Here is a 144,179-nt window from a genome sequence, read left to right as displayed (position 1 = left end):
TCTCTGAGTGTAAATGTTGCTATCTATTCTATACCCAAGCACACCATCCTTAGGATTGCAAGAGAAGGAATCTTCATCAAGCATAGCATTGGGTTGGGTTAACACCGAGCACCTTTTTTGAGATAGCCTTGGGTGAGGAAACCAAAGAGTCAACACTTCATCTTGCTCTTCAAGCTTCACTAATCCTCAAAGTCTTCAATTCTTTGTCTTTACTCTGACCACACATGCCTTTCAAAATCTCCTCAATCCTTGCCCATTGTTGCAATTTGCATTTGCAATTAGACAATTACTACCAAATGGGTGAGGCTTGTACAAAAACTTAAGCAAAACCAATTGCACCAATACCCTAGATGTTTGTCATCCCATATTGCCTTTAAGGAACGTTAGGCGTTACTCTTTTTTGGATACTTTACTAAATCTAGCACGTCTTGCAAGAAGAACTCCTTATCACCTATCTGCAACTTCACTGTATGATGCCTTTTGAGCTATGATCAAATAATTCTATCATGAACTTGCTCTTTGGACACATCTAGGCTCAATATTGCACCAGCACTTCCAAATGCATTGACAATGAACTTGGGATGTGTCACTTCAAATGAATTGACAATATTTTTGCTTTAACATCAAGAACTCTGACTATGATCAATGTGTTTCTCAAGGTCATCATTCTTTTCCATTGAAAGTTTCTTAAAGATTTATGCGGAGTACATAAGCATGACCGGTTTCACTGCTGTTGTGGAAACTCTAGTTGATCTGGTTTCTTAGGGTGAGAATCCTGGATGTGTTCTTGGACTCGTAGAGAGTTGCGAACATATCCCATGCTTCTTTTGATGTCTTGACTGCGTTGAGCTGTCCTAGCATGACATCTTGCACATTCTACTTGATCAAGTGATAGGCATACTTGTCTTTCTTATCCCATTCTGCTTGAGCTCGGGCAATGGCAAGATCTGCTACTGGTGCGGAAACTATTTGTGTAGATGTAGATTCCAATGCTGGTGCTATGACAACAGATGGAGTAGAGCTACTGGTAGCTGGATCGGCCAATGGTCTAGGTGTAGACCCATCAACGTACTCCCATTTGTCCTGAAGCACAAGAACGGTCTCCATTCAGTATTTCCATGTACCATAATTGGAGTTGTCTAACTTAGCAGATGCCTCCAAATTGAGGTTGCTAGTCGACATGGTGCAAGAAATGTACTCAAAAGTGTCGTGAAGATCTCTGTATGAATCAACTACAAATACACTGAATATGCCAAGTGAAATCTCTGAGCCGTCGGTGAAGATAGAACTGCAGTATATAAAATTTGATCTGAATTACAAGGCTTGTGGCAATGATGCTGGGAATAGCCAAGAGGCTTTACAAGGCTGAAATGATGTGCGCGATGCATGAGATAGCTGAATAGGCTTTACAATGGTGGCATGTGTGTGTGAAATCAAATGCTATCTGCCCACTGAATCAATCTGCAATGCCTCTGTACTCTCTAAAGTCTGCTCACTGAGCTGATGAACGTAAGGTTTTGGGTAATGTAATGATGTGAAATCGTATGTGAGCGTATGGACTGACTCCGTGTAGGTACTAGTCGAGAATTTCGGGCATGGCTTAGATTGGCAACTTGGGGAAATTCAAAGCGTCCCCTTTATGGCGATCTAGTCTACTTTGATCTAGATCAAAACCAACTGTCGATTGATGAAAGAACAGCAAATAATTCCTTTTCTTTTGTTCTTTTTAAGTGTTGGGTCAGATGCATCGATGTAGAGGCAAATGTGCATGAAGGAAGTGGTTTTGTCGACGAGGCTCAAATGTGAGTGTAACTTGCGCCAAAATGTGCATGTGATGTGACGAGCGCATAGAGCATAAAAAAATGAGCGACTTTCCTTTTTGGAGCGCCCTCAAATTTTTCCTGGATCAAGAGATATGACTTGATCTAGGTGGAGGGGCAAAAGAAGTGCAAATGGTGCTCAATGATGATGTGTCACTATGAGTCACATGCAGTGATGATGTGGCACTGTGCCTAGCAAGAGGTGTGCTAGTGAAGCTCTGTGCTAAGGTGGTAGGATTGGTCACATGAAGTGACTGTGAAGCACTGTGTGTGCCTGTAGAGGTCAGTGTTGACTGGACTACTGAGGTGGCACTGCTAATGTGGCACAGATGATGTCAACAAGGTGACGTGGCAATGCTAACGTGGTAGTCGTGATGACATGGCATTAATGATGTGGTAAGATGACGTGGCTTGCTTACATGGCACTGATGATGTGTCAGTTGAGCTAGGCTATTGACGTGGCGGTTGGAGATAAGATGATGACATGGCAGTCAATTGACGTGGCAATGGGATAAGTTGATGATGTGGCACTTGATGGTGATGTGGCAGATAAGGTATGCCATGTGGTTGGTCCTTGACCAAGCCCTGGGGTGTGGTGTCCCTAAGGATAAGACCTTACCACATGTCACTACGTGGTCAGCCGAAATCTTTACAATGCTCCAGAATCTTTGAAGATTCCGTCGATGGAGTCGTCTGCTAAGCGAGGTTGAGCCGACGGTGATGCATGCCCTGGTGGATGGATAGGCTTTGTTGGAGAGGCTTTCATCGATGGAGGCGAGACAGTGTATGGAATTGTTCATTTCATGTAGGGGAGCCTTTGCTAGGTGCTAGTTGCTAGGCGCTGGGCACTGGAGTGTTGACGGGAGCTCTCGGAGTTTGTTGGTCCAAGTAGTTTTGCAGAGTTGATTGTCGGGTGGCCTTACCTTTAGAGGTGCTTGGGCATAGCTTGTTGTTGGCAGCGGCTAGGAGCCTTGTTGCTCAAATCATTGCTGCATAGGTTTATGGCATCGCTATTCGCTAGCTTCTGACGGAGTTGTTGGAGGATATGGCAGCCGATCATGAGCTCTTGGAGCGTAGATGGCGATGGAGGCTTTGGCTTGAAGCTAGACTACAGAGGAGCTTGGCTAGTGCATATAGGTAGTTGTTGTTGTCGATTGCAGACATGGAGAGCATAGAGGCAGAGTTCGTGGAAGACTATGGAGATTCATGGGAGTCACCTATGAAGCGTGGCACTATGAGCAGTGCTCCTTTTGTGCGAGTAGCTATTTGCAAGGCATTGCAGAGATAGTCTATCAAGGTGTTGAGACTTGGTGCTATCGCCTGAGTAGGAGAGATGTGCTGTAGCTGGTCGTAGGCCCGTTGGCTCTATTGCAGGTGACCACCAGTTGTGAGAGTTAGTCATCGCCTTCTTCCTTTCTTCAGTCCACAACTTACAGCCCAATCTGAGCGCCCTTCAACTCAGCCATTCGTCCCTCAATTCAATGTATCCAATCGCTTCCAATGAGACAGAAGCTGTGTCTGTCTATAGAAGCTTGGCTGTGAGCTAAGAAAGAGTCATTTGACAATTTTCTAACATGTTTGTAGAAGGCCATGAGCCCATTTGCTGAGGTTGTACTGTTGTAGTTTCTTTGTAGAAGAGAGAGGCATGAAGAGGATGTCGATTTGCCGTAGGAGCTCCTATTTGATGGAGGAGCTTGTCACAGGTGGCCTTAAAGCTTGGTCATAGATGCTTCTAAAGGAGCTGATCGTCAAGCACTTGAGCTCTCAAGGAGAGCTTCATTTCCTTACTTTGTTGGTGATAGACCTCTCTCTTTCTCTCGAAATGAACACATTCAGAATTTCTCTTTCTTAGCAGATATGAAACTCTCTTAACTCCACACAATCTAAATCTCTCTCTCTTGTTGAGAGTTCACGCTCAACATCATGTGATCATGTGTGCATAGCACCATCACGTGATCATATGTGCATAGCACTAACCTTATAGAGTGCTATAAAGGAAAGGGTTAGATCCCCTAACCCTAACCCTAAAAGGGTTTGTATATATTCTATTTTTTCAACTAATTCTAGTGTACAGTTAGTCATTTGTGGTGTGCTCTCTAGCTGTGCCCTATCTCCTCATCTCCACTCTTCTCCTCTCCCCTCTTCATATTTTGTCATGGTATCAGAGCTTCCTTGTCTTCCGCTGAGACATTGCGATCCTTGAGAGTGTGAGAGAGATTGAGAGATTGAGAGTTTGTGTTCATTCTTTCACTTCCGTTGAGTGATAGAATTTCCGTCCATGTGAGAGAGATTTCTGTTCTTTCTATGAGAAAAAGAGGAGTCTATTCCCTTGTGAGAGATATTCGAAGAGGAAGAGAGGTTGTGAAAACCACAAGAAGGAGAGAGAGACCTTTTCAAGACTCTACAGCAAGCGGGTTCAATGAATGGCTCAACAAGCATCTTTGATTTGAGGAGTTCTTTGTGAAAGGTTCGGTTCTCTTCTACATCTACCCATTGGTTTGGTTCTTTGAGAGAGGGTGCTTATCTTTTTCATGAAGGTTCTGTGAGGTCGCAATGAAGAAGGTTCTGTGAGGTCGCAATGAAGAAGGTTCCGTGAGGTTGCAGACTCAAAAGCCTCCATCTACCAGCCGTCTACACACCTATTGCCTCGAACGCGACGCATCAGCTGCTCTAGCAGCCTTGGCCATGCTCCAACCTCATGCAAGCTCAAACAACGTCCTACTCACAAGGATCTCGGGCAGCCAACACTCGGACGGTAGCTCATAGCGGCTCATTCCATAGCCACAGCTTAGCCCAACTACAGCTCCAGCACTCCTACGACTGCTCTCATCTCAGACCTTTGGTAAACCGTTCAACAACGACTCCACGCTCAGCAAGCACGACTCCATCTTCGGCTCCTCTTCTACAAGCTCTCAACCGAGATGCTCCAATGCCCATGCTCCTGCAACTCCAACCGTGTGGGTGATGCATGAGAAGTCGCCTCTACAAAGCCATCTACAACGACCTTTCCAACTTCTCAACACGAGCGGCTGCCTCTCCTCCAACGAGCAGCTCCAACCTATGGCAACCACCCACTTGACGTCGTCTTTCCAGTAGCGAACTCCTGCGACCCGCATGACGACCAACAAAGGCTCTCTGCAATCAACACGATGACCCACAGCGACGAGCAATTGTCTCCATTGACAGCAATAGCCCGCTCTCTACTTCAACAGCCTGCTCTACTTCAACGATTTCGCGAATTCAGGGCCTCCCTCAAGAAACCGTCAACATCCTCGGCATCGCAGGCGACAGCAACAGCCAAGCGCGGCTTTCATCGACAAAACCAGCAGCAGCTCTTAGCCTTCACGGCCTCGACGGACATGAAGACGGAATCTTCATAGATTTCGTCAGAATCTTCAAAAGATTCCGACTGCCCATGAAGCAACACGTGGCAGATAGGGTTGGTTAGCAACCCTAGGTTTGGTTACCCACCAGTGGTCAGTCACTTGACACATGGCAGATTTGACATAACCAGGGTTAGGTTCAGTCAACCCCTAGTTAGATGATTTGATCACAATTGTGCCACGTGGCAACGTCATCTTATCTGCCACGTCAGCTCACACGTCACCGACTGCCATGTCATCAGCCTATCCACACTGCCACATCAGCATTGACACATCAGCAATCCACATCATCTTGCCACATCATCTAACACGTCATCTGTGCCACGTCACCAGGCCACATCATCAAGCCACATCATCAGTGCCACATCATCAGTGCCATGTCATCAGTGCCACATCACCAGGCCACATCATCAGGCCATGTCATCAGTGCCATGTCACCTATGCCACGTCATCAATGCCACGTCAGCATAGCCACGTCACCCTGCTGACATCATCTGTGCCACCTCAGCAGTCCAGTCAGCACTGACCCTCTGCAGGCACAGTCCCTTGCCAGGCACACTGTGCACAGAGCTTCACTGGCACACCTCTTGCTAACCACAGTGCCACATCATCACTGCATGTGACTCACAGTGCCACATCATCATTGAGCACCATTTGCACTCCTTTTGCCCCTCCACCTAGATCAAGTCATATCTCTTGATCCAGGAAGAATTTGAGGGTGCTCCAAAAAGGAAAGTCGCTCGTTTTTTTGTGCTCTACGCGCTCGTTACATCACGCGCACATTTCGGCACAAGTTACACTCACATTTGAGCCTCGCCGACAAAACCACTTCCTTCACGCACATTTGCCTCTACATCGACGCATCTGACCCAGCACTTAAAAAGAACAAAAGAAAAGGAATTATTTGCTGCTCTTTCATCGATCGACGGTTGGTTTAAATCTAGATCAGAGTAGACTAGATCGCCATAGAGGGGACGCTTTGAATTCCCCAAGTTGCCAATCTAAGCCATGCCCGAAATTCCTGACTAGTACCTACTCGGAGTCAGTCCATATGCTCACATCCGATTTCACATCATTACATTACCTGAAACCTTCCGTTCATCAGTTCAGTGAGCAGACTTCAGAGTACAAAGGCATTGCAGATTGGTTCAGTGGGCAGATATCATTTGATTTCACACACACATGCCACCATTGTAAAGCCTATTTGGCTATCTCACGGCATCGTGCACATCATTTTTCAGCCTTGTAAAGCCTCTTGGCTATTCCCGGCATCATTGCCACAAGCCTTGTAATACAGATCAGATCTTATATACTGCAGTTCTATCTTCACTGACGGTACAGAGATTTCACTTGGCATCTTCAGTGTATTTGCAGTTGATTCATACAGAGTTTTTTCAGGACACTTTTGAGTACATTGTTTGCACCATGTCGACTAGCAACCTCAATTTGGAGGCATCTGCTAAGTTAGACAACTCCAATTATGGTACATGGAAATACCGAATGGAGACCATTCTTGTGCTTCAGGACAAATGGGAGTATGTCGATGGATCCATACCTAGACCATTGGCTGATCCAGCCACCAGTAGCTCTACTCCATCTGTTGTCACAGCACCAGCAATGGGATCTACATCGGGATCTACATCTACACAAACAGTTTCCACACCAGTAGTAGATCCTGCCATTGCCCGAGCTCAAGCAGAATGGGATAAGAAAGACAAGTATGCCTATCACCTGATCAAGCAGAATGTGCAAGATGTCATGCTAGGACAGCTCAACACAGTCAAGACATCAAAAGAAGCATGGGATATGTTCGCAGCTCTCTACGAGTCCAAGAACACATCCAGGATTCTCACCCTGAGAAACCAGATCAACCAGAGTTTCCGCAACAACAGTGAAACTGGTCATGCTTATGTACTCCGCATCAAAGACTACAACAATCAACTTGCAGCAGCAGGAGAGACTATGAATCCCGCAGAAATGGTTCAAGTAATCCTGAATGGACTAGGAGAAGGATATGAGAATCTAGTCCAGAGTATTGCCATCGGCAAATTCCAACACTGGAAGAACTTCAGTCAGTTCTACTTGGTGAAGAACTTAGGACTCAGGCCATTTAAGCACGTAAAGGTCATTCTAATGATCAGGCATTCACAGCTTCAGACAGAAGCAGAGGCAAAAGCAAAAACAGAGGTAGATCATATCAGAAAAGTGGTCATCATCAACAAAGTCAAAATCAGCATCAGAATCAGCATCATCCTAAGCAACATCAGAATCAGCAAAGAGGAAATCATTCCAACCGAGGAAGATTTCAAGGACGAGGGAATGCATCCACCAATGTGTCAAACGTTCAATGCAACTATTGTCACAAGTTTGGACACTATGAAAGAGATTGCCGCAAGAAGCAATATGACCAAGGCGGTCAATCCAGCAGTAATCGAGGGAATTCCCGAGGAAGAGGAAATCATCGTGGTGGACATTCTAGTCATAGTCATTTTGCAAATGAACATGGAAATATGTTTCTTGCAAGTGAGGAATTGCATTAGACTAATACAATGCACCTAGACATGCACCTAGACACTGATTTCAATCCCAAAGAGGATTTCAGCTATCAAGTTGACCAAGTGGAACAGGATCCTTGGTACATCGACAGCGGTGCATCATCTCATATGACAAATCATCAGGAATGGTTCACAGAAATGAAGCCATTAGAAGGTCAAAAGAATGTCATCTACACAGCAGACAATACACCGAATCCGGTTCAAGGGACAGGTGTTATCCCTATGAACAATTTCACTGGTACAAAAGGATTAGTCAAAGATATGCTCTATGTTCTAAAGCTCAGCAAGAACCTTTTGTCAGTAGGTCAAATGACGGAACACAACTACAAAGTCATCTTCGACGATGATGAATGCACTATCAGAGACAAATCCAAAAGAGGTCAGCTAGTAGCAAAAGGTGTCAAGGAAGGACGCTTATACAGGATGCTAGCTACAGTACCAGATAAGCATGCCATGTCAGCTCAAATGCAACAGATGCCACTATCTGCAAAATGGCACAAGAGATATGGTCATGTCAACTTCAAGTACTTGTTAGATCTCAGGAATCAGAATATGGCAATTGGGATTCCGAGGCTACAGTTTCTTGGAAAGGTTTGTGAAGCATGCTGCTTCGGCAAACAAAAGCGAACCAACTTTGTCAGAAGTACCTCTCGTGCACGAGGTATTCTTGATTTGATTCATACAGATGTATGGGGTTATGCCCAGACCCGCAGAATCAATGGTTCACTTTATTACTTGACCTTCATCGACGACTACAGCAGATATTGTTGGGTCTACTTTCTAAAAGAGAAATCTGAAGTGTTTGCCAGATTTCAAGAATTCAAAGCCATGGTAGAAAACCAGACAGGCAGAAAGATCAAGGTCATGAGATCAGACAGAGGAGGTGAATACATGTCTTCAGCATTCATGAACTTTTGCAAAAATCACGGCATTCGAAGACAATTCACATGTGCAGATACTCCTCAGCAAAATGCAAGAGCTGAACGGAAGAATGGGACTTTAGCAGACAGTGCTAGAGCAATGCTTAGTGAAAAGCATCTTTCGAATCAGTATTGGGCAGAAGCAATAGCTACAGCTAACTATTTGCTTAATCGGCTTCCTACCGAACTGATATAAGGAATGACTCCTTATGAAGCATTCACTGGACACAAGCCACGCATTGGGCATCTCCGCATATTTGGTTGCATAGCATATGCTCACATACATGATGATCATCGCAGGAAATTGGATGCAAAGTCATGCAAATGCATCATGGTTGGCTACAGTGAAGAAAGCAAGGCATACAAATTGTATGATCCCATCAATCGCAAAGCCATTATCTCCAGAGATGTAATCTTCGATGAGGAATCAGAATGGAAAACCTCACCTACACAGGAGATAGAAGCATCGACTTCACAGTCATCTACAGAATAGGTTGATGAAGAAGAGCAAGAATTGCCAGCATCACCCCAAGCAGCGCCACAGCAGCTTAGACGGTCTACTAGGGAAAGCAGACCACCAGCCAGATTGACATATGCTCAGAAAGGCAAAGCAATTCAGGTGGAAACCACCAACTATGCTCTTATGACTACCATCATGGCTACAGAAGAGCCAGTGTACTTCGAAGACGCAATAGATAAGCCAGAATGGCAAACTGCTATGAATGAAGAAATGGATGCTTTGTATAAAAATAACACTTGGGAATTATGCGACCTTCCACCAGGAAAGAAGGCCATAGCCAACAAATGGGTATACAAAGTGAAGTACAATCCAGATGGTAGTATTTAGAGATACAAAGCCAGATTAGTTGCAAAAGGATTTGCACAACAATATGGTCAAGATTATGATGAGACTTATACTCCAGTAGCAAAGATGGATTCCATACGGTTCTTGATATCATTAGCGACACTCAGCAAATGGAATGTGTACCAGCTCGATGTCAAGAATGCATTTCTCAATGGTTATCTAGACGAGGAAGTCTACATGCAACAACCAGCCGGTTATGTTGAACCAGGAAAGGAGAACAAGGTTTGCCATCTCAAGAAAAGTCTCTATGGCTTAAAGCAAGCACCCAGAAGTTGGTACAGCAGAATTGACAAGTATTTTGCTGATCTGGGATACATGAAGTCCAATGCAGATCATACTCTCTACTACAAAGTTCAAGGGGAAGATATTACTATTGCATTTTTGTACGTAGATGATCTGATTGTGACAGGAAGCAAGGATAGCTTCATCAGAAAACTAAAACAAGACTTATCTGCAGAGTTCGACATGAAAGATCTTGGACTTATGCACTATTGTCTTGGAATTGAGTTCTGGAGAGATTCAGATAGCACATTCATGAGTCAGCTCAAGTATGTTGACAGTCTCCTAAAGAAGTTTCATATGGCAGATTGCAAGATTGCTGCCACTCCCATGGAACAGAGTTTGAAACTTACTAAAGATTCAGAAAAGCCTACAGTCAATGACAGATACTACAGGCAACTCATTGGATCTCTTATATATCTGACAATCACACGGCCAGATATTTGTTATGCACAGTAAGCTCACTAGCACAGTTTATGGCAAATCCAAAACAGTCTCACTGGAATGCAGCCAAAAGAGTCTTGAGATATGATTTCTCAATGGTTATCTAGACGAGGAAGTCTACATGCAACAACCAGCCGGTTATGTTGAACCAGGGAAGGAGAACAAGGTTTGCCATCTCAAGAAAAGTCTCTATGGCTTAAAGCAAGCACCCAGAAGTTGGTACAGCAGAATTGACAAGTATTTTGCTGATCTGGGATACATGAAGTCCAATGCAGATCATACTCTCTACTACAAAGTTCAAGGGGAAGATATTACTATTGCATTTTTGTACGTAGATGATCTGATTGTGACAGGAAGCAAGGATAGCTTCATCAGAAAACTAAAACAAGACTTATCTGCAGAGTTCGACATGAAAGATCTTGGACTTATGCACTATTGTCTTGGAATTGAGTTCTGGAGAGATTCAGATAGCACATTCATGAGTCAGCTCAAGTATGTTGACAGTCTCCTAAAGAAGTTTCATATGGCAGATTGCAAGATTGCTGCCACTCCCATGGAACAGAGTTTGAAACTTACTAAAGATTCAGAAAAGCCTACAGTCAATGACAGATACTACAGGCAACTCATTGGATCTCTTATATATCTGACAATCACACGGCCAGATATTTGTTATGCACAGTAAGCTCACTAGCACAGTTTATGGCAAATCCAAAACAGTCTCACTGGAATGCAGCCAAAAGAGTCTTGAGATATGATTTCTCAATGGTTATCTAGACGAGGAAGTCTACATGCAACAACCAGCCGGTTATGTTGAACCAGGAAAGGAGAACAAGGTTTGCCATCTCAAGAAAAGTCTCTACGGCTTAAAGCAAGCACCCAAAAGTTGGTACAGTAGAATTGACAAGTATTTTGCTAATCTGGGATACATGAAGTCCAATGCAGATCATACTCTCTACTACAAAGTGCAAGGGGAAGATATTACTATTGCACTTTTGTACGTAGATGATCTGATTGTGACAGGAAGCAAGGATAGCTTCATCAGAAAACTAAAACAAGACTTATCTGCAGAGTTCGACATGAAAGATCTTGGACTTATGCACTATTGTCTTGGAATTGAGTTCTGGAGAGATTCAGATAGCACATTCATGAGTCAGCTCAAGTATGTTGACAGTCTCCTGAAGAAGTTTCATATGGCAGATTGCAAGATTGCAGCCACTCCCATGGAACAGAGTTTGAAACTTACTAAAGATTCAGAAAAGCCTACAATCAATGACAGATACTACAAGCAACTCATTGGATCTCTTATATATCTAACAATCACACGGCCAGATATTTGTTATGCAGTAAGCTCACTAGCACAGTTTATGTCAAATCCAAAACAGTCTCACTGGAATGCAGCCAAAAGAGTCTTGAGATACATCAGAGGTACAAGACAATTTGGGATAGAATACAGAGGAAGTCATCCACGGTTGCATGGATACTGTGATAGTGACTATGCTGGAGATCATGAGACCAGGAGATCGACACAGGGATATGCATTTTTCCTTGGTCACTGTGCTATATCATGGTTGTCAAACAAACAACCAACTGTTTCTTTGTCTTCAACTGAAGCAGAATATAGAGCACTCACTACAGGTGCATGTGAGGCTATATGGCTCAGAAGACTATTGTCAGAAACAGATTACTTTGATGAGTCAAAGCCAACAACAATATACTGTGATAATCAATCGGCTCAAGCATTGGCCAAAAATCTAGTATATCACTCCAGAACAAAGCACATTGATGTCAGAGAGCACTTCATCAGAGAAAGAGTGTTACTTGGTGACATTACACTGCAGCATTGTGATAGCAAAGAAAATGTTGCAGACATCTTTACCAAACCACTCAGTAAAGAGCTATTCGAGAAACACCGACTAGCTCTTGGTTTGATGCAGAGGAAGGACATTCCCATTAAAGGGGTGTGATGGAATGTAATGCTCAGTCCTTCTTCGATTCCCTAGAATCATCATCTTGAGAGAAGGCCTACTTCATGATGTTGATCTTGAGGGAAGGTGTTGAGAGTTCACGCTCAACATCATGTGATCATGTGTGCATAGCACCATCACGTGATCATATGTGCATAGCACTAACCTTATAGAGTGCTATAAAGGAAAGGGTTAGATCCCCTAACCCTAACCCTAAAGGGGTTTGTATATATTCTATTTTTTCAACTAATTCTAGTGTACAGTTAGTCATTTGTGGTGTGCTCTCTAGCTGTGCCCTCTCTTCTCATCTCCACTCTTCTCCTCTCCCCTCTTCATATTTTGTCAAGCTGTGATTAGGTGCCACTTTCAAAGCTCAAAGGCTTGGTTGCACTCTTTTGTCCATAAGAATTCCACTAATAATTTGTAAATTGGTCTGGCTATCATGGCATACTGTAATATAAATATTCTATAATAGTCGGCATGTCCCGTAAAGACCTGTACACCTTTGGAATTTGTAGGAGGAGGCAATTCCATGATGATTTTGATTTTGTCCATGTCAGTTGCAATCCCATGTTAAGAAATGATGTGTCCCAAAACAACTTCGTGCATGACCATGAACTGGCATTTTGTTGGATAGTACTGCTTCAAGACATTTGAAGTGGTCTTTTTTGTTCGAGTGGATGCACAAATCATCCAAGAACACCTGTAAAAACTTATTCAGAAATGACTTGAAAGCTGTGAACATGACTCGTTGGAATGTGGCCGGGGCATTGCAAAGGGCGAATGACATGAGTCTATATGCAAAAATACCCCATTCTGTAGCAAATGTTGTTTTTGATTGGTCCTTTAAGAGCAATTTGCACTAGGTTATAGCCACTAAATCCATCCAAGAAGCTATATATTTCGGAACCTGCCACCTTTTTCAACATTGTTTCTGTTAAGGGTAGGGGATAGTGATCCCTAATTGTGGCGGCATTCACATTCTTTAAGTTTATGCATATTCTGAGCTTCTTGTTGCATTTAGGTGTTAAATTACATGGCACAGCAGAACAAAAACTAAACAAAGAATAGAGAGTACACAGCAAATTGGAGAGGAACAAACTTTTCCTTCAATACTCATGTAGTACAAATGATGGCTACGTCCACCCATGCGCTCCCACAGTGGAGCTTAGATGGCGATCTAGATAGATACTAGGTGAAGAGCTATTAGCTGGAAGATCTTATCTAATTTGAATTGATCTGATACAATGGACTGGGGAGGTCGCCTCTTTATAGCTATGAGGACAAGAGTTAGATCAACGTAGTTAGTGGAGTCGACCAGTCGACCTAGTCAGTGAAGTCGACTAGTCGACATAGTTGGTGGAATCAACTAGTTGTGCATGGAATATTTAGGGAATATTCCCTATATCGCCATCGCCTCGGGGGCTCTTGCCCCCAAACCCCCACCAGGGGAGCCGCTGGCCCCTAGGCCCCAATAAGAATAAGGGGCTCCCACACAATCACCTTTCTACCATCAACGGTCTCATTGATAGTCCTCACTTGACATATAAGTCAGGATCCATCCAGTGTCCTAGGCTCACACATGGCTTCTCCTCATATGGGGGCCTTACAACTTGAGCACCTTGGACCACTGGTGGTTACCAGGAGGGTGGGGCATTTAGCATATTTAACACCCCCCCTCAATGTCCACCCATAGGTGAACTACCTTCTCGAACCAATGGCGAGTCTTTGAAGATGACCCTGAAGCTGCTGATCCTTCCCGAGTGCCTTGGTGAAGATATCTACTCCATTTTGCTCTGTTGGATAGTATACCAATTCCATTATCCTATCCTCGATCAAATCATGCACATAGTGATACTGAATCTCTATATGCTTTGTGTGCACATGAAACGCTGGATTTTTAGCAATGGCCATGCAACTTTGATTGTCGCACCTCAGCACAGTTGCCTCATCCTCTTGCACTCCCATGTGCCATAAGATCCTCCTTAGCCACACTGCTTCACAAGCGGCAAAACATGCTAACTTGTACTCAGCCTCGGTAGAAGACAATGCCATTGTTGGTTGTTTCTTACTGATCCAAGAGAAGATACATGAACCTAAAGAGAAACAATATCCAAAAACTGATTTCTTGAAATCAACATCTCCAGCCCAATCTGAGTCACAATGACTAGCCAAGGAAGTTCCCGTACCATAAGTGATGCCATAATCAAGAGCGCCCTTCACATACCTGAGCACCTACATCCCTACATTCCAATGATTCTCCCGGGGCTTATTGGATTGGAGAACCTGCTCAAAATGCCAACAGCAAAACTGAGGTCTGGTGTTGCACAAATAGATGAGACTGCTGACTGAATTCCTGTACCTCCCAATGTCTACTAGTGGTGAGGCATCCTCCATAGACAACCTCACATTTACCTCCATAGGTGTAGCTATCTCCTTGCGCTCAGACATACCAAATGCCTTGAAGATCTCCCTTGCATATTTCTGCTGAGAGATGAAGATCTTGCTTGGCTCTTGCCAGACTTCAATCCCCAAACAACAGTGCATCAAGCCTAAGTCTATCATCTCAAACTCTATGCTCAATGCCTTTCTAGTCTGCTAGATCATGTCTTCATAGTCACCTGTAATAATAAGATCATCCACATATAGAACAATAATAGCAGATTTTCCACCTTTACTGTACACATACAAGTTAGCATCTGAGGCACATCTTTTGAAGTTAATTTATGAAAGAATTTGTCTATCCATTGATACCATGCTCTTGGGGCCTGTTTCAGCCGTACAGATCCTTCTTCAGCTTACATACCTTCTTCTCTCAAACCCAGGTGGTTGTCACCTAAACTGTGACCTCTCGCTTGGTTCCACTCGCCTAAATTTCTTATTCCCTTTCAAGCTAGTTGCAGCACATACCGATAATTGTTACGTGTTGGCCACAACTTGCTACTGTATGAAATGGGTCAAAGAATTCCACACTCGATCAATGGATTCTAGCTGCGTCGGTATCATCATAACGGTCGAATGGTTTGCCCATTTCCCATTCATAAAGAGGCATTGATTGCCTTGATTCAAATTGAGGCAAACCCATCACTACCAGATCCTATTCATCATCAAGTTAACTCATGATATCTTGTCAAAGGTACCATGCACCATTCTAACTTGCATGGGCATAGCCATGCAATAGCTCACTATTCATTTCTTAAGCTCACACTCTCCATAATCCCTTACATCCCCAAAGTTATCTTGGTCCACTCAGCATTCCTCTTCATAGCCTTCTTCACACTCCTTATCCATTTCATCTCCCTTTTAGCATAGATGGTCATGGCATAGTTTAGATTGTAGCATTGACACCCTTGCAATTGATGAATGACTCGAAGATCAGATCATGGCTCTTACATCTTCATATCACCAATTTCAGCTCCGTGGATTGGGAGCAGGTGCAAACATACCCTTACTCAATGTCCCTTTGCCATCAGCTCCTTGTTGCAGGGAAGTAGGTAATGATCTTCAATGAAATAACACAATTTTCTTTACAAATGATTCATCAGAGGCTATTCCTCCCAATTGATGCAGAGGTGCAAGCTCATGCATCATAGGAGGAGATGGAGCTAAGATTTGGCCAACCGTAAAGGAAGGAGTATAGACTCACAAGATGTGTCAACTTGATCATGAGGGAATGCTACAAGTGGGAATTGGAGAGCCTATTTTTGCATGTAAAGATGTACACCATAATAGCAAAGACCAGGGGACTGATGGCACTAGCAGAAAATGAACAACAAAGACCTACACCATAATAGCGAAGACCAGGGGACTAATGTTGAGATATCGAGCTCCACTCGTGATATGCCAGGGTGACCGTTGTGCATTTATGGCACTGACTTGTTAGCTGCAGATGCGGTGGGTACACCACCCATGAACAATAGCTGGATGACACCTATCTTTATGTACTCTAGTTAGTGGCTCAGTTAGTATGCCACCTAGGTTAGCTGAGTTTGGTTTGAGACCCACATATAGGGTTCATCTATTCCTTTTGTACAGAGAGAGAGTTCTTTTGTCTTTCACAACTAAGAAGAGAAAAACTGTTTTTAGCCTCCACATTTGTGTGTATTTCCCCATTGTGTATGTGAGAAAGCTACAAGTGAGACTCCTTACTTCTCTCCCACTCTCTTCACATGGTATCAGAGAGCTCGGTTCATGGTAAGTACCTCAAGAAAGCAAACCAAGTTCGCGGTGTCTTGGTAAGAGGATTAGTGTTGCTTTCCTTTTTTGAGTTTGGGAGCAAATCTCTACAAGTAGCATAGTCGGAAAGTGCAAGAGTGCACTGTCTCGAATTGGGACACCCTTCGCAGTGTGGTGAGAGGGTAGTATTTTTTTGATTCGAGGCCATTTCGAGGCCTATTTTGGTGGCAAAAGTTTCCCGCAGACACTCAGAAAGATGCCTTGTTTTTGCTGTGCGACCACTATTCTGCAGGTCAGTGAAAAGTTACCGTAGAAATTGCATCGTATGCCTATGCGTAGAGATATTGGGAGTGGCAGAATCATTCTTATTTCCTATTGATGCAAAATTGTCACTAGGAAGTGATTGTGTGGTCAAATACAATTTTCGTCAATTTTGCAGATTTGCCCTTGTGAGCCAGAAGTTGTATTTTTTGTAGTGATAGAATATTTTTACAATGTTTTGTAATGGCGTCTGATGCTCTTTCACAGATTGTCACTGAAAATCTTGACAAGAACAACTTCCCAACATGGAAGTTTAGAATTACGAATTTTCTTAAGGGAAAAGGCTATTGGGAGTTCATTACTGGAGCTAAACAAGAACCAGTTATTCCTAATGTTCCCAATCAATAGGAGTTGCAGGCATTTAAAGGATGGCATGAGAGAGCCAGAAAAGTTATGTATTGGCTGTCTATCAGTATTTTAGATTCTATGATTGTGCATATTAAGGATGCAAGCACGCCAAAGGAGGCATGGGATACCTTGACAAAAATGTATAGCACAAATACACAAGCCAGGAAATTTAGCTCAAGCAAGAGTTACATAATGTGCAGAGAGAAAATATGAGCATCAATGACTACCACATGAAGGTGAAGAAGATTATAGATGCACTTGCTTCCATTGGGTCACCAGTGGAAGATGATGATTTAGTTTCTGTGACCTTGAATGGTCTAGGAAAGGATTATGCATAGTTCCGGACATCCATTGCTATCCGTGAGAATTTTCTTGATTTTGGGGAGTTGATTGCTCTTCTAATTTCTGAAGAGCAGAGAAATGGTGGTGCATCTTCTTCAGGAGGAAGTTCAAAAGAAACTGTCTTCTACTCAAATGCTGGAAGAGGTAGAGGTAGAGGTAGAGCAGGCCGATCTGGAGGCCATGGCAAAAATTAGAATATGCGGCAAAACCAGTCCTATGGAGGAGGATGTGGTAACCTTAGAGGCAAGGGGAGCCAAAGAGGTTGTGGTGGATGGCAGAGAGGCCAAAATGCAAACAGCAATGTTGAATGCTACTACTATGGTAAAATGGGTCATATGGCTAAAGACTGCTACAAAAAGTAGAATGACATCCTGAATGGGAAATTGTAGCAAGGCAACTATGCATCCTCTAGTAGACAAGGTGATGATAGAAATGGGCATTTGTTTATGGTGCAGCACATGACCAATTCTATGACAAGTGCAAAAGAAAGCAATGATGTGTGGTATGTTGACTCAAGTGCATCAAACCACATGACAGGTCATGCATAATGAATGCAGGGTGCAAGGAAAATGGAAAGACCATGATTTGTGGAGACTAGTGATGATACTACACATCCTATTGTGTAGATTGGTAAAATTCCTTTGTCTATGCAGGATGGGAAAAAGAAATACCTCTCTGATGTATTTCATGTCTCAAATCTGGTTTCTTGTTGTCAAATCGTTGAGCAAGGCTTGCAGGTCAGATTTAATCCTCATGGATGCTTTGTTGAGGATATGACAAATAAAGGTCGCTTGATAGCAAAAGGGAAGAAGAAGGGCAGGATGTTTACGTTGGATGCAAACATGCTTGAATTGAGTGCAACAATGTTTGCACATGGGACTGGTGTAGTTGTAGATATTGATATCTAGCATAAACACATTGGTCATGTTAATGTACAATGACTTAAATTAATTCAGGCCCAAGATATTGTTGCAGGATTGCCTAAGTTCAAGGTTGTAGAAATGCATAAGGTATGTGAAGTCTATCAATTTGGAAAACAGGCAAGGAAACCATTTACTAGACATGTTCAAGAGAGTAAGAGGCCATTGGAATTAATCCACTCTGATGTGTGGACTACTAAAGCTGCATCTATTGGAGGCTGTCATTATTCTGTCACTTTTATTGATGACTACAGCAGAAAAGTTTGGGTGTGTTTTATGCAAAAGAAAAGTGAATGTTGGGGCATTTCAAAGCTTTTAAAGCCATGGTTGAGAAAGAAACAGGCCTATAAATAAAATGCCTAAGGTCAGATGGAGGGGGAGAGTACCTCTCAAATGAGTTTGCAAGGTTCTTGCAGGAGCATGGCATAAAGCAGCAATATTCATGCAGTCATACCCCACAGCAAAATGGACTTGTAGAAAGGAAAAACATGCATATTGGAGAGGTATCTCATGCCATGCTCAACGAAAAAGACCTGCTAGATTATTATTGGGCTGAAGCAGTTGCTACAGCAGTCTACATAATGAATAGGACTCCCACTGTAGCAATACATGGCATGACACCAAAGGAGAGGTATATTGGTAGGAAACTAGATATTTCTCATTTGAAAGTTTTTGGTTGCATTGCCTATGTTCATGTGCCAGATGAGTTGAGATCCAAGTTTGGATCCAAAAGCTGAGAAGTGCATCTTTATTGGTTATTCTCTGCAGCAGAAAGGGTATAGATGCTATAACTCTTCTACTCATAAGTTTATAGTGAGCAGAGATGTTGTTTTTGATGAGATGAGCAGCTGGTATAAACCAGTAAATGTAATTGATGATGTAGATGCACAAAATGTTAATGGTACACAGAATGCACATCAGCAATCACAAAATATTAGTGGACCTATAGTGTCCTCTAGCAGTGGTTCATATACTTTGCCATGGACAGGCAGATTAAGATCAAGAGAATCTCCTCAAAGCAATGCAGATAGTGGTATGCAAGTATCACGAAAGGAAAAAGAGAAAGTAGATCAGCCCATGGTTGATGTGAATGCAGGTCACTCTTATGTGGATGGTGAATCCAGTGGCTTAGAACAGCAGAGCCTTAATGATGAGTTGGGTATTCCTTCTATTGTTACACTTGGAGTAGGGAAGACAAGGGATGTTTTGAGAGCACCTGGTAGTGAGCCTATTTTGCACAAGTCTACCAGAGTTAAGTATCCTATGGATAGGCTGAAATATGATGGATTTACAGCCATTCACTATGCCTATATGGTCAAAGTGATACATGAACCAGAACCCACTTCTTTTGAGCAAGCGATGGGAAAAGAAAAATGGGAGAAAGCCATGGATGAAGAAATGGATGCCTTGGAAGCAAATGCCTGTGCCTAAAGACAAGAATGCAATTGGCTGCAAGTGGGTCTATAAGATGAAGCATAATGCAAATGGTTCTGTGAGTAGATACAAGGCAAGATTAGTTGTCAAGGGGTATGCACAAACATATGGCATTGATTATGAAGAAACATTCAATCCGGTTGCAAGGATGGCAACCGTAAGAGCAGTCATTGCTATGGCTGAATCAAAGGGATGGTCTTTACATTAGATGGATGTAAAGAAGGTCTTCTTGCATGGTGATTTGCAAGAAGAGGTCTATATGGAGCAGCCACCAGGTTATGTGCATGATGTTCATCCTGAGTTTGTTTGCAGGTTGAAGAAAGCCTTGTATGGCTTGAAGCAAGCACCTAGAGCATGGTCTAACAAGATAAGATAGTATCTTGTCACTATTGGCTTTTAGAATTCCACGACAGATTTCTCACTTTATGTTCTAATAATATAAGAGAGGCCACATGCCAAGCATGTGGAAGGCATGTGGATGAGTGTGGAGTCAAGAGGAATCCTTCTAGAATTCCTATGTGGAATAAAGAGGATGTGGACATATGGAAAAGAGAGGGTCCCTATGGGCTCCATGTGGGAGACTCTTGACTTTCTCACTATTTTAAGAGTCTTGAGCATCTTTTGATGGGACACATGGAAAGAGTAGCCAAAAAGGACATGGATGGTAACATATGGGCTTATGTGATTGATGGGGAAAGGAATCTACAAGCAGCAATTGTAAATGGGTGAAGGAGGGTGACAAAATCTCTATAAAAGGAGACCTCTTCTCCCTTGTTCATCATCTCTTCCACCATTAGGCCTCATGTTGATGTAGCTCTAGTCTCTTCAAGCCTCTTTCATGAGCCTTCTCTCCCTCTTGTAGATATTCTCTTATGTAGTCTCTTAAGTCCATTCTCTCTCTAGTTCATTCTCTCTCTATGAGTGGTCTTGGAGCTTTCGTTCCCTCTTGTATGTATGAAACCTCTTATTCTCCCTTGTGTTTATAGTATTTTGAGTTGCATTGGAGTGGAGTCTCACTTATTGACAATGAAGATCATTTCATATTCCCTCTCTTGAGTCTCTCTTCCCTTTTCTTTCTTTCAAAGCCTTAAAAGTTCTTTCCATTCGGCCGCTCATTGCACACACATGGTCCATCCATTTCCCGAGCCACCAAGGGAATTACTTACCCTCTTTTAGGCAAAATCTACGAGTGGTGGATCGTTGATAAAGGTGGAGTCTTGAGGAAGCATCCTACTCATGCGAAATTAGTATGGGTGGAGGGTAGTTTTTATAACAGTTTGACCCCCTGTTAGTGTTTTGCTCATAACTTTTCGCTCGGTACTCCAATTTTGCTAAAACTTATATTAGAGCAAATCTCTCTTGAAGGCTCATTTCTCTATGTGATTAGACCTTGAATCGGATACTCCAACAAAAATTTATGAGTCTCTGTGTTTGACAGTCTGTTTTCATGATAGTTTTTACCCCCGTCTAGTAAATCGCCCATAACTTTCTGGCTGCTGCTTTGTTTCTTATGAAATGCATATCAGTGCAAAGCCCATCACAAGACACATCTCTATGTGTGTTTGGATCTTTGATATCATGTATCTATTGAAAGTTATAGGCCTCTGTGTCTAAGGACAGTTACCAGAGTGTTTTGAGCTAATTGTAAAGGTATCTATGAAGGAGGTGCAGTGTTTCCTCAAAACCTACCCATCTGATCCAATCAACCTCTTCACACTCCTTGATATATATTAGTCCATGTCATGTTGATCTGCAAGATCTTCTTTTAACAACATATCGCTCTTCTCTTTGGTGCAAATCGGCTTGCTGAGGTTATGGCCTCCGCTGATCCTTTCCTTCTCTCTATGCTACCATCTTCATTCTCATATAAGGGAGGAAAGTATGGTGTGGTATCTTGGCATAAAAGCTTCTTTTTAATGTCCCTTTCTCAGTGAAATATCTTTGTCACTCAGTTCAAAAGTAGTAGGAAGTGAAGAGGTGCATGAAGCTTATTACCCCCAACTTCATGTCACAGCTTTTAGTGGAGATGCCGGGTATGTTTGGTATTGGATTCATCCCACCTTACTAAATGGTATCGGGTGTACTTGATTGCATGTTATGCCTAGTATAGGCATGTGTTTTCTGATGTGATAAAGAAGATGCCTAGAAGAACTCCGTTAGAAGAGATTGTAGTCCATTTAAGAGAACTAGAAGATTGTGAAGGTGATGCTCAAGCTATTTGCACGGTCATCATGATCATATCCTTTATGTTTGCACTCTTGAATATGTTGGTGAATCGAGAACACCGGCAGCACTCACAATGATAGATTGGGGATTGTTTCATGCACTGGCAGCTTGGTGTGAAGAAGAGTTGAGTTTCCTCATCATGGTGAAGATTCCAATGTTTCGAGGGACCCAAGGGGAAGACCCAGAGTCTTATCTTTGGGATTTTGTTCGAGGATGCCAGCTTTCTAGATGATCCATGAAAGATCGGGCAGAGATTTTGCATGATTTTCTTGAAGGTATAGCCTTGAGTTGGCATGAGGCCTTGCCAAACTCTACCAAGGAGGACTGGGACCAACTGGTCTACAATGAAGTAGAGATTTGAGGTAGTGGAGTCGCCAAATGCTTTGATGTTGCAATTGGACTGGTTCTATCAAGGAGAGGGTGAGATGGTCTCTTTGTTGGCAATCCGATATGAAACTTTATGGACAAAGTATGAAAGGGCAGCTTTGTGAGCTATGGCATCTGCATCATCGGCCCTCAAAGTCTCGTAGGGATGGAGGACTCAAAGATGAGCAAATTTTTTATGGCTTTGGAGCCTCTTCTTAGCTCAAAGTAATGAGTAAAGATCCAACAACATACGTGGAGGCACTTCGCATCACAACCAAGAAAGAAGCTTATCTAAAGATCGAAACCTCTTTTGTGTCTTCAACGGCTTCAACTTCTAAGGTGGAGGTAATGGGCACTCCTCAAGTACCAAAGTCCTTTGAGTTAGATCATAATATCTCCCAATTGATGGCAAAGTTTGCTGATTTGAAATTGCATTTGATTAATGCATGACAAGCTAGAGCACCAAAGAGTGAGGATGGGCCTCGAGATAAGAGTGGGGTCACTTACTATGAATGTAGTGAAAAAGGTCACTATTGCCCCGAGTGTCCTAGATTGAGAAAGAAAGACAAAAAACAATTATCCTTGTTAGAAGCTTCTTCAAAGGATGAGGAAACAGATGTAATGATGGCTAAACGGGGGCGTGACAATGAAGATCACTTTGTATTCCCTCTCTTGAGTCTCTCTTCCCTTTTCTTTCTTTCAAAGCCTTAAAAGTTCTTTCTATTCGGCCGCTCATCGCACACACATGGTCCATCCATTTCCCGAGCCGCCAAAGGAGTTCCTTACCCTCTTTTAGGCAAGATCTATGAGTGGTGGATCATTGATGAAGGTGGAGTCTTGAGGGAGCATCCTGCTCAGGCGAAATTAGCATGGGTGGAGGGCAGTTTTTATGACAATTTAACCCCCTTTTAGTGTTTTGCTCATAACTTTTTGCTTGGTAGTCCGATTTTGATAAAACTTATATCAGAGCAAAGCTCTCTTCAAGATGCATTTCTATATGTAATTAGACCTTAAATCAAATACTACAGCAAAATTTATGAGTCCCAGTGTTTGACAATCTATTTTCATGACAACTTTTACCCCCATCTAATAAACGGCCCATAACTTTCTGGCCGCTTCTTTGTTTCTTACAAAATGTATATCAACACTAAGCCCATCTCAAGCTACATATCTATCTATGTATGTTTGAATCTTTGATATCATGTCTCTACTGAAAGTTATAGGCCTCTGTGTCTAAGGATAGTTAGCAAAGTGTTTTGAGCTAATTGTAAAGGTATCTATGAAGGAGGTGCAATTTTTCCTCGGAACCTACCTATACGACCCAATCAGCCCCTTCACACTCCTCGATATATATCAATTCATGTCTTGTTGAGCTGCAAGATCTTCTTTCAACAACATATCGCTCTTCTCTTTGGTGCAAATCAGCTTGCTGAGATTATGGCCTTTGTTGATCATTTCCTTCTCCCTATGCTTGAGTACAACATCACTTGGGATGTTACCATCTTCATTCTCATCTAAGGGAGGAAAGTATGGTGTGGTATCTTGGCATAAAAGCTTCTTCTTAATGTCCCTTTCTCAATGATAAATATCTTTTTCACTCAATTCAAAAGGAGTAGGAAGTGAAGAGGTGCGTGAATTTATTACCCCCAACTTCATGTCACAGTAGTTGGTCACTTCGAATTTTGGCTAGGTCGTGGAATTAGTGTTCCCTTCAAGGGTGTTGCTCTAGTTTGTGCTAGCGCTAGAATCACCATGTTGGCTCCAAAAGAAGAGCCCTCTAATGCTAGAGAAGAGTCATCGGGCCGACCATGGAAGAAGCTCAAAACAGATGCAAATACACCAAGCATCTCTCTTCCCATCACATAAGGAACAATTGAAGTTTGGAACCTCATAGGGTCTTCACCTCGATAGCTTCTTCTTCGGTATCCTCCCCCACTGTGACTGTATACTCTTCAACAACATCAAAATCCCTCCCCTTTCCTATAGCTTTCGTTTCCCCTTTGTCATTTCTACGACACCACTCTCCACTTCCTTCTTTCACATCATCACCACTCCTCCCATCCTCATCAATAGAACCCCCTCAAACTCAAGTTGAAACCTCACCAACAGCTTCCTAGACGATAGTGGCAACTACTCACTGGAACTACGACAACCATAATGACAACACGAAGCACCGTAGAAATTCCGCAAAGGTTTGTTTTCATGAAATACATGTCTATGCCAGTAGGAACCCTGCTATTGCAATGGATGAATTTACTGCTAACCACATCAGCACGAAAGATGACTATGGCAGAGGTAACAATGCAGCGTCAAAATTCCCCCATACCTCGTATGATAGCAACAGAAGCAAAAATGACATCAACAACAAAGAGTGCCTCACTTTGATTAGTAGAGAACACGTCTGCATGTGGTTTGTAGACTTTTGGCTACATTAGCTGAAGAATTGCTGCACAACATGTCCAGACACAGGAACAAGTGGAATTTTCGGAAAGTCATATGAAAACTCTACACAAAGAGCATGTATTTTACAGATGGAAGGTAGGGTAAAAGAAGTGGAGCAAAGGGAATAGGCAGCAATGGACATTGCAGAAAAAATGTGGGACATACATGAGGAGCACCTCTACAAGATAGAAACATAATTGGTGTAGTGGCACATGAATAACACCGCAAATTATCTTCAAATGATTCTGTGTGACATAAAGATCAGCATAGCATAGCTAGAAGGTTTGGTGGTAGCACTACAGGGGGAAGTACAAACCAAATGGCAGACGCATCTTGCACAATGATGTAGAGTAGTCCAAGAGACATGTCGCACAGTTATTGCACTATGGTAGCAAGAACTAGAACCAGATGTAGCTGACTACATCAACAAGAACAATGGTGGTGACAAGTACGCAGTAGAGTACTCAACAACTAGCAACAGGTGGCACAAAAGGTTCAACACCAATGGGTAGAAGAGCTTCAGTAGCAATAGATAAAGGTAAAACCATTATGGTGGAAATCACTCCTCGACATGGGAGCTTGAGCTCAAGTGATTTTATAGATGAGTACCAAAGACACAATCAAGCTTACAGGGGAACTCTATTCGAGAAGTGTCAAATAATGAAGGAGGATGTGCATTAATATGTTTTTGTTTGATGCATTCTGCATTTTCTTTTTCTATGCACATGTTGCCAAAGGTTGCAAACTAATAGGTACTTAAGTAGAGATACCTATATTATGTTCCTCTTCCTCGACTACTGCAACTCCCAATCGCATGATGAAGTATATTGAATGTGATGCAACTGAGGAGGAAGAAAAGGAATTTTGATGAAATGGGACCAGGTCAGACAATCACACAATGAATCCATCCTCCTCCATGGCCTCCTACCTACTACACAAGGACACATCCATTGCAGGGCCTATCTGAAATAGAGGAGGAGAATTTCCACAGAGGCAGTGGAATTCATGGGTATCTCAAACTCACAACACGGACGAGCATGCAAAGTAAGAAGACTCTTGGGAGAAGGAATGAGTGTGGATGGTGCAAGACCTAGCTTAGTGATGGACCTCTACCAACCATGACACAGTGAGGATGTCAATGTGAAGGCTGAAAGGAGGTGCATGGATATTACAGTGTGGATCGAGCACAAATCAGTAAAAGACATCTATTGTCCAAGCACCTAAGTCCATCAAATATGGACTTCAATAACACCCAAGTCCACCAACTATGGAATCTATTTCATAGTTAAGAGCAATAGGGAGTTTTACAATCACAATACATAGTTCTCTACCTTGGTTTGGCCAAAAAATGATTGTAATGATTTTACACACAGTAGGTGTATCTGAGGAATGATGCAAGTGTGGGTTTGTATAGTCCATTGTGAGTGCCATGTGTTAAGGCATAAACAACCCATTGTTTATGGATCCTTGCAAGGATACATTGGGGTTCAAGTAGTTGTAACCAACTCCCAGTGCGGATATGCCATTTGGGAACCGAATGCGTGTAGGGTTGAATCTTGTTCCATAGGTCTACGAATAACTCATTAATGCAATCAATCAAGCATAATTTGGATACAGTCTCTCTTTCTGCATATGTGTTTTTCTTTGTTTTCTCTGAGTATTCATGCCTATATCCATAGTAATTTTGAGTATGCTCTTTGCTACATCTGCATAGTCTATTTCCTTGTAGTGCTTTCTATGCATTCCATGTAGAGGTGCTACAACATTCTATATAGAACTGTAAATGCTATTACAGCTTGAACATTGATCATTAGTAGCCACTTGCATGTCACTTTCCCCCCTGTGATGTGGGTTTTTGTAATAAGACTTCTTTGGGTGGTTTAGTTGGGATATAGGAGGTCATTTTGAGTGTTGGGAAGCTGGCACAAGGGGTCTGATGCAAGAGATCTTCAACATAATTTAATATCTTAGGATGTTAAATATATGTGAAAAATCCCACAATTTTATATCATAGAACATTAACTTGAGAAGGTAGAATAGGTCTTTAAGGAGACACTAGCTTAAACAAGTATGGTGTAGAATTGAAAAAGGGAAGTCTTTTGGTCACCTCAGAATGGGCTATTGCAAGAGGAAGAAAATCAATTCTTGGGAACAACTTTGTAAAATAATGTTGCACATTTTCTCTTGTTGCATCTGTGGTGTAAGAGTTTTTCTTTGAGGGAGGTTGTTCTGCTTGAGAAAGTTTTTCTGTCCACCCTAGGAGGTTGGATGATGAACCATGTTACATCTAAATGAGGAGTGGAATTTATGGAAAGTAGGTGGGAAGATGGTCCTAAATAAACCCATTGCCTAGATCTTCTAAAGATAGCACGATGTTGCAAAACTCGTGAGTCGCAAGCAACATAAAATGCAACATGGAAAACATGATCTTGTTGATTCAAAAAGCTTCTCGAGAAGGAAAGTATACATTCCTTGGAAGTTGTTCAATAATTCTCAATTATAGAGTGCTTGCTGAGTGGTTTGAGGTCACATGAGTACTTTAATTCTTGACAAGCTTTTGTCGCAAGATAGAATCACTGAATACTTTTATTTCCCAGCAAGTTTCATGTCTATTGTATGGATGTGAGTGTAAAACATAAAAGCACTTGTTAAGGGATTGTTTTAATTGCTCGAAAAAGTTGGAAGTGCTTTCAGAGTGTGGTGCAATTTCCAAACCTAATACTAGCCTTTTCACGTGCATCTAAATGGAGACTAGTAGTATTAATAGCCCATCAGCGAGTTACTTCGATGATTGATGTAGTATGGCTTTATCTTTGGGCTGTGATTCTCTTGGCACTCTGGAGTAAAGGAAAATAAATTATATTTTGAGATGCGGGTAGCAGGAAAACTTAAGTTGATGGTGGGTTGAAAATATTCATGATAGATGTGAGTTGTCTTATGTAACCATCATATACTCGGTAGTGCATTTCTTCTTGACATTGGTTGTGCTCTACACACTAAGTTTAATTCCCCCTCAGTTGACTCAATTTTGTGTGGTGTTCTTCCTTGAAAGCTCAATGAAGCTATGACCTCGTCTTGTCATCCTTTCATTGTGACCCGACATTATATGATAGAAATTGATATAATTTGTTGTTGCTTAAGGCATGGGTAAATGGACTCACATGTTATTTGGAAAATGTAATGTGGATGCAAATTTCCTCATGCAAAAAAGATGTCTTGAAATCCATCTGCATATGCTCCATATCCTCTGTTGCCACAAGTCCAAGTACACATCTAAGTGTGGTCATCTTCACAACTAGAGAGAATATTTCATCAAAGTCCACACCCTTCTCTTGCTTGAACCCTTTAGCAACCAAATGGGCCTTGTACTTAGGCACATCATCACTTGTGACCTTCATCTTATAGACCCATTTCTTTCCATGTATCAAAGAAACCAAGTCCCAAGTCTTATTCTTTATGAGTGAAATCATCTCTGATTGCATAACATACTCCCACTTGTGCTAATCCTCATGCATCATAGCCTCTTTGTAGTAGCAAGAAGGCTCCCCACAATTAGTAAGCATCACATAGTCTACCCTTGGATCAAATCTCTCAAGTAGTCTAGACACTCTAGCTGATCTTCTCGAGGGCATTTCAACTTGTTGTCCCACCTGCATATCAGCCACATTTGGCTCATCATTTCAAATAAGAAAATTGGAGACTCTAGAGATGGGTAATGGTGGCCATCCACAATTTAGGTAGCCTTTATAGTATACAAACCTGCTAGTGGCTTGTGGAGTCCTAACTACCTTTCACCATGTAGCTGCTAACTTTTCACTTGGTCTTGCTACTTTCCATGAAAACTGCCCGTTGCCAATGATTGAGTGGTGACTAGTGGTAGCCCTTTGCAATGAGTGAAGTGAGTGAAGTTCCACTTGCAAAATTAAAAAGGGAACAAAAAGGTCTGCTTGCATGAATCTTTAAATGATAGATCTCTCATCTACGAGTCTTTAGTTTTACCCCCCTCTTTCACTTTCAAATTGGTTCCTCTCCATCTTTATGTTTTCTCCTCCTCTTTCAAGAATTTCTTTTCAACATTAGAACAATGCTTCCCCATCCTCTCCTTCCAAGTAGCGACTCGGCGTATAGCATCCACAACACACCACTATGAGCATGTACATGCATATACATGGGGTATTAATCTCGTGCCTCTAGAGCTACATGTCTACTTTGAGTATGCACAATCTAATGTACTCGAGTAATTCTTGTATGCACTCTCTCCATCTTTTTTTATGGCTATGGTTGGCATTAACCAAATAGGTGTAGGTCAATCTCTCACTAAAAGATTCTTGCATCTTGGTTAATGGTGAATTTCCCTAATCTACACATTAGTAACTTTTTACTTGGTCCATGTTATTTTTTAAAAGTTTTAATTACCGGGTCCATGTTAACGCAGGCCTAGAGCATGTTGAACAACACATTTGCAAGTTGATTAGATCATAATTTTATGCCTACAAGGCTTTTGTCAAAAGGGCAATTCTCACAAGTGTCGTGTCATCTATGCTAGCTCACAGACCATGGGAATGCTTGATATATCAATAGAAATTATTGTAATAGGAGAGTAGAAATAAAGGGTTGAAGAGGCAAGATCATCTATCCTAGCATATGTTGCCACCTCACTTGTGGCTTGCATTAACACAAACCACAAGATGCTTGCAAGAGGATGTGTCATTGCCACTACACTTGTGGTTTGAGTTAAGGCAAAACACAAAGATTATGTCTCATTGCCATCCCCAACAGCAAGGAAGTGACATGTGTTCATGTAGACTAAGCGAAGCTCCATAAATAATTACAATGCCTATTTAATAAGTTGTCCTGTCCATTTGTAATGGGCTATAACGTGGTCCACGCTAATGTAGACATCTATTATGCAAGGTGATTCTTGACTTACTCATGGTGAAAAGAAGTGGACTTTAGATATGTAATAGTTTTAGCATCCAAGATTAGTTGAGCCTAACTTTTACTTTTATGACGTTGACATTATGTTAATTAAACACAGCTTCACTGGATCACAAAATTACAAGTTGCAATCCACATTGTTGTCTGGTGCCAAGTGAAGAGGCTTTCTCTCGTTCTTCTCACTCAATGTTGGAGACGCATAATCAAAGATTCATGAGCTGTACTAGGGCTTTTGCAAGAAGGGTTACCTAAGCTTTGGTTCTCTTTTTCTTTCTTTCCTTTTTGCATCGAAAAGAAGCTTTTAATATTATATTCATAAGATATTTACAATCAAGTCCCTATCATACAAAACTCCCTCCAAAGAGATAAGCTAGAGAAATTAAGATAGCATTTGTAGCCCTGTAAAGAGCTGTCAAAACATATAGTCCACCAATTCTTCTTTGATTGGGAAAAGAGGGGAGATAGCATGTGGCTGCAAGTCCTACAAGGAACATTGCATCTGGTGAAGATTCTGTGGTGCTCTTCAATCTCCATTTGCAAAGCTATGAGAGTTCTTCATTGTAATTATGAATGTCCTAATCAAGCTAGAGCTTAGCCTAACAATTAAAACATTAGTTCTTACATGAGCATTTTTGAAAAACCAGTGAGCAAAGAGTTGTTCCTCAATGATAGATTCATCATTAAATTGCACGGCATTCGTGGAAATCTAAATAAATTGATCAAGGCCCAAGAGGCATAAGATATCTTTATTGCATCACCTATCAGCAGAGACTTCTAGTTGAGGGGTTCCCCTATGTGAGCTATAAAAATTTCTAGACCTTCCTAGCACCAAGGCACGTGATGAAAAGATGGAAGACATCTTCTTTGATATCAGGGTATCTCTTATAGAACCCATCCCCTTTACCAATCCTTAAGCTTCTACAATTAGTCCATACAGCTTTATGCAATATGATCTAGAGTAATGTGGACTTTTTTTTTTTGCTATTTGTGTTCCATATCAACAAGAATCTACTTCTCCATTTAAAAATGTTGTCATAAATATTTCACCTACCATTCAATGTAGTAACTAATTCTTCAATATCTTTTGAAGGACTTGGAATGGGTAAGTGAGAGCTTCCAACCCAACTAAATTCTCTATTGTAAATTAGAACTTCACCCCCTTTCCAAGTGAGGTTATTGTGCCACAAAAGAATCCTACTCATAACTAGTGTTACTCCACAATCGTTCCCAAGTTTGAAAACCTTTTTGAACAGATGCCAAGCCCTCAGCAAGTTAGCATCATTCAAAGGTTTATTTTTGAATAACATAGGTACCCAAATGAAGTCTATACCTATAAAATAACATTTATCATATAATATAATTTGTCCTTTAATTTGTTCAAAGGCATACCACAAAGTTTTCCATAACTAGCTCCAGTTGGTCATACAAGGCTCTCAATTGTAGATGATTAATAGCATGGGGTAGTCTTCCATTTAGGTGCTCTTACAAGTTTTAGAAACTTGCAATTCCTTAGTAGTAAGTTCTCCTAGTCCATGTCAGGGTGAGTTATAGATTTTATGATCTGTAAGGATGCTAACTTGGAAGATGCTTGCTAGATATTGACCAAACCCAGTCCTCCTTCCTCTTATGGCCTAGTGTAGAAGGACCACCTTACTTTAGAGATTCTTATCTTAGTCCCACAAGAAAGATCTATAGATTCTGATAAACTTTTCTAGCCTAGCTTGAGATGAGCACCAACAAGACAAATTAAAAATAGAAATAGGGTAGATACAAAGGTTGACCACCTTCTTCCTTCCAGATTTTCCTAAAATCCCCTCCATCTATCAAGTTTTCTCCTCAGTCAATTGAGAAACCACTCTGACCTTTCTTTCATACTAACATTGAAGCCTATGGGTATGCCTAAAAGCCTGAAGATTGTCCTTAAAATATTTTTTTGCAACCCTTTTGTCTTAGTTGATCTTGATATTTTCTTGACAATATTGCATAACCCATTTTAGAATGGTTAACTTTTGATCTTGAGGCAAGACAAAAAACGTTTAAACTTCTCAAGGCATTTTCTATGTGAAGATGAGTGTTTCTAATAGTCACATTGGTGTCATCTGCAAAATGTTGGTTGACCAAGTGCTTTCCTAAAGGTAGTTCATTCCCCTTGAGAGCATCCTTGTCAACTTGATCTTGAATCAACCACCTCAAATCATCTACTGTTATTGCAAATAGAAGAGGTGCTAGGGAGCATTCTTGCCTAATGGATATTTTTAGCATTAAAAGATTGTGACATTTCTCCATTCACACAAAGTTTGGCTAAGGCATTTGTGAGTAGTAGGGCCACAAAAGAAGTAGATATTTCCCCTAGAACCAAGTCTTTAAGGGATTGTAGAATGAAGTCCCAAGTTAACCTATCATATGCCTCATCAAAATCGATTTTAATGAAGCAAATGTCTCGATTTGTCTCTTTTGCATGAGCACACTATTGATTATAGCTTCCAAAATATGTCTACCCTTGATAAATCCCTTTTGCTATTGTAGTATCCATTTATCCATTTTATTCTTTAGCGTCATTGGTAGAGCTTTGGGGAAAAAATTATAACTACAATTGAGCATTGTGAATGGCCTCCAATTTTTTGATTCAATTCTCTCTCCTTCTTTTGGAATGCGTTTTGATCAATTCCTCCATACAAGTGTCCTAAAAGGCTACCCACAACCATACATTCCTACAAAGCTTAATCAATCAAGGTCCGAAAGTGTCCCATAAGACTTTATAGAACTCTATGGTCAAACCATCTTCACTAGGTGTTTTGCCATTAGCCATTGCAGAAAATGCCTCCTTTGGCTCATGCAATGAAAACTTAGTGTCAAGCTAGATTTTGTCTAAGTTTGAGACCATTTTTTTCCTTGTCTCTTGCTAACATCTGAGGCAAGCCTCCATTACCTTGCCATTAGGAATATGCACAGTATTGAGCATCCCCTTGAAGTGTTTAAGAATTATCTCCATGTTTTCCTCAATTGAAGAGGCACATGAGAATTCATCCTTCTTGAGGAAAGGTATTTTTTCCTAGGTTCTCTTTTTTATGATTAGCTTGTTGGTCTATATATTTTGCCAAGCCCACCAATCTCTAAAATAAGCCCTTGCATTCTACAATTTGAGTTGTTCTTGAAATCTAGTTTCCTTTCTTTTAATCAGCAACAATTGATGCTAAGCCTGAGAGTCTAAGCTTCTTGTTTTTCCTTCTAGATCCTCCAATTCCTCTTTCAACCTGCCCATTCTTTTGGCTCTGATAACTACTCTATTTTTCCTTCCCTCTTTAAGAATTCTTTGTGTATTTTCCACTGCATCTTGCCACCCTTGAGAGCATGTTTCAACTAAAGAGAACACTAAATTCCACATTCTAATAATGTCATGCTACATGGGCTGGAGGTTAAAGAGAGAAGTGTTAGTTTTAAACCAGGAGCTTTCCTTCTTGCCAAATGCAAAATCTACCAAGTGAGAAAATGTTTGGGTTTTGAAAGAGTCAATGAAGAAAAAAGTGTGCTCTTCATCTCCAATGATTGGTTTGAAATTGTTTGGGACATAAATTCTATCAAGTCTAGCTTGTCGTCTAAGTTTCCCAATTTTCCTGTTATAACAAGTAAAGATACCACTTTTCCATTTTGCATATTTTATTTAAGCTCCTCCCATATCTACTCTACATATTCAACCATGTCAAAATCCCTACCAACGCACTATTACAACTGTTAACATCCATGGAGTATAGTTGCCGAATGCAGGGTAATCAATGATTAGAGGTAATTAGGATTCACAATTTACTTCAACAGTTGCAACCATGAAAGGAGTACAATAAAAGCTCAAGGAGTTTGAGCCCCAAATACCCCAATGGTCAAAGATTGCAGGCAATGGTCATAGATTGCAGGTTCCAGCTGCAAAATGCCACAAAATGTGACTAGTGCGGTTAAGTGGCTTGCAGGAGTCAAGCCGCAAGTAGCCCAAGATCAGCCTCGCCACTCTAGGTTTTAAGCCTCGTACAGGGGTTTGAGCCCCAAATAGCTTAGGGCTTAGAGGCGCGAGGCTAACACAAGTGCTATTTGGGAGCCGATTAGGAGCACCTCCTAATTCTAGGCTTGTCCCAAGCACTCTTATATGTTTAACACAAGTGCTATTTTCGACCATAGAGGGAGAGATGAAATAGATAGCAATATGCCTTGGCACCCTATGAGCCCAAGAGCCTTTTAATCTAAAGAAAGGGAGAGTGCTAAAAGGAAAAGGGTTGGCCCTCCCTTCAAAGTTTGACATGTATAAGTCTACCATTAGACATCATCTTGGGGAGACAGTTTATTTCATAGTAGTCACTGAAAAGACAATGGAAGCTTTATGGAAAAAGCTGTGTGCTACATATGAGAAAGAGATTGCCTCAAACAAAGTCTATCTCATGAAGAGATTGTTTGAGCTGCACATGAAGGAGGGAGTATCCATAGCTTTGCACTTGAATGAATTTAACATAATTTTCAGTCAGCTTCAAGCTCAAAAGCTGAATTTCAAAATGCGGAAATGAGGGCAATATTTCTCCTATGCTCATTACCATCGTCATGGGATACTTTCTGTACTGCTATTAGTAACTCCGCACCTGGTGGAGTATTGAACTTTGATGATGTGGTTGGTAGCTTGTTGGCCGAGGAGATTAGACGGAAGTCAATGGAAGGCAACAAGTATGACACAGCCTTAAATGTGCAAAGACCAAATGGTTGACTTTGGTCTTCATTGTTGTATACACAAGTTTGGAATACAAACTCCCTCTTCTCTTCCAAAAGTGTCTTTGGGTGTTATATTGTCTCCTTTGTAGTGCCTTTGTGTTTGCCACTCCATCCCCCTTCACTCTCTCTTCCCCTTCTCTTTCTATCTCCATTCTTCCCTCTCTTCTTCCCTCTCCCCTTTCCCTCTTTCTCTCATGGAAACATAGTGCAACAATCCGGAAGCCGCTTGCTTAACACAAGTGGATGGCTCATGCTTGTAGTGCTCTCACAAGGAAGTAGCTTGGAGTGGAGGTTCCAACAGCATCCCTTCAACATCCCCACGACACTGGAGTCATCATCGAGACCACATTTTTGGCGCCACTATCGGGAAATACAGGTATGCTTTTGCATTGCACTTGATTTCTTTCATAATCTACCCATTTCACAAGGCTTCAATCTTAACTTGGAGATTTGATAGTGGAGTTGTAGGAGAGGAAAGAGTGAGGAAGTGTGAGTTTGGATGAAAAAGTGAGGAAAACTGTCATTTTCTGTTGGAAAGTCTTTTTGATCATTTGAAGCTTTTTTTTGTCTTTTAGTGTTTTGAGTTGGTATGAAGAGAGTTTGAAAGATTGCAAGGAGTGTATGATGTCAAAACTCATAAAAAACAACCAAGAATGATGAATCATGCTCAATTTCGAAGTTGTTTTGTGTGAACACTCACCCCTCAAGAATATCTTGCATTTTGACACTCAAATGTTGTTTTTCTTTCAAGTTTTTTTCATTGAGTAGGTAGATTAGGTAGTATAGCATCCCCCTAGCACAAAAACCAAAAAAACCTAAACAAAAACTCCAAATTCTTTAAAAATCATCAAAAACCAGTTAGTGACATAGCACTTTTCTATCCCCATGGGCGACAGCATAGAGCTATCCCATCGACCATCGCCATAGCCATATCCCAACGGTCAAACTTTGTTGACCTGTCCACCATAGCTCTATCCCCATGACCTAACTTTTGACCATGGTCTAACCCACCACCCTAATTAAATGCATGTCAGAGTTAATTATCCCGCTGGTCTAACAACCGTTGACTCATTGCCATAGCACTTATCCCCATGATCATCGTTATAACATTATCTCGCTGATCAATGACTTAAGTTATCTCCACGTTCGTATTCATATCCCACCGATCCATATATTCTACCAACCGGCATGGTAAGCTCATCCCCATGGCTGTTGCCATTTTGATATCCCCACGATCGTCACTATAATTATTCCACAAACTGACGCATTAGGCATTATCCCGCCGACCCCATTATCCCTCCGTCCGTTTTCCTAAGCTCTCATCCCTACATCTGTGGGGATACCACGTGCGTCCTATCCTACCAAACATGTGGTACTACCTATCCCACCAACCGATGCATTAGATACTATCCCACTGCCCGTTGCTAACTGGTATCTGGTCAATCGGCGTGTTAGCCTATCCCTACGACCATCGCCATAGAGCTATCCCTACAACCATGGGGATACGCTTGGGGTAGTCCAAAATAAAACTTAGAAAACTACAGTTTGACCTGAGTGTGCCCTGTTAGAGGTCTCATACATGCACTTGCGGTATGAAAGAATTTTGTCCAAGGATCCTGCAATGGAAGACAGTGCTTCAAGCCCACCTTTCACCCTAGCTGGGAATCAGCCCGATGCGAAAGCTCAATTCCTAGCTCAGCCCACCTTTCACCCTAGCTGGGAATCAGCCCAATGCGAAAGCTCAATTCCTAGCTCCCACTCTATGATAGGACCCTGACAAGAGGATCCCATCTAGCTTTGACGAGACGGAGGGCTTGGACAAGGTAATGCAAGACCCCTAGAGTCCAAGGGATTCCGAAGCCCCCTTCACTAGTGTGGCCTCTCCCAACTCTCCTACTCCTTCTGTAGCATTCAATTTAAGAGGTACATTATCCAACATGTTTGGACGTTTAGGCCGAACAGAGTTGGCAAAAATGGAGAACCCCTTCACCGGCATGTTCATGGAAAGGGAAGGTGAACAACAACCATCTCCTGAAACACAGACGAGGACTAAAACCACCTTTGTGGACCGAGGACCCTCCTTCGCAAGGCACCCTCAATGGGAACACATGGATGATGAAGATCCATGGATGAGGGACTTTCGAGGACAAGACCCTAGCCGAGGAGATGTGAGGCTCTCAAGGAGGGGCATCTTATGAACCCCCAATCGTCCATGTGCCACCAACTTTCGTCAACTATGTGGCTCCACAAGTTCCCACCCTATCGCCCATTGTATGGAACCACCGTGCCCATGCCCCATGACCCACCCCCTCCTGGAGTTCGGCCGTTTCCATCCGTACTGATTGCTCCAATGAATGTCGGCCTTGGCGCATCTGTTCCAATGCCGGTACCAGCAACTTAATGGATTCTACCACACCAGGGCCATGATTAAGGACACCCCTATGTAGGCACACAATGGCACTGCCTCTGCCAACTTGCCCAAATAGTGCTAACTGATGAGGCACACATCTTGGTGAATGCCCTAGGAAGGGGGGCCAAGCTACCTCCACCTGCCCCAATGTTTCCCGCATGGATCACAAATCCCTCAAGGAGCTGACCTATAGCCATCTCCAAGTTAATGACCAAATTCCTTGGGGAAGGAGACCCAGTCTCCCATGTGGAGCCATTTGAGCAGATATGTGAAGCCTTTGGAGCTCTTAGAGATCTAGAAATGGCCAATGCATTTGGTCGTAGCATGGATGGCAAAGCAAGCCAATAGTAAAGGGCTCTCACCTTGGAAGAAAAAGTCAACTGGGAGACCCTGAGAAAAGCCTTCATTGTGGGGTTCGCCCCTAGTGGACATAAATGGAGCCCAATTAACTAGCTATATGAGGTAAAGCAGAATGACAAGGAATCGTTTCGGGATTACATAGCCAGAATCAAGCACCTCAATTCCCATTGTGAACCATACAAGCAGATGTGCGATGAACGATTGTTGCCCCGCTTCCTCATCAAATTGGCAGACCTGCTGAAGTTGCACGACCACCTGATGGTTATGAATCCTACCTGCTTTGATCTATGTAGTAGGGTGGCTATCAGTATAAGTGACAATATGATGGACAATGTAAGGGTTAAAGGTTACTGTGCCTTTACCCTGGTTATGTACAATACTCAAACACATATATAAATGAATGAAAAAGAAGATTAGGGTGTTCTGCACCCACCAAAAACTTGTGTGGCTCTCTGTTTCTCTCTCTCCCTCTTCTGTTGCTTCCGTTGAGAGCACTCTCAACTGGTATCAGAGCTCAGGTGATCTAGCTAAGCGTGCGCGAATGCTTGGAAGCTCATCAGCTCTGTGGGAAGCTTTGTGGGTGACTTTACTTGCATCCAAGTGCGCAGAGACCTTGAAGGAACCTTTGGAAAAGTCACTTTGGTTTTGCAAAGTGGTTTTGACAGCCTATTAAGTGTTTTTAAAGAAAAAGTCATTTTTTTTAGCTTTTCCCTGTTCTGTTCGACGACAGAGACTCCGTATTTACTTTTAGAGGCAACCATTTCCTACTTTTGGTGTCCATTTCACTTCAAGAGCTTGGAAACACCTTCATTCTTGAATTTGGAATCATTTCATTGGATTTCTAACTCACTGTGTTAGTTTCAACGTTTTTCTTCCCCAAGTGTTGGAACTCAAGTTTGGAGCAACCATTTGCAGATTTGTCGGCTCCGCTAGACTCAAGAGGTCCTAAAACTTCTATGTTGCTCATCATTCGCACTCCGGTGGAGTTTATAAACAGTTCAGTTTCCAAAAACGTTTTTTAGTCTGTGTGTTGGACCTAGTGATTAGGACCACGGTTTCCAAAACCGTCTATCCCATTGCGTTTTGGATACCTAGAAACCCCTATGTGTGTTAGTTCTTGCGCAATTCGGTGGAGTATTTTCAGAGTTCTAGATCTCTCTGTATTTGATTTCGTCTCTCTGTTATGCATTTTTCATTCTAAGGTTTTGAAACCTTAGATTTATGCCACATGGCAGTGGATAAGTGTTGACTCCCATTTCTCTCATTGGTTGGGATTTTGGAGTTTCAGCAGAAGAGAGATATTTGCATATTGTCTTGTTGAGTCCGATTATGCAATGGCACCCATGTTTTGAGGCATCTCAAGTTCTATTTTTAGTAGCGGTCATTGCCGTGGGACCATGATTTCTTGAGCATACCTTATGGAAATCACTCTGGTTGCAGTTTGAGCCATGTGCACTCATTCCTGGTGTGCATTGGGTTACAGTGGATTATTTATAGGCCATTTAGATGCATTGTGATCCTTATTGGATGCGTTGATAGGCCCAAATTGCCTTGTGGGATGATATTTTTTTATGGACGCTTTGCACATGGATACTATTTTATGCTAAGGGACAGCCATTTGACACATTGCAGGTGATGCACATAGTGTTATGCTCTCTTGGATGAGATATTGTTGATGCATATGCCCATGGATGGTGTTTATGCTTGAGCCATTTGGCACTTATTGGCATTTTGGATTACCATTGCAGTTGGCATTTTCTTTTGGGCTAGATTTGCTCATATGGATGCATAGTACATGCACATGAGTCAGCTGTATCTTTTGATGCTTTGAGCTTTGAATTTTGGTGATATTTCACTCTATTATGGCATACACATTTGGGTGCACCTGGTATTTGGTGTGATTCTCTCTTGCAGGCACTAGCATTTGGGATTTTGCTTTATTTGCATCATGGCATCCTCTTCCATGTCTGAAAAGGAGTTTTTCAGCATTAAAAAGTTTGATGGGACAAACTTTTCTTTGTGGAAAGAACAGATAAGGGGTGTGCTTATTCAAAAGAAGCAGATAAAACCCTTGCAAGGGATTGCAGCTAAGCCTGCAGCTACGTCCATAGATGAATGGAATGAGTTGGATGCATTGGCAAGTCCCATAGCAAGTCCAGGGCATGGAACATTGAGAGTCACTATTGTGGCAAGAAGAGCCACATGAAAAAGGATTGCTACAAGCTTAAACGAGAGCAAAAGGATAAGAAAAAGAGTGCAAATTGGGGTGCAAATCAGAAGGAAGAGAGTCCAAGGGAGGACAAAGGAAAAGTGAAGATCGAGGAGATCAATGCAATCACACATGATAGTGACAATGACATTCTCTTCATGTCTAGTTTATGTGCAGAGTTGCTTACCACTTCAGATGATGCATATTCCCAAGATTGGATTTTGGATTCTAGTGCTTCATTCCATGTTACTCCCCATAGGGAATGGTTCTCCACTTATGACAGTGGAAAGATAGGTTGTGTGCATCTTGGAAATGACTATGCATGTGACATAGTGGGAGTAGGTGACATAAAGTTTTCTTTTGCAAATGGGTCTGCATTTATTTTGAAAAATGTGAGACATGTGCCTAAGCTGACCAAGAGTCACATTTCAATGGGTCAGCTAGATGATGCTGGTTTTCAAACCACCTTTGGTTCTGGGAGTTGGAAAATTTAGAAGGGCTCTATGCTTTTGGCTAGGGGTGCCAAGTGTGAAACTTTGTATCCCTTGCATGTATCAAGGGTGTTTGATCATGTTGTTGCAATAACCGAGCAACCAAGCACTTCTTTATGGCATTGCCGATTGGGCCATATGAGCCAAAATGGGATGAAACTCTTATGCCGTTTGGGTTATGTACCGCATTTGAGTTTCTTTGATTTTGCATTTTGTAAGCACTCTCTCTATGGGAAGCAGACTAAATCAGCCCATAAAAGAAGGGGAAAGAAAGAGTTTGAAAAGCTTGATTTGTTGCATTTAGACGTATGTGGTCCCATGCCTACACGGTCATTACGTGGGGCTGAATACTATGTGACATTCATTGATGATGCAACTAGGAAAGTGTGGGCTTATGCTATAGCTCGGAAGAGTGATGTGTTCCAGGTATTTCAAAAATGGCTGGCCTTGGTTGAGAATCAGTCAAGTAGAACGCTTAAATGCCTACGGATTGACAATGGTGGAGAGTATCTCTCTCATGAATTTTAGCGTTTCTATGATACGCGTGGGATTAAGAGGAAGCTCACATCCCCTCATACTCCAGAGCAAAATCCAGTTGTACAAAAGATGAACCATACCATTCAAGAAAGGTTGCAATGCATGCTTTCCAATGCAAGTCTTTCTGGTGGTTTTGGGGCTGAGGAAATGAAGACTGCAGTGCATGTGATCAATAGATCACCTAGTAAGAGTTTGGATGGTGGTATTCCTAAAGAGGCATGGAGTGGCAAGAAGCCCTCTTACTCTCATTTGCGTATATTTGGGTGTGACGCATATGCACATGTGCCAAAAGAGCTTCGAAAGAAGCTAGATCCTAAGTCTACGAAATGCATCTTTCTGGGTTATGGTGAAAGTGGAGAGATGGGCTATCGTCTCTAAGATCCAGAAGCAAAGAAGATCATACGCAGCCATGATCTAGCCTTCAATGAGAAGAAGATGCATAAGGCACCCATGAGGGATGTGGAAATGAGGAGAATCACTTTCCAGGACGTGAATCCACTTGCATATGTTGATAGACAACAAGCTGTACATGCACCAAATGTGTAAGAAATGGTACCACCAAGTACTCCCACAAGTATACAATCAAGGGTAGATGATGGATCATCTATTGGTGGAAATTGTAAGCCAAATGTGACTGATATGCAGGTGGGATGGCAAGCTGAAATGCCCTTGAGAAGATCATCTAGAGTGTCTAGACCGCCTCATAGGTTTGTTCCAAGGGTAGACTATGTGATGCTTACTGATTGCGGGGAGCCTTCTTGCTATGCGAGGATCAACGCAAGTGGGAGTATGCTATGCAATCAAAGATGAGTTCACTTATGAAGAATAAGACTTGGGACTTGGTTTCTTTGCCACATGGAAAGAAAGCATTGCCATGTAAATGGGTCTACAAGATGAAGGTCACAAGTGATGGTGTGCCTAGGTACAAGGCCCATCTGGTCGCTAAAGGGTTCAAGCAAGAGAAGGGTGTGGACTTTGATGAGGTATTCTCTCCGTTTGTGAAGATGACCACACTTATATGCATGCTTGGACTAGTGGCAGCAGAGGAATATGAAGGATTTGGGACTTGCACGTCATATTCTTGGTATGCGCATCACGCGTGATTAGAATAGGAATCTCCTTTGGCTTTCACAGAAGGAGTATGTTACAAAAGCATTGCAGCGTTTCAATATGGAGGGGGGGAAGGCAGTGAGTACTCCATTTCCTCCATATGTGAAATTGAGTCATACAAATAGTCCCAAATCAGACGAGGAGAGGGCCATGATGGCCAAGGTTCCTTATGCATTAGCGATTGGGAGTCTTATGTATGCTATGATAGCTACTAGACCAGACATTGCATTTGCAGTGGGAATTGTTAGCCGGTATATGGCTAATCCAGGAAAGAGGCATTGGGAGGCAGTTGAGTGCATAATGAGGTCCATGAAGGGTACCAAGGAGATTTGCATCTGCATTGGTAGAGGAGACATGCATGTACTTGGGCACACAGATTCAGACTATGCAGGGCATGTGGATAGTAGGAGATCCACTTTGGGTTATGTGTTCACCTTTGCAAGTGGTGTAGTGTCGTGGATGTCTCGCACACAAAAGTGTGTTGCTTTGTCTACCATAGAGGCTGAGTATGTTGTAGCCACAGAGGGTTGCAAGGAGGCTATATGGCTTGATCGGCTAGTGGGAGATTTGGGGATTCATACAAGTGTGCTGACATTGCATAGTGACTCCATGAGTGCTATTTAGATAGCACGGAATCCAGTCTTTCATGCAAAGACCAAACACATTGAGGTCAGGTACCATTTCATCAGGGAGGTACTTAAGGACAAGCGCATAGAGCTTGTTAAGGTTCATACAAATGATAACCCTACATATATGCTGACGAAGAGTCTACCTAGTCAGTGGTTTGAGTATCGTCATGTATTGATGGGCATTGGATAGTATGCTCACTGGTTGTTCTCCCTTAACAACACATTGTCCTTTAAGTGGGAGGTTGTGGGGGTTAAAGGTCACTATGCCTTTACCTCGGTTATGTACAATACTCAAACACATATATAAATGAATGAAAAAGAAGATTAGGGTGTTCTGCACCCACCAAAAACTTGTGTGGCTCTCTGTTTCTCTCTCTCCCTCTTCCATTCTGCTTCCGTTGAGAGCACTCTCAGACAAGGCTAATTTGGATAAAACATCGATCCCATCAGAAGAAGCACCATCAGTCATCAGGTCTTCCAGTGTGAAGACGATCAAGAAGGAGACCCATGCACCCAAGGGCTTGGATATGAGTGAGCTGGCCTCAAATTTTCTGAATCAGCTAGGCCAACAGTGGACGTTAGGAACCTCCAAGGAGGCACCATGCAACCCCCACTTGTTTACATAGAGAGACAACGTCTGGTGTGGGGTATGCAATGACAACCATCCCTCCAATGATTTTCCTTGCTTGAGGGCAAGGCCAACACTCTAGTGTGCACTTGATCTCACCTTTCTATCTCGCCTTTCAACTTTGCCACCTCCGCCCTCAACTTTACTGCTACACCGTCACCATGTGTATGGAAGAAGCCTCCATGGAATGGACCATCCACAATGAAACTTTGAGTGGAATCATCCAACCTCCTAGAAGGAAGCTTCTTATCAGGACTCATTTCCTTCAAAGCTTATTGTTGCCATCCTGCATTTTGAGTTCTTGAATGCAGTGGTCTATGTTGGAGAAGAGAGGGTGGCAATAAAATATGCACCTCAATGGGACATCTATGGCTTGCAACACTTTCTATTAGAGGCATCGCTGTCAAAAAAATATGTTATTGTCCCTGACAAATACATGGGCTATACCATCAAGTGTTTGGAAAGAGGATGGCTATAACAAGAGGAGGATGGCTATAACAAGAGGTCTACATGTCAAGGATGACAAAGTGGGTGCAACCACTGAGAAGAGGTCTACGACGTGGAGGATTCACTTGTCCATTCACGTGACAATGTTATGCATGAGAAATGTGTCATTCCATGGATTCTAGAGTGCAATGGTGCCTCAATCCTCCAAACTAGAATCCACACGGGCGAGATCTTACAAGTCTTTGAAGTGCCTAGGTGTACAATGGCAATATTGTAATGTGCCCTCCAAAATTAAGGGATGGGGATGGTAGGTTTGGAATGGAGCTGAAATATCATGGCCACATATGGACTAAACTAGCAACAACCAATATATCTATTCCATGTACTATCAAGATGAGTCACTTTGTGGATCTCTTGAGTGTCATCATAGCTCATGTGCTTACAACGTCAGCATCAAGAAATTCAATAAAATTTCTTTAAAGGACTTTTAGAGAAGAAGATTGCAATTGGAATGCTAGTAGATGGGGGACACAAGATCATTTGCCAGTACTGTTGTAAGCTAGTGTATTGCATCGGCAATTGCAACTGTTTGGTTGATTATGTGTGCTAGTCGATTAGTCGATAACTCGGTTGATGGTGCATGTCAAAGAACATCTTCATGTTGTACAACCGAGAACGTCCAAGCCAATGATAGAACAGGTCATGCATGTTGTGTCAAGAGTCATGAAGCTGGACAGAAACTCTAGTCTGCTGCTAGAGTATGGGTTATGTATTTGTTGTTGAAAGAAGAGTATGGTATAAACCACTCATTATTGCTAGGAATAATGAACTCAACAACTCATTATTGCTAGAGTTGATTCCCCTCGTTGAAAATCAAAGGTCCCTTCCCTTTGTTTGCTTTGTCTTAAAAGTTCTAATGACTATATCCATCGTGTAATGATGGCTTTTATTGTTTTGGTAATGTCATGTGTCGTGCATACCCGAACCATTAGGTTGACTTTTATTGTTTTGGCAATCTTATTTGTCATGCCATGTATGGGCAATCATTAGGTTTCAATGCACCTGCTCGTAAAACAAACAACACAACTACCTTTTGCCGATGGTTATGATGCCATCCTAATGTTGAAGAGGCAGTCAATGTTTCCTTTCTTTCATAGTAGTTGTTTCCAACCAACGACAAGATTCTCCAAATGACAAATGCTTCATTTTCAAGATGGCCATGAATCGCCCTCCGTCCGGGGTGGAGTTGGTAAACCGCATGTGATGGAGTGGGAGTGGAGATTTGCATAAGGCCTTTTGATCACACATAGTGTCATCGGTTGGGTGACAATGGGCTATCATTCAAGGTGAGTTAATTACTTAGTGACTTGCATGCATACTAGCATCTCATTGGGCATACAAGTTGGTTGTTTACTGGCGTTCAAGAGTTGGTGACTATCGCCACGTGCGAGATGAAGGAGAAGTGCGCGAGCATTTCTTGCTTTGAATTTTCTATTTGGGGCTACAACACATCATTTGTAGCTTCATTAAAATCAATGATAGCCAAAGGAGTTTAATCCAAATCTGCAATATCTTTCACGTCAATATAGCCCTCAGATTCATTGAAGACAACATATCTACTAACAATGAGCTTTCATGTGACTGGATTCACAACTTGTAGCCTTTTCTTGCATAGTTGTATCCATTGAAAACATCCCTCGGATTCATTGAAGACAACATCTCTACTAACATTGAGGTTTTGTGTGACTCGATTCCACAACTTGTAGCCTTTGCTTACATGGTTGTATCCATGCATTCGTTGCTCAGTAAAATTGAGTAGTCTTACACATGCTTCTTTTGATAATGTGGCAAGGCTATCCCCAATGCTCTCATCACCTCAACTAGAAAATTTTCCCGAATAAAACACCCTTCTTTACTTATGAACTAAGTGATTTTTTTCTAAAGGTGAAATAAAAACCCCTTCTGTTATTATAACCTTGTTAAAAATTTTAAAAAAGTTAAATTTAAATACCCCTCCTTTTGAATGCACATGGTACACTAAAATTTTATGAGATGAACTCCCCGAGATTTGGATGAAACCATTGACCACCAATATGTCTATCCAATGTACTGTGAGGTTAAGCTATTGTGTTGGGGCTTTGGAATGCCACAAAGTATTACTGACATGGCTTGTCCATTGCGCTTGTCGAATTTCTTCTGCTTCTTTGATGAGATAACAGAACTAGTACTGGAGGAACTGGATACATTTCCTTGTGAAGGAGACGCAGGCACATCAAGAGGATGAGTCATAGGCCTTTTGCAATTAAAATATGCTTGACCATGAATGCCCGCATTGCATAATTTGTACCATCGAGTTTGTGAGTGACATGATTGTGGAACGACCTCCAAACAATCCTACCTCCAACTACTAGGCAGACCAAACTAAGCTACAACTGTCTGTTGTTGCCCAACTCGTGTTGCTACTACTCTTAGCCGTGAAGTAGGTTGTCGTGAGACAATCGCCCTTTACAAGCAGCTATCCAGCAAATTAGCAATAATGGAGAAGGTTCACTGACTTTTACACAGTGCCCTCCTTCTCTTCTTGTTGCCACCTTCCTTTATGACTCGACTTTGGAGCTTTTTGCAAGGTGCTTCAGGCAGACCAAACTAAGCTACAACTGTCTGTTGTTGCCCAACTCGTGTTGCTACTACTCTTAGCCGTGAAGTAGGTTGTCGTGAGACAATCGCCCTTTACAAGCAGCTATCCAGCAAATTATCAATAATGGAGAAGGTTCACTGACTTTTACACAGTGCCCTCCTTCTCTTCTTGTTGCCACCTTCCTTTATGACTCGACTTTGGAGCTTTTTGCAAGGTGCTTCAGGCTATTGGCCATCAGCTATCGTCTCCATGTTCTACAACAAGTAGCTTTTGCTTGTGATGCCTACGTTAGACTCTCCCATAAAATTTAGTTGCAGAATGGACGTCCTAGCTGCTCGTTTGCTAAGCTGCTCATTCACACTCAACTCGTCCTCAGCTTTCTACTTCTCGATCTCGTCACGCTTATTTTCTCTATAGTTGGTCTACCCCGTAAGAAAATGTGTTCCTAATAATAGATGTTCGTCACTCGCTCCTACTACCAATCTCCAAACTATGGAAACAAAGCTTTGTGGCATAATGTATCCACAAGCGAAGGTCCATGGCCAAAGGTGCTGAGTGGGGGCTTCATGCATAGCTAAGTTGGTGCACTTTGTGAGTTGCAAAGTTGATTAAGCACACAAGATCCCATTGAACTCGTTTAAGGGGGCACGTGATCTACACCGTCCCTTCATTGCTGCAGCTAAAGTGTGCCTATAATGAAGCTCTCGATGGCTATGTTTACTCAAGATCACCTTGATAGCTATCTAGCCTACATGTCCATACTAGTGACAAAATGTCACTACAGTTTACACTGTTAGTCACTTGTGACAACCCTAAATCCTTTTGCATCCTTCTTACCCAATTATTGGCATATTGTATTTTAGGCCATATTATCAGTTAGTAACGTCCATAATGTCTTCCGGGCCATAATAGCCATAATTTGTTCTTTTCAGGCATGCAAACTGGACAACCTTGAAGAATATTTTGCACATTCATATATCTGTTTTGGATGGTTTCAAAAGTTTTCTTGTGATTAGGGTGGTTGATTACCGACTGTACTGAATAACTAATGCAAGAATGTTGTTTTATGGGTGTAAGAGGTGTGAGCTTTTTCTAGGATGAATCTTTAACAAGCTCACAGACTTTGCTGAGCTTGAAAAAGCTCGCTACAAAAAGCTCACCAAAGAATATCCCTTGTCCAATAAGACATTGGAAAACACAAATTGATGAGTTGAGGATGGAGCATAGAGGATTTGAGCGTTCTTGCATTCTAAATCTTTTCTGACCGCTTTTAATTAATCCTGGAAATGCTACTTCATAAATACGGAAGTATCTCGTGTTTGAACATGTTTCTGAAGTCTAATTGAATGCTATTAAGAATCTCAATTGTCTGAGGTTTGTTTGGTAGTAGTCTCCTACATTAGCTATCACAAACAATTGAATTAAAATATACTGGAGCAATGATTTTCAGTCTAGGAATATCAAACTTTAACAAGAAGGATGTATTAACTGTACATAGAAGAGGAAATTGGCACGTTTCAAAATTTCTAGAACCAACGAGAAAATGTTAAAATCTTATTGTTTTTATTCAATTCTACCTAGAAAGGATATAAAATCCACCCATGCTTGGCCTTCCACGATAGCAGAATGTAGGGAAATAGCAGTACCAATTGTAAAGCGTTTTGTTCCAGCTCTTCTTTACATTATACTCTATCCTTCTACAGCATTTTCATCTTCATCTTTCTACTTTCCAGCTTCCTTGCACTCTTGCAACCTTCACACTATTGTGCTCCCATCCTCATGGCTGTTTTGGGGTTCATTCATAACTCACAAAAGTGTTTCATTAAGCTCGGCCCGAAATATATGTAGAAATATCATACTAAATCAATATCCTACCTTAATATTAAGCATGACACGTGAATAATTTACAGATTGATCTTCTTTTTAAGGTGAAATTAAACCAGATCCTTAGAGATAAGATCAAAATTTTAAGTATGTAGAAACTTAAATACTCCAATGTCAGCAACAGGGATGGGATAATTAATGCTGCACTACAATACTTATTTTTCTATTGAATCTCCAAGTGACAAAATATCCGCTAATGAGAGAACTCCGGATATGCATGCAAGAGTGGGAACATAAACCAAGTCCTAAAAGCCATGCTATGCAGACTTGCTGACAATATGGGCTGATCCTACACAGTTCAATTTCATGATGCATTGCATTCATGACTGCTTGTCTTCATTTTTAGTGCTTGTCACAAAGAATACTTAACAGAAAGGGAAATAGTTATAAACCATTACAGGGCTCCTCAACAGAGCAAATAAATGAAAGCAACAGGAGAAACTCTTCTCCATGAAACTTGAGGCAACCAAGGGCCTTCAAACATGAACAAGATTATAAATATTGGACCAAACAAATGATGAATAGGGAAGGCCAAATGATTTGCACCAAATCTTGAAGGAGCTGTCTTGGAGAAAAACGTCCCAACTGCGCATTGTCATCTCTGGCCAGCTCAACCGAACACCCCTCCCTCCTGAAGAATCTCTGTTTCATGTTGGCTTATTGCACAGCACTCCATGCCATATATGACTCTCTGTCCCCATTGATATGCCCTTTATAGCCAAGTAGCACATAAATTGGGCAGTATAGCAACTCCCAGGTTCTTACATTGAAGAATCCGTACCGATTTGGCTTGCGCTACTCCTCGGCTCAACTGAGTCTGGACTAGATAATCGGTTCACACTGGTAACTGTTAATCGTTTACTGTTTGAAGCTTGTTCATCCGTACAATCGTTTATATCAGAATTCTCATATGCTTTTTGCTCATCTGGTACACTTGCTGGTTCCTTCATGATGCTTTTAGGTCCCTGGACAGATCCAGAAAATGTTGGGAAAAGAGTTGCAACAGAGAATCCTGCTGGGGATATTGGCATATCTGCAAGTGATGATGCTGAGGGACTGTAGATTAAGCTACTCATTGGATGATCAAATTTGCATGTGGGTCCAAATTTGCATATGCCATGGCGGGTGTAAAATGCACACTGTGGAGCTCCCTGCAGTCAACCAAGTACTTGTGTTAGAATCCTGCATAAGTAAATTCTTCAGACTTGGAATTTACCCAAATGGCTGAGAGTAGTTACTGTCCTTGAAACTGCTGTGTCCATTTACTTATGCCCAAGCCATACTGGACAGACTATTCTGTTCCAATGAAATGTGTATGTCACTTTTTAGTTGTCAGATGTATGTTACTGAAGAAGTGTTATATTCTTCAAGCTTTGCACCAACAAGGGTAGCGACATTGCAAGCTCAAAGACAGCGGAAGCCTTCTTTTCAGTCCAATACCTCACTCCCAGGACATCGGAAGTCTATGACTGAGCAACTACAAGGATTCATGTCTTGGAGTTTGAAGTCTGTCTCTAGCCTCTTGATACGCTAGTACTGCTAGTGATGAACCAAGGACTCTAGCTAACTATATATGTGGTCTCAGGATATGGATCAACTTTGTATGAGTGCCTTCTGCTTGGATATCATATCCTCCATGCTGAAAATGAAGACGACTCAATGTACAGCCATCTATGGATAGCACCACAAGCTTCCTTGCAAGGCAATGGAGGTGACAAAACACTAGGGTTGATAACAGGGCCAGGATTGACTGGATGGATTTTTTGGGGATAAACTCATTCAATGTCCCCAACATTATATTGCTGTCAGAGCTTGTTACTGTGGCTAATCAACACACGGCATGAACTAGAGAATCAACACAGTTCTGATTTATGGAAGACTTCAATAGCTCAACAAGAAACGTATCACTTTTCAAGAAACATACCATATGTAAACTAAGAACCAGCTCTCATGAGAGCTAGAAACAGGCACATGGGGATCAAGAGAGAAAATGTTTGTCAAATATGCCAACACATCAGGGAACAATACAAGATACAGGGTCTCTCACCTGTCTAAACAATGTCGTTGAGGTCAAAATGGTAGGACTCTAAAATCTTGGAACATTGTCCTGGTGTCTTAAGCAAGGCATACATCTGGAAAGAGTGAAACACATGAAAAGAATACGTAGTTGACAGCATTTTGCAAAGCTGCGACTTGTAAGCTTGACCCTGTAGACTGGAGTTGACACTAAAACATCATCTCTCTATTGTGTTCTGTCCTCTAGATCCTGTCGAGTCTGGAGTTGACACAGACATAATTTTTCTTGATACATGTTCTGTTCCATAGATCCTGCCGAGCCTCAAGTTGAAACTAATAACCTCTCCCTCCTGCCCCCCCCCCCCCCACCCCTCTCTCTCTCTCTCTCTCCCAGCCCCCCAAACAGGTCACAGAAGTCTGTTGCAGGCCCAGAACAGCAATAGGGATCTTTTATAGGTTCAGATCTAGCTGTAAACTCACAGACTAATGGCAGTTACCGATCTGTTTCGAAATGGCAATTGCATACAAGTCTGTGACTACCAGCTACAAACCAGTCTGTGGGGTGGCAGTTACAAGAGCCTTCAAGGCTACAAAAGGAGGACTTTCCCCTCTCTCAGGACCATCTCCAGTCCCAATAGCAGTCAGTGCAGCACCAGCAGCAGCACCAGCCAGAGTAGCCTCAGCAGGATCTGCAGCAGCCCCAGCAGTCAGTACAGCAGCATCAGCAGGACAAGGAGCTAGACTAGGACAAAGAATTCCACAGACATGTAACTTTCTATTACTTCAAGATCAAATATGGATGGACCTGAACAAAAAGTTTTCTAGTACATGGACCAGTGGGAGTATGACCCCCAATATCAGTATACAATATGCTCAACCCACTCTTATCCTCAGGGTAAGCGTGTAAGCATGATTCAAGAAGAAAAGGAAGTCGAGGTGGCTTCCATTCCAAATCTGATTCCAGTGAGGACAAGCCCACTATACCTACTCTTGAAGGAGAAGGAAGAGGAAGGAAACTCTGAGAGAAGAAGGGACCCAGGAGGAAGGAAAGGGCTAAGAGGTGGAGAAACATGAAAGAGGAGTTGGGTTGTAGAGAGGAATCGAAGGAGAATAAGGGGAGAAACAAGGATGGAAGGGAGGTAGGGAGATTTTGTGAGACAGATTGGACAGCAGGAGGAGGCGATGACATGGGAAACACAGCTAGACAAGACACAGGAATGTCACAGACTTCTACACGTTCGAGTCGGCACTGCGTCACAGTGGACTGGAGGAGGATCAGCTAGTGGATATGAGGTCAAAGCGCATTAGCGGGAAGGGAAGACGAGGAGCATTGGAGCCAGAGCCACAGAGACCCTGCATGGTCCAAAGACAGACCAGAGCACGCATGATACAGGTCCAGTGTTACGCTCTAGCCGAGGTAGCATGACCTCGGAAGAATCAGTCGACATTTCCCTTATAGGGTCTATTTTTGTAATATATGTGTTTGCGCTTTATGTAAATGATCGGGAGGGATTAATGTCAAGGTCCTAGGTGAGGGCTGATAGCACCAGACTAGATAGATCTGAGACCAAGGGCCTAGTGCAAAGATTGTGCCTAGGGGCAAGGAATTAAATGCATCCCAAGAGAGGGGTGAAATGTTGCATTAGGAAGGCCCTATATGGATGACATGTGGCATCTAGATCTATCTAGGGATTTGGGGTCTGTCAAGGCTAGTGAGAGAAGATAAGGATTGGGATTTTTACGTGATTTTGTGTACAGCTCTATCTCTCTCTCTTTGAAGTCTTGGCAGAATTGGCTGGGTGGAAAAGAAAGGTGCTACTCCCGTGATCTGTGAAGAGAGAATAGCAGAGGTTGGTGACAATTGGTATCAGAGCCCAAGGTTGTGTAGGGGAAGGCTTGGGTTCTGTAGGCTCCTTGGTTTGATCGTCCTCATGGTCATTGGCTTCTTTTTCGTCCAACGAATTTGGACAGCTGAGTCGGACTTGAGAGATGCACGAAGCAACGCGTTTCAATTGCAAAAGTATTACGACGACGCACTGAACGAAGCAGCTGATTGGCGGAACAAGTACGATGCGGATATAAAGAAGTGTGCTGAGCTACGAACGAGCCTACGCAAGCAAGTATTGAATGACAGGAAGGTCCTTCGACGTGGGCAGTCTGTGATTGACTGCGGATCAACGGAAGGTCTGGCACGGAAATGTGACGTGCGTGGAACGGGACACGCAGGTGACTCGACGAAACGATGGATGAAGAGCGCAGGAGGGTTCCGTTATTTATGACCTCCATGCGATGGACTACGACAACGTGATGACGATGTGTCTGAGCGTAGCCCTCCCGCACTTGGCATAGCTTGATCGGACCTGACGGAGGTTCGTTGACGAAGGTCTTCGACTGCTGGTTGTGTTCGGTGGTCGTTGGTAGAAGGCATCGTTAATTGTTGAGGTGACCTTGCGGGAGGCTAATCGGTGCATAGGGAAACCCGTGGAGAGCTGTTGGTAACAGCAGTCGACTGCTTCTCTGGCGCGTATACAGTCAGAGTACGGATGATTTGTGATAGCAGGCCGTACGTGCAGGCTGCATGCAGCAGGATTCGAATTCCAGGGAGCCTTTTATCTATTTTCCCTTTTGGTTTTCGTTATTCCTGTTTTGTCAGAAGCAGTTAGACTTTTATGGTTAGCGATTGGTATAGCAAGAACAAATTATGCTTGAACAGATTATGCCTGTGTGTTTCAGTCGGAGTCAGATTGCAGGAATTTCCCTAGTATAGGGAAAAGCGCCATCTGTGAGATATGCCTGTATTAAATGCTTGATCAGTGTGAATGTGGGATTGTAGGAATTCCCTAGTATAGGGAATTGTGTTCAGAGTGTCAGTACCCTGAATTGTGTCAGCTTGTGATTACAGTGTTCTAGGGGTGTTTTTTTTTTTTTTTTTTTTTTAAAAGCCCCAAAACAAAACACCTACTGAACTAAATGGAAGCAGAAGAAGGAGCTTCCAGGAGGGACCCTCGTGAATCAGGAGTCCGGCCGACCCAGCAGGGATCGCGCCCAGTAGCTCACACTTTATCTGGCAGGATTGCATTGCTGGAAGATGCCTTGCAACAGTTGTTAGCGCAGCAATTACAAGCCAACGCAGGGCAATCTGAACTTAGGAGAGTGCTACAGAGTATGTCTGCCAGACCTTCTCGAGAGGAGAAGGGAAAGGCTCCAATGGAACTGGAGTCTAGTGTCCATATGGTCGAGCCTAGGAAGGCTAAAGTGCCAAATATTGCCAATTACAGACCGGAAAAGTATTCTGGTCGGATGAATGACCGTAGCTCCGATGTCATTGAGACCTGGTTACACAAATGGGACGAGGCGTTCGCCATTTGTGAGATCAGAAATGACATCAAAAAGATCCGCCAGGCCACCCATATGTTTAGTGAGGCTGCGGATCGGTGGTGGATTAAACAGCAAAAAGATGGCATAGCATCCACTACCTGGGAGGGGTTTAAAAGAGAGTTCAGGAAACACTTCTTACCTCCTGACGAGGCATCCCGAGCTTGGGATCAATATAGGAACCTTCGTCAGAGAAATTTATCAGTGGCAGAATACACTGATAAGTTTCGAGAGAGTGTAATGAAGGTTGACGAACCCCTGCCTCAATCAATCCAAGTGAAAGATTTCATATTTGGATTGAATGATCGAATAAAAATGGAAGTTCGGGCTAAGTACGCGAACACGCTAGATGATGCAATAGCTATAGCCCTGAACTACGAGGATGCCAAGGGCAGCAAGCCAAGTGGGTTTGCACAGGTCGGAACCCAGTATGGGTATCCGAAGAAATCTGGGTTTAAGAAGAAGTGGACTAGTAGAGGGAGTGGTTCGCAGCCGAGTGGTCAAGCCAAGCAGGCGAGACCGGCTGAAACTCCTAAACCAAGTACCACCATTGGAGTGAAGAGAAAAGTAACTCCAATGGCAGCCCGGGCTTGGTCTAAGTCTCCCTTGAACCCGGAACAAAGGGAAAAAGCGAGGAGAGAAGGCTTATGCTTTGGTTGCCTTCAACCTCATCAGTGGAGAGATTGTCCACGTAATAAAGATCGTCGGATGGCTGAGATGGTGATCTCAGAGTGCGACGTGGAGATGCAGGGAAGTCCCAGAGCGGAAGAGATGCAGATTCAGCTAGCGGGATCTTCTCAGAGGTTAGTACCTTGTTTGTTCTGTGTGTCTGTTACTAAGTTAGTGACGAGTGCACCTGATAACATCCTATCTAAGCCCGCAGCAACGGGGTATACAGCCTTCAATGATACGGAGTTAATCAAAATGAAAGGGCAAGTGGCCAGTCATGATGTCATTGTGTTGTTTGACTCAGCGTCAACTCACAATGTGATTAACTCCAAGCTCGTGAAGAGGCTGAAATTAAAGACAAGTCCATCTGACTATGCGTATACAGTCAGGATGGCTGATGGAAGTTCTACTGAAGTATGGGACCAAAGGGTTACCCAGTTGGAGCTTCGGATTCAGGACTATACTGAGAAGCTTGATTTTGAAATAACCAAGCTTGCTCATGCGGATATAGCCCTGGGAATGGCGTGGCATTCTAGGAAGAATCCAGCCATTGATTGAAAAAAGCACGTATATCAATTCAAGATGAATGATGTGCTTTATGTCTTGCGAGGTGAAAGAGATATACCTCAGGGACCGTTGGTTTCCGTGATGGAAATCAGAAAGGCTCAAGTAGAGTCTTTATACCTTTGCACAGCATCGGTAGAGTCGGTAGATGAGTCTTCGGCTAGCACTGATGTTACGCAAAGTGATGAGATGGCCAAGCTGGCTAATCTTATAACAGAGGAGTTCTCTGAATGTTTTAGGGATGAACTACCTTATGGGTTACCTCCAGAGCGGAAAGTTCAGCATAAGATTGAACTGATCCCGGGGGCAGAACCTGTAAATAGACCTCCCTATAGAATGAGTTTTACTGAAGAAGCGGAGGTGCGTAGGCAACTGGAAGAATACCTCAAGTTGGGGCAGATTCAACCAAGTTTCTCACCTTTTGCTTCACCAGTGATATTAAAGAGGAAAAAGGATGATACGTTTCGCCTCTGTATAGATTACAGAGCATTGAATAATATCACTGTTAAGCACAGGTATCCGATGGCTCGGATTGATGATTTGCTAGATGCATTACATGGAGCCGTGATTTTCAGCAAGATAGATCTTAAGTGCGGCTATCATCAGATCCGGATTAGAGCCGAGGATGTGCATAAAACCGCTTTTAGAAGCAGGTTTGGTCATTATGAGTTTTTGGTAATGCCCTTCGGACTTACCAATGCTCCAGCGACCTTCGTCATGCTTATGAATGATTTACTACGTCCGTATATCGGAAAGTTCGTAGTACATTTCATTGACGATATCTTGATATTCAGTAAAAGTGTTACTGAGCATTGTGAACACTTAAGGATAGTGTTCAGTACTTTGAGGAAAGCCAGTCTTTACGTGAATAAAAAGAAAACTATACTGTGTATGGTTAGGCTTGAGTACTTAGGGTTCATAATTACTCCACAGGGGGTAGAAATGGATCCGAAGAAAGTGGCTGCGATACTAACTTGGCCAATCCCTCAGAGTCTGACCGCGTTGCGATCATTCTTGGGATTTGTCCAGTTTTATAGAAGGCATATCAAAGGATATTCCGAAATAGTATCGCCATTGACTGATCTGACCTCAGATAAAGTACCTTTTATTTGGGGACAGAATCAACAGGAAAGTTTTAACACCATAAAACAAGCTGTGGTCTCAGGACCGGTGTTAAAGATAGTTGATCCCCAGAAACCGTTGTTCCTAGAAACCGATGCAAGTGGCATTGCGGTAGGAGCAGTCCTCCTTCAAGAGGGAAGGCCAGTAGCCTTCGAAAGCAAGAAGCTTTCTCCCTCTCAAAGGAATTAGCCAACTCATGAATTGGAGTTGTATGCTGTTATCCATGCTTTGAAAACATGGAGGCATCATCTGTATGGTTCAGAGTTTTATGTGGATGTGGATCATGATACTCCGAAACATTTCTGTAAACAGCCTGACTTGAGGGGCCGCCAAGCTAGGTGGGCAGAGCTCATGCAGGAGTTTAATTTAACGATTCGGTACCGAAGAGGAAAAGACAATAAGGTAGCTGATGCGTTGTCTCGCATTATGCACAACCTGAGTTTCACGGTATTAGAGTATGCTCTAATGACCGAGATCAGAGAAACTCAAAAGGTGGACGAGTTTGTCCAGAGCTTATGGCCTAAGGCTCATGTGTTAAAACCCGAGGAAAATGAAAAGGATGACCTGGCATCCAGAAAAGGCCAAACTTATGCAAGATATGCCATAAGGGATGGTATGCTAGTTAGAAATGGCAAGGTTGTAGTACCTGGTCAGAATGATCTCAGGCAGAGAGTCATTTGACAATGCCATGATAGCCCGTGTGCGGGACACCCAGGTGTCGAGAAGACATATGATCTCGTGAAGCGAGATTTCTTTTGGCCAAAGATGAAAAAGCATATTCATGAATATGTGACACGGTGTTTCTCGTGTCAGGTAAGTAAGGCCGAGCGGGTGAAGCCACCCGGACTTTTACAGCCCTTGGAAATACCACTAAGTAAGTGGGAGAGCATTTCCGTGGATTTTATTGTAGGACTACCTGCAACGCAAGGAGGGTATAACTCTATCCTTGTGGTGGTTGATCGTCTAACCAAGATGGCTCACTTCATTCCGACTAGAGAGTCTATTAGTGCCCCGCAAGTAGCGGAGTTGTTTATTAGACATATATTTCGTCTGCATGGATTGCCTAGATCCATAGTGTCAGACAGAGATGTCAGGTTTACTGGTCACTTTTGGACAGCGGTATTTGAGACACTAAGGACTGAGTTGGGAATGAGTAGTGGGGATCATCCTGAGACGGATGGTCAGACGGAGAGAGTCAACCAGACTTTAGAGGATATGCTGAGAGCATATGTGTCATTGAGGCAACATACATGGGACAAGTGGTTGCCATTGTTGGAGTTTGCCTACAATGATCGAAAACATTCGTCTACTGGGTTCAGTCCGTTTGAACTGAACTATGGTTATAGGCCAGCCAATCCAACTATAGTTGGAGTACCTCAAAAAGTGCCTAGTGCCGCGAACTTTGTAGTTCAGATGCGGGAGATGCTAGCACTTGCGAGAGCTAATATCCGTTAGGCTATGGATAGAGCCAAGGTGTATGCGGATGAAAATCGGTCTATAAGAGTATTTGAAGAAGGAGAAAAAGTTTTTCTCAGACTTCCTTCGCACTCGAAGTCGTTGACTTCAGGAGAGTGTGCTAAGTTATCACCTCGATACTGTGGGCCGTGTTTAATTCTAAAGAGAATAGGCAGTGTAGCCTATAAATTAGAATTGCCACAAGGGTGTAAGGAGATAGAGGATATTGCAAGGCGCAAACCAACAAAAATCCTGGACCGAGAAACAATGCAAATACGAAATCGGAAGATACCCACGGTGTTGGTTGCATGGCATGGTCAGCCTCTATCCGAAGCTACCTGGGAATCCGTATATCAGTTGCGGAGAGTGTTCCCAGACTTTATCATCGAGGACGCTGATGTCTGAAGAGGGAAGGAATGTTACGCTCTAGCCGAGGTAGCATGACCTCGGAAGAATCAGTCGACATTTCCCTTATAGGATCTATTTTTGTAATATATGTGTTTGCGCTTTATGTAAATGATCGGGAGGGATTAATGTCAAGGTCCTAGGTGAGGGCTGATAGCACCAGACTAGATAGATCTGAGACCAAGGGCCTAGTGCAAAGATTGTGCCTAGGGGCAAGGAATTAAATGCATCCCAAGAGAGGGGTGAAATGTTGCATTAGGAAGGCCCTATATGGATGACATGTGGCATCTAGATCTATCTAGGGATTTGGGGTCTGTCAAGGCTAGTGAGAGAAGATAAGGATTGGGATTTTTACGTGATTTTGTGTACAGCTCTATCTCTCTCTCTTTGAAGTCTTGGCAGAATTGGCTGGGTGGAAAAGAAAGGTGCTACTCCCGTGATCTGTGAAGAGAGAATAGCAGAGGTTGGTGACATCCAGTCTATCCTGGCTCTACTCAGAGGGGACGGCCAGAGCTGAGGTACCACTCTTGAGATAGCCCATTGGATACAAAGATCATGTAGGCCATGCCCACCACCACAGCAAAGACGACCCAACAGAGGCGCATACAAGATGTCCTCATATCCCATCGGAGGACTGCCAAGGAATGAGGATCATAATTAATCATGTCTCCTGTTTTCTTCTCAGGAATTTTCAGTTTTTAGTTGGGTTTTTGAGTTTCTCAGAATAGCACTCAGCAAGGGCCTTAGCAAGCTCTTGCATCAGCCCATGGTGGCTTTGTATGAGATACTATTTTCAGTGTACTTTGTCTCATAGGCCGGTGAGGCCTCCAGAAGACCTCTCTCTCTCTCTCTCTCTCTCTCTCTCTCTTTCTCTCTCTCTCTCTGTGGCTGGGTTCCAGAGATAGCACTCTACTCTAGACCACATCTTCTCTATGAGCCATCATCGAGGAGGTGAGATCAAGATCCTAGAAAGTCTATCCTTACTTTGTAGACTGTCACAAGGCTTCTGACACAAGTCCACGATCTCATATGATTGGGAGACTTCAGGAGATGCAGATCCTAGGAGTAATGATTTGGTGGGCAATGAGTCTATATGAGTAATCTAGAGTGAGCACATCCGATTGGAATGAGAGCATGATCGGAGTGAAGCATGGATGCCCCTCTTTGGGCTCTACATTGATGAAATCAAGGCCTTCATTGATCGCCTTGGAGGTGAGGGGTCACTGCTTGCCGACCTAACGATACAGATATTGTTATACGCAATGATATCGTCCTCATATCCTCCTCAGCAGCAGGCCTACAGAGACATCTACATGCCCTAGAGGTGTGTTGTGTAGGGAGAAAGACTTGACAGTCAACCTTGGTAAGACCAAGGTAAGACTAAGGTTATGATTTTGAACAACTCACAGGCTGTTTTGCGTTGACAGATCTTGCAGTTCTATACTTGCCTAGGGCTAGTTTTCCCAGGACCAGGATTGACGATGATTCATGCAACCAGGGGGCGGCTTAGAAGAGGATAGGGAGCTCTAGATCAACTAAAGACACATTGCTATCAGGCACAGTTCCAGAATACCTCAACAAAGGGATGGTTGTCTGATACCTTGGTGCAGCTGATGACCATGTACACAGCACCCTTCTGGGAGAGTGATCTCTCGGCAATTGAGTGGAGGACATTTGAGAGGCTACAAGTGATCATGGGGTCCCGGATGATTCAGAGCAAGCTCTTAATCCCTGTTCATATTTATATGGGTGGATCTACTCTAGCTTCATACATCACGGACAGGAACCAGGAGTTCTTCACCAAGCTCCAATTCTATCACTATCACTTCTTGAAAGTATTTGAAAAATGGAATGATTATTAGACCAAAGTACCTACATGCATTGAGGATTGCCATTGGATAGCTGCGGGTCTCCTCCCACCAACTTAGGATTGAGACAAGGAGAGCCATAGGCACACCCAGAGGGCAACAGATCTTCAGGATGTCGAGAGAGACTAGCACTTTCTATGTACATGCCAATCCATTATGAGATTCACGGATGATAACACTGCCTTTTCCAAGAGAACACAAGGGTTCAGACTACTTTTTCGGCTGAACCATTTTCATGATCAGGTCTCCACCAGTCTCTACTTTATCTAAATGCAATGACATAGAGAGACTCTGTTAAGATAGATCAGACAGCAAGAGGTGATAGTGAAACGAAAGAGAGAGCTCGACCAAACACACCAGCATGTCATAGACTTGTACACGCTGAAGACGGCACAGGTCACAGTGGAGTGAAGGAGGAGCTACTAGCTGAGTGAGGGCAGAGTGGAATAGCAGGAAGAGGAGGGTAGTAGAGCCAGATCCACAGAGACCAGCATATTGCACAGATAGACCAGAGCACGCAAGATGGAGGCTCTACTCAGAGGGGACTATTAAGGTAGCACTCTTGATAAGGCCCACCATGTACAAAGATCAAAAGAGGTCACACCCCCACCATAGCGAGAGAGGACTTGATAGAAGCAATATGAGATATCGTCATATCCCATTGGAGGAACCGGATCGTAGATGACTACATCTCCTCTTTTCTCTCAGCATTATTGAGTTTTGAGTTTTGGATTTTGAGTTTCTTAGTATAGAACTCAGCAAGGGCCCTAGTGAGCCCTTGCATCCGTCCATGGGGGCTTATATGAGATACTATTTTTAGTGTACTGGTCTCATAGGCCCGTCAGGCCTCCAGAAGATGTTAATCTCTCTCTCTCTCTCTCTCTCTCTCTCTCTCTCTCTCTCTCTCTCCCTTCTTGCTGCAGCTTCTGCTGCCCCTCCAGCACCCCTGTACCCGGTTGCTTCTCCCCCCCACTCCATGCAGCTTGCCACTTTCACAGCTGTTGATCATCCCCTCGCTAGTACTCATGCCCTTGCTTTCTTGATATTTCTGCCCTCCTTACCCATAACTGTCCCCCTGGTGCACGTGCACCCAATTTTCACTGGTAACTCTCACATCCTCACTTGCAACTGCTTGTCCTCCTTACAAATGCGCATTGCCACGGTCCTTCCCTTATACTCTCAATTTCCTTTTCAGCATTTGCATTGACAGTTTAGAAGAATGGAGTGACTATTTCCATGTGATTCGGGTGCCACCATTGTTGACTCTGCTATAACATTTTCCTTGTATTCTGAACATGTGATTCTATGTGGACCTCTTGACAATGCAGCATGCATCTGTTCCTCAACCTCTGTAGAAGATCGATCATGTCATGCAGATAGTTTTATTTGAGCTTTAGTATAGTTTCTCGTAATATAAGCATCCCCTCTCCGAAAGCAAAGCAGGCATTTCTTTTTATTCTTCTTCTATGTTTCTCAGGTCCCTTCTTTCTCCATGTTACTGTGTTTTCCTTTCACTTTTTATGATAATATTTTTAACTTCATGCAATTCGAAGGGTAGAGAAATTAGGTAAGTTTTGATGCACCAACACAGCTGATTGATATCAGGTCTGGTATAAGTAATTGGGACTTACTGGTCGCAAAGGGAGGCCCATAGGACTCAAAATAGAACTTTGCAGTGAGGAAATCCTTTCCCTTGGATGATGGTACCGACAGGACGTTCTGAATTTGCAGTCCCCCGTTTTCATGAAATACTGGCATTCTGGCATCCCAGGCCTTTCCGGAAAATCAGGGTCTTTAGACAAACTCGTTGACTGCATTTGCATAAATGGCAATCCTGAAGGAGCAGATCCTGGCATGTAAGGGTTATACGACACATGAACTCCACCAGAAAGTGCATCTGTCGGAGATGCAGCCCCATACACAAAACTTGCTCCAAGTGCCATTTGTTGACCATCCCAAGATGCCAAGGGTCCCATTCCAGCCTGTTCCACATACATTTGACATCCCGTTAGGCAAAAAGGAAGGGGAAAATCCAGACATAATGAGAAGTGCCCAAAAATCTAGGCCAAAGACATCAATTCAAAGTTCCATATATGCTCTTAAAACCATACTTACATGAAACAAAACTATGAACTTAAATGCCTTCCTTTCTGAGAAAACGTCAGGGATAAAAAGTATTATGAAACATGAGAAAAGTAAAATATGACATAAGAATGCAAAAAACCCAATTTTAAACTTGTAAAAATCAATCAAAAGGAGGACCAGTCCTTCTGCCAAGCTGTCAACTATTGTTGTACAAGGGGAGTTATTCTTGGTGACAACACCCTAGGTGACCATGCTTATGTCTGATATTCAGCAATGGTCAGAAGATCCACTTTCCTTGGTAGATGCGGAGGACAACACAAGTTGCTCAGAGCATGCTGAGGACAAGGATGTATCCAGATTCCATCCTGAAGGATGAGGCTTGTCGGTTTTATTCGCAGTGATTTGGTGACACTTTCTTGGGTAGAACTCACGGTCACTAACATGCCATGGCTCCCGCTTCTCATTAGTGATGGAGATGAATATTTGGGCTAAGGGTAGACTTGTGCTCATTCAATTAAATGCACAAAGAATGAAGCTCCCAGCCAGTATAGATCCATCTGAGTCTACAACTTTCTTATGCCTTCTTATAAATGTTCCTTCTGCAGTGAGAATCCCATCCAATAAGCTATGATTGATTTAACTTTTCAGAACCTTTGTTATGAGCAAGAGCTATCAAGCTTCGTGCATACATTGCTGGGGTAATCTTTTAAGCATGTCTATACCAAGTGGGCCATTGTTTCCACATCAGACCTAGGTGGCTGAGCAGCAGGTCGGTCCACCTCAGCCAATAAAGGGCATACACATGGCCACACAGGCCTCTGACTGGCCATGAGGGCTGCCATGAGAAAACTGGAAAGGAGAGAAAGAGATAAGAGAACCGCAAGTGATCTCAGGAAAAAACCCTGTCCGGTGTGGAACACCCTGCTCTATTTATGGCTGAACTGCTCCACACTGAGATGCCAAGCAATGAGGGAAGGGCCCTATATATAGCCTGCTCCCTCCCTGTCCCTAGTCGGCTGTGGTAGCTGGCCGACCAACAGCATGTGTGGGCCAACCCACCTGCTCATGGGGCCGAAACCCCCTCTATTACTATAGGCAGCCCTACAAGAGACTGACCCCCTGCCCTCCAGCCCAACTAGCAAGCCAATAAAGGGCCCATAGGGGCTGGGGCTGCAGCATACACGTGGCCACACAGACCTCCCAGGCTGACCAGCAGGGTGCGCGCCTCCATGAGGGCTGCCATGAGATTAAATGTAGATTACACTAGCCCTAGAAGTGTACGTATGAGGCACAACCCTTTACAAGAGCTACAACGAAAAGCTACAACTCTTTTAGAGGCACACACTTATGAAGAGGATACTTATATTTGTAACATTGTTATGTAGCTTTCATCAAGGCACCCTTCACAAGAGGTACACACCTCTTCATGCACAAACCCTTTGGAGCACACACCTTTTCATGTGTGACTCTTCACTCTCTATATAATAGAGGCCTCTTGTATGGATCAGACAATTACTTAAAACGTTTGAAGCAATACAGTTATTATTGTTCTATCTCACCCTGCAGAAAAATTACGACCCCCCTTCCTACAAATCCATGCTAGTAACGCCTAACCACCTACACATCAAACGCGTACCTTTCTATAGATTTGAGACGAGCACCACCCAACCACCTATGAACCCGGCATGACTCCGCCCTGCAATCCAACGCAAAGCACACACACCTAACAACAAATGCACCAACCTGCCAATCAACCATGCCAGATCTGACTCTAGCCGCACATATCCGCTACCTATTGACGAGACCAGGCGTTACCAGGATCTCCTCTAGCGTTTGTTGTCCATCCTTGGCACGAGATATACCCATTTGGCCACCATAACTAGGATATACTCCTAGTATGTTATCTACTATCCCACCAAGCAAGTTCCCAGAGGCTTTCCACGATCACGAGGACAATTCTTTGCCTCAGGGGCTCCTCTATCCCCAAGATGTGCTCCAACATCACTTTATCACATGTGCAACGCATTCCTACTCCTTCATGGTTTGGGACAACAGTATCTCTATCAACAGTCTTGCAGCACCCAGTAACCCTGTTGCGAGATTTTCACAGTTAGTTCCATCTTGCATCTCCTACTCCAACCGTTTCTCTTTCTAAGATAAGCACGTATAGGTTACAACCCAATACTCACCACATGATGGTTCAAACAAGAGCACAACAGTTATGTGCTCTCGCCTCAGGAAATCCAGATACGTCATAACAACCACCTCCAGGATGTCCACCTTCCCGATCCACACGTGATATGGATGCCACCAATACTACTCCTAATCCTTCCCAGTATACACACCAGCTTTGGAACAACATATTTTACAGCTACAAGACAATATAGCACTCGATTGCCTCAGGTTCGTTGCCTCAGGTTCGGCAGCTCCAAACCTTGAGAGCTAGTTTGGTACATGATGATTTGGTACCTCCCCCGACTGCTCCTGACAACACCATATCACCAAAGTCAAAAAAACGATAACCTGATCATCTCCTACAAGCATCTAAATAGAATAAATCTTCTGGAAGCCTCACTGGTCAAAAAAACCGTAACAATGGCTTCGCCAAAATGCACTTTCACTTAGGTACAGTTGACCTCTCCAACAACAAAGATAGCCCTAGCTGCCTCATTGTTAAAAGGCAATGCTTGTCTCTAGTGCCGAAATTGCCTAAAGATGGCAAGGGCGTAACCACATGGGATTATTTCGGGCACATGCTCCATAAAGTAATTTGTGCCTGCCTATACGAACTTCCAAGCATGCACAAAACTCCGACACTTGGAGCAAACAAGCTCCATGGCTGCCTACATATCATGCCTTTCATCTCAGGTCTCGATCCCATGTTACGTGTCAATGACCTTAAGGCCAATCTCTCCACTACATCAAATGCAATTGCTTATGCATCACTGACTTTCCAATCTCCTTTAAAAATTGCTTATGCAAAATGCATCACCAACTTTCAAATTGTTTATGCTAAACACATCACTGACTTTCAAGTCTTCTTCAAAAAATAGAACTCTACCACAGCTAGCAATTCTTGTTCTTAAGATACCAACAAATCCAAGCAAAGGTTCAGCAATCAAGGTTCCGCTCACATCAATATCCCAACAAGTTTCGCAAGGCTTATTTAGCCCAACAATAGAAGTAAGCTCTCACTTCTTCTTCTACTTGACCCCAACTTAGTAGCGACCACCCTCAATAGTGAAAAGGTGCAGCTACACATATTGGTCGACAATGGCTACTCACATAATTTTCTTGCGAGTTCCTTGAAAAGACCAATCCTAGTCCCATTATTTACCTAATTGAACTTGCAAATGGAACTAACTGACTGAATGACTAACTGACTATGTGTGTGTGTTTGTGTGTGTCTGTGTGTGTCTATGAGTGTAGACACACACTTTTTGTGTGTGTGTGTGTGTGTGTATGTGTGTGTGTGAAAAAAAAAAATCGTACTGTCAAAAATCCGTACGATTTTGTCCATGCAGCCAAGAAAAATACGTACAGTTTTGTACTTGCTATGCTTTCCTTCTTGTAAAGCGTTGCTGCTTCCAAACCTTTTCCTTAACTCGAATGGCGGATTATTCCTATGAGAAAACCTTTCACAAAGACAAGTCGGTTTCCAACAAGAAACAAAAATAGGTGATGGATTCAGATGATTCCCTTCATGACTCTACTAAGGCCCAGCTTGTTTATGAGGTTATGCATGAAGGGTTTGAAGACACCTGCAAAGGTTGGAAAGATCCACTTCCCACCACTGGCATTATGGTGGAAGTGCATGATATATTTGATCCAATTAAGGAGTATGCAAAGCATGCCATTATAATTTTCTTCCCAGGAGGGATGCCTGCTACAGCAGATGTTGGGAATTGGTTGACTCAAACCCTAGATGGTTCTTACGTCAAAAAAGTTCATTATGCAGAGAGGGGTTTTTTTAATATCATCATGGCTGATGTGGAGCACCGTCAGGTTTTGCTAGAGCACTCTCCTCTCTTCTATGGCCATCAAATGGTCCATGTCCTACCCTGGTCTCCCACCCGGGATTATCAGGCATTGATTTGGCATCGTTGCCCTGTTTGGGTAGAAGTTGTGGATTTTCCTCAATGCTTGTCTTCTCTTCTACCTAAAATTGCAGCTTCCCTCGGTAAGGTGGTATGTCCACCACGACCAAATGGAAATTCGAATCGCTTTTGCATTTTGTGGGATACGGATCATCCCACTCCAGCTTCATATTCGGTTACTGTGAATAATGTTTCCGTGGGCAGTGCCTTTTACAAGCTCAAGTGGGGGCTGTTTGCAGGTGCTTGCTTTAAATGCAAGCAATTTGGGCACATGGCTTCACAATGCCCTTCCCGAGCTCCACAGATGCCAGTGCATATACCTAGATGAATCCAGGAACATTCCCAAACTCATCCTCCAAAAACAACATAGTGCAGTTTCAATCTCACGATAGTCACTCATAAGATTGAAAACCATAAACTCCATCACGCATAGCAGGGACTAGCTACTATGACATCCCCACTGACGTCATCAACGCCCAACAGTGGGTGTAGACCATAGTATAAAAGTATGCTCTCACGCATACAAATCCACACACCCACACATACTTGAGCATCCATTTATACAAAGTCTTCGTACTGAGTTTCTGTCGGCACTCCGGAGATGAAGGGCAAACTCAGCCATGACGAAGGCTAGCACTAAAGGAGAAGGCTAATCAAAAAGTAGTCCAAATCTCTTCATTCAAGCTACAACTGCTTGTGAAGTCTAAACGATTTCATTTTAGTCTCTCCCAAACGAGCATCTAAATCTAAATCTAAATCTAGCTGATAGGCAACGCACCATTTAAGATAGAAAGAATTATCGCAATACCAACAGGCCGCAACTTGGACAAAAACTTCACAAGGGGAAATTTGCATGTCCGCTAATACGGAAGAAGCATGTCCACAAATGCCAGTGCAAGCTGAAATGGTTCAGCCTTTAAATAAGAATGCAAATGCCTCTTCTGTGGTCAAAAACAAAGGATTCAAACAATTCTTCTCTGTTCAAGACAAAGGCAAAGCCCCAGCTATCTCAAATGGTAATGCTTCTTTTCCTGTGCCTTTGTCCTCTCCACCTCAGGGCAAGGGGGAAATTTTTTTGACTGATGGATGGCAAACTCCTCGCAAAGTGATCTCCCCCAAGCGACCTTTGCCTTCTCGGACTTGGAGTGGTGCATCCTCTCATGGGAAAACACCTGTTGAAAACTCTGGTGTTGTGACCTTGGCTGCTATGATTGCAAATCGGACCTTGTTTCCTGAAGAAGAAGTTGCTGCACTTTTGTCCTCTCCTCAGGCTGATGCTTCATCCCAGGGCAGAGGCCCGGACATTGAGGTGAAAATGTAGACGTAGACAGCCCGTTAGTTGTTGTACATACCTATCCCATAACTGTAAATATGCTTGATCATCTGAAGTGTGTTACTCTCAATGTACAGGGAATGTGTGTTGGTCGCAAATGAAAACTGGTCTGAATGTATATCAGGCAATTGCAGCTTGATGTAGTTGCTTTGCAAGAGCATAATCAGCATATGTATGGTGGTCAAATAGGCCATTTTGCTGGTTATGATATCTTCTATGCTAGAGAGCACTCCTTTTCTGATGTGGCTTTTTTGGTAAAGCACAACCTTCAACCTGTTGTGGCTCTCAATGATCGCCATGGTAGATGGATTATTATTCAATGCCTTGTTCAAGGGGAAATTTTTGAATTTGCATCGGTTTATGCCTCCCCAATCTTCTTGTGATAGAACTTTGATCTAGGCTGCCATGCATACTTATCCATGGCGACAACAGGCCTTCATTTGTGGTGACTTTAATAATGCCCCTCAATCGGGTGACAACACCTCCGGCCACACTCATATGTTGGCTTCTAAAACACAGGCATGGTCTGATTTTTTGCTTCAATTGCGCCTGATTGATCTCTGGAAGAAATTACAGCCCATGCTTCCAGGCTATACCTTTCAGCATAATGCTCAATCTTCTTATCGGGCACGCTTGGACAGATGATATCAAGTTGATCCACAGCATTGTGGTGCCTTTACTTGTCAAATTTGGGTTGATCATGCTTTCACACATTCGGATCATGCTCCTCTTTGGTTGAGGCTTTCCTTACATTAATTTCCCACTGATAGATTGCCTTGCAGAAGGCTTTTGCTTATTAATAATAGTTATCTGGAGCATGTTGACTTTAAAGCCTTGGTCTTTGATGCTATTTAGCCTCTCTCTCGTCAGATACACATTAGTTTGGATTATGCCTAGCAAGCTTTTGTTGCTCGGATGCAAGCAGTTATTCGAGATTATGGCAAATCCTATATGCAAGCCACAAGGGAGACTGTAGCACATGCCAAATTTACTTGTCAAAGTTTGATTGAGCTTGCTCGTCTTCGCCCTTTGTCTTCAGAGGAAAGCATGCTCTTATGTCAGGCTCAATTCTCTCTTCAATCCAATGATCGCAAAAAGCTTGCTAAATGGAAAACCCGATCCAGACAATGGGCTTTTTTGGATAAAGGCTGCTCTTGCAAGCAATTTTTTAAGAGTTTACACTACAAAAGACAGGCTGCCAATATCTGTCGGATCCGGATGCCTGATGGCTCTTGGTCAACATCTCCTTCAGAGCTTGCTAATTTATGTGTGAAGCACTTCTCCACTCATTTTGGGCATGTGGATACTCTTTCTCCTCACGTCGTGTCTGCACGTTAGCTTCTTTTGCAGCATATTCATCCAATTCTATCAGATGCTCAGGCTTTGGAACTTGAACATCCCTTCATTGAAAGGGAGTTGTCTGATGCACTGAGATCCTGTGGCAGATGGAAATCTCCAGGATGGGATGATCTCACTGTTGAATTCTTTTTCGCATTCTGGGATCTTCTTAAATTCACCTTGCTGCAAATGGTAAATACAACATGGCAAAATCAGCAGATGCATGTGTCATGGAAAAAGGACTCTCAAGCTGATTCCAAAGAAGTAGCTATGTGATTCACTTGGTGATTGGAGGCCAATCACACTCATGCCAATCATTTACAAGATCATTACCAAAATGGTGGTTGATAGAATTAAAGGTTATTTGCATGATGGGTTGCATCCCTCCCAAAATGGCTTTGTTCCACGTCGCCATATCACACATAACATTGCCAATGCTTATATTGGGATTGAATATGCCAAATACACACAGCAGGATGTTCTACTCTTGCAGGTAGATATTGCAAAAGCCTTTCACACAGTTCAATGGGATTTCATCTCGCAAACTATGCGAGCTTTGGGGTTTGGACAAAAAATGCAGCAAGTTATTTACTGGCCTTACAGAGATAGCAATGCGGCTTGCACTCTTTCTGGGGAAATCTCTGATGAGTGAACTCTTCGTTGTTCGATCCGCCAGGGATGCCCTCTCAATGCTTTACTGTATGCCATTGCTACTCATTCTATGTTGCAATATATTGATCATCTTGTGGCTACACGATCACTTCATGGCTTGGAATTGGATGCTAATCGTAGCATGGTTACTCAGGCTTATGCTAATGATTCTTTCTTTACCCCGATCTTGGTGCCTTGATGCAAGCCCCCTCTGTTTATGGTTTGACAGCTGGTCTTCATGTTAATTTTCATAAGTCTAAGCTGCTCCCTTTGCATTCCAAAGACTGGCATAGTCTATTATGACCCGGGGATATCATTCCACCCACTCAGTTTGTTCGTCATCTTGGTTACCCTTTGGGGTGGGAACTCACTCGCCGACAACAAACTGATTGGGTTTTGGCTAAGCTTCAGAAAAAGCTTGAGTATTGGAAACTGGCAACCTGGCCTTTGCAGTCCATCCTTGTGGCATATATTCAATTTTACTTGCCCTTGATCAGGTTCACTAAGACAGATCTTACATCTTTCATGTCTGTCTTTATGGAAATCTTCTGGCAATCCAAACATGGCAGAAAAAGTCTCAAGCTGCTTTCGATGCATCACATTTGTTCTCCCAAGATGCATGGTGGATTGAACATCACGGATATTCATGTGCATATTCTTGCCCACAGGGGAAAAATGTTGCTACAATTTCTACAAGGTGATCAGCCTTGGGCTCTTATGATTAGGACTCTGGTCACTCATATCAGTATTTCTGCATTTGGTCATTGGCAACTCGATCAATGGGATTTCTTTTTTTACTACACTGATGGCACTTTTCCTGACTGCCCTTTTGTCTCCCGCTTGCTTCTTGACTGGAAGCATGTTCTTTCTCATTTGAAACGGAATGGACGGCAAGTTTTGCTTGGGAATTCTTTGAGAGCTGAAAGCATCCACTGGTCGAAAGTCTTTCAACCTCCCTTGGCTTTACAAGAACCTCGACGTTCCTATTACAAGCATCACCTCGGTTGCTGATGTTATAGATGATGTTGGTACTGTGCTCCCCTTTTCTCTAGCAACCACTATATATGGATTGGGCTCTCATTATCGTCCTTTGTGGTGACAAATTACTTCTATGCTTTTGCCTTTTGTTCTGATTCCTCCTTTGGAACTCTAGGACCGGCTAGAAGATTGGACTTTGACTTCTCCAAGGTCCTCTTCTCGTCCTTTGAGGCTATCTCAAAATACTGTACCTGCATTGTCTAAAATCCTTTTGCCTCAACCTTGGGTTTCAGAGAGAGGTGATTCTATTTGGCGAATGCATCGCCCAGCCAAGTGGTGGAGGAAAAGATAACAGCAACTTTGGGCCTATAAAATACCGCTTCGGCAACAAGTTTCTCTTTTAGCGAGTTCTTTTGGGAGTGTTTTCATCTGGACAGCTATTAGCTCATCGACACATTGCTCCTGCACTTTGCCACAGATGTTCTGCTTCTTCGGAGATTGTGCCTCACTTGTTTTGGCATTGTCTGTGCTCTCGTGAGTTTTTTTATCTGCTTCAACAGCGCCTACGAGCGAGATTCCCATCTGTTCCGTTTGGGAAGTTCTTCTGGCTATTTGGGTCTCATCCATCCAGACCGGAGTTTCATCTTTCCTTCGTTTGGGTTCGCTACTGGGCACTATGGACTTTATGGACATATAGAAATTGTAAAGTCTTTGGTGATCCTACTTTCTCTCTGTTTGGCTTTTTTAGGCATTCTCTACAGCAATCTTTCTTTGATTACTTACAGACCCGCTGCATAGATCATGAGGTCTTTTTGGCATATACTGAAATTTTCAGTTGATGTAATTGTAGCACCTTATTTTGAAGTTGCTACTTATATAATATAATCAATCAAAGATTTCACCCAAAAAAAAAAAAAGTGTGTGTGTCACCACCCTTAGCGTTAGACAAGGCTAATCAAATTTGACGCTTGCATCGTCCGGTCAAATGGTGGAGAAAAAGATTGAAACAGATTTGGCACTCCAAGGTCCCTCTATGACAACAGGTCTTTCTATGGCGTGTTCTATTGGGGGTTGTTCCATCTGGACAGCTTTTATCATGCATACGTTTGCTCCAGCTATTTGTCGTAGGTGTTTAGCTCCAAGGGAATCTGTATCTCATATTTTTTGACATTGCCTCGAGACACGGATCTTCTTGGGCATCCTTCAGCAGAGATTGAGATTGAGATTTCCTCAAGATTCTTTTGGCAAGTTTTCTTGGCTGTTTGGGATCTATCCTCGACGACCGGATTTTGAGTTGTTCTTTACCTAGGTTTGCTACTGGGCTTTGGACTCTCTGGAAGGATAGAAACCACAGAGTCTTTGGTGATCCAATTTGATCTCCTTCTGTTTTCGTCCATCAATATTTGGAGCAATCACTTTTTTATTGTCTACAGACACTATCGGACTTCTCTCAAGCAATCATTTTATGATTGTCTTCATGCACAGAAACTTGACTATCCTACCTTCTGTAAGAGATTACAAAGATATGGCGTTGTAGGCATAAAGTCAACCCTATGGTTGTCCAGTAGTACTTGGGTACTATATATACCAAGTACTTGTATTGTTTCATTTGAACATTTCTATTGGAGCTTTCTTGTGTGTGCACTCTTGCTCACTTGTGTTCACAACCTGTCTCCACTTTGTTCCTACATTTGGTATCAAAGCGCTTCCGTCTCTAGACGCACTTGCTTCTAGACACCCGCAAGCTTGGTGCTCTAGTGCGTGTTCCTGGTTCTCACATTCAGCTCTCCAACTTTCGTTTGAGGTAGCTCCAACAGTCCAACGGCTGTTTTTTTACCTTTTGAGGTCCGATTTCGACGTTTTTCAAAATTTCTGAGCTGCCTCCATACAAACAAGTATGTCCCATACCATTTCAGACAGGGGGGAAAAAATTCTGTTTTTTGTCCGTATAGTTGTACGGACGTCCATAAATCCATATGGATCTGTCCGTATAGTTACGCGATAGTGCCGGGAGTCCATACAACTTGTCGGAAATTGATTTCGAGTCCGTAAGACTTGTTAGAAGGCGATTCGAGCAGTTTTCAACTGTTATTCGGCATTTTTGCTCAGATCTAGACCCTTTTCAGCTCCAATCTCTCCCGGGTGTGTTCCAGCAGCTCCAGGCATCTCCATACTTCTCCAGGCTCTTCTGTACACATGTATTGTATTCAGAAGTACTCCCGACAGCTTCATTCAGCTCCAAACAGCTCACTTCAGCTCCTTTGTCATCTCCAACTTGCCCACACAGTCAGTGGACTATTTTGCAGGTGGTTCGGGCCAAGTTGCACTTCCAGAAAGTGCTTTGAGCTGTGTATTTTGCTTCGGGACTGTTTGTGCAGCCCATACTCCTGCATGCTCAGGTGCATTTGCAAATACTTTGCATTGTTGGGTGCATATGCAGTTACTCTACAGTTGTGGATGCCTTTGAGCTCCGTTGGATGCATTTGAGAACTCGTGGGTTCGCTATTTCAGATTTGGGTTGTGCATTTTCAGTTTGGGAGTGCACTTCAGATTGCAACAAAGTGCAATGATTGGTTGATGCCATTTTTGCAGTGATTGCATTGTGCAGTCAGTGGCATTTCAGAGCAACCAATCGTACTTTGCATTTGCAGCCAGTATTAGTTTGGGATTTGTAGGCACATTTGCAGCTAGTTGCACTTTTGGGACTTGCAGTTCTTTTTGCAGGTACATTTGCAACTTGTGGGTATCCCATTTTGCATCATGCCGACTCTTTCAGACAGTTTTGGCAATTTGTCTGAGGGTGACAAGCTGGATGGACCAAACTATGCCTTGTGGTCATTCATGCTTAAGAACATCTTGGTTGGTAAGGGCTTGTGGGATATTGTTAGTAGGGATGAGGTGAGGCCAGCAGGCTCATCTACATCCAGCACAGCTTCTTCGGGTCAGACTACAGGCAGACAGCAGACTGCTACAGTCCCTCCTACTAGTCCCATAGCATCGACGCAGGAGCAAAAGAAGTTTGACGGCCGCAGTGCCCAAGTGATGTTTTTGATTGCCACAAATGTGAAGAGGCACATTATGACAACTATCAAGTCGTGCAAGGATGCAAATGCAGCATGGGAAAGATTGACAAACAAGTGATGGCCTGGCCTTCCTGCATCTCGAGATCCTTGAGCTGATTTGTCAAGGCGATGGCCCTTGCCTCATTCTTAATCATATTGCTAGGATCACTGATCTACGTGATCAGCTCGCAAGTATTGATGAGGAAATAGAAGACAAGAAGCTCGTCTCTATTACTCTCAATAGCTTAGCACCCTCATATGGCACATTCGTCACGTCATTGACCATTGTTCTCAGGGCAGCCCCACTCTCGTTCGATAAGTTAGTTGGGCTTTTGTTGCAAGAAGAGGAGAGATGCTCAAATCTTGCCAAAGCCTCTCGTCAGGGTGAGCAAGCGCTTGCCATGGGTGGAAAGGGAAAATTTCAGAAAAAAGTTTGAGCCAAAACACAGCCATACAACTCAGCCCAAGGAGGGGAATGCACGCAGTTTAAGCAAAAAAAAGAAAAAGGGCAAATGCAATTATTGCAAGAAGCCAAGGCATTACATCGCAAAGTGTCAAAGGATTGCCAATGAAAAGAAGAGGCAAAGGGACAGCTCTACCAGTAATTTTGTTGCCCCAACTGAAACTTGTGCTTCAGATGCACATGGTGAAGCTCATCCTTCCCAAGGTGATAGAGATTTTGTGTTTGTTGCATTTAATGAGAAGATGGATGCCAGGGGGGATTTGAATGCTGAAAATCAATCAAGGGATGCTTCCCTTGTTATAAGTGATACATGGTATATCGACAGTGGTGCTACTAAGCACATGACTCCTCGCCAGGAGTGGTTTGAGAGCATCACACCTGCTCATGGCAAACAAGTTACGTGTGCCAATGATGCTTCTCAAGACATCATCGGAGTTGGGCACATTCCTATTCAGCTTGATAATGGGAAAGTTAAGTATATCCGAGATGTTTGGTATGTTCCAGATTTGAGGCAAAATCCGATCTCAGTTTCAAACATTGCCCATGATCAACATATGTTGGTCGAATTTCAGGATAACCAAGGATCCAAAGAAAGGGTATGAGGTAGCAACAGGCCCATATGACAGAGGCTTATACAAGCTTGATGCTCAGCCTTATGATCAAAAGGTATTGGCTGTAGCAAACACTTCCCAGGCTGAATTATGGCATGCCAGGTTTGGACATGTCCATCACAGGGCATTGTCCTACTTGTACAACAATAATATGACTCAGGGAATGCCAAAATTGCAGCAACCAGCAAATGAAGTGTGCACTTGGCAAATTGCATCGCTTGCCATTCAATAAACAAGGCAAGAATTGGGTCAACGCAACCAGAGTGTTGCAGATAGTACACAGTGATGTATGTGGCCCCATGACTATTCCCACCCATAGAAGAGCAAGGTAGTTTGTGACCTTTATAGATGACTTCTCTAGGTTCACATGGCTTTTTCTCATGAAGGAAAAATTTGAGGTGTTCTATTGGTTTCAGGAGTTCAAAGCTATGGCTGAGAACCAAAACAATTCTAGAATTGGAACACTCAACTCAGATAGAGGGAAAGAGTACATGTCACATGCATTCCAGGGATTTTGGAAGCGGCATGGGATTGAACATCACTTGAGATGCCCTTACACACCATAGTAGAATCCACTCCCTGAGAGGAAGAATCGTACTCTCATGGAGATGACGAGATGCATGCTGAAATTCAAGAGAGTCTCAAAGGCTTTTTGGGGAGAAGCAGTTGTGACAGCCACTTACATTCAAAACAGATGCCCTACCAAATCTTTGGTTAATGTGACTCCATTTGAGGCTTTGTATGGCTTTAAGCCAAAGATTAGTCATTTCAGAGTTTTTGGCTCAGTGGCATATGCTTTGGTTCCAGATGCACATCGGACAAAGCTTAATGACAGGAGTGTCAAATGCATTTTCATGGGGTATAGCACTGAAAGTAGGGGATTTAGGCTTTATAATCCCGCTACCAGGAAGGTAATAATCGGAAGAGATGTTCTCTTTGCTGAGAATGAGTGCATGCAGCCCGCTAGTGCAAACTTGCCACCATACGATGACACCTCTTTGGACATCATCCAGTTTGAGGATGATGAGATGGAGTCTCTTGATGCTTTCCCTTCTACTTCTCATAGTTCAGATGGCTTGCCACATGTTGAGGATGGCTCTCCCTCAAATGTTTCAGATTTGCAGCCAATTAATGAGAATAGACAGCCTCATGTTTGGAGGCATTATCAACATCGTGAGGCCACTAAAGATGTTGATGCAGCTCTATTCCACGTTGGGCAAGGTTGACCATAGCCTACTTTGGGGAAAACCAGGGCCAACACTCACAAAAATCAGAAAAAGGTCAATTTTGCTTTGATGACCTCAGTGATGGAAGCTGAAAATGAGCCTCAAAGCTTCAAGGATGCTCAGCATAATCCGGCATGGCAGAAAGCTATGGAAGCTGAGATTAAATCCATTGAGAAGAATGCCACATGGGACTTGGTTGATGCGCCCATTGGGAAAAATGTGGTTGGCACGAAATGGATTTATAAGGTGAAATACCATTCAGATGGCACAGTTGAGAAATACAAAGCCCGTTTGGTTGCCAAGGGGTATGCACAAGAGGAGGGGATAGATTATGAGGAGACATTTGCTCTAGTGGTCAAGATGACCACCATTCATTCTATCATCTCTCTTGCTGCATTTTATGGTTGGTCAATGTACCAGATGGATGTCAAGACCGCTTTCCTCGATGGAGATCTTAAAGAGGAGGTCTATGTACATCAGCCCCAAGGTTTTGAGGTGAAGGGACAAGAGCACAAGGTATGCAAGCTCAGGAAGGCTCTATATGGGCTGAAGCAAGAAGATACATCAGTTTTTGCTGTCCTAGGGCTTCGTAAACACTCATACAAAGCCAAATCTGTATGTTCTGAACTTAGTTCATGAGTCATGATACATGTTGATTGTTGAAGCATCATTCAAGAATTTAGAATCATAGAAGCATGCATGATGCTTCAAGTATAGATAATTGTATTATGTATGATTTGCACTCTATTTATAATTGTATTATGTATCAAAGATAAATTTTTATACATAAATTGTACCATATTGCCATTTCTTCCATTTCCATTTCGGTGGGGGCCGGAAGCTCCGTTTCCCCGGTTTTTCCCGTTTCCATTCCAGCTGGCAACTATGATCGTGCCCACTTATAGGGACTGAATGGCGCGATTTTTGCCAGCCCTCCTAGCCAACCAGCCAGTTGGCTGGTTGGCTGGCTGGTAGGGCCTGCCAAGGCAGCCCTACAGGCTGACTGAGTAGGGGTTGAGGCTGCCTATAAAAGGCTCCTTCTCCCAGCCCATTCTACTCGCTTGGTGCTGCCTTTGGGGGGCCCTTTGGTGCTCCTACCATGGGCTGTACCTACAATCACCTTCTACTCTATGGCTAAGATGGAAACACTACCCTACTTGCTTCTCCAATGGGTACCAGTGAACAAGGACTGACCTAGGGCTTGAGAGACTGGCCTTCGTAGCTCGTGCATGACTGCCCCTCGACTACGGCTCACAAAGGAGTGTGACACGCTGGCTACATCATCAAGTGCTTCATAGATTCCTAATAGATGATTTTGTCATATGCCGTGACCGGTGCATGGAGTTGGTTATTTTGATTCTTTGAGACACTAGCCTTCATAGCTCGTGCATGATGTCCCTAGACTACGGCTCACAAAGGAGTGTGACATACTGGCTACATCATCAAGTGCTTAATAGATTCCTAATAGATGATTTTGTCATATGCCATGACTGGTGCATGGAGTTGGTTATTTTGATTCCACAGTTGTACTTTCTACACTACAGCATGGGTAAATGTTGTTACTGACGGTGGAATACATGAGCAAAAATCAGAATCGGTCATGTTGGTACTATATGTGGATGACATACTCACTAGCAGCGATTTGCAGCAAATTACAGTAGTGCAGTCCGCTTTATGTCACAACTTTGACATGACAAATTTGGGCCTATTGCATTATTGTCTTGGCATTGAGTTTGGTAGACCCATGATGGGATTTCTATGTCACAGACAGTATTCGAAGGGGTTGTTGCAGAAATTTAAAATGGAGAACTGTAAGCCTGTGGCTACTCCATTGGAAAAGGGACTCAAGCTGAGTAAGCATGATGCTGCTGAAAAGTTTGATGGCACTTTGTATAGGCAGTTGGTTGGCATTTTGATATATCTATGCTCCACACGGCCTGATATTGCCTACGCCACAAGACTTTTGAGCCAGTTCATGCATTGTCCCACGATCACACATTGGAATGCAGCAAAGAGGGTTCTTAGATATGTCCATGGCACCCTCTCTCTTGGCTTGCATTATGCTTCAGATTGTGATCTAGAGCTGAGTGGTTTCACCGACTTAGATTGGTCAGGGGACATGACAACAGACGGTCCACTACTGGCTATTGCTTCTCATTGGGTTCAACCTGTATCTCATGGCTCAGTAAGAAGCAAGAGCGAGTCTCTCTTTCCTCCAGTGAAGCAGAGTACAAAGCTGCAAATTCAGCCTTTACGGAGTTAATGTGGTTAAGAAAGCTTTTGCATGACTTGCATCATGCACAGGATGGCGAAGCAAACTCTATCTTCTGTGACAGCCAGAGTTGCATTGCCATAGCTAACAATCCTGTCTTTCATGCTCGCATGAAACACATTGAAAATCATTATCATTATGTACGGGATTGTATTTCTGATGGCTTCACTAATCTCATCTATTGTCCATCTGAGGACAATGTGGCAGATATCTTCTCCAAAGCCCTATCAACAGATCTTTTCTTACGACATCGACATGGCTTGGGGATCAGAGACATTCTCACAATGTCAAGGGGGGTTATGAAGTGATTCACAATGACATTGTTTTCATGTACTCCCATAGGTTGCATATCCATCTGGATGAATTTGTGCAACCATGGTACTTTAGGTACTGTAGGGTATACCTGAGATGTTTCCAGAGTACTTTCAGCCATATCTTTGAGGGGGGATTTGTAAGAGATTACAAAGATATGGTGTTGTAGGCATAAAGTCAACCCTATGGTTGACCAGTAGTACTTGGATACTATATATACCAAGTACTTGTATTGTTTCATTTGAACGTTTCTATTGGAGCTTTCTTGTGTGTGCACTCTTGCTCACTTGTGTTCACAACCTGTCTCCACTTTGTTCCTACACCTTCTTGTCATATAATGAGATCTTGTAATGTTTGTACTTGGCTGTCCCTTTCTTTGGGAGTGTTTTTTGTAATATAATGAGAAATGGCTTTCACCAAAAAAAATGTGTGTGTGTGTGTGTGTGTGTGTGTGTGTGTGTGTGTGTGTTTTATGGCCAGGGAACATTGTTTTACCCACTCAGCTTGTACGGCACCTTGGTTACCCATTGGTGTGGATGGTTACTCACAAGCAGCATGTAAACTGGGTGCTTGACATGCTTAAGAAGAAATTGGAATACTGGAAACTAGCAACATGGCCTTTGTATGTCTGTTATCGCATAGTTCAATCAATTCTGGTGCCTACATCCAAATTTATTTGCCTTTGATGATGTTTGCAAGCAAGGCATCGCCTATTTTATGAACTACTTTTATGGAGCTTTTCTGGCGATCATGCTTTCGTCAGAAAGCCCTTAGGCTGCTTCCCGTAGAGGCTAGGGGCATTTTCGAGAACAGGGATCCCACTTCAGGTCATGGGATTACAACGATCACATAGGAATGCCTTGATCTTTTATCTTCATTACGGTCATGCAGGTCTACAGAAGGTATATTTAGGGGGGTTTCACATGGGGGTGGACATCCATGCAAAAAGTGATTTTCGTCCAATCAAAAATCATGCTGGTCATAGAAGGCTTTCACATGCAGGTGGGCACTGCTCTCCAAAAGATGAGTTGGCATCCTAGTCATGCCCGAGCGGTCGCAAAATCATGGGCGGCTTGTTAGGCACACCCAAGAATACGTCCGCCTGAAAGGAGCCAATCAAACACGTTGGCAAGACTTGAACCCAGACCCACCAACCTTCCATTCAGAAGATCTACCAATGGGCCAACTTCCTTTGGTGATATTTAGAAAGCACATTTATGACTTTATTCAGAACCCGTCTGCCTATTGTGAAAACGTATGGGGATGTACCTTCATGGACACGTCAAAACAAGGTGGACACCAATTTCAAGGGGCTCATCCGTCCACAGAAGGGTGTGAAACCCCCCTTAGGCATATTCCTTTTCAGCATGTCAGGGTTGTAGGTCATATATAGCAATCTTTTCTGGCTGCAAGATGGTATCTCAACCTTGACCTAGATCACATTCCCTTGGGTTCATGGAGGCTTTGGCTCTATGGAGGTGTCTCCATAAAGTATTTGCAGTGGGACACCAGGGAGTAGGAATGGATTGATGTAGGAAAAGAGAGAAGAGCCAGTCAGTAATGCTAGGAAGTTTCAGTTTAACCTTAGAGGCTAGCAGCCCACCAAAGCTTCTCATTGGGAGAATTTTCAGATTTTGGCTTCCTTATAGAAATCCTTTTGGAAGACACTCTGGAAAGCCCTTAGGAATAGAAAAATTACTTTTTTCTTTTGGCTTTCTATTCATGGAGGGATTGCAATGACTCGTGAGCCAGTGGAGGTCTAGGTTCGGGGCAGATTCTACTTGTACTCGTTGCCTTTCTGCTAAGGAGACTATCCAACATTGCTTATGGGACTGCAGACAGGCATCACTTATCTGGAAGGGGATTGCTAGTTGTTGAGCATCTTTATGGGCTCTTTCGGTTCGACGACATTCGGTTGAATCATGTTCTCTGGACAATGTCCCTGGCTCTCCTTACAAATATGCACACACCTCTGTGGATACTTTGTGGGAGGTTCTAGTGAGCGTATAAGCGTGGTATCTTTGGAGATCCACATGCACACAGGCCTTAGATGGTAATCCACCCGGCACACACTTTGGCCAATATTTGGATAGATATTGTACACACCTTGGTGGCCATTTGGGGAGCATGCAGGGGTCTTCTTGAGCAGCATCTACCAAGAGAACCATCTTCCTCAAGGAATTCAGAGGCTCCCCATTCTTCTCGGAGTCCTACACAGGGTTGAGGTGCCTGAAAGTGCTACCTCAACCTTGAGTTTTGTCTAGCTTTTTTACAATAGCTTGATTCTGCCCTATTAGGGTGTTTATTTTTTCATGTTTTGCATGATTATTTATCCCTGATCTTTGCTCTTGGAGTTTCTTTCATACGTAGTAGAAGTCTTTTTTTTGAAAAGGAAAAAAAGAAGACACACCTAGGCAGGATTCTCTTGAGTATGGAGTCCAACCATTTTATCAGCCTTATCTGGATTTTTTTCAAAGTACTTGCCACACCACAATAACAATATGGGCACTTTGAACGAGGCATGTCCTAGGCTCACAAATACAAGACAAGGCCATACCACTAAGATGAAAAAGGAAACACAACAATCATATACTTCTTTCAATTTATGTACAATCTTTAATTGAAGGGCATCGTTAATTGAATGAATCGCTTACCATGGATATCTCCTTTCTGGTTTGTCTGTCAAATGAAAAAAATTATTCAGAAATAAAAGTAAAAATAAGCCTAAGCCATGCTATACCAACATGTAAATGTAATCACTGCCTGTTACAACAAACAGCCAAAACTTAGTGTATTTATTGTAGTTGTTTCTGATACTTGGGCATGGTGCACACTGAACACCAAAGCCTGATAGATACAGTCAAGTTCCTGCTACTTGAATTCCAGATACCGGTTCGCTCCTTAAACATGTTTTCAAGAAGGCAGTGATGTGATAACACACACACAAGAGTGAGTGTGTGTGTGTGTACCAGCACATTACCTACTACACAGGAATTGGGATGCTGCTGATCATAAGATGGTTACGGTGGTATTCCAATCGCTGCAAGATAACTAATGATCCAAGGTCAAACTCATGATGAACTCATATAGATTAGGTGGTAGTCCAAAAATGGAGCTTATATATTTTTCAGAAACATCAGTTGACTACAGTTCTGCATCCTGTGGTTGCCAAGTGTTACAAGTACGTTTGGAGGAAAAGCACCACTGTTTAGAGATGCAGACTATGCCATGAGTTTTCTCTGATCAAGTCGAGGCAGAGTTGCTGAAATACCAAGATTAATAACTTCAAGCCATATGGCCTTCCACACATGTAGCAACCCAGACCGACCTTTTAGTACATATAACTAAACAAGCCCAAGAATTGCTACTTTAACTTTCATTGCCACTTTGGACAGATTCATTGTACTCAATGCATGCATTACATATCAGACAGCTTTGTCATGTATCTCTTCTAGAGTAGCTGCACATTTCTCAGACTGGATCATGTTCTACAATCAAGTCTCTAGCATGCTCAGAGAGAAACCAAGAAGAGAATGGGAGACTTGTAGTGAAACAGGTTGGCACAGTTTATAACTTTAAGTCGATGCTACACTCTCCGAGGAACAACAATCTATATTTCCATTTTATGTGAAATATCAGACCTGAGATTATAACTTGTCCATCCAAAATTTACATCTGCTCTGTGCTTGATGTGATATGGTCTCTAAGCTGTGAGATGTAGTCAAGGCATTTTGCAATGAATCTTTAAAAATAAGAAAGTACAAGAGATTTCAATGTTTCGTGTATTTTTTCCCCTTGATACAAAAAATAAATTTTCAGCACCCAAATCAGTATTATTCGTATGCCACATTCTGCACAACTCAAGTAGATGATTGCAAATACGAAATTGATTAAAGATGCTTATCTTTACCGTCTAGAAGACTTAGGGACCGATGTAAGAGTACATAAAAAGAACAAAGACTGCCCATGTCAAGTCTTCATGACTGGAATGATATATTTGGAAACATTAAAATAACCAAGCGTACAAATGGCTGCACCCAGCAAGGCACACAAACTTGATATTCACTAACTTCCAATATGAATACAAAGAAAAAACCCAAAACGGTGGGGCATATAAGTTTCAATGCAGCTTCGGTTATGAGACCTACTTGATAAGAGCTCCATCCAGGCATGGAAACTAGGCCCCGGGGGGGCACAATCAGAGGAGCAAAACTGGACGGGCTTTGGAATCCTGATCCTGGTATATATGGTGTCGGGGTTAATGGCCATGATGGCAGCCCTGTTGGGAATAAATGTGGAGAAGTTGACGGAGAACCTGTTGACGTATACATCGAAGATCCAGACATTGCAACCAGTGCTCTGAATGTTGCAGGCTGAGGATGGTTAAATTTGCAGGTTAGTCCAAATTTGCACAAACCAGTTCGCATATAATATGCACAGTCCTTTTCAACCTGGTCAATATATGACAACAGTTAATTAGACATCAGGGAGCTGCCTTCATGACAACAATTCAGAGACAACTACACTGACAATAAGTATGGAAATGTCAACAACAAAGCCTCTTTCCCACATAAAATCTGTCAATACAATACATAATCATGGTGCACAGATCACTTGCATTATTTTATCATGTTCAATTTGCATAGTTTTCTTCAAACAAAAGAATGAACATTACAAAATAAATAAAAGAACACTCTAAAAGTATCTTTACCAGCCATCCTAATTCTCACAAGAAGCAACTAAAGTCTAGACCCTGTTCCCTTTGTACAAGCTAAAGTCTAGACTCTGCTCCCCTTGGTACAAGCTATTCCTAGATCTCCAGGCCAGATAACTGATGTTTAGAAGTACTTTCTTTCTGAGCGTTTAAAAGTGCTTTCTTTCTCAGGACATAAATTAGTGTGGATGCTACTGTGGGAAAAGAAAGGTCTAGCATTCAAGCACGCTTGCGAAAGCAAGCAGTGAAGGAGACCACTAGTGAGCTCACAAAGCTCTTCATACAATGTGCAATACCCTTTCATGTGGCGAAGACTACACGATGGAGAAGGCCATGAGAGCGGTGAGCCGCATTGGGTATGAATAGGAAGGGCCTACATGTGAGGCCTTGTGGACAAGAGAGCTAAGAAGAGAGAGGGAATGTGTGGAAGACCAAATGAAGCCTTGAAAGAGATTTGGAAAAAATATGGATGCACACTCTTATGTGATGGATGGTTAGATACACGCAGGATGAGTGTACAAAATTTTGGTTTCTTCTTGCAAGGGGACCATGTTCTTGAGAGCCATAGACGCTTCCACTGCAAGTATAGTGATTATAGGGTTGTATATTTGGGAGCATATACAGGCAGCCATTTTTGAGGTAGGTGCTGAGAATGTGGTGCAGGTGGTGACAAATAATGGCAGCAATTGTGTGTCAATGGGTGCCATGTTAGAAGATGAGTTCCCTAAGATTGTGTGGACACCCTGTGCCTCACATTGCCTTGATCTTTTGATCGAGGACCTAGGGAAGATACCTTGGATTGATGCAATCTTCTCCAAAGCCCGAAGTATCGTGAAGTTTGTCACGAAGAGACCCAAAGTCCTCGGCTTCTATCAGGCTTATAGTGACCTTGAACTACTGAAACCTCTAGCCACAAGGTTTGCTTACATGTTCATAGTGGTGGAGAGGCTTGTGCGAGTGCACTAGGGCTTGTTGCGCACGGTTGTGTCTCGGGAGTGGAAAGATTGGGATGATAGATGATAAGCAAAGTCTATCAAATTTGTTCGCATGATCAAATCAGTTACCCTATCTACACGGTGCTTCGCATCACAGACATGGAGGGAAGAACATTAGGGCCCTTGTACGAGTTTATGGACAAGATTGGAGAGGCCCTCAACAAAAACGCTTCCCTATCGCCTGACAAGTAAAACTTTTTACTTATGTAATATATATAAATTTTGCAGTTACTAAATTGCAGTTTGCTATCAAAGCTTATGGTTGGAACTTTTAGATATGTATTATGTAGGAATTTCGCATGCATAATAAATTCTAATTTCTTGTGGCATGATTTAGGGTTGAGTCCATCCGTGCTGTATGGAATGAGCAGTGGAATTGGTTCCACCACCCAATCCATGCGGTGGCACATGTATTGCATCCCCTATGGCGCAATCAAGAGCAGTATGAGAATGACAAGTTGGAGGAGGGGATGCAACAGTATCTCAAAATTGGACCGGTGGTGACTTGAAAATGCAACGAAGAATAAAGGATGAACTTCTATTGTTCCGCAATCACAACCTCTCCTTTGGTCAACCTATGGCTAGGCTCCGAGAGACGCAGTTGCAACCGGTCTCTTGGTGGGAGAAATATGGCAATTGTACTCCTACTTTGGTTAAGAGACAAGTTACAATGTCACTAGTTATAACTTAGTAGTTAAGAAATTTGAAGTTTTATATACTACAAATACGTTTAAAGTTATAATAAGTTACTGATACCTATCTCTACTTGAATGGCTTATGGCAGAAACACCTTGCTATACGTGTTCTCTCACAAGACTGTAGTTCCAGTCCTCGTGAGAGGAACTGGAGCAGTTGGTCCCTCTTTCACACAAAGAAGGGAGCGGTTGGTGTTTTGTCATTGCAACCTCCATCTCCTTGAGTTCGCCGCCGGCTGCCCCGAACCTTGCCAAGTAAACAAGGTGGATGTGGAGAAGATGAAGGCCATACCAAATATCCCACGGGAGGAGCTGGACATATACTCCACGTTGTATGAGGAGTTGTTAGCACCAGCAAACCACACACGATCGCAGGCTCAACCAGCTGGAGATGGTGCTAGTACTTCAGCTACACCCGATCCTGATGCTGATGATTCTTCTTCAGACAGTGACACAGATGCCTCAGGCTCATCTGAGGAGGCAGAGGATGACAATGATGAGGAGTCCATGGATGATGTAGATGATCAATAGTGTTGTACCTTGGTCCTTGACTACGACTGTACAGTGCTAGCCTACTCCTAGTCATGACACTTCAGATGCATCATGCATGTAGCATGATGCATCCTAGACTATGTTATTTCTTTTTTTATGATACAATACTAAGTATACTTTCGACCTTGGTGGCAGCTGGCTGGCAGCTGCTTTTTTTAATATCATCCATGCATGCTATTATTTTGAGTCTTGACATGACTCATGAGTCATGATCATGGAATTTGTGGATCATGATCATCTATGGACATTGGATGCTTTCAAGTTTCAAGTTGCAAGTTTCAACTTGTGTGCTAAGTTTAAAGTATCTCAAACTTCTAAATTTCAGATTCTTGTAACTTCGAACTTGTTTAAAGTTAGAACTTAAAATACATGTGACAGAATATACATGGCAGAGTGCTATCAATTTTCCAAAAACTTGACTTTCAACTCTCGTTTCTTGCTGACTTTTTGGCACTCAACATGGGTTTTGAGGAGATCTTTATCTCTGGATTTTTCTTGGACTTTTGGCCAAAGATCTTTATATTATTAAAAACCTGATTACGAAGATTCCGTTGGCTGTTTTACGTAAACAGCTTTTATAGATTGGGTTGTCCAAACTCTGAAAATATGGTGTTTTCTAAATCATATAAGCCATGAGTAGCGGGTGGTCCTCATTCAAACCCCATTAAATGTCCCTCTTTTCTTCAAATTGATATCTTTTGCATGATTAGATATTCTCATGTTTGGAGGAATGCTTACTGCACCGTATAATTTCAAAGGTATTGCCGTGCTCCCTTTGCAACCTCACTAGCTGCCTAATCTGCTCTTTTGAAGTCTCCTCCTCCTCAAAGCCTCCCCCTCTCCCGATACACTGCTTCCTTTGCCCCCTCCTGCCATTAGCATTGATCCCTCTCCTATCACTCCCCTCCCTCACAAATGTGCTTCCTCTCTTGCAGCCCTCTCCTGCAATCTTTAAGTGGGAACCTGACTTGAAATATGAGAGTACAATTTTACCGTGAATGTAAAGATAACAGAGAGACCGCATACGAGAAAAAATTTGCACCAAAAAAAGGATACACAAAGCCCAAGGGTCCGCAATAAGGAGAGAGGCCAATCACATGGATATGCCCTGGCAGCCACATCATTGTCGACGCATTTACAGAAACCAAGGAAATAATTCATTAAGGACAAGTTCGTCCCATTGCTCTACAGGATAAGCATCACTAATCTACAATCACAGAAGGGAAGGAGACCAGAATCAATAAAAACATTAAACAGAGTATCTACTTTTGGCCTATATTGACTAAGTATCAATAGCCAAGCCAAAACAAGAGAGAATTAGGCAAACATTTCCACAGCGTGAAAGGGGACGAAACAAAGCTGATAAAAATTGTTGAATAATCAGGAAATAGTACACACCGGACGCAAAGGCAGGCCCACTATATTCACTGTTACCCTCTCAAATGATCCAGCCCTTTCCCTTGGATGGTGATATTTGCATGTCGAGCCAAACTTACAGGTTCCAGTCTTCAGAAAGTACTGCAGGGGGGATTCTATCAGCCGTAGAAAATGTTGCTCATCCAAAACTAGAACATGCCGTGATTCCTAACCATTACGTGTAGCGCCCCTGGATAATTGCTTACGGGAAGGGATTCCCCACCTGACATTCAGGTTGTCCAATTCGCTCAGGATACTCTGTTTGGTCTCGTACTAATGCTGCAGCCTGCCATTATCAACGAACGTCTTCAAAGCTCGAGTTATGAAATGTCTCTATCTTTTCAGCTGGCGCAACAAATAAAATGTCTACTCATGAATGATGCATCCCTTTCTTTCTTTTAATCAACTCCATACAAGTACGATCGACAGGAATTAGAGCCACTCAGGGGGGCCTTATGGAAGGGAAGCCTAGATCACAGTTCAAAGAAGTCGCACCAGCTTTCTGTTCGGAGGATGATTAAACCGGCAGCTCATACCAAAGCCACAAAGGCCGGTTCTGATGTAGTAGACACAATCTGGCTCACCGGGCCGTTCCGGGAAAGGACTCGGAGAGAGATCCATTTCTTCCGAAGACTGCAATGTCATCTGCCACATTGCTTCTGCAACACGAAACTTGTCAGAAATTCAGTCCTGTTGTTCTCGACGGCACTTTATACCCGATGATCTGTCATGAGACGTCGTTTCCTGCGGTTTAGCACCGATATAGGCAAGCTGTGCGGGCGTAGTCATTTCTGGTAGGAAACAGAGCCTGGATTGTGCCACCCGACATTTTCGAAAAAGCCAAAACTGCTGCCTGAAAATTTACGAATAAGTGACTGGCGAACTAAACAACTACGCATTTCTCATTGCGCAGAGAAGCCAGAGCATGAAAAGGTCCTGCCGATGTGAGATGCAACGATCGTGTGAGTGAAAACTGACGTGCAAGCACGAATAAGAATGGCGGAATGAGCATCACATTGCGGAACAAAGCCCATGCGCGAAAGGCACTGAGGGGGAGGAGCCAAGATCGCCGCATTTTTCTACGTACGAGCGATCGGCTGGCTCAAAAGCTCCGTCTTTGATACAATCAAAGTGAGGCCCATCCCCGTCAATCCTCCCTGCATCCACCTCAACTCGCGCGGCATGCCCTCCGTGAACGCGATCGGGCAAAGGCAATAATCCAATTGGACAGAGTCGTGTATAAGTGGAATGCGAGGAGAGACAGAAAGAGACACAGAGAGAGAGAGAGAGAGAGAGAGAGAGAGAGAGCAATACCTTCGAGATGCGAGGAGTCGCCGATCATGGCGAGGCCGGGGGGGGAAGGAATTGCTGCGGAGGGGGGGGAGGCATGGGGGAGGAGGAGGCGGAGGTGAGGAGGGAGGAACCAATCGTCGGGGGAGGAGGGGCTAGGGGAGGGGGAGAGGCGAAGAAGAGGAAGCTCCATGGATCATAATGGGAGAAGAAGGAAGGAAGGAAAGAGAGAGTTAGGGTTGAAGCTCGGCTATGGCGATGCAAAAGCTTTCACACAAGAAACAGAAGACAGAAAAACACAGAGAACAGGAAGCTCCGCAGACAAGACATTTTACAAAATCGGATCCAAACGCAAAAAAGACCCCGTCCAAGACGATGACCCTACCTTCGTGCGCTTTTTGACAACGACGACTCCACCTCATCCGTCCACCTCAGCCCCCCTTCCGCCTCCCCCTGCCCCGTCAACCTTTCCCTCTCTCCACGTCACCCTTTCCCGCCCACCTTCCCTCTCTGCGTCAGCGGCCTTTCCACCTCCCGCTTCCACGTCATTATTCCCTCTATCGCCTTCCTCCACGCCTCCCCCCTCCATCCTCTTCGGACCAGCCGCCCCCGCGGGGCCCACCCCGCCACGTGGCGTACGGTCGCCCGCCCCCCACACCCCCTTTTTTTTTATGATTCCGCCAAATCGCGTAGAGCGGCGCACCTCCTCCGTTACCCAATCGCGTGCCGCCACGCGTCGCAGTCGGAGAATTTTTCTCGAGTTCTTTTTTCCCTTCTGCTTTTTATTTTTTCGTTGGAATATAAAAAAATTCCCCCACGCACGTGTGTAGGGCCTTGCCCCCCTCCGCAGTCAACGAGGCAAATATCTATTGGCATGCTTTCATATACGCATGCATGCCATATACCCCCTCCCTTTCTACCTTTCTCTCATTCCCTTTCATCTTGTAAAACTTTTCTTTGTGGCTTCCTTTCTCTTGCCTCTTTCCTTCCACCCCTCGCCTCATCGCTTCCTTCCATCCCAACATCCCCATCTCGAACCTCACCCCCATCCCCACTCATCCCACATCTCATCACAGCGTGCACCTCTTTCCCCCCCGCACACACCTTACAATCCCGAAAAACGGATGTGGGTTCAATTTCCAAACCAGTTGGGTGTGTGTGGTTCTGGAGCCCCAGAGCTTTCTACATCCAATGCTACCCAAATTCCAATCCCTTATCAACAAATTCTTCACTTCTTTTTGTAAGCTCGACCCAAAAAGGCACTTTGGATGCATCCTCCCATTAGCTTGCCTTTAAAGAATGCATATTCATTTAGCATGAACTCGGCCGTCTATGCAAGGCAACATTTATTTTAAAGAGCAAAAGTGTGCAAGGTCCCAGGCACACAATTCAATATGTCCCTTGAGAGAGCTAGAAGAGGCCCACAACTACATCATGGTTATGGACAACGTTATCATCACAAAAGTTATTTCTTGGAACTACAATCCAACATACCATCAACAGCCTACATGCATCTTTGTATAATCAATAACCCATTGCGTGATGGACACCCCAAGGAGTGGGTGGAGGTTAAGCCATGTAAGTAAGTGGGGAAAAGAACTCAATCAAAAGTCAACCACGCTATGCCTATGTGACCCTATTGTGCATGTTACACAAGCCTTTAATCTCTCTCAATGCAAGAAAAACCATTCATAAATGTAGGTAAGTGAGAAATTTGAGTTTAACATTATTCAGTGAGAAATTTGCCTTTAAGATTATTCATAGCGCTATTTATTGTACTTCAAAGACTTGTATAGAACTCAATGAGTAAGGCTTAGGATGTTGAGGGCCTTACATGACACTTTTTTACAAAAACAAGATGCAATGTTTACACATGGTGAGGTCTTATGTTGCTCATGTGAATTGCATCTTCACCCGTGCTAAAATTTAATATGATGCATCTTTGTTTTAGTCATGTACAAAGGTTGTGAGTTGATGTATTTGGTAGGTTCTTGCTTTTCTCCAACATGTAGACTAGAATGATATTCGTACAATGACATTCTTGCTTAAAATTTTCATACTTTCTAGTACATGACACAAGCATGATATCAAAGAATAGTAGGAACTTTATATTATTGTAAATATGTTTTTTCCCAAAAAAATACTATGAGCGATATGAGGAAGTTTGACCAACTTAGGGACCCTAGCCTCCTCTCCCAAATCCATTCCGTAATGGGAGGTTTTATTTATAAAGTCCCCTTGTGAATCACACACCATGGAGATGCAAAATCCCACGTGGGCCCTTCCCATTAGATATGAAAAACATAGAAATAACCTTGGCCCTGCAATCGAAAATCTGAAAAGAAACATGCAAAGAAAGACTAAAATAGAATTCACGAGCATTAAGATTGTCTCTTACAATTCATTAAGCATGGCTTCTCCATCTCTTAAAAAGCATGAGATTGGGAACACCCCTCCACCATGATAATATAGAGAAAGACCTTATTAACCTTTTAGAACAAGAAGGTAAGACTACAATGCAACCTCCCACTTCCACTCAAAAAGTAGTCAAATTTGAAAATCATTGTAAAACAAGAGTATAATTGTTCGTTAGTAAAGACAAAAATAGTGTGCAATATCAATGTGTTGGTGCTCCTTCTAGTTGGTTGTTGAGTAGCCAATGAAGGTAGAAAGAGTTAAACCAATAAGTTACAAAGTGGTTACAAGTCACTATGAGTAGCAAGCATCTCTAGTTAGTGGGATGCAATGCTAGAAACTAGGGGGAGAGAGGACAAGAGAAGTGCAACCCCAAATAGAGTCACAACTAAGACTAGCTAGTGAATAGTCGTGGACATAACCATGCACAAAACTTACATGCTTGAATATCTCTCTTAAATTGCATAACCATTGGTTTTGTTCGATGCCATTTGGTGTAATTTGCATAAACAACCATTGGTTTTGATTGACACCAATTGTTGTATGAAGTTCAATGATATTTTGATGGTGAGCAATTTTTTGGAGATGTCTACAACATGTTCTAGTGTACTACAATAAACTAAGTCTACTCTGACCTTAGACTTTATGTTATGAAGTGATAAGAAGTTTGATCTATTTTGTTGTGGCATGGAAAACCAGATTCTTTGCTCTTTGAAGAGTACAAACTAGCTATTCTTTCACCTTAGACTTTTCTCGTATGAAGTGATAAGAACTTTAACATGTTTTGTTCTGGCATGGAAAACTAGATTCTTTGATATTTGAATGCTACCCATGTGATTTGAGCGAATTGCAATGGAATATCCTAAATTTATCTCATTTTGGTAGAACTTTGTCCAAAACTGCTCTCCCGCCTTCCGTGGCAACGTCTTGCTCTCCCACATTGACTTGCCGCTAGTTGAAACTTCATTCTGCAAAGAAAGCTGCTGCGTGCTACTACCTTGCTCACCCTGTGCCAACTTCATGTTCGACGCCTTTTATGGGCAGTTTCTAGCAAAATGGGTCACAGAAGCGCTTCATACGGAACCCAATAAAAGGGAGCCTTGGAAACGAGTGGGTCACAAAGGAAAGATGACAGTCGTTGAGGATGAAGGGACACTGAGTCCAGCACCTGCCCCACTTCCCGCATCATCGGTTGGAGGATCTAACATAGTCGCTGAACAGTTGGAGACCCTGGAAGCGTCATCAGCTAGAGGATCCGTTGAACATTTGGAGACCCGCAAGTTGGAGATGGGCTCAAGTGTGCCAAAAGAGCAAGACGATGCCTACCCAAGCATACAGGTGGCCTCGAACAAGGATAAGGCAAGGAGGGCTAAAGCCCCACCGGTGGATGTGGAGATGGTGGAGGCAAACCACAAGAAGAGGCTATTTGAGGAAAAGTAGCCAGCTAAGAAACTCGTGGAAGCGCTTGACCCAATTGCAGGTGGCACAAGATCGATCTCAAAATGGATCAAAGAGGTGGCTCGTTCAGCAGGGCAAGGGAAAGAGAACCGCTTCAGCCTTCTCAAAGATGCTTACAGAGCCTTGGCAAACTAGTAACATAACCTTGAGTTCGGGGAATGGAGGGTCGAGAAGAATTTCCCTACTGTCATGGAACAGTAGGGGGTATTGCCTACCATCAAAGCAGCAGGGATGCATGTCTGTAATCTATAAATATGGTCCTGATATGGTGTTACTTCAAGAGCTCAAATGTGGAGAAAGTGATCATTTCTGGTTCTCCTTAGCTAGAGCGCAGTACGTGGTGTTTGCTAACTGTCTGATCAGAGGACGAGGAGGGACTGCAATTGCAGTAAGATAAGTCTGGAAGCTACGGAGCTGTTTAGAGATGACAAGGGTTGGTTTATTGCAGTGAGTATCCATGTAGAGAATACAAAGATAAACATACTGAATATATATACACTGCATGAATCCAGTGAACGAGCATGCTGCTGGGAGATCTTAAATCAGAAGCTCTCGGATGATGAGTGGATTTTAGCAGGAGATTGGAACTTCACCGAAACGGGGAAGGATAGATCCCACTCCAATGGAGGAATTACAACAATGGAAGCGGATGCATGGGATGAACTTAGTATGAACTTCGGGTTAGTGGATTGTGTGAAGGTATTGGTGGCTTCTCATGGAGCAAGAAAAGAAAGGGGGATGCCTTCAGAGCAGGAAGATTAGACAGGGTTTATGCCTCGGGAGATGGATGGTGGATGAGGGCCCCATTGGGGGGGGAGTATGTAGTAGAGACATGTCTCTCAGACCACCTATCGATTATCTGGAGATTCGGGATCCATGCTGCAATTGCACGATCTCATGATGTGCCCTACAAGTTCAACAAAAGGCTCTTGCGGTCCAAGAAACTTTGTCAATTGATTAGGTAGACCTGGAAACATGCCAGGGCAGAGACGGAGGATCCTTGTGCGGGTTGGGACAATGCAGTGAGAGCTGTGATTAGGACTTGTAAAAACCATGAGAAGATTGGCAAACGGAAGGTGAATGACTTAATAAAGGTCCAACAAGGGTTGAGGACAGCTCTCAAGGGGTGTTCGGAGGATACTCAGCTATCCACTTTATTGGTAGAATTAGAACAAGAACTGAATGCCAGGGAACTGGAGAAGGCTGACAGAGCAAGAGTCTTTGGTAGACAGACCTGGTTGCAATTAGGGGACTACCCTACTAAATTGTTCTTCCAAGCAGCAAAAAGAAATTATCAAAGGGAAAAGATTGACAGAGTAATGGGTCCAGATGGTAGAATTGTGTATGAATTCTGGCATATTGCAGAGGTGTTTCTAAGACATCTAAAAGGGCTATTGGGGCAACCAGTTAGGCAGGATGAAGAATGGCATGAAGCAATTGACTTCCTCCTAGAGGGTATCCAACCTGAAGTCTCTGAGGCGCAAAGAGTTCTGATTGCCCGTCCCTTTTCACAAGAAGAGTTAAGGGATGCCTTATGGGTCATGAAACAGGACAAGTGCCCCGGTTCATATGGACTAACGACCGAATTCTTTTTGGAGTTTTGTGTGCTAGGCAGAGATCTAACATTGATGGTGAATGATGCCATGAGGAAAGGTCACCTATCACAAGATGTGAACACTGGGCTTATCAAATTATTCCCAAAGAAACCGAATCACCTATGCGTTGGGGATTGGAGACCAATATCAATGCTGAATACATCATACACGGTGATAGCTAAAGCCCTCTCTTTACGGATTGGGGATATCTGTTCGAAGGTGGTTGATAGAGAGCAATGTGGATTTGTGAAGAACAGGGATATTTTCAAAAATATTCTAAATGTAAGCCTTGCCTTGGACTATGTTGAGAAGTCAAAGCAGAAGTGCCTGTTGGTCGGCCTAGACCTCGACAAAGCATATGACCAAATTCGCTGGGATTACATCATGAGGGTACTAGATAGGCTCAGGATTCTATGGACTGATTTCATCTCTGTTTGGGAATTCTATGGACTGAATTCCTCAGCTGCACTCTGTGTGAATGGGGGGGTTGTGGGAGCATTCGAGTTGACTCGATCTATAAGGCAGGGCAGCCCAATTGCCCCACTATTATTTGCAATTGGATCATAATTACGGGAAACGGGGAAACAGAAATGGGAAACGGAAATAGAAACGTTTCGGGATTTTCGAGGGGGTGAAACGGGGAAATGCCACATCATCAAGGGGGTTTAGAGTAATGCATACACACATTTAGAGTGCTCTACCTTCAAAAAAAGTATGGACCAAGAAATTGTGGGGGAGAGTAGCAGGCAAGCGAGCAGAAAAATGTGATGAAGAAAAGCACGCGCGCGGCGTTTTTTTTTTGTTCTATCCCTGTTTTTAGGTAAAGCTCGAAACGGCACCGGAAACGGCACGTTTTGGCTCTAAAACGCCATTTCGGCATTTCTGCATGCCGTTTCAGGCCGCATTTTGCGTTTTGGACATGTTTCACGTTTCGGGGGGTTGGGCATGGGGGAAACGCCGTTTCTGCCTAAATTGCGCCATTTTGGCATTTTAGCATAACTATGAATTGGATCAGTACCCCTAATCAGGATAATGAAGAAAAGATTGCTTGAGGGCTCCTTGCATGGGCTGTTACTACCAAATGGTGAACAGCTTGTTGCTCAATTATTTGCAGATGATCTGATGGCCATATGCCGAGAGGAGATTGGCTTAGTCCAAGTTTTAAAGCAGTCCGTTTCAACCTTCTGCCAAGCATCAAGCTATGTGTGTGGTTCGACGAAATACTTTGGAATGAGAATTGCAGGAGATGCTCCACCTGAGTGCTTAAGCATGATGCCGATCAAATGGATACAGACTAGGGAGGTAGTAAGATACCTGGGGGCACCTATCGGGATGGGCATCTCACTGAAACTACGCTTCCTATGGTTCAAAGACAAAGTTAAGTCTATATTAAAACATTGGCATGGGCTTAGCCTAGGATGGAATGCTAGACTGTTGATTGTGAAACACATTTTATCTGCATCAATCACATACATAGCTACAGTCTGGAATTTCAAGACAACCCACTGGAAGGAGGTAGAGAAACTTTTACGGGCCTTTCTATGGGCAGAAGTGGAAGGGAAGAGACAGATGCACTACATAGCTTGGGAAGCCTTAAAGAACCAGAAAAAGGAGGGGGGATATGGGCTACCGGATATTGCCTGCAAGAACATGTCACTAGTGGGGAAATGGCTCCCGCGAATGTTCTCGGAGTCAGCCCCATGGGTGATTTTGGCCATGTGGTTCATTGAGCAGGGGCTAGGAATGAAGGCGGGAGTATGGAGAGGGCTTCTATGGTATGAAAGATTCTGAGGGGCAATGCCAGCCTAAATGAATCGATCTCGTGGAGCAATGTGGTGAAAATAGATGGCCAAGCAATTGCCAAACAAGATCTCCAAAAAACTCGGAGCATATGTAGAAAAGGGTTGAGATACTGGTCACAAATTTGGATCCCATCTAAGGGGGGTTGGATGCCTCTAGGAGAGATCAGCGGCTCCTTCTCTCTTTCTGTCCAAGAGACTGCTTTGATGCACATGATTCTCAAGGAGATTCCAAAATGTTGGCCATCAAATTGCATAGAGCAGAAAAGTCGAAGGTCTTCCCAGTGGTATATGGGTAAAACTTGCGTAAAAAAGTTTGCAGCAAGAGTAATCTACAGAAATCTACAAACCCAACAACCACTATACCTAGAGTTAAACAGAAAATGGCACCTCTGCCGTATAGCCGGTTGGTGGAAAAAAAGACTCAAAGAGATCTGGAAGGGGTGCAGGCTTGGTAAACTCAGTTTTATGGCATGGAAAGTTCTACACCAATGGGTTCCCGTGCATGCTACATTGGCCAAAAGGTTTGAAGTTAATTCTGTATTCCCATTATGTAATAGAGCAATAGAATCGATAGTCCATTTGATGTGGAGATGTACTCTGGTTCGCCGTGTCTGGATATGAATAGAAGCAGCTGTGAGAAAGAGTGGCCTAATGGGAGGTTTCATCTTGGTCAAAATTGGAGAATGGGTCTTTTGGGTGACCTGACAGGAAACACATCCAGTGTCAGTGCATGTTGGCCATACATTAGGTGTCTCGGTCCTGTTGGGGGTATGGAATTTTTGCAACCAGATTGTCTTTGGGAGGAAAGGGATGGTAGGGTTTACGGATGATGTCCTGGGGGGATGGGTGAAATAGCTTGTAATAGACACAGCCAAAGTGTTGGAGCTATCAGATCTAGTTGTGAGCCAGGCACTGACAACTATGGCGAACAGTTTCTAAGTTCTACCACCGAGTAGGTTCCCATCCACTTCTTAGCATAGGCCTAGGGCTCCGGCCCAACTAGAGGTCAAGTTTTGTACTACTAGGGTCTCGTTTATTTTCCAGGGACTGACCTCCCCTGCAAAACAAAACACATTTTATATTTTTTTTTTTAAAACTGAACTCCTCAACATTTCCAAAACTTAACTCCTTAGCATGCAACATTTATTGAAAAGCAATATTTTATATTGGATGAAGATAAAGCCACTAGTGGCCATTCCCTTCTTTGACATAATATTGCTCTCGTTACAAGGTAAGAAGCATCCACTAGTTTATTATTCTTAGACTTATTAATCCCAAAACCCATGCTCTTTTCAATTTTATGGGTTCTCTTTTTGTTTGGATAGCTACCACTAATATGACATGCCAAGTCTTATGATTGCCAAATATGATGAAAAAACACCTATAATATTGCAATCAATAGCCAAATTTCAAAATGAACATTTTGCATAAAATAACAATGAGTATCAAACATGAGCAACACAATAAAGACCATAAAATTGTTTATTAGGTTGACTGCAAGACATAAGCCAACAAAGGACTCTAGTGCACCTCTACTGAGGGTTTTTGATGCTTACACAAGACCAAGAATTGGACTGATAACTAAGCTAAGAGACACAATAAGAGCTATTGCATACGAGCTAGCAATGACAATCTGGCAGCTAAACACAACCATGATGCTCATGAGGTTCCTCTCATAAGAGACTCTAATTAAACAAAATATCCATTGCATGGGCCAAAAAAAGGAAGGATTTGATTGCCTCTTCTTTGAGTATATAGAAATCACTTTGATTCAATTGGTCGACCTTGTTGACATGACGTCCATGTTGTGCCATGCAACAAGAGGCAACTTCACATGCATTGGATAGCCAATTTACAAGATACTATACTCCAACCATGTACCTCATCCAACCAATCTTTGCAAGCAATGCTCCTCAACCAAAGCTCCACACATATCATTGAAGCAAAGACTCTCAACTTTTTAGGGTTTCGAACCCCCCCATGAAGGGCTTTAGCCAACATTGCACACTCAAAGTCGAATGGGGGAAGCAAATAAATTTACCAAACCCAAACAAGATGCATAAACTATTCTAACAACAATTGTTGAATGAAATCCCTAAGCCAACCATAATCTAGAAAGTGCAAGAAAGATTGGGTTGCTCACTAAGAGCTAAATCCAAACCACAATAAAGCAACTTGTCACAAAGAGATAAGTCACCTCTAAACAATTGCACATCAAATCAATCCAAAGAATGCATTTCTTAGATTCTAAAACTCGATTCATTCTCATCCACATCCACTTCTGCTAGACTAGCTACCTTGTTCTCTATTATAGTGTCTTCAACCACTCATGCCTTCTTGTTTGAAGTCTTCAATTGCACATCCCTTTGCCTTTTGTAACAAAATCTTTCAATGTTCCCCTCCTTTCCATAGTAATGACAGGTCCAATTGCCTTTGCTTTCACTCTTCATAGACTTTATCTTCTCTTTTATGATGTACGCCAGTTTTCAACAAATTAACTTGCGCTGATCCTCGTGCATTATAGCCTCTCTATAGCAAGAAGGCTCCCTGCAATCAGTAAGCATCACATAGTCTACCCCTGGAACAAATCTCTCAAGCGGTCTAGACACTCTAGATGTTCTTCTCAATGGCATTTCAGCTTGCTGTCCCGCCTGCATATCAGCCACATTTGGCTCATCACCAATAGATGATCCATCATCTTCCCTTGATTGTGTACCTGTGGGAGTACCTAGTGGCACCATTTCCTGCACATTCGGTGTATGGACAGCTTGTTGTCTATCAACATATGCGGGTGGATTCACATCTTGGAAAGTGATTCTTCTCATTTCCACATACCTCATGGGTGTCTTATACATCTTCTTCTCATTGAAGACCACATCATGGCTTTGTATGATTTTCTTTGCTTCTGGATCCCAGAGATGATAGCCCATCTCTCCACTTTCACCATAACCCAGAAAGATGCATTTTCTAGACTTAGGATCTAGAAGCTCTTTTGGCACATGTGCATATGCCTCACACCAAATATACGCAAATGAGAGTAAGAGGGCTTCTTGCCACTCCATGACTCTTTACGAATACCACCATCCAAATTCCTATTGGGTGATCTATTAACCACATGCACTGCAGTCTTCATTGCCTCAGCCCAAAATCAACCAGAAAGACTTGCATTGGAAAGCATACATTGCAACCTTTCCTGAATGGTGCGGTTCATCTGTTCTCTGCAATTAGATTAGAGTATGAGGGGACATGAGCTCCCTCTTAATCCCATGTGTATCACAGAAATGCTGAAAGTCATGAGAGATATACTCTCCACCATTATCAGTCCGTAGGCATTTAAGCATTCTACCTGACTGATTTTCAACCAAATCCAACCATTTTTTAAATACCTGGAACAAATCGCTCTTCCGAGCTATAGCATAAGCCCACACTTTCCTAGTTGCATCATCAATGAATGCCACATAGTATTCAGCCCTGCCTAATGACCATGTAGGCATGGGACCACATACGTCTGAATGCACCAAATCAAGCCTTTCAAGCTCTTTCTTTCCCCTTCTTTTATGGGTTGATTTATTCTACTTCCCATAGAGACAGTGTGTGGGGGTTAAAGGTCACTGTACCTTTACCTCGGTTATGTACAATACTCAAACACATATATAAATGAATGAAAAAGAAGATTAGGGTGGTTCTGCACCCACCAAAACTTGTGTGGCTCTCTGTTTCTCTCTCTCCCTCTTCCGTTCTTGCTTCCGTTGAGAGCACTCTCAACTGGTATCAAAGCCCGGGTGATCTAGCTGAGCATGCATGAATGCCTAAAAGCTTAACAGCTCTGTGGGAGGAAGGAGAAGCTCTGTGGGAAGCTTTGTGGATGACTTTACTTGCATCCGAGTGTGTAGAGACCTTGGAGGAACCTTTGGAAAAGTCACTTTGGCTTTGCGAAGTGGTTTTGAGAGCCTATTAAGTGTTTTCAAAGAAAAAGTCGTTTTTTAAGCTTTTCCCTATTCAATTCAATGACAAAGACTCCGTATTGACTTGTAGAGGCAACTATTGCTTGCTTTTGGTGTCCACATCACTTCAGAAGCTTCGAAATAGCTTCATTCTTGAATCTAGGATCATTTCATTGGATTTTTGACTCATTGTGTCAGTTCCTACGTTTTTCTGCCCGGGTGTTGGAACTCAAGTTTGGAGCAACCATTTACAGATCTGTCAGTTCCAGTGGACTCATGAGGTCCTAAAACTTCTATGTTGCTCATCATTTGCACTCCGGTGGAGTTTACAAACACCTCTGTTTCCAAAAACGTTTTTCAGTCCATGTGTTGGACCCAATGATTGAGACCACGGTTTCCAAAACCGTCTGTCCTATTGCATTTTGGATGCCCAAAAACCCCTACCTCTCAGTTCTTGCACGATTCGGTGGAGTATTTTCAGAGTTATAGATCTCTGTGTATTCGATTTCATCTCTTTGTTATGCATTTTTCATTCTAAGGTTTTGAAACCTTAGATCTATGCCACATGGCAGTGGATAAGTGTTGACTCCCATTTCTCACTCATCGGTTGGGATTTTGAAGTTCCGATAGAAGAGAGATATTTGCATATTTTCTTGCTGAGTCCGATTATGCAATGGTACCCATGTTTTAAGGCATCTCATGTTCTATTTTCAGTAGCAGTCTTTTTTGTGGGACCATGATTTCTTGAGCATACCTTATCCAGATCACTCTGGTTGCAGTTTGAGCCATGTGCGCACATTTGTGGTGTACATTGTGTTGCAGTGGATGATTTATAGGCCATTTGGATGCATTGCAATCCTTATTGGATGTGCTGATAGGCCCAGATTGCCTTGTGGGATGCTATTTTAATCGACCCTTTGCACATGGATGCTATATTATGCTGAGGGATAGCTTTGACACATTGCAGGTGATGCACTGATAGTGTTATGCTCTCTTGGATGAGATATTATTGATGCATATGCCCATGAACGATGTTTATGCTTGAGCCATTTGGCACTTATTGGCATTTTGGATTGCCATTGCAGTTGGCATTTTCTTTTGGGCTAGATTTGCTCATATGGATGCATACTAACTAAGCCACGAACTAGAGTACATAAAGATAGATGTCATCTAGCTATTATTCATGAGCGGTGTACCAACCGCATCTGCAGCTAAAAAGTCGGTGACATAAATGCACAACGGTCACCCTGGCATATCACGAGTGGAGCTCGATATCTCAACACTCCCCCTTGAGCTCAATCCCAATTCCTGCATACCAAGCAGGTCTCTGAACTTGTGCAGCTTCTCTGCGCCCAATGCCTTCGTGAATATGTCAGATACCTAATCCTCTGTGCTGACATAAACTAGATCAATAAGACCTAGTAAAACCTTCTCCCACACATAGTGATAATGCACCTCAATGTGCTTTGTTCTAGCATGATAGACTTGGTTATTTGCCAAGTGTATACCGCTCATGTTGTCACAATAAATGACAACTAGCCCATCTGTAGACTGATGCATATCATAAAGTAGCTTATGCAACCAAGCTACCTCACATGCAGCCATTGCTACACCCCTGTACTCAACCTTTGTGCTCGACAAGGCAACTGTAGGTTGTTTCTTGCTGCTCCAAGTGACTACAACACTCTCAAAAGAGAACACATATCCACTGGTAGATCTTCTATCAGAAATACTACCAGCCCAATCAGCATCAGTGTATCCATGCAACTGTATCTGAACCCCAGTCTCATAAAATAGTCCATACTACAATGTGGACTTCACATACCTGAGTATGCATCTAGCTGCATCCAAATGCGGTTTCCTTGGAGCCTGTATAACTGACTAACCAATCCAACAGCATAGCTCAAATCTGGCCTGGTAATAGTCATATAAATCAAACTTCCTACTATGCGTCTATACATAGAAGTGTCTTCCAGAAGCTCACCTGCATCTGTGCTCAACTTCACATTCTGCTCCAAAGGAACTGAAATAGGCTTACAGCCTGTCATCCCATATTTGGATAGCATGTCCAATCCATACTGCCTCTGCAAGAGCTGTATCCCACTTGGTGACCTAATCACCTCAATGCCCAAGAAATAACGCAACTCTCCCAAATCCTTCATCTCAAACTTCTGCTTCAATAGCATTTTCACATGAAGGATATCTTCATCACTATCACCTGTGATGATCAAATCATCAACATAAATGACAAGCAGCATAATACCTTTCTCTATTTTTCTCACATAAAGTGAGAAATCTGCCTTGGAAATCTAAAAGCCAATAATGACAAGATACTATCCTATCTTGTCAGACCATGCTCTAGGTGCTTGCTTCAAGCCATACAAGGCTTTCTTCAACCTGCAAACAAACTCAAGATGAATAGCATGAACATAACTTGGTGGCTGTTCCATAAAGACCTCTTCTTGCAAATCACCATGCAAGAAGGCATTGTTTACATCCATCTGATGTAAAGACCATCCCTTTGATGTAGCCATAGTAATGACTACTCTTACGGTTGCCATCCTTGCAACTGGACTGAATGTTTCTTCATAATCAATGCCATATGTCTATGCATACCCCTTGACAACTAATCTTGCCTTCTATCTATTCACAGAACCATCTGCATTCACCTTATAAACACACTTATAGCCGATTGCACTCTTGTCTTTAGGCAAATGCACCAATTCCCATGTAGCATTTGCTTCCAAGGCATCCATTTCTTCATCCATGGCTTTCTCCCATTTTTCTTTTCCCATGGCTTGCTTAAAAGAAGTGGGTTCTAGTTCTTGTATCACTTTGACCATATAGGCATAGTGAATGGCTCTAAATCCATCATATTTCAGCCTATCCACAGGATACCTAGCTCTGGTAGACCTTGCAAAATAGGCTCACTTCCAGGTGCTCTCAAAACATCCTTGGTCTTCCTTACTCCAGGTGTAACAATAGAAGGAATACCCAACTCATCATCAATGCTCTATTCTGAGCCACTGGATTCACCATCCACATAAGAGTGACTTGCATTCACATCAAACATGGGCTGAACTACCTTCTCTTTTCCTTTTCGTGATACCTGCATACCACTATCTACATTGCTTTGAGGAGATTCTCGTGATCTCAATCTGCCTGTCCATGGTGAAGTATGTGAACCACTGCTAGAGGACATTGCAGGTCCACTAATATTTTGTGATTGCTGCTGTGAATTCTATACAGCATTACCATTTTGTGCATTTACATCATCAATCACATTTATTGGTTTATACCAACTGCTCATCTCATCAAAAACAACATCTTTGCTCACTTTAAACTTACGAGTAGAAGGGTTATAGCATCTATACCCTTTCTGCTACAGAGAATAACCAATAAAGATGCACTTCTCAGCTTTTGGATCCAACTTGGACCTCAACTCATCTAGCACATGAACATAGGCAATGCAACCAAAAATTTTCAAATGAGAAATATCTAGTTTCCTACTAGTATACATCTCCTCTGGCGTCATGCCATGTATTGCTACAGTGGGAGTCCTGTTCATTATGTAAGTTGCTGTAGCAACTGCTTCAGCCCAATAATAATCTGGTAGGTCTTTTTCATTTAGCATGGCCCGAGATACCTCTCCAATATGCCTATTTTTCCTTTGTGCAAGTCCATTTTGCTATGGGGTATGACTGCATGAATATTGCTGCTTTATGCCATGCTCTTGCAGGAACCTTGCAAACTCATTTGAGAGGTACTCTCCCCCTCCATCTGACCTTAGGCATTTTATTTGCAGGACTATTTCTTTTTCAACCATAGCTTCAAAAGCTTTGAAATGCCCAAACACTTCACTTTTCTTTTACATAAAATATACCCAAACTTTTCTACTATAGTCATCAATAAAAGTGACAAAATAATGACAGCCTCCAATAGATGCAGCTTTAGTAGTCCACACATCAGAGTGGATTAATTCCAATGGCTTCTTACTCTCTTGAACATGTCTAGGAAATGGTTTCCTTGCCTGTTTTCCAAATTGACAGGCTTCACATACCTTATGCATTTCTGCAACCTTGAATTTAGGCAATCCTGCAATAATATTTTGGGCCTGCATTGATTTAAGTCACTGTACATTAACATGACCAATGCGTTTATGCCAGATATCAATATATGCAACTACACCGGTCCCATGTGCAAGCATTGCTGCACTTAATTCAGGCATGTCCGCATCCAACGTAAACATCCTACCCTTCTTCTTTCCTTTTGCTATCAAGCGACCGTTATTTTTCATATCCTCAACAAAGCATCCATGAGGATTAAATCTGACCTGCAAGCCCTGCTCAACCATTTGACCAACAAAAACCAGGTTCTTGGTGATATTCAGGACATGAAATACATCAGACAGGTATTTCTTTTTCCCATCCTGCATAGACAAAGGAATTTTACCAATTTGCACAATAGGATGTGTAGTATCATCACCAGTCTCCACAAATCCTGGTCTTTCCATTTTCCTTGCATCCTACATCCATTTTGCATGACCTGTCATGTGGTTTGATGCACCTGAGTCAACATATTACACATCATTGCTTTCTTCTGCACTTGTCACAAAATTGGTCATGTGCTGCACCATAAACAGATGCTCATTTTTGTCATCACCCTGTCTACTAGAAGATGCATAATTCCCTTGCTGCAATTTTCCATTCATGATGTAATTCTGCTTTTTATTATAGTCTTTAGCCATATGACCCATTTTACCATAGTAGTAGCATTCAACATTGCTGTTTGCATTTTGGCCTCTCTGTCATCCACCATGACCTCTTTGGCTCCCCTTGCCTCTAGAGTTACCACGTCCTCCTCCATAGGACTAGTTTTCTTGAGTTTGCTACATATTTTGATTTCTACCATGGCCTCCAGATCGGCCTGCTCTACCTTTGCCTCTACCTCTTCCAGCATTTGAGTAGAAGACAGTTTCTTTTGAAGTTCCTCCTGAAGAAGATGCACCACCATTTCTCTGCTCTTCAGAAATTAGAAGAGCAAACAACTCGTCAAAATCAAGAAATTTTCCACGGATGGCAATGGATGTCCAGAACTGTGCATAATCCTTTCCTAGACCCATTCAAGGTCACGGAAACTAAATCATCATCTTCCATTGGCGACCCAATGGAAGCAAGTGCATCTGCAATTTTCTTCACCTTCATGTGGTAGTCATTGATGCTCATATTTTCTCTCTGCACATTGTGCAACTCCTGCTTGAGCTGCATTTTCCTGGCTTGCGTATTTGTGCTGTACATTTTTGCCAATGTATCCCATGCCTCCTTTGGCGTACTTGCATCCTGAATATGCATAATCATAGAATCTGAAATACTAATAGATAGCCAGTACATAACTTTTCTGGCTCTCTCATGCCATCCTTTAAATGCCTGCATTTCCTGTCGATTGGGAACATTAGGAAGAACTGGTTCTTCTTCATTTCCTGTAATGAACTTGCAATAGCCTTTTCCCATAAGGAAATTTGTCATTCTAAACTTCCATGCTTGGAAGTTGTTCTTGTCAAGCTTTTCAATGACAACCTATGAAAGAGAATCAGACGCCATTATAGAACACTGCAAAATATTCTGTCACTACAGAAAACACAGCTTCTACCTCACAAGGGCAAATCTGCAAAACTGACGAAGGTGGTATTTAACCACATAATCATTTCCTAGTGACAATTTTGCATGAATAGGCAATAAGGATGATTCTATAACTCCCAATATCTCTGTGCACAGGCATACAATGCAATTTCTGTGGCAACTTTTCACTGACCTATAGAGTAGTGGCCGCACAGCAAAAACAGGGCCTTTTTCTCAGTGCTTGCAGAGAACTTTTGCCTTCAAAATGGGCCCCGAAATGGCCTCGAATCAGAAAAATAAAGTCACCATAGGCTTTGTCCTTACCCGCAACATATAATGCCCTCTCATCACACCGTGAAGGGCGTCTCAATCTGAGACAATGCACTCTTGCACTTTTCGGTTGTGCTACCTGCAGAGATTTGCTCCCAAACTCGAAAAAGGAAAGCAACACTGGTCCTCTTACCAGGACACCACGAACTTGGTTTGCTTTCTTGAGCTCCTTACCACGAACTAGGCTCTGATACCATGTGAAGATAGTGGGAGAGAAGGAAGGAGTCTCACTTGTGGCTTTCTCACATACACAATGGGGGAATACACACAAAGGTGGAGGCTGAAAACAGTTTTCCTCTTCTTAGTTGTGAAAGCCAAAAGAACTCTAGTACAAAGAAATAGAAGAACCCTATATGTGGGTCTCAAACCAAACTCAGCTAACTAAGGTGGCATACTAACTGAGCCACGAACTAGAGTACATAAAGATAGCTGTCATCTAGCTAATATTCATGGGCAGTGTACCAACCGCATCTGCAGCTAACAAGTTGGTGGCATAAATGCACAACGGTCACCTTGGCATATCACGAGTGGAGCTCAATATCTCAACAACAATGACGTCCTCTTCATGTCTAGTTTATCTGCAGAGTTGCTTACCACTTTAGATGATGCATATTCGTAGGATTGGATTTTGAATTCTGGTGCTTCATTCCATGTTACTCCCCACAGGGAATGGTTCTCCACTTATGATAGTGGAAAGATAGGTTGTGTGCATCTTGGAAATGACTATGCATGTGACATAGTGAGAGTAGGTGACATGAAGTTTTCTTTTGCAAATGGGTCTGCATTTATTTTAAAACATGTGAGACATGTGCATAAGTTGACCAAGAGTCTTATTTCAGTGGGTCAGCTAGATGATGCTAGTTTTCACACCACTTTTGGCTTTCAGAGTTGGAAAATTCAGAAGGGCTCTATGCTTTTGGCTAGGGGTGCCAAGTGTGGGACTTTGTATCCCTTACATGTATCAAGGGTATTTGATCATGTTGTTGCAATAACCGAGTAGCTAAGCACTTCTTTGTGGCATTGTAGGTGGGGCACATGAGCTAGAATGGACTGAAACTCTTATGCCATTTGGGTTATGTACCACATTTGAGTTTCTCTGATTTTGAAATTTGTGAGCAGTGTCTCTATGGGAAGTAGACTAAATCAGCCCATAAAAGAAGGGGAAAGAAAGAGTTTGAAAAGTTTGATTTGGTGCATTCAGACGTATGTGGTCTCATGCCTACATGGTCATTAGGCGGGGCTGAATACTATGTGACATTCATTGATGATGCAACTAGGAAAGTGTGGGCTTATGCTATAGCTCAGAAGAGTGATGTGTTCCAAGTATTCCAGAAATGGCTGGCCTTGGTTGAGAATCAATCAAGGAGAATGCTTAAATGCCTACGGATTGACAATGGTGGAGAGCATCTCTCTCATCACTTTCAGCATTTCTGTGATACACCTGGGATTTAGAGGGAGCTCACATCCCCTCGTACTCCATAGCAAAATCCAATTGCAAAAAAGATGAACCATACCATTCAAGAAAGGTTGTAATGCATGCTTTCCAATGCGTCTTTCTAGTGGTTTTTGGGCTGAGGCAATGAAGACTGCAGTGCATGTGATCAATAGATCACCTAGTAAGAATTTGGATGGTGGTATTCCTAAAGAGGCACGGAGTGGCAAGAAGCCCTCTTACTCTCATTTGCGTATATTTGGGTGTGAGGCATATGCACATGTGCCAAAAGAGCTTCGACAGAAGCTAGATCCTAAATCTAGGAAATGCATCTTTCTGGGTTATGGTGAAAGTGGAGAGATGGGCTATCGTCTCTGGGATCCAGAAGCAAAGAAGATCATATGTAGCCATGATGTAGTCTTCAATGAGAAGAAGATGCATAAGGCACCCATGAGGGATGTGGAAACGAGGAGAATCACTTTCTAGGATGTGAATCCTCCTGCATATGTTGATAGACAACAAGCTGTCCATGCACCAAATGTGCAAAAAATGGTACCACCAAATACTCCCACAGGTATACAATCAAGGGTAGATGATGGATCATCTATTGGTGGAAATGATGAGCCAAATGTGGCTGATATGCAGGTGGGACACCAAGCTAAAATGCCCTTGACAAGATCATCTAGAGTGTCTAGACTGCCTGATAGGTTTGTTCCAAGGGTAGACTATGTGATGCTTACTGATTACGAGGAGCCTTCTTGCTACAGAGAGGCTATGATGTGCAAGGATCAATGCAAGTGGGAGTATGCTATGCAATCAAAGATAAGTTCACTTATGAAGAATAAGACATGGGACTTGGTTTCTTTGCCACATGGAAAGAAAGCATTGCCATGTAAATGGGTCTATAAGATGAAGGCCACAGGTGATGATGTGCCTAGGTAAAAGGCCTGTTTGGCCACTAAAGGTTCAAGCAAGAGAAGGGTGTGGACTCTGATGAGATATTATCTCCAGTTGTGAAGATGACCACACTTAGATGCATGCTTGGACTAGTGGCATCAGAGGATATGGAGCTTATGCAGATGGATGTCAAGACAACTTTCTTGCATGGGGATTTGCATGAGGAAATTTATATGGTGCAGCCGGAAGGCTTTGAAGAAAAGGGCAAAGAGCATTTAGTTTTGCAAGCTGAAGAAGAGTCTCTATGGTCTTAAGCAAGCTCCTAGAGAATGGTATCAGAAGTTTGATGCTTTCATTCGGTCCCAGGGTTTTAGGAGTGAAATTGATCACTGCCTCTACACTAAAAGGGCTAAGGATAATAGCATGATAATCCTGGCACTATATGTGGATGATATGCTATTGGCTAGCAAGAATACTTATGAGCTAGATACTTTAAAGGCCAAGTTGCATGAGGCCTTTAATATGAAGGATTTGGGACTTGCAGTTCATATTCTTGGTATGCGCATCACGCGTGATCGGAGTAGGAAACTCCTTTGGCTTTCATAGAAGGAGTATGTTACAAAAGTAGTGCAACATTTCAATATGGAGGGGGGGAAGGCATTGAGTACTCCATTGCCTCCATATGTGAAATTGAGTCATACAGATAGTCCCAAATCAGATGAGGAGAGGGCCATGATGGCCAAGGTTCCATATGCACCAGCAGTTGGGAGTCTTATGTATGCTATGATAGCTACTAGGCCAGACATTGCATTTGTAGTGAGAGTTGTTAGCCAGTATATGGCTAATCTAGGAAAGAAGCATTGGGAGGCAGTTAAGTGCTGCAATTTGATGGGAATCCAGAGCTATATCGTTCCATCTCGCCAAGGGTTACGTGCTTGGCACTTCAGAGGATTTGATGCATCATGAGGTACATGAAGGGTACCAAGGAGATGTGCATCTGCTTTGGTAAAGGAGCCATGCGTGTACTTGGGTACACAGATTCAGACTATGTAGGGCATGTGGATAGTAGGAGATCCACTTTTGGTTATATGTTCACCTTTACATGTGGTGCAGTGTCGTGGATGTCTTGCACACAAAAGTGCGTGGCTTTATCTACCACAAAGGCTGAGTATGTTGCACCCATAGAGGGTTGCAAGGAGGCTATATGGCTTGATCGGCTAGTGGGAGATTTGGGGATTCATACAGATGTACCGACATTGCATTGTGATTCCATGAGTGCTATTCAGCTAGCATGGAATCCGTCTTTCATGCAAAGACCAAACACATTGAGGTCAGGTACCATTTCATCAGGGAGGTACTTGAGGACAAGCGCATAGAGCTTGTGAAGGTTCATATAGATGATAACCCTGTAGGAATGCTGACGAAGAGTTTACCTAGTCAGCAGTTTGAGTATTGTCATGTATTGATGGGCATTGGATAGTATGCTCACTGGTTGTTCTCCCTTAAAGGCACATTGTCCTTTAAGTGGGAGGTTGTGGGGATTAAAGGTCACTGTGCCTTTACCTCGGTTATGTGCAATACTCAAACACATATATAAATGAATGAAAAAGAAGATTAGGGTGGTTCTACACCCACCAAAACTTGTGTGGCTCTTTGTTTCTCTCTCTCCCTCTTCCATTCTTGCTTCTGTTGAGAGCACTCTCACAATGCTCACAAAACTCAAAATCAGAAAAACTTAAATGTGGTACATAACCCAAATGGCATAAGAGTTTAATTCCATTCTAGCTCATGTGCCCCAACCTGCAATTCCACAAAGAAATACTTGGCTGCTCAGTTATTGCAACAACATGATCAGACACCCCTAATACATGTAAGGGATACAAAGTCCCACACTTGGCACCCCTGGCCAAAACCATAGAGCCCTTCTGAATTTTCCAACTCTAAAAGCCAAAAGTGGTCTAAAAACCAGCATCATCTAGCTGACCCGTTGAAATAAGACTCTTGGTCAACTTTGGCACATGTCTCACATTTTTAAAAACAAATGCAGACCCATTTGCAAAAGAAAACTTTATGTCACCTTCTCCCACTATGTCACATGTATAGTTATTTCCAAGATGCACACAAGTTACAACTTGTCTTTCCATTGTCATAAGTGGAGAACCATTCCCAATGGGAAGTAACATGGAATGAAGCACTAGAATCCAAAATTAAATCTTGGAAATATGCATCATCTGAAGTGCTAAGAAACTCTGCAGGTAGAATAAACATGAAGAGAATGTCATTGTCACTATCATCAGTGACTGCATTAATCTCCTCGATCTTCATCTTTCCTTTGTCCTCCCTTGGACTCTCTTCCTTCTTATTTGCACCCCAATTTGCATTCTTTTTCTTATCCTTTTGCTCTCTTTTCAGCTTGTAGCAATCCTTTTTCATATGGCCCTTCTTGCCACAATGGTAACACTCAATGTTCCATGCCTTGGATTTGATACGAGACTTCCCTCTTTTGTGGGACTTCCCCCTGAACTGTGATCTACCCCTTTGCACATTTAAGGCTGCATCCTGCTTGTTGCCATCCATAACTTCCATCTAATCTCCTCGGCCAACAAGCTACCCACAACATCATCAAACTTCAATACTCCACCAGGTGCAGAGTTAGTGACAGCTGTACAAAAGATATCCCATGAGTATGGCAATGAACATAAGAGAAATATTGCCTTAGTCTCCGCATCAAAATTCATCTTCTGAGCCTGAAACTATTGGCTGAAAATAATATTGAATTCATTCAAGTGAGAAGCAATGGAGACGCCTTCCTTCATCTGCAGCTCAAACAACCTCTTCATGAGGTAAACTTTATTAGAGGCAGTTTCCTTCTCATAAGTGGCACACAATTTCTTCTACAAATCTTCCGTAGTTTGCTCATTTACTACTGTGAAATAAACTGACTCTGCAAGATGAAGTCTAATAGTAGACTTTGCTAATGCATCCAACTCATTCCAATCATCCTTAGACATATCTGGCAGGCTTAGCTTCAATCCCTGCCAAGGGTTTAATTTGCTTCTTTTGAATAAGCACATCTCTTATCTGTTCTTTCCACAAAGAAAAGTTTGTCCCATCAAATTTTTAATGCTAAAAAACTCCTTTTCAGACATGGAAGAGGATGCCATGATGCAAATGAAACAAAATCCCAAATGCTAGTACCTATAAACGAGAAATCACGCCAAATACCAAGTGCATCCAATATGTCTGCTTTAATGAAGGATAGTGTCACCAAAACTCAAGGCTCAAGGCATCAAAAAAAAAAAATGCATCTGACTCATGTGCATATACTATGCATCCATATGAGCAAATTTGGCCCAAAAGAAAATGTCAACCCACTATGACAAAACAATGGCAAATATAATGCCAATAAGAGCCAAATGCCTCAAGCATAAACACCATCCATGGGTATAAGCATTAATAATGTCTCATCCAAAAGATCATAACACAACATGTGCATCCACTGTAATATTTCAAAGCTGTCCCTTAGCATAAAATAGCATCTGTGTGCTAAACGTCCATCAATAAAGCATCCCACAAGGCAATCCGGGCCTATCAGCACATCCAACAAGGATTGCAATGCATCCAAATGGCCTGTAAAGCATCCACTGCAACCAATGCAAACCACAAATGAGCTCACATAGCTCAGACTACAACCAAAGTGATCTGCATAAGGTATATCCAAGAAATCATAGCATTACGACGATGACCGCTAGTGAAAGTAGAACCTGGGATGTCTCAAAACATGGGTGTCACTACATAATCGAACTCAGCAAGACAATCTACAAATATCTCTCCTCTGCCATAACTCCAAAATCTCATCCAAGGATGGAGTAAGAGCCAATCAACCCTTACATTTACTTGTTGCAAAAATGAACCTTAGGAAACTTAACCTTAGCCTAAATGCCACATGGAAATCAATGAGAAGGTATTGGAAACTTTGAGAAATTTATTTCAAAGAAACGATGGAAAAACATAGAGAACTTCACCACAACTTCAAAAGTTCACAGAATTGGAACCAGCTTCTTAAGTAGAAGTTTTGGACCACTCTAGATCACTGGGAGTGTCAGAGCTACAAATGGTGGCCTGGATATAGAGATCCACAACACACGAAATCCTTGCAGGAAATGAATCTCATCACTTTTTGCAGGAGCTGTAGCTTTTCACTGAAAAGTCAGATGACAGAATGTTAAAAGTGAAAATGTAGCTCTCAATTTGATCTACAACTTCCTTGAAGACTTCAAGTCAAAATTATGTCTCTAACTCCAGATATTTATGCCACTACATATGTGTGTCTGAGAAGATTTGCTTATATCCTCTGCCTGCAACTTTGCAACCTAGTAAAACAAATGCCCAATAGGATTTTGCCCCTTTCTCTCCAATTGCTATAGCAGCTCTAAAATTTGTAGCTCCCTATATTCCCTAGCGTGTTATTGCTTTATCTAATAGGAAGATAGACAACTGTCTAGATTCACAAGTAACTTTTTGAAAATACCGTGCTATAAGTACAATTGGTGTCACCAATCTACAAAAAAGGATTCATTTGCCAATAAAGTGTGTGAGATAATAAGGGGGGTAGTCCACACCCTTACCAGAAAACAATCAAGTGGGGGGTACTCTGCACCCTTAGGTTAGACCATTAATTAAATTAGGTGATAAACCAAAGAGGACAAACTAAACAACTAAGTCTAAAAAATCGATAATAGAATGAGCATTTAAATAAAGACAAATGCAAGTTAGATTAAAATGAATATAGCCACATAAATCAAATTGGAAATTGAGGAGAAAGTAATTATTTAGAAAGCTATAAAGAAATGTACAAAATTAATGTTGGAAATTTTATAAATATCAAAGCAATTTTTTAGAACTAAGAAATGTTTTATATGCAAACCTATAAATAGGGTTATGCCGTAACAATTAGCAATGTGCCAACCTCAAAAAGGGTTTAATCAACATCCATAATCAAAGTCCATTTTCTTAATCACACAAAGAATTGGAGGGGTGTAGTCCATTATCTAATGGGGAAGGAGGAGAACCTTAATAAAAATAATAACAGGGAAGGAGGAGAACCTTAATAAAAGTGTAGTTCAAAAGTGTGTGTGTGTGTGTGTGAGGAATTTGGGGAAGCAAGTAAATAGAAAAATGAATGTGTGTGTGTGTGTGTGTGTGTGTGTGTGTGTGTGTGTGTGTGTGTGTGAGAGAGAGAGAGAGAGAGAGAGAGAGAGAGTGAGTGAGCTATAATTAGTTAATCAAAATTAATGTATGTGTGTGTGTGTGTGTGTGTGTGTGTGTATGAGAGAGAGAGAGAGAGAGAGAGAGAGAGAGAGAGAGAGAGTTATGTTAAAGAGCATCATCTTGTTCTTACAATTTCAAGATCTAGTGTTTCCCTCCTTCAAGGATCTTGCAAGCTTTTTACTATGTGGAAAGAAGAGGAAGAATATGAGAGACGGTTGTGAATGGATGGCATGCAAATCTAATAGCAAATCTAGGTTAAGGAAAGGAAATAAAGTGCCACACATTTTAAATGTACTTTGGCCAATGTTAGATTAGAGGGGGAAAGAAAGTGGGAACTAGATTGGGGGAGGCATATTGAGGGAGACTCACCTCAAGTGGAGGGTTGGCAAAGAGATGCAGAGAGGGAGAGAGAGTGACAGGGAGGGGCAAGTGTAGGGAGAGGGTGAGGTAGGATAGGCTATGGAGAGAAAGTGAGGGGGAAGCCAAAACTAAGGGCAACCCTCATCTATCACACATGTGGCTCTAAATTATTTTGTAATCAAGGACAATCTAATTCTAGCCATTGTTTTGCATGCAATTTGTAAGGAAAGATTGATGACTATTAGGTTGGTAGCGAGTTAAGAGATTGATGGCCACCAAGGAAGCATGGGTGACTTAATTTGATGTCTCTAAACCATCTAGTTCTAGCCACTATTGTTGGCTTCCATGTGATCTAGGAATGGCAGGGAGGGGCAAGTGTAGAGAGAGGGTGAGGTAGGATAGGCTATGGAGAGAAAGTGAGGGGGAAGCCAAAACTAAGGGCAACCCTCATCTATCACACATGTGGCTCTAAATTATTTTGTAATCAAGGACAATCTAATTCTAGCCATTGTTTTGCATGTAATTTGTAAGGAAAGATTGATGACTATTAGGTTGGTAGCGAGTTAAGAGATTGATGGCCACCAAGGAAGCATGGGTGACTTAATTTGATGTCTCTAAACCATCTACTTCTAGCCACTATTGTTGGCTTCCATGTGATCTAGGAATGGCATGCATGACTTAATTTGGTGCCTCTAAATATTGTTATCATCAAGATTGTCCCATATAATTCTATCCCATTTGAAGGGAGGAAATTTTAATCCTAGGCCCCACTCGAGAGCATAATCTATTTCCAAGGCACTTTGCTAGTTCACATTACACATTGGCATGAATGTGATGATGAACCAAACACCCACAATTGACATGGATAAAATACCTAATTTGGTGGATTGGAATATGATCAAGATGAAGATGGACAGTCAATTTCCACTGATTTTTACTATGGACTAAGGTGATCAAGATGAATGTCAAAGTCTTGAGGGATAGGGATATAATTATGATGAAGATGGGCTATTACTAACTGTCTCCAAATATGATTTGAAGGATGATTACAATGAACATAAGAAATTATCTTCCACCCACTACTAGTGGCTACCACTACTCAATTTGAGCAATACTGATTTCTAAAACTTGTGAGGATAGGTTTCCTACATGGATAGGTTTCTAAAACTTGTGAGCAATACTGATTTCTAAAACTTGTGAGGATAGGTTTCCTACTTAAGTGGGACTCTAGATGGAATTTGAAAGGTATTTTCCCCACCTGGCCTTTTCTTCTAGCTCTATCCTTGTCTCCCCGCCCTTGTGATCTAGGCTCCATACCTTGTTTTCTAGGCTCTTGCTCAACCAGTAACAATGTCGTAAAAATTCTAACAACTTGGCAGTGCACACAGGGCTAATGGTTTACTTTTTCTTTATTGTTAATCACCTAGGCCAAGCTCCTGATCATCCTCAAAATGATATTCGTATAAGTCCTGCATTATCAGTGACCCACAAGATTGTACTTTTTCATTGCAACCATGTGTCCATGGCTATAGCCTTGTACTAGATGTAGTATTTGGGGTGGTGGTTTGGGGGGGGGGGGTGGGCGGGGTCGTAATTGACCCTTGAATAACAGCTTGGCAGTGCACATAGGGCTAATCCTTTACTTTTTCTTTATTGTTTATCACCTAGGCCTAGCTCTTGATCATCCTCAAAATGATATTTGTATAAGTCCTACACTATCGGTGATGAAGATTGTACTTTTTTGTTGAAACCATGTGTCCATGGCTATAGCCTTGTACTAGATGTAGTATTTGGGGTGGTGGTTTGGGGGGGGGGGTTTCAATTGACCCTTGAATGGCCACAACATTATAGATTTAAACTAATAGTTATGTGGATGGCTTATTTTGGTTAGCCCTACATGGATCTTCGGCAAATGTAAACAAAGGGATGGGGATTTCTACTTAGGAATTAAACAAAGTTTCCCATCTTTTTTCTCATATCCTTGAATCCCTTGCCTTGCTTTGGACTTGAACCCCTCCAAATAAGTAATATTGGGCTTTGTCTATTTTGATATATAAATCTAGAAATTATCAAAGTTTTTTTGGCCCAAGTGTTTCAAAAACTCCTAAAATCTTGTGACTATGGACTCCTTAATGGATCTAACAATAGCCCTCCTTGTATTAGGAAAGCGAATAGCAATATTTATGATGGCTTGGAACATGATGTTCCTTTTTGTGAATTCCCATATGCAATTTTTGCCATTCAAAAAGTAAAGTGAATCGAGCTACCTTGTATGTTTCAAATTTCATTTTATGGAGACACAAGCTGGGTTTGGTTGTGCCTAAAAAGAATGGCAAGTCCCACGGTAATGTCACATTTATAATGAATTCAATGAGAAGCGGAATATATATTTCTTGTAGAGAACAAAGTAGAAATACGTTAATGAAATGGCAACCAAATGTAAATGATATAGGTAGTACATTCCAAAAGAAGCATGGTGTGGGGAACTTGCCCAAGAGAAAGCATGTACGGGGGGAATTCGTCCCATATGCAAAGTAAGTGGGAGCACATTATCCCATATATAGTTCAAGTAACTCAAATTTCACCCACCCACTTGGGCACATCCCTCACCATGCAAACCCAACATCTTCTAATAATAAAAAGAAAGGAACATCATCCAAACAAGCACTCACGGGCTCAGGCTTGCCTCCCGAGGCTCCTCATTTTGCATGCTTCAACATCAAGGAACGAATGCTTGTGAAGAGAAGATGATCAATATTTTGAAGGAGGTTCTGGTTCACTTCCACGTTTCAATAGCGGTGCAACAATTACGTATGAAATAGAGATTCCGGCCAGTGATAGACCGACGGACGCTGCAGAAGATAGCAACTGGGTTTGAATGTGTTTCTTTAAGGCTCAGCCATGATATCAACATCTACAAGAGGAATACTCCGATGAGAATTGTTGTCTTCAGCCATGGAACTTTCAATGATGTCTTCCTCTTGTTCAGTCATTAAGGGTGTGGCTGATGAAGCCTGGCTTTGACATTGTCACAAATCTAAAGTGAGACAGCTTTCCCTCAAGCTTGTGTGCTTTATCTCCCTTAAGCTTGTTTGCAAATAAAATCGTTGATTGTTAGATCTTTGTTATCTCCCTTAAGCTTGTCGCCAGCCGTGGCTGGAAACATGGTTTCCATCTCAAAAGTATGCAACAATGGCATGGGGGCATCAATTTCATGGTTGGGCATCCCAACGATGTAGATATTCGTGAGGTAAGGCCATGAAACCTTGCATTTGTGTCTCTCCATCAAGTGAAATTACAATGGAAATTTAAGCAATTTGGGACATACACTTATTTGGCCCATCGACATGGTGGTGGGAAGGAAAATTTTGATCCATGTGACAAAATAGGATAGCCATGGAGCCTTGAGTCATAATAGTGTGCAAGGTCTGATACCCACACTACTAGATAAATACCTAATTTTGAGTCATAATAGTGTGCAAGGTCTCATAGCCACACTAGTAGATAAATACCTAATTCAAACTCTTGCTTGCAATGTCTTTTAAGCAATATACTTTCGTTTCTTTCCATTTCTAGCAATATACTTTCACATGCCAAAACCTTCTCTCAAATTATCTCACACAGCCCTCATGTTTGTCTCACCAACCAAGGTGTTTCAACCATACGGTCAAGTGACCATCCAGCCTACTAAACCATTAATTTGTACGGTCCCACTAAGATCCACCAAGTTGCAACTAAGTCAGGTGCCCATGCATCCATATGTAATAGGAAGTAAGTATTTTCATGTTCATCATTGATTATATGTGGTATTTTAGCCCAAGGTGGAGGTGTGCATGCATAGATGTTTCCTTAAACACACCATCTCATCCTTGTAGCCTAGACCAAACTAATCTTGAAAAACCTCAAGTAAAACCCAAAAGGATACTAGAAGGGCTGACCCATTGTGGTGCTATTCATGGGTAGCTTACCACCTTCAACTGCTCATGTGCTTACATCTCCTCACTTCCAAGTCACACAACTTCCAATCCCTACCCATGGGGCATCTTATGAGATCAACTTGCCTTGACCATATATTAAAGGAGCCATTGTGCATAGGCATCCATTGAGGATTGTGGTAGTCTACCAAAACTAGTGTTGCCAGTGTTGCCCACCACATCTATGTAGAGTTCACATCCCTAAAGGAGGTTTCATGGCTATTTGGTTGAGACTTACCATGAACATAAACATTTCGGCACATCTAAGGGGACTGGCATTCCAGCTTTCTCATTCAATCCAAGCCAACAATGTATCAACCTTTCTATTTTGTCCAAGAAATGCCTCTTTCTGCAAGAAATGCTAGCTCCCTAGCTCTAAGGACACAAAATGAGCAAGGCATTTTGATTCCTTGCAAGAAAAGGGTAAGGTATCCAAGTCGCATCACCATTTTCCCTTCGAAAAGAGTAGGCCCACTATTGCACATACTAACGGGTATGTGGTAGAAACCTTTGCACTCTTCTTTTCTCAATGCAGAAGCTCTATGAGTTGACTTGGCAACCAAATGGCATCAAATACTAATATCAAAATTACTACTAGCCAATGGGTATGTGAGGCTAAACAAATAAAATCTATGATATTTTTTCAAAATATTGTATAATAAACCAAAAGACTATCATGTTATTGAGATAGAGTTCATCATGATAGAAGCATAGAGATCATGAAATGATGTATAGAGATTCCATCAATTCGCAAAGCTACACAAAAAGAGGATGTTAAAGAGATATGGGTTGGGTTAATTCAAACAAGTATAAGAGGAAGGCACCAAACTCCAACCCCACAATTATGATGATATGCTCTAAATGTTTGTAGCCACTTGATATAACACTTTGAAATGAATTCAAGGGTCCCATCCCACCCCAATTCACTGAAAAAGCCCCTTCCACTTGAGAAACTGATGGCTTTGACAAGGAAATAACATGTGGTCGCATCCCTTATTTTGTCTAGGGCACATGAGCAGTTGAACGTTTTGAAGAGTCTAGTGCAATTAATCACTCTCCCCTAAGAAAAGTGCAATTTAGCCCAAGGTGGAGGTGTGCATGCATAGATGTTTCCTTAAACACACCATCTCATCCTTGTAGCCTAGACCAAACTAATCTTGACAAATCTCAAGTCAAGCCCAATAGGATACTAGAAGGGCCGACCCATTGCAGTGCTATTCATGGTTATCTTACCACCTTCAACTACTCATGTGCTTACATCTCCTCACTTCTCACTCACACAACTTCCAATCCCTACCCATGGAGCATCTTATGGGATCAACTTGCCTTGACCATACATTAAAGGAGCCATTGTGCATAGGCATCCACTAAGGATTGTGGTAGTCTACCAAAAATGGTGTTGCCAGTGTTACTCACCACGTCTATGTAGAGTTCACATCCGTGAAGGAGGTTTCATGCCTATTTGGTTGAGACTTGTCATGAACATAAACATTTTGGCACATCCAAAGGACTAGCATTCCAGTGTTCTCATTCGATCCAAGCCAACAATGTATCAACCTTTCTAGTTCGTCCAAGAAATGTCACTTTCTGCAAGAAATGCTAGCTCCCTAGCTCTAAGGACACAAAATGAGCTAGTCCTTTTGATGCCTTGCAAGAAAATGGTAAGGTATCCAAGTCCCATCACCATTTTCCCTTTGAAAAGAGCAGGCCCACTAATGCACATACTAAGGGGTATGTGGTAGAAACCTTTGCGCTCTTCTTTTCTCCATGCAAAAGCTCTATGAGTTGACTTGGCAACCAAATGGCATCGAATACTAGTGTCAAAATTACTACTAGCCAATGGGTATGTGAGGCTAAACAAATAAAATTGATGAGTGCATTATTTTGCAAAATATTGTATAATAATACAAAAGACTATCAAGTTATTGAGATAGAGTCCATCATTATAGAAGCATAGAGATCATGAAATGATGTATAGAGATTCCATCAATTCACAAAGCTACACAATAGAGAGGATGTTAAGGAGATATGGGTTGGGTCAATTCAAACAAGTATTAGAGGAAGGCACCAAGCTCCAACCACACAACTATGGTGATATGCTCTAACTATTTGCAACCACTTGATAGAACACTTCGAAATGAATTCAAGGGTCTCATCCTACCCAAATTCACTGAAAAATCCCCTTCCACTTGAGTGGTTGATGGCTTTGATAAGGAAGTAACATGTGGTCCCATCCCTTATTTTGTCTAGGGCACTCTTGAAAAGGGGGCCTAGACCTAATGCAAGAGGCCTTTTATGAGTCCAAACTTCCCCTAATGGGAAGAGCAAGGAGGAAGAAGAGGATGAGAAGGGGAAGTAGAAGAGGAAGAAGAGAAAGGGAGGGGATACAAGCATTGCAATCAAAAAAGTCATACCATGGAAGCAAGATCAAACACCACGAAGGAGCAATAAAGCATTGGCTTGTATTTCCAAAGAATGCATACAACAACTGAAGACCAAATTCGAAGGTCTTCCCTTAAATACAAACCAACTTTGAAGGGAATGCCAATCCTATGCTCTCTTTACCACTCTCTTAACTAGAAGGTCTTCCCTCAAATTTGAAGGTCTTTCCTTAAATACAATCCAACTTTGAAGGGAGGGCAAATCATGTGCTCTCTTTGCCACTCTCTTAACGCATCCTTCACAATCCTTTTGGACACAATTGGCTCCAACCAACTACTAACTCTGCTACTCAAAATAATCAAAATGGCATTCCTAATAAATGTGGTTAACATGCCCTCCTCCCTAATGTTGATCTATCCTTGGATAAAGGAAGGTTGAAGGATTCCAAAAGATTGGCTAGCTTGGACAACTTAGTGCTGGTCAAGAAGCCATTGAGAGATGCAATAAAAAAAGTAATGCGGTGGGAAAAAAGGGGTGTCATGCCCTCAAAAGTATGTATATGATGATCATGAAGATTGCAGACTCATAGATACATGCAAATCATTGTTTGAGTGTTGATTATTTTTTAGGATCAAACACAAGTTTTGACCTTAGTCAAAGCTCTCATTCTTCTAGTATTGGTGTGCGGAGAGGTATATCCCAATAGCGACATCCAAAAGAAATGCACAAAGTCTACACTACTAGATCAAGGACCTCAGTGTAATTGTTATTAAAATTTTGCATTTGCATCACCAGCCCTAGTATTTTTAGGCATGTCAAAAATTAAATGTAGAAAAATCATATATTTAACATTGGAGTCCTCTTTTTAAAGCTTACAGATTCTTTTCCCATGTCCACCAACATAGGATAGGCATCTATGGGAGGGAGTCTAAACCACGAATTATTCGAGTTAGCACACACCTCACCCCATACTTGTAGTTAGAACTACTAGCCTTGCTCGACTCCTTTTTTGATGTATTTTCCTGGACATACATGGATATGAAGGGCCTTGATTCCCATATTTACCAACACAAGATCATTATAAAACATGGCACAAATCCTATCCATCAGCAATGATATTGAATGAATTTGAGCTACACCCTAAAAATCAAGGAAGAGATTGATAAAGTACTTCTAGTGGGGTTTATGTATCTGATCACCAGGGCTACTTGGATTTTGACCATTGTCATCAAGAAGAAGAAAATTTTGTGGGTCTATGTGGACTATCATAGTCTCAATGCTGCTGCGATGATCGATCCCTTTTCATTACCCTTCATAGACTTTATGCTTGATGCAGTTGTTGCTCCATGAGATGTATACCTTTTTGGATGGGTTTAGTGGCCAAAACCACGTCAAGATGAAGGGAAGATGGCATTCATCATGCAATGGGAAGTTCTTGCATCCAGTGTTATGACCTTTGGCTTAAAGAATGTCCTATGGCTTTTCAATGTATTGTGCTAGAGATTTTTGATTACCTGACCTCATTCATGAGGTTATTTCTAAATGACTTTATTGTCTTTGCAAGTCAAGAGCAAATCCTCCATCGCCTAATGTTGCATTTAGCTAAAATTTGGGAGTCTCGATTGTCATTGAAACACCCAACCAATGTGTGCTTGTAGTTAGTTGTGGAATGCTATCAAGACATATCATTTCAAAGGACAACAATGCTATGAATTTGGCCAAGGTGGAAAAAATCTATAAGGCCAGTGACCCACTTAATGGCAAGTAGTTGGCCAAGTTTGATAGCATAGTCAAATGCTCCAATAACTCATGGATGTGGCTGTGCCCCTCAATCCATATCTCAAAAAAGGTATAATTTTCCCAACCCTAAAGTATGACCATTTCCTTCTACTATTTGAGGCTAATAATGGCAATTATCCAGCCTCTGGACTGGACACTACCCTTCCATGTATTTGTGGTGTGTCCGATGTGGCTATTGGTGCAATGTTAATGCAGCAAAAGTGAAAGGGCAATATCAACCACTCTATTATGCAAGTCAGAGGTTATTAAAGACCAAGAAGAACTACTAAACAACATAAAACAAGGCCCTTGTCATGATCTATGTTGTGAAAAAGTTTTGACATTATCTCCTTGTCAACAAGTTCACATTTCACATGGACCATTCAATGCTATTGTACCTTGTCAGCAAACCAAGTATTATATGTAAGTGAGCTCTTTGGATGTTATTGTTGCTGCAAGAATTTGGATTTTCTATTTTCCATACTCCAGGTTCCACGTACTTGATTGTTAATTGTTGGTCCCCGCTTGTTCATAGGTGACTTCTCAAATTCCAACCTACTCAAGGTTGAGGTAGCTGTGCAAGACAATGTCCAAGAATTTTCATGCCTATTTGGTGGTCTGATGGCATGTACCAATTTGTTGACATCGACATCCATGGAGTGCACTTCTCACAAGACAAGTTCAAGCACCTTTGCCCTCTATAGTCAAATTTTTACATCATTGCAAGCATCCTTTATCACATCGACTCTGATGTAGTGCTTTGCTAATATGTCCCACATGAGAATTCCATAATTTTGAGCAAGGCCCATTAAGGGCTATTTGGTGGGCACTTTATCAATGACATGATAGGTCAGGAGGTGCTCTAGAAATGGAGGTCAATGGTAGCCGGAGACACCTATGCATATGCCAAGGAGTGTGATGTTTTCCAAAGACTGGGTCAACCAAACATCCAACATTGGATGCTGCATAATCAAGCTCTACCCCTCAAATTGTTCCAAAAATGGGGCTTGGACTTTTTCACACCCTCCAACCTAATAGCCCATCTATTTGGGAATCAATACATCCTCATGGTAACAAATTATTGCACCCAATGGGTTGAAGCACGAGCCAAACTTTATGGCCTCTATGGCCAGGTTCCTCTATGAAATGATCATCACCAGGTTTAATTGCTCCATCTTGATTAGTCATCATGGTGTCCATTTCATCAATGATATTATTGAAGTGCTCATGAAGCAAAGTGCTCATGAAGTGACACATGATTATCCATAAGAATCCCACCATCTACAACACTCAAACCAATGGCCAAGCAAATTCATCCACAAAAACATGCAGACAATCATGAAGAAGGTGGTTAATGAGGATTGGGTTGATTGGGACAAGACATACGTGGTTTCCATAGGCTCACCCCTTTCCCATGGAGTTCTTGGTTCCAAGCATTAGGATTTTCATATCCTGATTCCTAAGGCTCAAGGTGTCCCTTGCCAACCATCGAAGACCTATACCTTGCCTCAAATGTCTTTGATGTGGAACAACCCTACTGGAAGAAGTGGATTAAGCTACCATGTAAAGATTCACATCCTCAAGAAAAAGGATGCAATCTCTAACTCTTTCAGTCACAACTTGGACCTCACCCCATAAAGTTAAAGCTTCAGTTGGCCAAATCGTACTGGATCACCAAGCGCTTTTATGACAACATGTTTATATTGGGCACATTGCAAGGCAAGAGATTCAAGAAGCCAATTAATGGCTTTTGCCTTAAATCATCGTTTTAGACATATGCCATCGTTTCATTTTCATGATGATCAACTAGAGATGCCAGTTGGTCACTTTGACATGTGTGGCCATAGTGTGGTTGGATGATGATGCATCATTACCCAGACCCCAAGAATATCTCAAGGCACCCTTTACTACAGCTTGTGTGGTACAAATTTCCAAAAAAAGAAATCAAGAAGGTGCATGCATGTAGAGCTAATGGAGCTTATGTCCCCTTCATCTCCTTGCCAATGCCTCTTAGTTGCAAATCATATACTTATGTTCCTACTATTGTTGCTCTTAAGGCTACTTGCACTACCCTCTGTTGCGATCACCCTCTTCTTTCTTATGACTCTACTATTGTTTTCTCACCTCCATAATCTCATTCAATACTTTGCTATAGCAACAATGGTGTAACACGAGATGCTCACATCCTTCAACACCAAGCTTGCAGAGATACATGACTAGTTGGTTAAGGTGCGCATCAAAAATGCATTAGCCATTCCCTGGAGCACTATTCCCATGCACCCTAACACCGATAGCATTGTGGCCTAGTTTTCTTACCCGAACAATTTGGTTTGGATGGCCAATGGTGAATACTTGCTTTTGGGGGAGCTGGTGAGCACACTACTACACCTTCCCATTGATAGACAAAAAGAGGTTTCACCAACAAAGACCCCCTAATATGGAAACATTGTTCAACCAAAAGTAGACCTCAAAGTTCCTATTTGTTAATGGTGTCTCCAAAAAGCTGGAAAACACCTACACATATCCACACTTGGCAATGGTAATGCTAGGGTTGGACTTACATCTCACTAACGTCGGAAAGATGCAAAGATAACTCAAAACATAAAAAGAATTGAGATCACTGTGTATACATAAGAAATGTTACTATTAGTTTGTATTCTAGCAGATCACAACAACAACCCCCATACAACAGGTGAAAATCAGCTTATAACATCATCAATTGGGTAATAATCAGAAACAAAAAATAGTTCAAAACATCATGTGGTGGATAAGGCCACTACAACTGGCTGTTAGGGACAATTATAACTATCCCTACAATTACAAAATTATCCACTACTCTCTAATGTAACTTCCCTTTACTAGGGGTGTATTAACCCTCCTTGGGTGAAACCCATATGGGTGGAGAGGTCACCCTCAACACTTGGAACTCTTGGTGGTAAAACTTTTATCAAAAAGTGGAAGACTCGAACCCTTACTTGGAAATAGTCCATCAGGTGCACCTTAATAGTATGTGTTGAGTTTAGATCAATTAATGCTGCCTTGGCAGCAATGGGATCTACTTTCTCTGTCTCTTCCTTGTAGCTGTCATACAACTCTAGTTCCTCTTCCATTTTGTCTTTGCCTCTTCAAATCTGTAGTAGGGGCTAAGGCTTGGTTAGGGAGAGCAATGAATTATGCATCCTGATATTTGTCATTTTTAAAAAAATCATGTTTAGTAGACAATTGTGTAGGCTGACCTTGCTTTGTTTCATCTAGTTTCCCAAGCTCTATTGGAAGCTCTAAAATATCTGTGTCACCTTCCAATGGCATCTGATTCTGTTTAGCATGTTGTGTTGCAGCTTTAAGGGCTTTCAATTCCTGTGCCATAATGTCATAGGCATAAGCAACAGTGGCAAATGCCTCATATGGTCACTGTGCAATAACAAACAAGCAGCTCTTAAGATTGGACCACGGGTCCTAAGATGTTTTGACTAGCTGTGTCTTCATTTCTATGAGATCATAGAAACTTAAGAAAATACCATCAACCTACTCTCCCATTTCCCTGAGTTTCTACTCAACCCCTTCTAAGGCATTAATATGTTCCTTGAGTAACAAATTTTCGATGTTTAAGTCAGAATGGGCTGCACCCATGTGATCCAACTATAGGAAAAACTCTACCTTCATTTCTTTTAACCAATTCATGATAGTAGGTAAGCATTCTTTCTGGACTCTCACCTATGCAGTGAGTTTGAAGCTTTTTTCTTCTGCATGGTTCTGTATTGTGCATATTCTCTCTTGACCTCCTCGAGCTCCAACTATGTAGCATGTAGCTTCTTCTGCATGTTGGCCTACTTCAGCATGTGCTCATGTCCAACCTTCTTGTCTTCAGTTAATTCTTGTACTTGTTGTCTCAGCTGCAACAAAATTGTCCTCTGTTCATCAACATAGTTCTGTAACACTCTCAGTGCATGTTCTGGCTCTCTGTTGGCATGTACTCCTTCCATAGTTGGAACTTTCTAGTTTTGTGTTGGTGATGTTGACAGGTCATCCATGTTGTGAATGGGGGAGAATTATTCGAAATAGCTCCTAGGAGGTGTTGTCAGTAGAATGCTAGCAATGTTATCCTTCGGTTTGCTCCATCTCTCTGGCTTTGGAAGCACAAATTTCAATTGAAGATTTAGCTTGATCTTCTTGGAAGATTTTTGCTTGGATGGTGAGGCTAGAAACTCTTCCCCTACAAGGGGCATGTCCCACAGTCGCTTCACTAGGGATTGGCCATAGTGGCTTCCTCTTATGAGTATTGGGCATCTTGCAAGGCTTGCATCATGTCTCTCTTGCCTTGTCCTCCTGGGGCGATTGCGCCTGCTTTGCTTTGGTGCACTCTACACTATAGTGTTGAACTATCTCCGAGCCCTTTGCATCCATTTGACTGGCAAATTCGAATAGGGTTGTAATGAAAGGCCCAATCTTTGAATGAGCATTCGAAGCGCTCAAGTCTTTTTTGGCGATTTCGCTCATCAGTCAAGAGTGTAGGAGATGAGCCCATGAATCTTGGTCCCCTTCTCAACTGCACTAAGGGTAGCATAGGAATCCTTGCTCATAGTGTTGGTCTTGACAAGCAACTACATCCGCTTAAGATACCACGTGAATTGTTGTCGTCTCCTCAAATCTTGGATGTTGTTGATAAAAAAGTAGTTTTTCTGTGTCTCCAAGGGGCCGCACTCCTTCTACATGTCAAAGTCATCGTCTTTTTTGTAGACTACCTCCTAATTTATAATTGGAAGATGAAAAACATGTGCAATAATCTCCTGGGAAAGAAATACATTGCCAGCGAGCATACCTTCACTCTGTTGGAAACTTTCATACTGTGTGAGAGACTGAAGGGAATCTTTCTAGCATGCCCAGGGGCAACTTGCATACTGCAATAAGACAATCTTTTTCAATCCCATGACACCTTAAAATTGGTGAAGCTTGCTATGAGCATTGGTTTTTTCTGCGGTGGGAGAGGTGACTTGTCATCAGATTCAGCAGGTATGTCAATGATCCGTGGCTAGGAGTTGGCATGGACTTTTTCGAGCGAGCGTTATAGATCATTTAGCCATGCTTGCATCCAAGAGCGTTGCTATGCTCAAGATTGAAGGTTGGGCTCAAGCTCTTTCGAGGTGCTAGGAAATGTGCCGCATTTGGGCACCATATGTAGAGGGGGCTCATGGGAAAAGCTTTTGTCGATCTTGTGTTTCAAGGGACGGCCCATCAGTAGATGGCGCATGCAACAAACTGCCATTGATTTTCAACATGTGTGAGGGACTGCTTATCAGCTTGTGTTTAGCATTGTGGGATGTATTTGTGATGATGCAGTTCGTTGGGGAGAGGTCGGTGAGAACGGCTAATGTGGAGGTGTGAGCCTCATTCAAGTGAAGAGGCTTGTCGATAATGTCCCGATTCATACCGTGTACGTTTGTTGGTTGTCTTGTCGGTACAGAGAATTGGGTATGCCTGAGACAGATTCCCTTGTTGTTGGAGCAGGGTCGGAGGGCTGTCAGAAACTCTTCAGTATGTCAGAGCAGTGTCCGATGGTGAACAAGTGGTTGGGTTGGAGATGGAGGGTTTGCTTCGACTGAAAGCACAGCGAGAGTGGGTGTTGGAGTCAGATGTGAGTGGGATTGACGTCAGATGGGGGGAGTGATGTTGCACATGTTCGACAAATCGAAGTCGGAGTTGGAGTCGAAGTCGCACGATTGTCAAAGCCAGGCTCACCACTATGGGTGCTTCATTAAAGTTTGGTGTACCTGCATCACTCATTGGATTGAGCTGACCTGGATTAGAGCCTATGTGAATATTGTTGTAGATGAAACAACACGTTTCATGTTTGTCTGTCGGAAGGTGGCAGACTATAGTCGGAGGCTGTCAAAGATAAATTTGTCAATCTGAATAGCTGAAACATATATATCATCGTGTTTGAGGTCTTTGCAAAGTTGTAGAGAGATTGCGTTTATTTTTGCTTGAGTGGGGTGAGGTCCAATATAAGGTTTGAGCCTGAAACCATTGACTAGTTTGTCAAATACGTTCCCATGTAGGTCAGCTAATTTGAAGATACCTTGATCAAAAACCTCAAGTACCTTGAAAGGACCATCATGTCTGAGTTTGAACTTTCTGCCATTTTCCCCAACTTTGTGTTAAACATTAACACTAAATCACCTTTTTTGAACAATTTAAACATTGTGTTTCTGTTTATCCATGTTGCCCTTCTTTTTCTGAATTATATCAACATTATGTGAACTTGTGAACCTATCCTCATCCAATTGCGAAGGTTGTTCTAATCTTGCATTGATTGAATCTTCTGGAGATAATTTATTATCTATTGCCACTCTCAGGCTACTTGCCGAAAATTCCATAGGTACTACTACTTCATAGACCATATACCAACCTGAAAGGTGTTAACCCAGTTGCAACCTTGTGTGCTGTTCTAAGTGCCCATAGCACTGAATCCAAGTGTTGATCCCAATCCTCAGAGTGATCAACAACTGTTCTTCTATAGACCTTTTTCATCAATTTATTGGAGCTCTCAGCTTGCCCGTTGGCTTGTGGATAATAAGCTGTAGACTTTTTAGGCAACATCATGTGCATTTTAGTCATATTCCTGATAGTTTTATTGAGGAAGTGTGTTCCTCTGTTTGACACTATTTCAATCCACACGTAATCTAAGTTTTCCATTCTTTTTGGGCACAATCACAATAGGTGAAAGTCATGTAACATGTGTAAGAGGATAAATAAAACCAACTCTCAATAGCTTATCAATTTCCTCTTTAACTTGTTTTGCATAGTTGGGATTCATTCTATATCTGCCCTTTATCACTGGCATAACATCTTGCTTTAGGTTGATTTTATGCTAACAGAACTTGGGGTCTACTCCTTTCATATCAGTATAATGCCAAGCAAAGGCATCCTTATACTGTACCAATAAGTCTTTTAAAGCCATTTTGAAAGGTGGGGGAAGACCTATACTTACCAAAACTGTCTATGGGTTGTGCGGGTTCCAAGGTTCATCTCCTCCAAGTCATCTTGTCGAACTCTAGCACTCTTTTGCATATCTTCTTCAAATTGAGCTTCATCTTTAAGGATGGCCTGTGCAGCTAATTTCTGAGTATCCTCATGTAGTACGTCAGCTGGCTGGGCCTAATAGTCACTTTTAATGCTGGGGCTCTGATAGAATCTAGTTTTGGCTATTTTCTAATCGTGTTCAGTTCTTTCATGGTCCAATGTAAGCCGGTGGGATGGCTCTATTTGTTGAATTGAGCATGTATACTAATCAATAATTTTGATTACATCAATTTCAAATATGGGGGAAACCGTAGGATTTCACCTAAGGAAAATTTCCTCCTCATCCTCCTCAAATTCTGCAATTATAGTAATGCCCTCACCTTGTAGTGGCTGAGCCTATTTTGGGAAGCTTCTTCTTAAAGAGAGATTGATTTTGAACTTCTTTCTTCCTTTCCTGATTGTGATTCTTTATGAGCCCCAGTCTTGTTTTACGTGGGGCATGATCTAACTTTTTGCTTTCAAAAGCCACTGTTCGATCTTTTTGTAAAAGTACCACCCCAATAGCAAAATCACTGGCATCTATCTCAACCACGAATGGTTCATTGGGTGTTGAGATATGGTGCCATAGATTAAAGGCAAAGGTATGGTATAGGGAAAATTTAAAGTAGCCACCCTATGATGTGGACTACATGATGTGGAGATGTGGATCAAGGGTATCCACAAGGAGAGATGTGGATCAGAGGATCCCACAAGTGTTGACTATTCTAAGGGCACTCTCTATATAAGAGGCCTATCATGTATTATTGAAAATGAGAAATGCACATCCACTCAAGATTCTGATTATGAGTCCAAGCTAATCTATCTTGAAACCTAATTGACTTGAGGTACATGTCATGAGCACACTCTTCATCATGTCTCCACATAGGTTCCATCCACCTTAGAGTGCTCCATTGATCCTAAGGCACGCATGTTTTCTCATGGTATCAGACCTTAGGCCGAGTCTCCTAGATTATTTGTAGGCTTGTGGAGCACATGTTTTCTCCTAGGTTAGTTTTAGTTTTAGTTTGAGACATTTCCATCATTCTTGATAATTGAGAGGGAGAGTTATTCATTCCGTTCACTCCAAGTGAGAGAAAGATATGCTTCATTGTGAACGAGGTATCTTGAGAGGGGAGATACGTTTCTGAGAGAGAGAGAGAGAACTAGGTCTTAGTCTTTGAGAGAGAGGTTTTGAGAGATCTGTGAGAAAGAGAAAGAAAGATTGATTCCAAAGTAGTGAAGCCTCTCTACCAGCTGCCTCCAACGAACCCAACTTCTCTTCAGTGCCCACAGCTCTTCAACACTCTTTGAAGGCCTCTACAATTCAAGACTACCCACCATTGTGGCAAAGGGTCTTTGATAGCGACATTGACCTCCTCGGTGTGGAAGGAGCTGAGGTTGAAGGGCTCGTCCTTGGATTCTGACCACAACCAGCAACTGCAGCAGCGCAGCTAGCAGAAACCACATCTCTCCCGTCGATTGTAGCATCCCAGCACGCTCAGTTGGACTCCTCCATCAAGCCAACGATCAGCTTTGAAAGCCTCTGCTCCAGCCGACTTTTGGCTCTGCTTCAGCCCGTCAGAGCCAGCTCCTGCAAAATTTTGGCCCAAAGGCCTCCAGCACTCCTATAGCGGCTGTCCACGCTCCCGCAACACCAGTGCTGCAATAAGCAAGCCTTGCCCAAATGGCTCTTCATCAACTGCAGTGCCTCTACTGATGATCACCTCAACAAAATCCGCCACAATAGCACGCCACAACCTCCAAGGCCATCGCTTCAATGGGCAACTCCTAGCCCTACTCCTACGTCTACAGACGACCTCCTTTGCAACAGCACATGGCCTTCCTTCAGACAAAGAACCATCAACGGCTCCTACAAGCAAATTACGACCTCAGAGCAGCTGAGCGATGGCTTGTTCTCTTAAAGCACCTACACCTATGAGCTGCATGCTTTAGCGAGACGACGGCACCCGAAAGAAAGAACTCCTACAATGATCGCTCCAACGGCGCATCTACAGCCACGGCTGTTGCTCCTGCAAAAGACTCTCTACAACGCCCATCTGCAAGAGACTCTCTCTGCAAAAGAGTCTCTCTGCAGCAGCGATCGATTTGGAGAAGCTACAATGACCTTCTGCATCACCATCTTCTTCCAAGGTCTCAAAAAAGCCACGTGGCAGAACAAGACTTAACTATGATTAAGTTATTCCAACCATAGTGAACCTTGGTTAGTTTGGTGTGGTCATTGAGTGCTGGTCAACTTAACCTAGGTAGGATTAACCCTAGTCATCAAATGGATAGGGTTGGTCAAGCTAACCTCGATCAGGTCAACACAATATGTCATGGTTAGGTTTAGGGTTAGGTGAAAATGCCACATCATCATAGTGCCACACAAGCACAAAGGCCTTTACTAAGGACAGTCCTGCAAGCTACATGTGAACAACCTCTACCACATCATCAAGGGCCAATTTTTTATCAAAACTTCGACAAGCGGTAACTTCCAATACAGGAATTTGGACACACTCCAAAAAGGAAAAGTGATCGTCTTTTTGAGCTCTACACATTTGTTAGATCAAAATCATTGTTAACAATTAGACACTACCAATATTGAAAGAAATAAATTTGTAAAACCTTTGCAACAAATGACAAATCAAAGCATGAATGCACAGATTGCTATCATAAGCATGCCAAAAGCACAAGTGCATGAGATGACCAAAATCTTTAGCAATCTTAGTAACCATTTCAATACAAAAACTCCATCTACTAAAAGGTCTCGAATAAGCACAGGACATGGCATCCACACATAAAGCATCAAGGCACATGGAAGAACAAAGCATCATGCATCAAGCTACATCAAGCAAAGAAGAGAACACCATCGACATTAAGCATTGAGAAGCAACAACCTTGCCACCTTCAGCCCACATGTTTGTCAATCAAGCCTGACCACCTAAGAGTAGCTATGAAAGCACCCAAGGGAGGTATTGACATGTAAAAGCCACACTTGACCACCTTATGTAGCAAGGTATGCACTAAGGGGAGGTGATGGAATGAAACTCACATCTGACCACCTTGCGGTAGCCAATGGATCATGGCACCAAGGGGAGGTGTTGAGATATGGTACCATAGATTAAAGGCAAAGGTATGGTATAGGAAAGAATTAAAGTAGCCACCCTATGATGTGGACTACATGATGTGGAAATGTGGATCAAGGGTATCCACAAGGAGAGATGTGGATGAGAGGATCCCACAAGTGTTGACTATTCTAAAGGCACTCTCTATATAAGAGGCCTATCATGTATTGTTGAAAATGAGAAATGCACATCCACTCAAGATTCTGATTATGAGTCCAAGCTAATCTATCTTAGAACCTAATTGACTTGAGGTACATGTCATGAGCACACTCTTCATCATGTCTCCACATAGGTTCCATCCACCTTAGAGCGCTCCATCAATCCTATGGCATGCATGTTTTCTCATTGGGATCCACAACTTTTAAGACAGGAGCTGCTACTATAGCTACTTTTAATTTTTCAAAACTTCTCTTTTGAGGTTCATCCCATATGAAGGTGCTTCCCTACCCCTTAATCTGATACGTCATTGGAACGTCAATCTTAGCATAATCCTGGATGAATCTCCTAAAGAATTCGGACAAATGTAAGAATATTTGTAGTTCTTCTAGGTTTATAGCATGTGGCCATTCCAATATGGCCCTTACTTTCAAAAGGTCCATACGAACCCCTTCTTGGGATATTATATGTCCCAAGTATTTCACTTCTTTTGCAAAGAATTCACATTTGGATTCTTTAGCAAAGAGTGAATTATCTTTGAGCAGCTGGAACACTTTTCGCAAATGTTCCAAATGCTTTTTTTTTGTTTTACTATAAATAAGGATATCATCTAAAAATACTACATCAAATTTCCCTAAATATGGCCTTAAGATACTATTCATAAGTGTCATCAAAGTTGCTGGAGCATTTGTTAGTCCAAATGGCATTGCTTTAAATTGATAATGCCCATGATGTCTTAGGGACATCCTCTTCCCCAATTCATACTTGGTGATATCCAAACCTTAAATCAATTTTAGTAAAATATTTGCCCCTTGCAATTGATCAAAAAGCTCATCAATGCGAGGCATAGGATACTTATCTTTTATGGTGATTTTATTTAGTGCTCAGTAATCTATGCATAAACGTATAATACCATCCTTTTTCTTTACCAGTAAGACTGGTGCAGACCAAGGTGAGGTACTTGGTTGAATTTGGCCCTTTCTAAGATATTCTGTTAATTGTCTTTCAACCCCACGTTCCTCCGTTTGACTAAGCCTATATGGGGGTTTACAAATAGGGGTAGATCTAGAAATTAGATCTATTTAATGATCTACTTCTCTTTCAGGGGGTAAACCATCAGGCAAATCACACGAAAAAACATCTTTAAATTCAAACATTAAATCATTGAAAGAAGATAACTTTAAACAGTATCAAAAACAATATTACTTCTTTGTGATGAAGAAGACATAAAATCACCAATGAAAAGTAAGTTCACAGAGATATACCTCGCATTCTTTTTGGTATAGTAGTCATTCCAATTGCATCAAACAAACAAGAGGAGAATTGGGCACATCATGTTCTCCTTGAATCTGGAAGGCTCTACCCTCTTTTTTAAACATAATGGAGTTATTAAGATAACTCCGTTGTAAGCTATGCCCAAGGCTATATTGGCATTCTCGACCAAGCACTACATCAGTTCAGTCAAGATGCATGATTTGGAAATCCAAGGCATGCTGATAACCTTGAATCTCCACCTTTACACCATGCATCATGGTGTCCCAAACTTTTTTATTACTGCCCTTTGCCAAAGAGACCACATATTTATAGGCACTTGGACTCTCACGCAATTTTAATTTCTTAACTAACGAGTAGTTCAAGAAATTTTGTGTTGCACTATCATCTACTATCACTCTTACTCTTTGCCCCTTAATTTTTCCATGCATCCTCATTAATCCTCATTAAAGCGTGAGGACCAAAGGTGGGTTGCCACATTGCCAATGATAGACAACACATGTGGGTGCTATCCTCATGATCAACCTCTACCTCGGTGTACTTTTCAATACCATTAAGTGGCAACACTTGCACCACATGTACTTGTTTTTGTGGAGGTCTATTTGGGTCTTTATCTCCCACTTGTTTATTTTTAGGGTAGTTCCAAGCAGCATGGTCTTTGCCCAAACACTTGAAGCAAATATTTTCTTACCTGGCCCTTTCATAATCCTCTTTCTTCAAGAGAGGATAATTTTGTGTTTGAGGTTTCTTAGGTGGTGCCTAAGAAACCTCCTTCTTAAAGTGCCCCTTCCTTTTCAAATTGGGAAATTCGTTGAACTTATTTTGTGAACTCCTTCCAGAATCCACCCCTGAACCCAATGCTTGCCAAGTGGCCTCATGCCTTGGTGCCATGTGTCCCATAAGGGACCTCACCATTCTAGCCCTCTCATAGAGCCCATTTGCACCTCTACATTAATGTTTAGGCCCAGGCGTAACCCTAGACGCAAACCCTCTAGGCCTCATAGTATGCAAGCATCGTATGCAAGCATCGTCAAGCCCTCTGGTTTCCTGCCTAACCATAATCACACCACATGGTTTTGAGATTATGGTGGCTAACGTAACACAAGCCTTTCATAGCTAGAATTAAATTGTATCACGAGCACTCACTCGCATATGTATGGCTGCGCACATATAGGTAGCTGCAATTGATTTCAGTAGAGGGATCAAAGGTGATCATTGAGACATAGCTGGCCTACAAACTCCCTAGTAAATTAAGCATATAGGAGGAATTCTTGCCTCACTAGACATGGATAGAGCACGCACACATTTGAAGCACCACGAATAAATTGCACAAATATGAGGCCCAAGAGAAACTTGCTTTGGTCCACACACACGGTACTCTCATCACAAAATGAGTAAAATGTATCAACCACTCGCAAAAGAGACGCACTATTGGCACATGGCACACTTACCACATGGCACCATTAGCACTTTCAGACTGGGAACTAATTCATGTGTGAAATGCCAGGCTGAAGACAGCTCAACCTAAATCAACGGGGACACATTTGTAGAGACTGAGAGGCTCGGACGACTATATACACTCGAAACCTCAGGAGATTCTTAGGATGAGCACCTAGTTTTTATAGTGGTTTGTTCCAGGCAGTCGAGTCCCCACAAGTGATCACTGCCAAGGAGACGATTGGGGAGCACATCCCATCACTGGTGTCGTGGAGCACCAGTAGCAATTACAGATGCCTTTCATAGATGAGGAGCGTTTGGAGGGTTTGGAGGCACTTCCTTTGCAGAAGTGCTTTGGAGAGGATGGCTTGACACATCCTTCAGGTGTTTTTGGGAGCACATTCGTACCCCTCTGTGACATGCTTTCCAGGAGATCTTCGACACAAGATTGCATCCTCAGCCCTTCAGCAAGGGTGGATTCGTTTGATCCCAAAAAGGGGAGATAGAGCAGACCTATGATAGTGGAGGCCGATCACCTTGCTAGACACAACCTATGAGATCTTAGATAAGGTATTAAGTCGTTTGTGGCCGCATTTGGTAGACATCATCCATGACACTTAGACAAGGTTTGACCAAGAGCAAGAAGCATGTTGGAAAACATTTTCACTTTTAGGGAGGCTCTTAATTGGGCCCAAAAGGAGTTTCAGCCTCTCTCTATCCTACTCTTGGATTTTGAGAAGGCGTATGGCAAGGTGGAGTGGCCCTTCCTGGAAGGCACTATGCAATGGTTGGGCTTCTCCAACAGGTGGATCAGAGGGGTCTTGGCCCTTTACACAGGTAGTTCAAGTCAGATGCTTATTGGTGGTCATATAGGCTATCCCTTTTGTCTCTCTCGCTCGATTCAATGAGGTTGCCCCCTTCCTATTTCTTTTGGTAGCGGAGGCCTTGGGATATTTTTATGCTCATAGGTGAGGGGCCTTACAGGGATGAGACTACACTATGAGAAGAGGAGGAGCTGTTGGACTTGGAGTTGGCAAACAACATAGCACTATCTGGGGGGCTCCGCAGAGAGCCTAAAGGCAGTTAGGAGGGCTCTAGCCGCTTATTGTGTGGCTTCAAGTGCCAAGTTCAATTGGGCCAAATCAGTGGGCTTCCTTACAGATTCGAGATTGGGGGCGGCCCTTGGATTCAAATGGATCTCATATGGGCAAACAGTGTAGTATCTTAGGTGCCAGGTGGGCATAGCCACGTTCCACGAGAGCATGCGACGCGAGCTTCTTTATTGAGCTCGGCCAAACTCTCCATAGCAGGCACAAACTTAGTGGTGGACCAGATGCTCCTTGCCATAGCCTGGTACATAGCCTCTTGCATTGCTTTCACAAGGGTTGTATGGAGCAACTAAGGCGATCGGTAGCAATTTCCAATGGGCAAGTTTGAATGGCACTCAAAATACCTAAGCCAAAGTAGTGTGGGAGACGGTGATCTTGTCCCAAGCCTAGGGGGCCTTGATATCATTGATCCTGAGATGTAGATTAGAGCCCTCCTAGGCTAGCTGATAGTGCAAGGTATCACTCCAGGCTCCAAGCCCTAGAAGCTCTTGATGCAACACGGGCTTCCTAAGAACACAGTGCCAGTGATGGATTTCACCTGCACCTCACAGAGGGAAAGGCCCCCCTGATGAGAAGTCTTTTTAAATTTTGGAAGCGCTCGTCACTCGGTCTTATTTGAGCCGACCCCACTTGCAAGGAGGAGTTTGACAACCGTACCTTAAGGTTCGAGATCTAAAGGGGTGCATGTTTGGTCAACGGATGCATATCGGTTGGGCACAGTGGGATGTTGGCCCTGCGCGTTCCTTTGGGACTTGGAGGCAACTTCTTATAGAGGATGAGGACAGAGATCAGATACTCTCACACATTAGAGGAGCGGGTGCCAGGGCGACAGATATAGACACAGTGGGTTGAGTACTACCCCGACTCCACATTGTTGATCCAAGTAGTTCTCTTGGACAGGAGTGCCCCTTTGGGAACAGCTCCTAAGCAGACTCTATGTCATTTTCAATGCAAATGCTGCAGAGTAAGGGAGGGAGGCCTGCTGATGGCAAAGATGGAGAGTGATCGATGGAACGAGGTGGCTTTGGACAGGCTTACTTGGCAAAGGATCAGGATTGTGGGCCGACTAAATTGGAATATTGACCCAGATTTCGTTATCTCGGTAGGGAGGGAGCACACTGCAAACTATGGTGATGGGAGGGACGTCCTCTCAAGGATGTTCAGTGGGATCCACGAGAGTGATTTGGCCCGCTAGAGGACGTGCCCTTCTCCTCTTACACAACCTGTATCGGATGTCAATTGCAGTTGGAGGCAATAGTGTGGACTCCCTTGAGGGAGCGACACAAAGGTCATTCCCCAATTCTAGCCTGCAACCATGAAAGACATCCTACTCAATGCTCAGATTTGAAGGCTTCATAGCATCAAAGCTTGCCAAGCCTTCATAAGATGTAGTAGAAAAAATTTGGCTTGCAAATGAAACTCAAACTTAAATTTCAACCTTCATGGATAGAATGTCACCTCCAATCCCCAAATTGCAAAAGAAGGCCATGTTTTGAGAAGAGCCTTCCAAATTTTTATATAGATAATTTCCAAATTTGCCTCTATCTTGAGTCGTGATCCTCCACCCTTTATGCTTCTAACTTCTCAATCCTAGACCCTTACACTCTAGGCTTCTAACTCCCCACACTATTTGAACCAATTGTAATAGTTATAGTGCTAAAATAGTCCGACTACTGTTCTATGAACCGACTTCCTAGAGCCAGCAGCCACTATATATTCCACTAGAGTGTAGACCAAGAATCACAAATCTACTTTGTCGCTTTCATCGATTGTTCTCATGCATAGTTTAGAAAGTCTCATGTAACAAATAGAGAGCAACATATAATGTTGTGCACAGTTGCTACAAGGAGAGAGGAATGTACAATGCTTGGCAGAGTTACTAGAAGACTAGAGCAACATACAACACTGGGCAAAGTTGCTAGAAGAGTAGAGTTATTTGTGAATGCAAACCAGTCCTGTGAACTTTGAAGAGGCAGACTACGTACTGGGTGGTGAACTCGCTTGGTATATTCATCTCTAGGAAGGTATGATCCATTTTCTTATCTTCTCATTTCACATCAAAAATATAGCATTGCAGCTTCTTGTGATGGTTTTTCCCCGTCGAGAGTAAATATAAGGGAGTTCTTCATAAATTGCAAGGATGGTGTAGTGACTTTCACAGACAAAGATGGTGTGGTTCATCAATATGGCTTGCATTTTTCATGTCTTGGTAGTACTTCTACTAGGATGTATTACCTTAGGACAAGCATTTGTGGGCAAAATCATTGAGGGATTGAACGCACTATTTTTGGATTTACCACTATTTAATGCAACAAAAGTATTTTAAATGCTACGATGAAGATAAAGATGATCGAGACAAGATATTAAGGCTATTTGTGAGTCGCTTGTGCGATAGGTTTTGGATTGGAAATGGTAACTTTGTGAATACTTCACAGTGAGGTGAAACTTGAGCGGTTTTGATTGACACACTATAAGGCATATCCAAAGTGTGGCTTGCATTCATCAACATGGGAACAATGTGGTGGTGAGATTGAGTGATTGCAGGCTTATCCAAACTTGATGAGGCTTTGGCAACAATAATGCTTGTAATTCCAATAAGTACGGTTTCATGTGAGCGTGGATTTTCAAAGCAAAACAAGATTAAAGATGATGATAGAAGCAAAGTACCCGTGATACATTGGAGACACTAATGTTTATAACCCTCACGGCACCTCAATCACTTAATGAAGTTGATTGGGAGAAGATTTATGAGGCATGGTTGAATATGAAAAATCACAGGCCTCAACAACTTGATGCCCGTCTTTGGGTTACAGTAGAACCCAGGGAAAAAGGGAAGCAGGGTACTTATCTAGGGCAAAAGTGAAGCGTAAAGGCCCTGTGATGTAATAAAGTGTTGGCATAGGTGACTACAATTCATATAAAGGCCTTTTGATGTGATGAACTTTTGGAATGCAAAATTTAAGTTTTACAAACATCAAAAGCTTATTTGATTTTTGAAAAATTGGATGAACTACAATCTTATGCATGTCTTTTATAATATGAATTTGAGTGTGCTGTATGCCTTAAAAGGACAAGGAAACTTTAAAATAATATCATGGAAGTCCAATTTTATTTTAAGACTAGATTTGAAGGCCAACTTTGAAATATTGGTTTCTTTATGGAAGGCCATTCACTATATGAGGCCTTCCTAAAGAATGTTGGGGCAAGCCTTCAAATTGCAACATTGATCCTAGTTATGGATGGTAGCACATGGAGGCTTGCCCATTGGTTGCACATGGAGGCTTTCCGTTGGTTGGAGCAAATGAGGGTGGACAGCAAATGCCACTGTTGTACATACGAAGTGACTGAGACAATTGCTCATGTCTATCGGGATGTCCCGCAGCACAGAGGGTCCGATCAACAAATTTGCAGACAGTGGCAATGTAGAGAGAGAATGTAGATGGTTGCTTGACTCACGAAGGGTACGCACACGTTTTTGATTGAGCCCCCCACTACAACCTTTTGCATTCACGGCCAAACAATGACCAAGATCAAGGAACATGAGGCAATTCCTCCCCCAATTGGCACGATGGTAGAGGATAGTGTGTGGGAGACAGTTGCTAGCATCGCTACATGGCACATTTGGGTCGCCATCACTCCGTCGACAAGATATTATCTACACTTTGCGAGCTATTTGGGAGCATGGGGCTCCAAGGTCTAGAGCGAGCGCATTTCTGCAAAGCATGGCCTACAAGCATATCTTCTATGTTCACAAAAAGTGGTATTCATTGGGTTATACAGCTCACACCTGTGGTCGTAAGCCCCCGTTCCAAAGACTCTCTAGGCAATCTGTTTGGCGCTTAGGAAACAGGTTGGACCTTTTCAGGGGGCAAATCAGTTCTCTTTTCTATTCCCCATGATCAACACATTCTTAGGGTTTTGCTGATTTATATGGAGGTTTATTTCAGGTATTAATATAAGTTTCTTTTCTGTGTTTTTACCCACAGCTTGTCTCTTTACCAAATGGCACAGGAAGGTCGGTTGGTCATTTTCAGACATTCACTTACTCATTGATTCCAGCATCACCTTGCATTTTATATGCTTTGGTTGTGATTTGTATGGAGGTTTATTTCAGGCATTAATATAAGTTTCTTTTCTGTGGTTTTCTTTTTTTAACACAACATGCCCACAGCTTGTCTATTTACCTAGGGCACAGCAAGGTTGGTTGATCATTTTCATTCAATTGGTTTTAGTTGCCAACCAAAACATTAACACACCAGAATGGCAAATAACCCACAATGACCTTGCCGCTACGAAGGAGAACCTCGTTAAGGGCAGCCAAATGAGATCTTGGTCGTCATCACCACTAGCCTCCTCACTTAAATGTAGTTGCATAGCAGCAGAACTCAGAAAAACTCAAGATCTAACCAAGCTGCTATACCAAATAGCTGTTGTACATCAGGAACCATAACAGTCAATAAGCTACCTTACCAAACAGTAAGTTGCACCTGTGCGTCAATGACATTACAAATAGATAATTTGTTGACACATGTAGTTGATGCTCCAAAGGAAAACCTCATCAAATACAAAAGGAGACCTTGATCAAAAAAACATGATATTAGACTGAACTGCAACACCGAACAGTAGGGTTGCACAGCATGAATCATAAAAGTTCAAAAGTTAACCAAGCTACTACACCAAACAGTGAGTTGCACAGCAGGAATCATAAAAGCTAAAACGTTAACCCCTCCACAACACATAAAATTGACATTCTGTACAGGATTCAAACACAACCTCAGCATTTGAAAGATTGAAGTTACCCACCCAGATCATAAATGCAAGAGATATGGGCAGACACCTAGCCTAGGGTAGCTTTATTTTTGAATATTAGCAAATATACAGAGAGTGACTGTCTTTCAGCAGCCTCTGATAATTGATACATCCGTAATAGTAATAAATCCCAGTGACAAGAAAACATTTAGAAAGCTACCACTGCCAACTTACTGAGTCACGACGCTCTACATATTTTTTGTCCTCCATAAAACCAAACATAACAGCCTAATCACAATTCCACTGCAAAATACACTCCACAACTCCCTTTTGAGGGCAAGCAAATCTCGCAGCAGCAGCATGCTAAGAGCTCATCGCAATTCAAAACTTTGTTGATACCGCATTTGTTGATACCACCAAGTAATCCTGGATGCATCGCTAAGCTGTTAATGCAACCAAAAGTACAGCAAATTTGGTCAAGGCCAATAGGTCTCTCCACGGTATCCGGAAGTAAGCATATAAGGTGACATGGCCCATGATTCTCACAAATGACTTGCTAGTGCTCCAAAGACACTTGTGCTGCCTGCAAACAATGTGAACAGAATGACCACCGCTTAAGAGTGAGACAAATTAATGAGGCAGAGGGGGGAAAGCCCTACTACTGAAGTTAAATAGTAGGCTTACCTTGCTTCGTGTGAAAGAGAAGCATATTTAGCCCAGTTGGGCTAGAAACCTTCCACAACTTCAGGGAGTGAGGGTGTTTTTACAGCTTCATCTGCCCATACTCCACCAAAGAGTTGTTTCTACCAAACTCTACTTCCCAAATCTCAGAAATAATGACACTGAGGAAATCCTGTTTAGCAAAGCAAGGGGAACAGGTGTTGAGATGATATGGTGAGTAAAGGTGATTCCAATCACCAAGCCTTACACTCCCATAATTCCTGCAATCTTCCTCAGTGTTTTGCCTGCAATGATCCTGCCAGCAGCTTGCAAGATAGTTTACAAAATGACAGAGCATAGCAGAGCCTTGAGACAATTCAGTGGCGTGGCTCTGCATACAAGGCCAGCAGGTGCAGGCAGGGCCCGGTGCCTCAACGGCGCCGAGCTTGGCTGAAACTTCTTTCAGACTGTAAATGAGGCTGCCAAATTCAAAATCGAAAAGTTGTATTACATAATTGACATGCTTGCAGAAAAAGAATTTGGCCATAGGCAAAGTATGAAAAGGAAACCTTAACCGAAAGAATTATTTCATCGCACACAAACCTGGGAAACTGACTGTTGGAATTGCTCTTGTGGATGGACATATGTCATGGTGGGACCAGGACACGTGAATTGGGGTGGATGCATATACACCCCTGATCCAGAATGAGGACCCAAATGCCCTGGGTTAAAGGCCCCCATCATTGGATCTGGATGGCCATAACCTAAGGAGTTTGAGGATCCGGCCCATGGACCCCTCATGGGCTGTGTCACCCGAGGCAATGGAGGATCAACACAGATTGGGGGCCTCACGGAACCGCCTAATTGTGGAAACTCAGTATTGTAATTGACTAGAGGCGTATAGACTGCCTGCATTCCGAAGGGTCCTGGATTTATACCAAAGCCAGGATCAAAGCGTTGCATGTATCTGAAATTCAAAAAAGTATGTATTAGCTACAGAATACCATTAAAATGTGTTCACCAAGACCAAGACCTCTCTCTCTCTCTCTCTCTCTCTCTCTCTCTCTCTCTCTCTCTCTCTCCCCCCCCCCCCAATTAGCTACAGACTGCAGAAGACTTGAAGTATGCTTTACATATCATAACAGCAACTTGTGACCAAAACACCTCCCTCTCTCTCTCTCTCTCTCTCTCTCTCTCTCTCTCTCTCTCTCTCTGAGCTTGGGCCTATGCACCTGCTAGCGTTGGCACCTGTCCCGCTAGTTCAATTGCTGGCCAACCAATTCTCTATCACAAGTCTTTTGAGTTGCTCTCGCCATCGCCAACGTTGTTGCCATTGCGTTGTTTGCCATCGTATTTGGTTGATGTTACAGATTCATTCGATGCCTCTCGAGACAACAAGATCACATGATGCAGATGAGGCTCCTAACAATGGAGTCACGAAGAAGATTGAGTTCTTTTTTGATCCGGGTGGTGCGACTGGTCATGATATTCATGATATGTCATCACTGGACATTCAGCCCACTCGTGGCATGCGAGGTCATAGACCTACGATTTTCATGCATGTGAGCATCCTTGTGGAAATGCTCCTGTGGACGAAGACGAAATTTATTGGGATGCCCAGCCAACACTTTATACCATCTCTCTTCATGCCTTGATGGGTGCTAAAAGTGCTGAAACTATCAGATTGAAAGGGCAAGTTAATGGCAGGACTGTTCACATGCTTGTGGACAGCAGTAGCACTCAGTTTTGAGGACCTCAAACATGCCTTGAGTAATGCACCTATACTAGTAGTGTGCCCTGATTTTTCACGCCCTTTCATTGTAGAGACAGATGCAAGTGGCAAAGGACTGGGGGCTGTTCTGCAACAGCAACATGGAGTTATAGCTTTCGAGGGCAGATAATTTACAGCTGGACTATCATATTTATGATAAGGAAATGCTGGCCATACTACATGCTTTCGAGAAATGGCACCACTACCTGTACAGTAGCAGCATTAAGGTTAAGACGGATCATAGGACACTCAAGTACTTCTTACGCAGCGCAATTTGTCCATGAAGCAGAAGAGGTGGATGGCTGCAGTCCCAGTCTTACGATTTTAACATTGAGTACAGGAAGGGGAAAGAAAATGTCGTTGCCGATGCTTTGTCTAGAATGTGGGCTTGCAGTCTACTTGCCGTTTCCACCATCTATCAAGATTGGATTCATGGGATTCAGGAAGAGTATACGCAGGATTCGAAGGCAGCTCCCATATTTCTGGAGTTACAAGAGCCTTCAAACCAAGGGCATGCGCATGCTGAATTTAAGCTTCATAATGGGCTGTTGTACCGCAAGGATAGAGTGCCACATTCAAAGTATAAACGGCTGGTTTTGTAGGGAATGCAGATGCACTCATCTCCTACATCAGGACATGCTGGTATCACTATGGGATGGCATGTGGCGGGATGTGGTTAAATGTCACTGAATGCTTGCCTTGCCAACAGAATAAGGTGGACAGCCATCTACCTGCAGGTCTCTTACAGCCTCTCCCTATTCAAGAAGTCAAATGGACTCATATCGCTATTGATTTCATCACAAGGTTGCCTTCTTCTGCAACAAGACTGCTCCTAACTGACAGTAAACTCCCCTAATTTGACAGAATGTGCAGGAAAGTTGAGTAGTGAAGTACCTTATGTGTTAGGAAAAAGGTAGGAGTGGAAGGTCAAGGGCTGGACGTACAACAAAGACTTGTGAGGGGCTGCACAAGGACAGGAGGAAGTCAATCCTTTTTAGAATTCAGCTGAGTATTGAACTCTTGCTGTAATTTCTATTTCAGCAATGAAGTACAAGTCATGAATTGTCTTGCCAAGTACAACTAGAGCCCTTATATAGGTATGGCCCAGGGTAGTGGGATTACCTCCTAGGATGCCACGTGGCAACTTATGGTATCCCCTAAGAAAAGAAGAAAACACTTACAAGTCAATAAAGGCCTTTCTGTAGGAAAGGTCACCTCCCCATCTGTAAGCCCCCAAATGAGGAGAGCGTGGGGGAGGGAGACCTAGGGCAGAAGATGCCCGGAGAAGAGAGAGACAGCAGCAAGTCAGCAAACAGAGGAGCAGCAGGAGCACTAGAAGCCTGATCTTTGGGCCTACATCCAGGAGGCAAAGCAGGGCCAGAGTTGCTGCAGACTAAGCTCACTTGGGGCTGAGCCTAGGCTGTCTACTAGGGCAGCAAGGTGCTGAGATCTTTGGACGGAAAGTCTACTTACGCTCGAGGTGGAGCACGCGGTCTCGAGTCTAGAGATATCCAGCAGATAGGATTAGGACCTTGTGGTAAGATCAGAGGACCACACCATTGGTGGGACTCTGGATCTATCTCTTTTGTATTGTGTCCATAGTTTTGGATGGAAATATATATTTTGGTGGTTTCTCTATCTGGCTGGTTCATTGTCTATTGATGAGTCTGCACACCTATTTTATGCACATTAAGTAAAGAAGTTTGTGATTCTACATCCCACACGCACACTGTGTGAGCTCCTGGGCATTACTATAAGTCTTCCGCTGTGCGTACCCTCTGTTGGGTGATTTCTAACATGGTATCAGAGCCCAAGTAGGAGGCTCAAAGGTGTGGGAGCCTGAAGATAGGGACCTTGCTAAAGGACGACCCTGATTCAGATGCTCTTGGGAATCGACTTCCACGACTGGAGGATTGTGCCCTTGCGAGAAGGAGGGTGACTCAGGTTCAGTCAAGTGCGTTTAAAGTTCACGGTCCAGGTTTTCTGGAGATGTACTTTTGTTACAAACCTTGCCAAAGGAAGGACGGGTTGAAACAGACCCTCAGAGCATGGTGCCTAGAAGACTCCAGGTTGTTCACTCATTATGAGGGGGACAACTAGAAGATCGTGATGGCTGGATTGCTCGAGTTCGAAGGCGGGAACGTGACTGGAGGAGGTGCCAGGAGCTGCTACCAGAGATGGACCTGTG

The 144,179-nt window shown here is 42.6% G+C and overlaps 2 protein-coding genes across 2 annotated transcripts in view; both read right to left on the bottom strand.

Moving 5' to 3' along the window:
* Window positions 1–47,967: 47,967 nt before the first annotated feature.
* Window positions 47,968–87,733, bottom strand: LOC147889670 (zinc finger CCCH domain-containing protein ZFN-like). Its single transcript, XM_087391539.1, has 7 exons — window positions 87,421–87,733; window positions 86,602–86,765; window positions 86,330–86,392; window positions 86,089–86,208; window positions 81,883–82,185; window positions 60,938–61,288; window positions 47,968–48,983 (listed from the first exon to the last, which is right to left on the bottom strand). The coding sequence occupies exons 1-7, from the start codon at window positions 87,587–87,589 to the stop codon at window positions 48,594–48,596; spliced, it is 1,560 nt and encodes a 519-aa protein (XP_087247665.1). The 5' UTR covers window positions 87,590–87,733; the 3' UTR covers window positions 47,968–48,593.
* Window positions 87,734–139,539: 51,806 nt separating this feature from the next.
* LOC147889669 (uncharacterized) overlaps window positions 139,540–144,179 on the bottom strand; it is a 16,332-nt gene continuing 11,692 nt past the window's right edge. Inside the window, exons 3-5 of the mRNA XM_087391492.1 lie at window positions 140,824–141,187; window positions 140,245–140,699; window positions 139,540–140,143 (exon numbers count right to left, since the gene is read on the bottom strand). Coding sequence (XP_087247618.1) covers window positions 140,652–140,699; window positions 140,824–141,187 — 412 coding nt within the window. The 3' untranslated portion in view covers window positions 139,540–140,143; window positions 140,245–140,651. The remainder of the gene's footprint in view (window positions 140,144–140,244; window positions 140,700–140,823; window positions 141,188–144,179) is intronic.

This window comes from Dipteris shenzhenensis, chromosome 20, assembly GCF_047967505.1.
Source record: "Dipteris shenzhenensis isolate YYH24624 ecotype China chromosome 20, Dip_SZ_1.0, whole genome shotgun sequence".
NCBI classification, from domain to species: Eukaryota; Viridiplantae; Streptophyta; class Polypodiopsida; order Gleicheniales; family Dipteridaceae; genus Dipteris; species Dipteris shenzhenensis.
The sequence above is the reverse complement of the archived record's forward strand: the minus strand, read 5'-3'. Positions and strand labels throughout refer to the sequence as shown.

Coding starts and splice junctions, on each gene's coding strand:
- LOC147889670 (XM_087391539.1), bottom strand. CDS start 87,589: ATGGAGCTTCCTCTTCTTCGCCTCTCCCCCTCCCCTAGCCCCTCCTCC. Junction 86,209..86,329: donor TTGGACAACCTGAATGTCAG/GTGGGGAATCCC, acceptor TCCCCCCTGCAG/TACTTTCTGAAGACTGGAAC. Junction 48,984..60,937: donor TGGGCCTCCCTTTGCGACCA/GTAAGTCCCAAT, acceptor GGTTGACTGCAG/GGAGCTCCACAGTGTGCATT.